The 144,179-nt window shown below is 40.3% G+C and overlaps 5 protein-coding genes and 1 pseudogene across 15 annotated transcripts; 3 read left to right on the plus strand and 3 right to left on the minus strand.

Moving 5' to 3' along the window:
* The first annotated feature begins 3,400 nt into the window (after positions 1-3,400).
* On the plus strand, positions 3,401-8,248 carry LOC131256669 (protein SMAX1-LIKE 4-like). The gene is made up of 3 exons (XM_058257639.1): positions 3,401-5,058; positions 5,949-6,198; positions 6,502-8,248. Exons 1-3 carry the CDS (start codon positions 3,782-3,784, stop codon positions 8,110-8,112), a joined length of 3,138 nt encoding a protein of 1,045 aa, XP_058113622.1. The 5' UTR covers positions 3,401-3,781; the 3' UTR covers positions 8,113-8,248.
* Positions 8,249-19,187: 10,939 nt separating this feature from the next.
* Positions 19,188-58,378, minus strand: LOC131256670 (protein TRANSPARENT TESTA 9-like). Of its 11 annotated transcripts, none has more exons than XM_058257642.1 (21): positions 58,147-58,378; positions 54,307-54,358; positions 53,259-53,335; positions 52,476-52,609; positions 52,282-52,378; positions 52,076-52,133; positions 50,134-50,242; positions 49,917-50,040; positions 49,563-49,752; positions 49,104-49,432; positions 47,096-47,184; positions 46,940-47,010; positions 39,363-39,473; positions 34,830-34,895; positions 33,826-33,963; positions 30,670-30,772; positions 30,503-30,574; positions 30,352-30,392; positions 29,554-29,710; positions 28,847-29,013; positions 19,188-19,681 (listed from the first exon to the last, which is right to left on the minus strand). In XM_058257642.1, the coding sequence occupies exons 1-21, from the start codon at positions 58,197-58,199 to the stop codon at positions 19,379-19,381; spliced, it is 2,541 nt and encodes an 846-aa protein (XP_058113625.1). In that variant the 5' UTR covers positions 58,200-58,378; the 3' UTR covers positions 19,188-19,378. The 11 variants fall into 11 exon arrangements, 10 of the variants coding, with proteins under 10 accessions (XP_058113625.1, XP_058113627.1, XP_058113623.1 ...); XM_058257644.1 differs by having other exon boundaries at positions 28,847-28,911; positions 30,346-30,392; XM_058257640.1 differs by having other exon boundaries at positions 30,346-30,392.
* Positions 58,379-63,189: 4,811 nt separating this feature from the next.
* On the plus strand, positions 63,190-76,335 carry LOC131256286 (metal tolerance protein C4). The gene is made up of 15 exons (XM_058257260.1): positions 63,190-63,354; positions 63,434-63,499; positions 63,592-63,643; positions 66,236-66,275; positions 66,622-66,754; positions 67,645-67,700; positions 68,156-68,270; positions 68,409-68,466; positions 68,553-68,671; positions 69,571-69,690; positions 73,507-73,608; positions 73,699-73,771; positions 74,798-74,865; positions 75,857-75,917; positions 76,003-76,335. The coding sequence occupies exons 1-15, from the start codon at positions 63,190-63,192 to the stop codon at positions 76,125-76,127; spliced, it is 1,353 nt and encodes a 450-aa protein (XP_058113243.1). The 3' UTR covers positions 76,128-76,335.
* Positions 70,471-70,930, minus strand: LOC131256090 (histone H3.2-like; annotated as a pseudogene).
* A 9,758-nt stretch (positions 76,336-86,093) lies between the features above and the next one.
* Positions 86,094-86,778, plus strand: LOC131256103 (uncharacterized). Its single transcript, XM_058257150.1, has one exon. It carries the CDS (start codon positions 86,313-86,315, stop codon positions 86,514-86,516), a length of 204 nt encoding a protein of 67 aa, XP_058113133.1. The 5' UTR covers positions 86,094-86,312; the 3' UTR covers positions 86,517-86,778.
* Positions 86,779-107,865: 21,087 nt separating this feature from the next.
* Positions 107,866-112,387, minus strand: LOC131256672 (large ribosomal subunit protein uL30w). The gene is made up of 7 exons (XM_058257651.1): positions 112,243-112,387; positions 109,168-109,354; positions 108,949-109,046; positions 108,775-108,832; positions 108,587-108,666; positions 108,387-108,489; positions 107,866-108,300 (listed from the first exon to the last, which is right to left on the minus strand). Exons 2-7 carry the CDS (start codon positions 109,348-109,350, stop codon positions 108,085-108,087), a joined length of 738 nt encoding a protein of 245 aa, XP_058113634.1. The 5' UTR covers positions 109,351-109,354; positions 112,243-112,387; the 3' UTR covers positions 107,866-108,084.
* Positions 112,388-144,179: the final 31,792 nt, after the last annotated feature.

Below are 144,179 nucleotides of genomic sequence, written 5' to 3' on the forward strand. Positions count from 1 at the left end.
ACCCTTCAACCAGTGAAGCCCATTGATAACCAATTGAAACCGATCCACTAACTCGAGAGCTGGGCATGGTGGAATGGGACACTCTGTCCGAGCTGTCGGCCTACGCTGGGGTGAGGAGTCTCCCCGTAGTGACCGCGAGCGATCCCTTTGCTTAGCACTCCCCATGTGCTTGAAGTCGGGATGAGGAACCCGACGGGATTAAGGATCGTAGGGTATTGGCCTCACACGTTGGGGGCCTTGGCCTCGCAACCAGTTGAGGGCATTGATATCGTGGGGTGTACTAGTTTCCCCAATCTGCTGTTTGAATGGACTTAATTAAAAATCCGGCTAACACGATCATCACCGCATCGCACTAGTTAGGTTGACGACTCAGCAGCTGAGGTCGCGATAAGGGTGGTTGGTCATACGCGATCGTTAGATGGAGTCGTTCGATGGAGTGTTATTGCGAGGGTATGCATCATATCATAATACATACACATGCATTTACAAGATTAGTTATGATTTTATAAATATATTGTCTTTCATTAAATTCATAATATAATTGATGTTTGTGTAACTTAAGACTAATAGCACCCACTGAGTTGATCACTCACTCTCACTCTGGGACGGTGTTTTAAAACACCAACCAAACTCTTCAGTAGCTGCATGTAGCGATGAGTTCGAGGAGCCGAGCGGCGCTGGCATTGACAAGGAGGACAAGCTGTCCTACTTCCATCTGATGGGCGGTTCGCCATATATTAGCAGCTTATGTTGGATCGTTGAGTGGTGGACTCAACACAACATTGTTTTAGATTCATCATTCTTTTGGACATATTATCTTTGTAATTTTGTTGGGCAACGCCTTGTGCGACATATTCATATTTTTGGACATGTATAGATATATTTTGTGAATTCTATTTCAACAGACTAATTGTGTTTATGATTCATGTTTCAAGTAATTCCATATTGCGCATTAAGCTTAATTAAATGCAAAACAGTAAAAGTAGTTATAAGTAATATCCAAGAACTTGGGAGTCAAGTGTAGGCACGACCCACAATTTTTAGGGCGTTAAACCATGTAGATACGGGCCATCTGAACCAAAAACTCAATTCTCACACATTAAGGTACACGGAAAGAGGTTTGCTTCAATACATGGACTAGTTGCAATGTCATACGTATGGACTTTTAAGCCTTTGAATATGGGTCATCTTCAATTTTCCAATGATCGAAACCGTTAATATATGCAAGTTTCACATTATGTGGTGCAAATTCAATGGATAAAAGCACTCAATTGGATAATTTCCACCCTTCGATTATTTCCCTCATTTGCTTTAAATATAAACGGTCAAACTAAGCTTTGAAGAATTTGATAATTTTATAGGGAATCCCACATCCAAGGACCTCCCTATAAAATAAACGGTTTAGATCATTTTAAAAATCCAAATCCAACGGGTAGAGCCCCGACATATCTTGTTGCAAAACGTCGGGATTTGAACAAACCTCACACGAGAAAATCTCAATTGCAGCTTTTCATCGAGTCCGGAGAAATCATATCCTGATAATTCTCTTTTGATTGTAATTTACTATATTTATTGTCTGTCATTAAAAAGCACATCTTCTGTCCGTTGCTTGGCCAATTCCGGATGGGGCCCACGTAGTTGCATTGGATGGATGATCCGGACCATCCATTGTACGGTGTCCCTACGTCAGATTGGCCAGTTTATATGTATAGAAAATGTTTCGTGGCTCTTAGCTTAGAGCACTATAGGTTAGAGTAATCCTGGTTTCATTGAGACACTTAGATAGTCCAATCCATTAATCTAGACTGTTCATTAGGTCCAACGCTCATTTCAAGGGCTACCATATAAACCCCACACGGATCCGACAACTTAAACCATCTGATCAATAGAATTTAATATTAACGGTTGGGATTTTTTTGCAAAAATAGCTCCAATCAACAATTTAATCCATTTATTTGTTAGGGCCAAACACAGATTGCTTATGTTTGCAAAGGATCACTTTTGTTAGGCAATCCAAGCCATCCAATCCATGTCTTAGAGAAAGGATGGTTACAAAAAAAAGGCCAAAGCAATGATGGATTGGATTATGCAACCATTGCTGTTTTGGCATCCCAGGAACTGAAATGTATGCTGGATCTAGTGGACGGTTCAGATTGTTTGATTGGACTGTCAAAATGGCCCAATGCAACTATAAACACCATAATTTGGTACACTTAGATTACTGGGGCATTTCTCGTGCATATAACATGGTTCGGATAAATCCATGCATAATGGAAAATCAGAATCGTTGAATGATGATGATCTTTGGTTAGCCCTTCATCATCAGCAGGCCCATGCAGACGGACGATCTAGATCATTTAACCATGTATCCATTTGAGCCCATCATAGATGGGCCACCAATGTACAAAGTAAACTGCCATTTAAAAATAGCTTTTTATAGCCGTCCATTTGTTCTGTATGATGTGGTCCACCTGAGGTGTGAAATTGCCTGATTTGTAGGCAGGAGAATCTAAAGAGTGTAGCTATTTAGTCGAAATATCTGATGTCACACATGTTCTACATTGGCACGTGAGACTGCGTGTCGGTGGGCAGCGCTCCCGTACGCACGCGGAATTACATAGCTTTCCCACTTTGACTGCACACATTTTGACACTTTTGGTAATAAAACAGCACAATTCATTCTTGTTGCTCTGACGGAGTATGCTGTTTCATACACATGCGAAAAGAATGCAAATGTGCAATATATATGTACCTCAAACTAAACCATGTGTAACTCATGGGCCCCACTTCAGATTGATCATAACCAAAAACAATTACAATGAATATATGATCTTAACCGCACGATCGATCAGAATGCAAATAATCAAGGGTTTAGATTCAACAAACATGTGTCCATTAATTAAGGGTTCAAGATCTTCTAATCCATCTGTTTTGGGGACTATGTTACATCCACAGTAGGATACCACTATTTCAACCATTCATTGTGTTGCAAATAGCTGTGCATGAGTATGGAGTATCACACTATACCAGAGCACCAGATGCTCTTCCTTTGTTTTATTGAATCTTATTATGGATAGAATGCAGCACTTCATAAAAAAGAAAAGGGTGTAATATACAAAAATGAGGGGTGTAAATATCAGTTTCTCAAATACTTTTTTTAATTATTTTTTATTTTTTTATAAAGAGAATTTGGTAAAAGAAGGAATGAAAAAAAAGAAAAGAAAAGAAAAGAAAAGAAAAGCCAATAACTGTATATAATAAAGGAAGGGAAAGAAAACAGTGCAGAAAAGGAAACCCATGAAGTGGAAATAAAAGGCAACTACAACAAATCCTCTCCAACAAATACTACTGAAGAAGAAGAAGAAAAGAACCTACTCTCCTTCTCCAACTCCAACTCCAATACCTCTCTCTCTCTCTCTCTCTCTCTCTCTCTCTCTCTCTCTCTCTCTCTATATCTGTGTATGTGTTTGGTGCACTCTTCTTAGGAAACAACCACTGCAAGTCTCCTAGCTCAAGTGGGTATCTCCCATTTTTCTTAAAAAAGCAAAGGAGAAGAAGAAAAACAGCTTCCTAGTTCATATACAAGTTTATTAGAAGAGAGTGCACACATACAAGTAGCAACAACAAGATCCCAGAAAAAGGCCATCTACTACACTAGAGGGGGGGTGTGTTTTAGCAAGAAGAAGGGAAAAAGAGCAGCTTTCATATACCAAGAGTCCTAGATCAGTACTACAACTAGTAGAAAAAAAGGGGGTGTTGGGGGAGGTGTTTTAGCAAAGGTATGCGTGCAGGAGCCTGCACAGTACAGCAGACCCTCACCTCAGAGGCTGCTTCGGTGCTGAAGCTCTCCCTCAGCCTAGCAAGGAGGAGGGGCCATGCACAAGCCACGCCCTTACACGTGGCAGCCACATTGCTCACCTCAAGGGCCAGCCTCTTGAGGAGGGCCTGCCTCAAATCCCAGCCACACCCTCCTTCCCATCCTCTCCAATGCAGGGCTCTAGAGCTCTGCTTCAATGTAGCCCTAAACAGGCTTCCCACAACCCCTGGCCCACTCCTCCAGGCCCACCAGCCCTCCTTATCCAATGCTCTCATTGCAGCCCTTAAAAGGGCTCAGGCCCACCAGAGGAGGGGCTGCATTGAGCAGCAACAGCAGCAGCCTCTCCTAGCCATTAAAGTAGAGTTAGAGCAGCTTATCATCTCTATCTTAGATGACCCAAGTGTTAGTAGAGTGATGAGAGAGGCTGGTTTTTCAAGCACTTGTGTTAAGAGCAATGTAGAAGAATCCTCTTCTTCTTTGACTTCCTCTGTTTTCCAGTGTTATAGCTCTGGTGGGATTCTTTCATCTCCTCCTTCTGTTGAGAGTCGCAGAGAGACTGTCCGATCAGGCAGTTTCTGGCCTACCCATATCTTGAATTCCCCTCCTGAGCAAGGCCCACCTCTTTTTTCAGCCCAAAGGAAGCAAATCAGCTCCCATTTTGTTGATTTGGGCGGCGAGCGGAAGGATGATTTGAGGGTGGTTTTGGAGGTGCTGCTGAGGAAGAAAAGGAGGAACGCAATCATCGTTGGCGATTGCCCTTCGACTGCTGAAGGGCTTCTCATGGAGCTAATGGGGAAGGTGGAGAGAGGTGAGGTGCCTGAGGAGCTAGGGGCAGTGCATTTCATCAGGTTCCAGCTCTCACCTGTAGCACTGAGGTTCATGAAGAGGGATGATGTGGAAATGAAGGTTGTTGAACTGAGGAGGAAGACGGGGCCCGCTGTGTTGGCTGGTGGGGCCATCATCTATGTGGGGGACCTGAAATGGGTGGTTGAGGAGTCCTATGCTGAGAAGGATTCTGTACCTGGGTTAGGAGTCCCAGGTTATAGTCCAGTTGAGCATGTGATAGGGGAAATTGGGAGATTGCTATCCGATTTCAATGGCAAGGTGTGGCTGATGGCCACTGCAAATTACCAAACATACATGAGGAGTCAGATGAGGACACCCCCACTTGAAATCCAGTGGTCTCTACAAGCTGTTGCTGTTCCATCAGGTGGCCTTGCATTGAGCCTTCATTCTTCCAGGTGGGCCACCAAACCATCTCTTTCCTTTGATGATTTTCAGGCCCATTTTGCTATGTAAAGAAAAATTACCATTTGGGTTTTTTTCCTCTCAAACTTTTGTTTTGTGTTTTGTGCTTTCATGGCCTCAAATCAGGACCACTGATTTAAAACATTTGTCAGGTGGATGGATACAAAACACACTATCATTTTCATCTTCTTTGCTCTGTTTGTTTTTCCTTCTGAAAGTTAAAAATTTCTATTATCAGAAAATCCAAGGAGACAAGCCATTGAAGGGAACTGATATTCGCAGACATCCTCTTTGATTTTGCTTACAACACTTCTTCCATTTTGGTGATTGGACTAGTGCACTTGTGTACCATTTCAATTTCCAAAATTGAAAATGGTGTGTTCAGATCTCATTTAGAGGGTCTAATGCATTCTTATGATTTGCCTGTTTTTACTGTTTTTTTGTGAAAGAGTGGTATCTCACTACTGTTAGGACTCTTTTTTTTTTCAACCTTTTTGGATGTTGAAACCCTAAATAGAATTTGATCCTCCCATATGTATCAATGTGGCACATGTCTGAGATCTGCGTTGTTCATCTAGTGGGCCCAACGTGTGTATCATGGGCCGGAGATTAGGCCGCTCCAGCGATCAGGTAGGCCATATGGGTGAAACAATCTATTATGGTTAAAGAGATTGATCAATGGTCACCAACCTGATGATCGAACTGGTCCTATTTTTAGCTGTGTTATACATGTGGGGCCCACTCGATGGACGGCCTGGATCTCACTGCATGCCACATTGAGTAGGATCTGAAATTCTAGTGCAGAAGAGGAAGAAGAAAGGAATCAAATGCTAACAATTGCTACATCATATGAATCATCTGAGCCTTCTTTCATATTTTTCAGTGGGATGGATGGAAGGGCACCCCTCTCTCAAAACCTATCACAACGGTTGGAATCGAACCATTTCAATGCCAAGGAAGAACTGGAACCGCTCGTCTGCTGTGCCGAATGCGCTTCCAATTTCGAGAAGGAAGCTGGGATTTTCAAATCAGCCCAGCAAAAATCTCCATCTTTCCTTAGCTCGGGTGATGACAGAGGCTCAAATCACCTTCCTTACTGGTTGCAAGAACATAGACCAGAGAATCATCACAAGGTAGAAACAGAGTAGCTCATCTCTCTCATTGAAATTTGTTCATTTTTGGCTCGCACCATTTCATGCCAACGTGGGATCTGAGCCGTTCTTTATCAAGTGGACCCCACCGTCTATGTGCCATGACCCACAAAATCAACCCCGTTGGCCACATGTCGGCATCAAATGCAGACTATTTGTTGTTTTTTCACTGTCCATTTCTGACAGCTCAAGCATGGTTTCCGCAGCCCACCTGATGAATGGCCATGATCTCACACATAATCTTATTTCTCCTTCAGATTTTCAAACAAATGTCTCTTTTTTCAGGATGTTTTGCTTGAATTGAGAAGAAAATGGAACAGATTGTGCCAGAGCCTACACCACCATCCAAGACACAACCAGATTCAACCAAATCCTTCCTTGTTCAACCAAAACTGCAAGAGTCATGCCTACGCTCCGCCCTATCCATGGTGGCCTGCCAGCCTACAATTCATGCAGACCAACAGCTTCGCAGATTCAAATTCCATCTCCTTCGCCGAATTGGTGTCAAAACCAGGGACTAACTCCAACTTCATGGCCCAGTTAAAAAACCAACCATCCTGGTCTGTGGAGAATGGCATCGGTGGCGGTGGGAATCATCAGGAGCTAAGTACCCCTGAAAATCATCCTTCCCGTCTGAGCTTGGATTCTCTTAAGAAAACCCAAAACAAGGATTTGAGGATTACCCTCGCCCTTGGAAATCCTCTGTTCTCTGACTCTGCTACTTCACCGGTATGGAGGAGAGAAACCATAGATCCGCGGGACTTGCGCAGAGATTTGCTGGAAAACATCCCATGGCAATCTGAGATTGTTCCTGCAATAGTAGATGCATTGCTGGATTTCAGACCAGGCTGGAAGAAGGGGATTTGGTTATTGATTCAGGGGAATGATTGGATCGGAAAGAGAAGATTCGCGCAGGCAGTTGCAGAGTCTCTTTATGGATCGACGGATAGCCTTGTTCACATGAACTTGAAAAATATAAGAGAGAACAAGATCAGCTCATCTGCTAAAATTCTCATCGATGCCTTGAGAAATGACACGAATCGTGTTGTTTTGTTGGAAGAGATGGACCACGCAGATCCTGAATTCGTAAAATTCCTCGCTGATGGCTACAAAAATGGAAAATTCAAAGACCCATCTGGCCAAGAAGTTGCCGCCTGCGCTGTATTTATCATGACTAGAGGCGGTTCGACGGACTTTGACGGCAATGGAGAGAAACCCAATTCAGTAATTCAGATGAAGTTGCATTTCGAAGAGAAACAGCCTGATTCAATTGCATCCAATGGTTACAAACGGAAGGGCGATCAAGAACTCCAAAATGAATCCAAGCATCCAAGAACGGGGGTGAAAGAAGAAGAGCCATTGATCATCGTGGAGGTCGAGATCGAGAAAAAGCCGTTCTCGAGGCAATCAAGCATCACCACCCTTGATCTGAACATCTGTGCTGAAGATGACGGTGACGATGGCGAGTCCAATGCCATCCCGAGCGATCTGACACAGGAGAGTGTGGCAGACCTCCATATCCCACATGGGTTTTTTGAATTGATCGAGAACCGATTCATCTTCGACAGGAATCCTGTCCGGTCCAGCCGGATTTCAGAGAATTTCCGGTCGAAGCTCGAGGAGTCGTTCCAATCGGCTCTTGGGGGCAAAAGGAGGGGGATTTTTTGTGTAGATGAGGGGGTTTTGGAGGAGCTGGTGGTTGCATCAGCTTCCTTTGTGGAGAGCTTGTTTGAAAAATGGCTGAAAGACGTTTTTCAAACGAGCTTGGCAACGGTCGATTGGAAAAAGGGCGGGAAAGAGGTGTGGGTGGTTAGAATGTCCGTTGAGGGCAAAATTGGAAATTTGGAATTTGGGTTCGAGGGTTCAAATCTTCCCAAGAGAATCTCTGTAGACTGACGGTCCGATGCTTTTGTTTTATGTAAAAAGTTAAATGACTAAAATGCCCATGTATCGTCTTTTGTCGTTTCAGCGTGCATGGGCTGTGGTGGGGTGTGTAAATCTGTGAAATGGCAGGGCTCTTTTTCTTTCTCTACTGATCTTTGTCATTATTATTATTTTTGTTAGAGAGATGATGACGTGGTTTGAATTGGGACACTCGTACAGTCTGATCTATCAATCTGGACGGTCCATTAGATCCAACACAAATTTCATGGGCCACCATGTGATAGTCGCAATTATCAGACGGTTCTAACCATCTGATCAAATGCTTATAAAATGGACCAAGATCGTTTATGGGAAACTAAGTCACTACAATACTCACAACCGTCTTTTTGTTGGGGCCCATGATGGAGATAAAGGATAAGGGTAGCTTATGAACATATCCTCCGATCAATATGATTTTTTCAGGGTGGTCTAGGAAATTCTCCTCAACCTAATGAACGGTCCAGATTGATCTACTGGATTGCTTAAGTATCCCAATTCATTGAGGAGCACAATAATTTATATTACCTCTAATGTTCCAATTTGGGCAGTCCAAATTGACTTTTTCGATAGTTTACACCATGTACAACATCATGGTGATTTCAAGTATCCTCCTTGGTGTTGTGTAGCTTGCAATAGAAATGTATTGAGATTTTAAAAAAAAAAAAAAAATACATATGCTTTAAAATTCCATAGAACATTCACATGAAGTTGATCTTGATTTACATGTATGATATTTTTTTTTTACACGCAACCACATACACCATAATAACATTTCACGGCCTATATATTGGGCAATCAAACCCATGGCCCGTTGTTGAAACTCTTGTGAGTCTACCACTGGGGCAAGAGTAAGGATCCATTGAAATATATAATGGTTGTGGTAAGCCCATTGAAATATATAATTTAATAAAAATAATGAAATTATAAGCCTTGGGTAGGATCACAAATGAGCGACTCACCAATAGCTTTTAGGAATCGATTTACATAGCTAATATTTAGATTGTTTGAATTATTTTATTGATGTAATTTTAGTAATTCAATTGATCTTTTAATTATTTCAGAGTATCATTGGTGTGCCATATGTATGTTGGATTAGTAGCCTTCTGATATATACATTTGTTACACAGGTAACTCTGTTACTTTTAAGGAAGTATTTGATTCCAAATCACAATATATAAAATGTGGTAAAACTTTATATTTTAAATACTAGATCTATGCTGTGAAATGACATTTGAATTCCAAATGCACTCCAATCAAAGTTGTCAAACGATTCCTTAGAGCCCACTTAGATTGCAAATTACCTTTGTAATAGCAGATAAAGTCATCATTATTGTGAATTTCCCTCGATTGTGAAAAATATATTTTAGGAATCCACCAATGTTTTCCCAACAAATTCCTCTTCCAAATTCAGCATGAAATCAGCACTGCTCAAAATGGCAGTTCTAGATGCTGATATTGCAGCATACTGCTCAAGGTATATTTCCATGCGGTTTAAGGAATCGTCATCTCCTCTCGCTCTCTTAACCTCATTTCCATCATCTCATCTCCTAACTCCATTTGTAGCTTCTCTTCTCCAGCAAAGATCGAGTCCATCTGCTGAGCATCCGCTTCTACTGTAGGATAACACAAACACCCTATTGGAGATGGAAGTAGGTTCTCGTTCAGTTTTATCTTCCTATTATTTGTCTGGAGGATAACAAGGAAAGTAATACTACAATCGTAAAATTTTCATTTCTCCCACACAGCATAATCCTTCTTGATGTTATAGATTTATTATTTTTTACTTTCATCGACTCCAGTGATTTTATGGCTAACATTTTCATTTATGGGCTACGAGTAATAACCTTTTGGAGATGAGGGGAACAATAAACGACAGCCACGCTCCGTCACTTTGGATTGATTTTGCTACATTAATATCTTCGATATAGACAGTCAACCTTGCAGAAACGGCAAGTCATTGTCTCTAATAATTTTTCCACATGCCATGCATGTCTTGAAAAACCCAATCGCACAAAATTATAAGAAGCTTATGAAAATGTTTTTTAAAAAAAAAAGACTGTCTTTTGTGATATGGTGAAATTGTTTCGAATCCCTTGGATGTGTATGTAAATCATTTAGCACGTACTTAGAGGTGTTGATTGTTTTATAAAAATAACCATTTTGATAAGTAATATTGTCATAGAATATATAACATATATACTACCATAACTTTTTCTACCAAATGAATGACTGTCGCTGCGGGCTATCCAAGTGCTGAAATTCAACTGCTAGAGATGCAATGTCATAATTATGTAGTGGAAATAAATGTTTGATTTGATGGTCAAATGCAGCACACGTTAAGGGAACAGGAAAAGTAAACATTAATCATGATGTTCTTATTTATGTTATCTTGATAGCTCACAATTCAAAAATACCCTCAAAATCAAATTGAATAGTCATTATGCAATCTAGATCATCTACATTGCTGACTCAATTCTGAACGGAGCATAAGGGAAAAGCTACACTGAGAAGACGATATTAACCGTCCGATTGTTCCCTTCAAATTTGGACCTTCGGTGCTTTACTTGTAGTCAACTAATTGATGGCCATTGATTAGATGGTAAGGATTACTTCATCAGTTTTGATTTTTCAGAAACGTTCTCTATTTACAATTGAACCCACAATTTGGATGGAGTGGATAGCCCTACTTAGAGTTAGGCATAGGATGACTCCACTCAACAGGTTTGACTCGTCGTACTTATTTAGACTCGACTCATCTGACTTGTTTAGACCTGACTCGACCTGAATTGAGTGGGTGAGTTTATCCAAACCTAGTAGACTTCGTCCCATCTGAACTCAAATTCAATCGAGTTCGAGTTACCTAGTAATTTGATTTGACTCGGCCTAAAATCTAAGTACAGACTTGACTCGATTCAAAATCCAATTTGTGTGTGTGTGTGTATAATCTCATATTTGATGTTTCAAATCTGAGATGTTGGAGATGCAGCAATTCTGGTTTGCACCTACATTTTGAGTTGTTTGCAGATACCCACTATCCTTGACCTGACTCAGTACCGACCTGACCTAACTCGGCACCTTTGACTAGGTCAGACTCAATTCGGATTAGTTCAGGCCAGACTTGGACTCAGCTCGAGTCAGGCATGCTGAACTCGGTACTGAGTCGGGTCAAGTTCGGGTCAAAACTATTTCAAAACTGGGCCGAGTCAGTTCAGCCCTGACTCGGTCCAACTCGACTCATGCCCAGCTATGGCTGTAATTCAGTGCCACGTTCGAGGAAAAGTCACTACCATGTTTTAAATGGTGTAAAACTAACATGCGAGTCAACGTTACGCTCCTCTCTTGAGCAACTGATCACCTTCTTCGACTGATCTCCTACATCTGGCTGCACGCTAGATTATCTTGCAACCGCATCTTTCTTTCCCACAAAAGGGCCACCAATGTAGGCAATCGGAGCCATGTAAACAGATGGAATCCTCATGGGGATCGTCTCCATTCATTAGGTGGGCCACATCTGTACGATAACTTGAATAGCCAGCCACCTCATTTAGACAGACTCCGATTCGTTGGATCCGTGACTGTGGGGCCCACCGTGATGTATGTGTTTTATATCCATGCTGACCAACCGTTTTTCTATCTCATTTGAGGGCATTGAGCCTTAAAAATTAAATAAATCCAAATCTCAGGTGGGCCATGCAACAAGAAATGGTGATGATTAAATGCCGACCATTAGAAACTTCTTGGAACCGACCTTAACGTCTATTCCACATACCTTGGTGAAGGGAAAACACAGGTACCAGCTTGATCCAAAACTTCTGTGGCCCTAAGAAGTTTTCAATGGTGGGCATTCAATCGCTACCATTTCCTGCGACGTAGTCCACCTGAGATTTGTATATTTCATTTTTAGGCTCATGCCCTAAAATTAGAGGTGGGCACAGGGTGACCCGATCCGGCTAACTCGACTCGTCCGACTTGGGTCCGATCCGAACCGAGCAAGCTTCGCCCAATCCGAACTCAAACCGAGTCGAGTTCGAGTTACCCGGTAACTTGATCTGACTCGACTCTACCCTGACCCGATCCCAACCTCTCTATCTCCCTCCCTCATCCTCCTCCTCTTCCAAACCCAGCAACCACCCACCACCATCACCCTCCTCCTCCTCCTCTCTTTCCTATCCACTCCCTCCCTGCCTTCCTCCCTCTTCCAAGCCCAGCAACCACCCACCACCATCGCCCTCCTCCTCCTCCTCCTCTCTCCTCTCCACTCCCTCCCTCCCTCCCTCCCTCTTCCAAGCCCGGCAACCACCCACCACCATCGCCCTCCTCCTCCTCCTCCTCTCTCCTCTCCACTCTCTCCCTCCCTCCCTCCCTCCAACTCGGTGCCAACTCGACCCGGCTCGGTACTTCTAACCGGATCAGACTCTCGGTCTATATCAACTCATTCCAGACTGAACTCGGATCGGGATCGAGTCAGGCATGCCGAACTCGGTATTGAGTTCGGGTCAAGCCTATTTCAAAACGGAATCGAGTCAAGTCAGCCCTAACTCGGTCCGGCTTGACTCAATGCCCAGCTCTGTCTAAAATCATCTGACCAAACGGATGCACGGCATGGATATAAAACACATACACCACGGTGGGCCCCACTGTCATGGATCCAATGAACTCAATGGTTCCTAGATCATCCAATCCGTGTCCCACCGGCCTGATTTTCGTGACAGGTGACCATCATGGTGGGGTCCATTTACATGGACCAGATATCCACCGAAGGCAAGATGGGTCTGGATGCTGAGTTGGCATACAGCCGGCTGCAGGCTACCAGTTTCTCTTTTATCTTGATTGGTACTGTTTCTTTTGTTCGGATGTGCTTTACATGCACGCTTCAAAAGCATTTAAAAGAGGCTGTGCATCCAAACAGTCCAAATTTCATTTTTTGAAAAATGACTGATATAACCTTGAACAAAGCTCAAATCCCAGTAGAAGATCCATCACCGTACTCTTCCTTTGTAAGAAGTCAAATCCAGCGGCTAGGATTGTCCGGTCTGTCTTATATTTTGGGATATGATGACATCCGTGGTGCGGTTCGGTTGATGGTCACTGATCGGCTCGGATCTTTCACACGTGTACCCAAGTCTCCGAGTGAGGTTATCATCCAACTTATGGAGTGGGGCCCACAGAAACGCTTGCCACATTAGGCACGTATGGGTTTGAGAGCTTTGAGAACTAGTAGCACGTGTGCATACCATAGATAGGAACACGTGTGCTGAGACTCCACACGCGTGTAGGACCTGATGATCCACACGCAAGCGCACTCGTGCAAATATGGAACACTCGTGCGGAGATCTGAGTTTTCCATCAGGTGGGATACATTGTTTAGATCTGCTAACCTAAAAATCAGGACATGTCACACCTCAGGTGGGCCCGAACGCATAAAACAAATGGACTGCTAGAAGAAAAATCTGAACCGTCACTGTATATTGTGGTCTACCTTAGTAGTGATACGCCATAATTTTTTAGGCAGAAGATATAATTATTTTTTTCCAACAATTTGAACAGCTAGGATCTCGCACGATTGTTCCATATTGGCACGTGTGCGTGAGTGCGTATAGGCATCGTTCCACACGCTGCATGAACGGCAGAATATGCGGACATGGAACTCACTCAAAGCCCGAAAGAGCTTTACTTTTTCGAGAAACGCTGTGGTACTCGGCGCATGAAGAGATTGAAGAGGTGTACGTCACACATGAAAAATAACACACATGTCAAAGATCTGAACCGTTAAATATGTGGATACGACCATAAAATACCCAATATAAATCAGGAAAATCCACCGATCAAGACCGAAGCACTTGCATGATTAAAACAGACGGTTATAAATGAACTACCAGTGTTCTATACAGAACTGATAATTGTTGCTCCCCTCTTAATGAGAAGACCGACCTGGTGATGGGCCCCACCTGTTACACCGTCAGGATCGATCATACGTGTGGCACGTGAGAAGACATGTGGCGACCCATCTCCCTATCTCTTCTTACACACGTGGATTTAACATTCCTCTTAGTGTTTTTTTTTTTTTTTTTGGTCTTTGTGTGGCCCACCTGTTTTTTTGACTGCAATCAATGGCCATTCATGCTTCATTATAACCGAGAAAGGAGAAATCATAGGCCGTCCACACACACAGACATTCCACTACATGACAATGTCCCTTTATTATCTTTATCCTACAAATCATTCCTTTGACTTAATAGGCCCATTGAAACAATAACACATGAAATCATTGAATCGAACGGCGGATGTGGGCCTATGTGGGCCCCACTTCTCTCTCTCTCTCTGTCTCTCTTTCTCTCTCTCTCTCTCTCAATGTGGTTCTTTGTTTTGTATAAGTGGGGCCCTCCTATCATCGATCTAGACCATTGGTGCGATGGCCTCACAATGGATGGACTATTCCCCAAAACAAACCCTTAATAGGCTAATTCCAACCGTTGAATTGGTGACCAGCGAATAGATGGTTAACATGAGAGATAGAAAAACTCTCCAAGATTGGATGGCCGGATCTTCTAGCCTGGGATTATTTTCAAGGGATGGTTTATCTAGTGTAAGACCCTAAGACCAACGGCCTGCATGCTATAACCTCTCTAATCCAGACGGGCAATCAATCCCTTTAGTTAATGGGCCTTCTCTATGAATTGGGCCCACAACTCTAATATGCCGAACGGTCTGAATTCCAATTTGGGCCCACTGGGCCGTACGATCAAGCGCATGCAAAATGGAAGGTGAGAATTAAAATTAGTTTTACCATTCATTTTTTTTTGAATGGCTGCGATCGACTGATGGGGTGATATCCCATGCAATGGTTGACCATTAGAAGGCAGTTCTAACGATCAGGTGACCCACATTGTTGAAATCAACAGACAACCGATCATCATATTCAACATCCAGGTGTGGCCCACCCAGTGAGCGGATCAGCCTCATTTTCAGGAATAGTGATCCTCATGGTGGGGTCTACCTTTCGCATGGTGCTGATCTTACACACAAGTGGCATATTGAGAGGAAAGATGGGAAAGTACCAGAAGTTGTGGTACCTTGATCAGCTCTATCTTCAAGATAGAAGTGCATACCACGTTTCAGATTATAAAGCTTCAATAAACAATAACAAAATCCAATAAGTGGGTGGTTTTGCACTTTTTCAGTCACAAAACTTCTACACATGCAACTAGTTGGACCACTGAGTTACAGTCCAACTACCCAAATTGGCCAACCTATCATATGCGTATGAAATCCAACATATCCATAAGGTCATCCCAACCACTAAAATCACTCTTCGTAAAAATCAGTCCGATCCACTCATCAGGCGAGCCACACATGTCCATCAATTAGATCAGTGGATTTCCATTGTTTTCAATGGCGTGGCCCGCACGATGAGTGAAACGGCCTGATTTTTGTGTCAGTTGTTCCTCATGGTGGGGCCATAATTTTCAACGGGTTGGATGTTATACACACTTTACATATCGAGACTTACAGTCCAACTGGTTGCATGAGAGGCTTCCTCAAAGAGAAAATGTTTTTTTTTTTAATAAAAAAATTAAGAAAGTGGTATATGATAAGAAGGAAAATCTTACATAATGCATGGCATGTTTGGTCCCCAGATGGGTGAAACAATATCAAATTCTTTAATGCAATTGCAATTATGAGGAATGTATGAAATTTGATTGTAATAGAATGATTGGCCCCTTTTATTGAACGGCTGGGAGTGGGGTGACTAATACCATCTTTTTTTGTTATTTTAAATAATAGAAAAAAAAAAAAAGAAGATTTGATAGTCTGGTAGACTGTGATGGATGATACACAGGCCTATTAGAAATTACTCACACATAGCACGCGCAGCATACATGTGATTTAAATTAAACCGTCCAAATTATGGGTCACATTTTAGATGTGTCACAGGTGAAAAACTACGCTTATTTGATCAGCTGATTATTGGATTTGTGGACATTTATTGGACGGTTAAGATTGTAAAATATCCTATGATCTTATTTCAAAAAACAAGTGTCCACAAAGTAAAGGTTGGGATCGTTCAACGAATCTGATTTTAGGTATAAGTTAACAACAATAGGGTACACAATTTAGTTGATTTAATTTGAGTGAATATATGCAACATGCACATTTTATGAGGGTGTGTGTATTAGGCATCATATGCTGCCAGAGTATCAAATAACTCCCCTTTTTAACAGGAAGGAGTGGATATAGCCTATAGGTACCTAAGAAGAACATATAGACTTTGAGGGCCCAACAAAGAGCTAAGGTTTTTTTATTTATTAATTAATTTATTTTTCATTTGTTTGACTACAATAGCAAAAGGGTTGTGCAGGTTGGAGATGAGATGAGGGCAATGCAATAAAATAAAAATAAATAATAAATAATTAGAATACATGAAAACACGACATCACACAACACGGTCCAGCCGTGACAGTGGGGCCATCTTAATGTATGTATTGTATATCCATGCCGTCCATCCATTTTTCCAGCTCATTTTAGGGAAATATACAAAAAATGAAGCATATAAAAATCTCAGTGGACCACACCATGGGAAACAGTGGTGATTGAACGGCCACCATTAAATCCTTACTAGGTCCCACTGTAATTTTTATTTTCATCCAGTACGTTGATAATGTCACACATACCTGGATGAAGGTAAGAAACAAATATTAGCTTCATCCAAAAATTTTCTGGCCCACAAGAAGATTTTAATTGTCAATCGCCATTGTTTCATGTGGTGTGGTCCAGATAAGATTTGGACCTGCTTCATTTTTTGTATAATGCCCTAAAATGATCTTCTAAAACGGATAAACAGCATGGATATACAATAAATACATCAAGGTGGGCCCCACAGCCAGGGCTACATTGTTTTGGGTGAGACCCGGCCGCACCTAATCCGCTCCCTCCACCACACCGTACCATCCGCTACAGACGGTGCTGCAATGAGTTGCAAACATAAGAATAAAAATAAACTGATCAGATATGATTTGGGGACGGCAGTGGGCCACATTGGACCGCTCCAAGCACGGCGATAAATTGCCATTTTAACTGGGCCGAATTCAGGCCCAGGCCCAACATGTATTGCATATTGATGGGCCTTCTACCCTTGGCCAGCCAATGACCGGACCTGACATGCCAATCCGAGCCCAAGCTCAGCCCATTTACATTACATGCACGAGCCCAACCCCCAGGCCTAAATTTTGGGCCTGAGCCTGTTAGTAGCGAGTTGGTGGGGCCCACCTATACCATCACCAGAAATACATTATGACCGCTAATCTTATGCACGTAAAAAGTACATGATAAGGCACTGGACGTCGGAAACGGATTGGCTACTGTGGGCCCACCATGATGTATGTGTTTCATCCATGCCGTCCACTCATTCATCCAGATCATTTTATGGTATGAGCCCAAAAATGAGGTTGATCCAAATCTCAAGTGCACCGCACAGTGTTTATTGAACGCCCACCATTAAAAACTTCTTGGGGGCCACAAAAGTGTTGGATCAAGCTGATATATATTTTTCCCTTCATCCAAGTCTGTATGACCTAATCAACAGGTTAGATGTCAAATAACCATTACAGTGGGACCTAGGAGTTCTTTAATAGTGGACATTCAATCACTACTGTTTTTCCATGGTGTGGTCCACCTCAGATTTAGATATACCTCATTTTTTGGTATCAAGCCCTAAAATTATCTTTCGAAATGTATGGACGGCGTGGATAAAACACATACATCATGGTGGGGTCCACATAGCACCTACCACTAGCCACCTGACTAGTGGCAGCGTCCCTATCCAAACCGCGTCCCTGGACATCATATGAGATATGGCCCACTCAAAATCTTACATGTAAAAATCATCAAAATTGGGATTCTGCGTTTGTGAGCCGCACAAAACTCGTAGACTTGCAAGATAATGAAAGGACACAGCGTGTGAATATTTCATACTCTTAGGCCGTGTTTGGGTGCCCCACTAAAAATGCAATTTACCGTAATTCCACTCCCAATAAGCACCGAAAGCATACCAGTGACTGAGATGAACTTGAGATTGTGGCCCACCTCGACATCCAACTAGCCTAAAATTTCATTAAAGCACATCTTTTATGATGTTGAGTTTGATGAAAGGTTTGGATTTTCTAATGCATGGCACATATGAGCATGTGAGTCAGAGGCAGTCAATACGTGCCTCACTAGCTTACATCTGCTGAATGAAAGATGTAAAATGGGAGGCATCCATACCCAGGATGCCGATTTCCTACTATCTTGAGTAAACTGTGGGGCCCACCGTGATGTATGTGTTTTATCCTTGCGGTCCATCCGTTTTTTCAGCTCATTGTAGGGCATGAGCCCAGAATGGAAGAATATCCAAAGCTCAAGTGGACCACACCACAGGAAACAGTGGGAATCGAATGCTTACCGTTGGAACCGTTGAAAAGTTCTTGGGGGCCACGGAAGTTTTGGATCAAGCTTATATTTGTGTTTTCCCTTCATCTGTGTCTGTGTGACCTTATGAACAGGTTGGATGACAAATAAACATCAGTGGGCCCTAGGCAGATTTCAACAGTGGACATCATTATCCATGCTGTTTCCTGTGGTGTGGTACACTTGAGCTTTGGACATGCTTGACAGTGGTGATGATCCAAAAAATATGAAGCAGTGGTATGGTCCAGCTGAGATTTGGATCTGCTTCATTTTTGGGATCATCCCATAAAATGACCTGTCAAAACCGATGGACAGGTGGATGTAAGACACATACATCAAGGTGGGCCCCACATTCATGGATCCATGGAAGCCACGTCCTTGGTTTTTAGCCACTCCCCAAAACCTGTTTCACACCATGCAAAAGACGTGCATTAGTAAAAGGGCCCAAAAAAATGTGATTATATGACTAATGGGCATCATTGGCAATTTTTCCACAGTTCAGATCAACCAATCCATATGGGTCTTGAGCAGTGGCCAGCCTGATGGAAGGCCCAGATAGACAAGTATCAATGAATGTGAACAAATTAAAAAGAAGAAAGGGAAAAAAGATAAACTTTTTTCCATACTTATATGCACTTGAATGAATAACCTTGTACAAAGAATTGGACTGAATTTACTGATATACTGAAATGGCTGATGCATACTCTACATTTCTCTGCTCTTGGGCTGGCCTTATTTCGCTACAAGCAATATACAGAAGGGCGGCCCGCCAAAAACAAAAGCCTCCTCACTACTATTTCACAATTGCAACGGCTGGGTCTATGCGAACCGGGTCAGGTGTCGGCCCACTGAGGTCAAGCAAAGGCTTTAGCCTCCTCTCCACCTCGCTGCTCTGCAGGCGCATCCCTTCGAGCACCATTGACTGGGCAGACTTGCAGGATATCTCGTCCTTGAAAGCAAGAGTCCATCTCCCGTCTATCAGACACTTTGTCCTGCCCTTCCCAAGTATGTTGGGTTTGGTGGGGTCCATTAAAGGCATAGTTGATGGACGGATGCGCAAATGTAACCATCTTGAATGCTTATCGTCTATTTTCGGCTGATGAGGAGAGACAATCATCAGTGTCTTGGCTGATTTTTTACTCAGTAATTGCCAACTGTTGTGCTAAACTAAAGTACATTGGATTAACTAAATCATTGATAATCAGTTAATTAATAAAGAGAAGGGGAGTTGTATTATACTCAGGCAGCATATGGCGCTTGATATGCAGGCACTTAGAAATCGTAAACATGGCGTGCATTAACTCTATGTTAAACTGACAATGTTATGAAAACCAGTCTCCGACTCACGGTCCCAAAATCAGATTGGTTAAACAATCATAACCTCTGATTATTGGACAATTTTCTGTTGAAATATGACCATTGGATGTTTTTAAATTTTAACCGTCCAATAAATGTCCACCTATCCGTTAGTCAGACTATCAAGCAGAAGCATAATGTTTGGTTCATGATCATCTAACTGGAAACCATAACTTGGACAGTTTTTAATATGATTTGTATGCCAGGTATGCAATTTCTAAGTGCCTGCATATCATCCATCACTCTCTGCCAGAGTATCAAAGTTTGCCTCAAAACAAAAACTAGCATTATGCAACACTTCGGACCAAAAGCTTGTGCAGTAAGTTTAGTTTTCAGAGGGTATAAGCAGGGCCCATGGTTCAATAATCTATACTGTTGATATGAATGACCCATCATGGATAACCCATGTACTGAAATCCCTTTGACTAGAAGACCATGGCCATAGAATCTTTGGCCTTCTGAGTTGAATATGGATCACTGCTGGGTTCCCTGCCCCACCCTCCAACTTTCAAGCATCTATTTGCTAGACAAGATTAAAGGGGCCAAAGACTTAAATTGAAGGTTTTGACGAAAGCTCTAAATCTAAAGGTTTAAAAATTATAGAGCGAATCAAGACTATTTGGAATGCAGCTTGACTAGCAATCTAATAAAAGAAGTTTAGGGGATTTTTGGACAAAGGGCTGTCTATGTGGCAGCTCCCTCCCAGCTCTTTCCAATGTTCTGTTTTCTCCTCACTCACTTACTTTCTTTCTTTCTTAAAAATAAATAAATAAATATATTATATCTACGGGTCAACAACAGCCTCCACCTCTTCCCTACGCGGCTGTGTTGTATTCCCGGTTGGAGTTCCAGTACCCTGATAGACTACTCACAGAATGGTATTCTAACTATTAGGACACAAACATCCAAAAAGATGCCCGTGTGATATCGGTTCCCACCTGTATGGTATTCTACTTGGGCCTATGTATGTCAAGAGCAGGTGCACATGCTAGTAGTTCTAGATACAGAGCTTAGTTTAAAATCACATGATGGAAATTGGTCAAAGCAGTGCACTCCATTACTTGAAAGAGGTCATGTAGGAAATGAGAGTAAAGGATGTGAGGGGGTACAAGGAGGATATGGTTTTGGAAGAAGAAATCAGATGAGCTATGCTATCCTTAATTTTGCTATGGCATACAATCTAGCTCTAGCAAACACATACTTTAAAAAGAGAGATGAACATTGAAAAGTCAACATCAACTTTACTATTATCGACTTGGTGTGTGGAAAAGAGAGAAGCCACATACAACACTTTGCTACCTTTCGTTTTTAACCGACCTTAACCTACAACAACTATAAATAGGGGATGTGAGTAGTGGATGTGAGTAGTGTGTGAAGTAACGAGTGAAGTGAAGTGAGTAGTGAGTGATCTTGAGGTGTTAGGTGTTGTAGTTGTGTGTGGTGTATTATTATAGTGTTGTGAGTTTTAGTTGAGTCTTGTAGGTGTGATGTTTAAGTTGTAAAGTGTAAAGTGTAGTTGTGATTTGTAATAGTTGTGTATCTAGATTTTGTATACACAAGATTTTCTGTATTTTGTTGCCTTGTCTTTTCTTACAGGTGGTATCAGAGCCACTACTTTGTCCAAGAACTGTCCATTATGAGCAGTGCGACGCTGTGAAGCTGATCGGTTGGGGGCCAAGCTTCTTAGTGGCGAAGATTGACGGACGACCACACCAAGCACAATGGCGGCTCTTGCAAACACAAGTGGAGGGCTGGAGAAGTTGAACAATCACAATTGCGATTATTGGCGTTCATGCATGGAATACCTACAAGGTCTGGATCTTTGGGAGGTTGGCAGCAGCAATGAAACTTGAAAATAAAGACTATGCCAAATTAAAAATTAAATGCAGAATTTAAACAAATATAAATAAAAATAGCAATTAAACAATCCCACATGCAGAAATGTAAAACAACCTCAAGTGTACAAGCATTGAGAGGTTGATACAGATATTGTTCTAAGGACAACCTTACACCAAAAACTGATGGCTTATGGTAGGACAACCTGATTCTTAGAACGGTCTGTGTATCAAAATCTCAAACTGATACAGAGGAATAAAGAAATAAATAGCAAAGGAAATAACTAAGCTATTACAATATTCCCACACTTGCATAAAAGAAATTACAACATTCTCCACAAATGCATAAAGAGAAATTTCAATATCCACAAAATGAAATAATCAATCAATCACCACAAGACCAGAAATTATAATGGTTCGCTTGTGTGTACACCAACTGTTTAGAAAAATAACCACACAACTACTCCACTCCTAATATCCTCACACAGTGGATATTAGCGTTCACTATGAAAATAGGTTTTTCAAGGTTCACCTAAAACCCTCACAATTGTGTCCTTCAAGTGGGCTTACACAATTCAAAAACCCCACACTCTGAGTTTTCTGGATCACCTCATACAAACCAAAAGAAAGAGATTTTTCTGGCACAATCTCAATGAAACCAAAACAATGAATTACAACACAGTAAAATACTTATCTGGATATTCTCCTTTTGATGCAGCCTAGAAAAACCAATTCGGAGTAGAAGTTCAACGTAGATGTTCAATGTTCACCCTCACTTGTGAAAAGGTTCTAAGTTCTAAATTGATTTTAAATTAAATCACCTTGGGCTAGCCTGATTTGATTTTGATTCCAAGAAATAGGAATACTTCAATCCCTCTTTCAAATAAAATTGGAATGTAGAATACAAAATCAAATGCAAAAAGCTAATTAAAGAGAATATAAAATGAGCACTAAATAGTTTAAGAATATCACTAACTTATCTCTCAGAGCGACGTATTGATTTTGCTTGAATTGGATATCAAACTCTGAATTTCGTGCTCTATTTATAAATGCAGAAATCACATCTACGACTGGTCATGAGGTCAGTTCGACTGGTCGAAGGACCAACAAACTTTTGAAAATTTGGGCGCGATAAGATTAGACCGTTCCACGACTAGTCGAGTCCTGTCCACGACTGGTCGTGTGGAACTCAAATTAGTTGCTGGACTTTGAGTTGAGCCTGCAGGACTGATCGAGCACTATTCACATGACCGGTCGAGCAGTCTCCAGGACTAGTCGAGGCTTTAACAAAAAATCCCGAAAATAAGTAACAACCTTAGGACTGGTCGAGGATTTCTTGGACTGGTCAAGCCAGTGTTAGGACTGGTTGAACTTAGTCTAAGACTAGTCGAAAAACAGATTATGCAATTATAAAATGACTCAATTAAATTATGTATTCAAAATGACCTATCCTATGGTCAATCTAGGGTCATTCATACCTTGTAAGCAATATATGAACATTGAATCTTCTTTTGCTTCAGTTGATAATCGTTCTTTGAAGTTCGCGAAGCTTGAGATCTTGACATACAATGAAGCTTGATCTTGAGACCTTTTGAAGCTTGAAATTGAAGTATTTGTCTTGTATTCCAACTTGAGTTTTGAGTACCAAAGTGAAGACTATTGTCTTGCCTTTAGATAAAGCTTTGAAACCTTGAACTATGAAGTTTGAAGGAGTGAACTATGCACTTGAACTTGTATATCTCTTGATCTTGCATTTGAAGTTCTTGAGGTAAAGACCTTTGATCTTGTACATGAGACGCAATGTCTTGAACTTGTAGATGAGCTACACAAGACACAGATTCCAAGAGGTTTTGGCACTACAAAATTTGACAATAATAGGAGCTACAAAACATAGCACTTACAAAACTGCTGCACTCCCAAGAGAAGATACGGAAGCACTACGTTTGCAGCGGATTAAAGCCGACAAGGCCATGTACGTGCTAAAGACAACAGTTCAAAAGGAACTGTTAGAGCACATTCGAGAAGCTGATACGCCAAAATCACTTCGGAGACACTGGCAACCCTCTTTTTTGCCAGGACAAATGATGCTCAGCTCCAGTTTTTGGCAAATGAGCTCGCAACAGTTGCACAAGGGTCAATGACAATTGGCCAATATTTCATGAAAGTAAAAACTCATTGTAACGAGATATCCCAACTCGATCTAGATTCATGGGTCAGTGAGGCTAGGATGAGGCGCATTATCACTCGAGGATTAAGACCCGAGTATAATGGGTTCATTACAAACATCAGGGGTTGGCCGACTCAACCGTCTCTCGTAGAGCTCGAGAGCTTGTTGGAAAATTAGGAAACACTGGCCAAATAGATGGCCAACATTTCAATAAAAGATGAAGAAGAAGCACTTTTTATTCGGAAGGGAAAATCCATCACAAGACTAAAGAAATCAGAGACTGTCGAGGGTACCCTGCGAAAAGGAAGTTATCGACAAGGGGGAGCTTCGCGAAACAACACAGATGGTAATTGACAATAAAGGAGCTCGCGTCGAAACGTCAAATGCTATAATTGTAGTAAGATGGGCCACTTTGCTCGTGACTGTAAACTACAAAAGAAAAGGACAAGAAGGAAATTCGACAACCACAACAAGTCATCAGAGCAAGAGCGAAGAAGATTGGGAAGTCCAAGCCTCTTTGGCAATAACCAAGGAGATCAATTTGTCAAGTTTGGACAAGACAAGCTACACAAGGAGCCAAGAGGTAGCATTGGGTGCCAGCATAAAGAATTGCAAAGAGATAACACTCGTTACAATCTCTAGTCCTCAAGATATCAACTATGATAGAGATTGGATCGTTGACTCGGGATGTTCGAATCACATGACAAGAGATAAATCAAAGTTCGTGACGCTTACAAGGTACAACGGTGGCAAGGTAGTTGTTATATCCAACAACACACGGCTACCAATTGCTCACATAGGGGAGGCTAATTGTATAACCAGATTCAACAAGAATGAAGCACAACCACAACGAGTCTTCCATGCACCAGGTATGAAGAAAAATCTACCATCTGTATCTCAATTAACATCATCCGGAAATTATGTTGTATTTGGCCCCGATGATGTAAAAGTCTATAGAAGTGGGAAGTCTTCTGATGAGCCGATCATGACGGGACATAGATTGGACTCTGTCTACATCATGTCGGCCGAATCAACTTGTGTACAAAAGACCTGTCAAAGTGAGACAACCGATCTGTGGCATGCTCGGTTAGGGCATGTAGGCTACTACAAGTTGAAAGTGATGATGGATAAACCCATGCTTAAGGGAGTTCCTTAGTTAGAAGTCCAGAAAGATATTGTATGTGCAGGTTGTCAATATGGGAAAGCCCATCGACAACCATATACAAAAACCAAGTACCAAGAAAAGAAGCAATTGAAGATCATCCACTTAGATATATTTAGACCAATAAAACCACATTCAATTAGTGGCATGAGATACATGCTCGCCTTCATTGATGAATACTCAAGGTACCTATGAGTGTACTTCCTAAAGGAGAAAATGGAGGTATTCCAGAAGTTCAAAGAATTTCAAAGCAAGGCTGAAGGTGAGCTTGGCCAAAAGATCCTATGTCTACGTATCGACAACGGTGGAGAATACACATCAACTGTCTTCTTAGCCTATTTGAAGAAGACTCGTATTCGACGTTAGCTAACATGCCCGTATACTCCCCAGCAAAAAGGAGTAGCCGAGCAAAAGAATCAACATTTGGCCGAAGTTGCCAAAAGCATGATGCACGCAAAAAGGGTTCCAAGCAAATTATGGGCCGAGTGTATGAAGACAGCAACACACATAATCAACAGGATACCTCAAGCAAAATTGGGGTTCATCTCACCTTTTCAAAAGTCGTGGAAGACCAAGCCCACTGTACGTCACTTTTAGAGTCTTTGGTTGTGTTTATTATATACTTATGCCTGAGAAGCTCCGTAGTAAGTTTGAGAAGAAAGCGCTCCAGTGCATATTCGTTAGATATGACACCATATGAAAGGGATGGAGACGTTGTGACCCTACCACCAATAGATGTTACACATCTCGAGATGTAGTAGTCGATGAGGCACCTCTTGGTGGTCACCAGAAACTGTGGTGCTTCCAAGTTTCAAAGACTCAGAAGATAGCCCTCAACAAAGATCAGGGATTGAGGAATTAAGAAAGAATGATGATGACCAGATAAATAAAGAAGAGCTTAGTCAAAAGGGCCTGCCTCAACCGAATACACCATCCTTGTCAAGAAGCTCTACAAACCCATGGAAAGATGGTGTCTACCAACAGACACTAGAGGAAGCTAGGCCAAGTCAATTTGAGGTAGATGATGAACGAAAGCAATTGCGGCAATCTAGTAGCCCGAGGAAACCAAATCCAAAGTACATATATGCTAATCTAGCCTAAATGGATGATATCCATGAGCCAGCATCATATGAAGAAGCATGATAAAGCAAAGACTGGCACCAAGCAATGAACGAAGAGATATCAACATTAAAAGCAAACTAGATGTGGGATTTGGTTCCCAAGCCAATAGAAGTAAAACCTATTTCATGTAAGTGGGTATATAAATTAAAGACTCATACTGATGGATCAATCGAGAGGTACAAAGCCAGATTGGTTGCTCGAGGATTCTCACAATAGTATGGGATCAACTATTATGAAATTTCAATCCCGTAGCAAAAATAACAATAGTATGTGTATTGTTAGCCTTAGCCGCAAGAAAATCATGGAGGCTATAGCAAATGGATGTGAAGAATGCCTCTCTGCATGGAGAGGTTGATCAGGACATATATATGGAGCAGCCAAAACGATACGAGAATAAGGATAAACCAGATGACGTCTGTAAACTACAGAAGGCCCTCTATAGACCGAAGCAAGTGCCAAGATTATGGTATGGCAAGAACGTTGAATTCTTGCTGCAAAATGAATATTCGGTTGCACCTATAGACTCTAGCTTATGTATAAAAGCTAGAAATGACAGGTTATCCAACATTCTCATCTACATCGATGATCTAATTATCACTGGAGATGATTCCAAAGAAATCATCTAAGTAAAGGAAAACCTATTGGTATGATTTCAAATGAAGGAGCTCAAGTAACTCCGGCATTTTCTAGGACTCAAAATCAATCGAGTCAAGGAAGGTCTTTTCTTGTGTCAACAAAAATATATAAGGGACCTTCTACAAAAGTTTGGTATGGTTGATTGCAAGCCAATATCAATGCCGATGGAGACAAACATGAGACTAAGCGCGGATGAAGGAGACGCCCTCTAGGACTCAACAATGTATAGGCGACTTGTTGGGAGTTTGATCTATTTGACATTAACCCGACCTAACATTTCACGTGAGTTGAAGTAGTTAGTCGGTTCATGCAAGAACCATGGAAACATCATCTGAAGGTTGTTTGAAGAATCATACGATACATCAAAGGCACCACAGACTATGACCTTAATTACAACAAGGGCAAGTGCGAGTTAACCAGATATTGTGATGCTAATTTTGCCAGAGATCTCACAACTCGCCAATCCACTACCAGATATTTCTTCAGCCTTGGTTCAATAGCTGTCTCTTGGTGTAGCAATAGACAACCAACAGTTTCATTGTCAACCACCAAAGCAGAACAGATCTGCAGCAATGGCTGCTTAACAATTTACCTAGCTAACACTCTTGTTGGAGAACGTGCATCAGCCAGTAGAAAAGCCATTGTCACTTCATTGTGACAACTTATTGGCTATCAGACTAGCCGAAAATCTTGTTTTTCATGCACAGAACAAGCACGTTGAAGTGCATTACCACTACATTCAAGAGAAGGTCGTACAAGAATATATAAAACTATCACCAACTACTACAAAAGACCAAGTTGCTGATATATTTACAAAAGGACTCAACTCCATAACATTCACAAAGCATCGCGAAGCACTTGGCATGATTAAAAGATCCATGGTTAAAGAAAGTCAGTGTTGAGGGGGAGTTTTGAAAAGTCAACACCGACTTGGTGTGTGGAAAAGAGAGAAGCCACGTACAACACTTTCCTACCTTTAGTTTTTAACCAACATTAACCTACAACAACTATAAATAGGGGATGTGAGTAGTGTGCGAAGTAACGAGTGAAGTGAAGTGATTTGTGAGCAATCTTAAGGTGTTAGGTGTTGTAGTTGTGTGTGGTGTATTATTATAGTGTTTGTGAGTTTTAGTTGTCTTGTAGGTGTGATATTTAAGTTGTAAATTGTAGAGTGTAGTTGTGATTTGTAATAGTTGTGTATCTTGATTTTGTATACACAAGAGTTTCTGTATTTTATTGCCTTGTCTTTTCTTATAAACATTTAATAACTTTCAGAAGTGGATCATATACAAGCTAAGTAGATTTCTTTTTTACTTAGGAAGACCTGAAGATCGATACTAGATGAGGATGAGGATGACATGCTCCATTACCTTGGCTATTCAATAGGATGGAGGGATTGATGAGAATGATGGCAATAGAATTTGAGTTGTGGATGAAGATGTGCATCTGGAGTACTGTGTGATTGCCACATGCCAATGAAACCCATGGAAAACTTTGTACAGCTGCTATTCAAGCAGCCATGCTATATGGGATAGAGACTGGGAACAATTAGGAGGCGATATGAGCAGAGGAGTTTAACAGATATGATATTGAGATGGATGTGTGGAAAGACTGCGAAGGACACAATCAAGAATGAGGTCATCTAAAGCAGCCTAAGAGTGGCCCAAATAGGAAATGATAGAGCACATTGATCTAGTATGGCCATGCACTACAAAAACTAGACATGGATCTAATAAGAGAAGGAACTTTGAGCAGGGTTGAAGGGCCTGAAAGGAAGGGACATTAAGGCTCACATGCTTAAAGAGGATAAGCCTAGATAAGCAATGACTGGCTAAACAGTAATTGGAAACTAATGCGGAAAATCCAGAGCAAGGCTATGATGATGATGCACCATCTACTTTCTGGCCATCAATTGAAGAGAACCAGAAATAATGAGATTCCAAATGAGAACAATAAAAGATGGTTGCATAGAGTAATACATACATTTGAGCCGGCCAGGGGCGCCGAAACGCGGACAAATCCACGCGTCTTCTTGAGGGGTGATTCTTCTGCAAGGACAAGCCACCCGGTCGTTCCCCTAGATATTGCTGAAAAGCAAAAGTGGTGCTCTTTCCCTCTCTCAAATGCGATTCGACAAGCCACAGCATTAACTGTTAGATGGCAGCCATCACCGTGCTTTATGGGTGAAAGACCCACATAACTTCTCACAACGTAAACAAAAAACACCTTCCATAGACTGGTGACTGTATGTCATCCTATACTAACATAGAAGCCTGGTGCATCAAAACATGAAGAGTGTAACGATGCACAAAGTTGATATGGGTGGGGCTCTTGATTAGATGATCTAGACCATAGACTTGATAAGCCTTTCCATGGACAGTGCATACCCCTAAAATATTCCAATTAGAACAACAAGGCCATTCAATATCTGACCTTTCTCCTGGACTGTTACCATATGTTTGTAAGCCACTGATCAAAGTGCTAGGATCTTCCAACTTGGAAGATTTTTGAGGCACCCTCCATAGACTATGGACCCATCAGATCAACAATCTGGATAACGGAACCATGGTCCCCACTTGCACGGTCTGACACATCAGGACAATATTCACATTCGCGTGCATCAAGAGATGGTCATATACTTTCCATATCCATTCCATTATTAACAGGCGACAACAAAAGAAAAAACTGACCAATGTTTATTTCACTGCCAGGCTTTGGGCCTCCATCATCTATGCCAGATTTCGTCCGGGTATGTCCCGGGAGTTCCGACGGGGGACAGACAGGGGGTTGATCAGGCAATGCCCCTCCAGAACAGAAAATCCGAATTTGATGGCGTAGTACAAACACCTGAACATGAATAATAATGACCTGAGCGACTGAGACATGTGAACCCATGCACAACTGCAACCATGCTTGAATATAAAACAGCAATTTGCTCATCCTACAGGCAGGCACATGTAAGGCAGCCCAGCCCGTCTACATGCCACCACGTGTGCTGATGCAACAGATGCATATCAGGTCCAAGCCATTCATCAGTTGGGTCCCTCAGTATGCCCTTGCCCAAAAATAAGGTTGGTACAATGATCAGGCGGCCACAGTTTATGGAATGCTGAATGGGTGAAAAAATTGGCCAAGTTTTTCTAAGCCTTCCATTTGTTTCAAATATTGTGCCAGAGTCATCAACGTGCCAACCTGGTATTTGCCTAGGGCATCTACACTTTGGACCCCACCTGATTGATGGCTTGGATTTTACAACCATGTGCCACATTGGCACAAGTGAGTGGTATGTAGATGGCCGCATTATATACACGAGAGAGAGAGAGAGAGAGAGAGAGAGAGAGAGAGAGAGAGAGAGAGATTCATGCATTTCCACGAAGAAACAATCAGCATGAGGAAAGGGATAGATCTTCATTAATTAACATGAGGAGAGGGAGAGAGTTTCATGCATTTGACCATGAATTCAACATGAGGTTCTGAATAACCTTAACTATCTCACACATTCCCTCGCCAGCAGCAAAAGTAGACTCGCCTGGAAAAGCAGTGCAAATGCATATTGAAATTCATCCATTGAAAGGTTTGCATGAAAAAACTTCCAGTTTCTCAAATAAATCCAATGTAGAGGAGAATTCCTGGTCTAACCTTCTACAGATGGAACTCCCAATGGAAAGAGCATGCGGTTGGGATCTTTTTGAGGGGTCGAGGCCTCAATTGCTACAGTTAAGAAGTTAAGCTGATTCACATGCCACCTGACTTGCTAATAAACATGCTTTTAATCAATCACAACCACTCATAATCCAAATAAATACCTTTTTTGCATTTACTCCACTCATCTGCAAGGACTGATATTAGCAAATCACACCAGCTACCTCTGATTTCTCCAAGCAGACCATCAGCACAGATGTATGAATCCTATGCATCAAATAAACTACCATGTAATTCTATGTGGAAGGTTTTCACAGCACAAGCATATGCATCAGAGGAATAATGTGATCCTTGAGGTGAGGTTTGAAGACAGTATGCTCAAGCATTTAGTTGGTACAGTGGGCCACATTTCACTTGCCTTGTTCATTTCATGAGTCCCATTGTGAATAACGGATTCCCCAAGCATCCCCCTGATTGGAAGATCAAGGGCTCTCTTTGACTTCTTCTTTTTTTTTCCGTTGAATGCAAATTGTTGCTCTATTTTCTTCTTAATCATCACTTGCAGGACACGATTGAAGAGTTCAGATTTTGTAATTAGGGGGTGTTTTGGGAAATCCTTCATTCTCTAAGGGGATCATGAGATCAACAGTCCGGATCATTAATCCATGAGCTCCACTTGTACAAACTCAAGCCTCGAGGCTACTGTGCATATCCTCACCTCAAGGATCGTATGATATCCTCTATGCGTAAATGACATCACTCAACCAAGGTGTGCATAAAAGACACTACAAGGAGCCATACTGAATTAGTGAAGGAAAAATCAAAGTGATTCAAGAAAAATCAAAGTGAAGGAAAAATCAAAGTGGCTCCTCTATGCATAAAAGATACCACCCAACCAAGGTGCACATAAGAGAGGCTAAGAGGAACCACTCTAAAGAAAAAGGGAAAAAGTCAAAGTGATTCAAGGAAAAAATTAATCAGACAAAATGTATCATCAGGTGGAGAAGATCTTCTTTAATTAGTAACAAAATTTATATTTAACACAAAAGAAGAACAGTTAAGAGAGAGGAAATGAGTTCCCAACACAGAGACACCGCCCAACATCCTCTTTGACTAGAGACAAAAGAGAAGTTATCTCATTGAAAATAAATATATATCCTAGAGATGAGGTTACATTGATGAGGTGCTTATGTTTTTGTGTGAAAGTGAGCCCTTCTGTTTGTTGACTGCTATATTTCCCCTAAATGCCACTTGCAAAGAAGGTTGTTGTTTTATTTTATTTTATTTTATTTTTGAAGATAAAGCAAGAATTTATTAGCACAAAGATGATTATAGAAGAAGGAAAGAGATTCTTTTGTTATGTTTAGTACAACCAAATAAGATCCAAGCAGGTTGGTATTTGCAATTTTCAAGATATCATTTATTTTGCACGTGTATATTGGGAATTGGGATAGACCTATTTTTAACAAGAACCAGCATTTTCAGCCATGTTTTGGGGGATTAAAAGTGATGGCTACGGAAAGGGGAGATAGTTCAAGGATGGAAAATGTCTATGCTGAAAAGATCCAAGGCAACTAAGAAGAAAGGAGACATCTTGATTGACAAATTCATTAAACAAAAGGACCTAAGCCTTGCATAGTACACAGGGATCTCTAGGTTACTTTCAACAAATAGCCTGTGGGATTGTACCCACGAGACAACAGGATAATAACTAATGAACTTACAATAGAAAAGGCAGTATGGTAGAACTTGACGATAATTTTTCAATACCATCATCATCTACCTGGGGTCGGCCACATGAATCCTCTTCCACCATTCCCACTCTAACAAGGATCATGTCCTCAGGTTTTGTTTTTGTTTTCTTTTCTTTTCTTTCCTTTTCTTTTTCTTTTTGTTCGACCATATCCTCAGTTAACCCGTGGGAACAATTTTTCAATATCATGCACAAAAATATTCATGCCAGCATGTTTGGCACTTCATGCTCTTAGAGATCAACTACTAAAAAAATTCCCCTTTGTGGATAGCATGCAGTAGTTGTGCTCAGGCACAACATTGAGCTTGACCATGTTGGCATGGGGGTCATGTAGGTAATTATGCAGTAGTTGTGCTAAGGTGCAGGATGGAGCTTGACCGTGTTGGCATGTTAGTCATGCAGCATGACATCTCATATTCGTGGGGTGCTTCGTGCTTAGCAGTGTGCCTGGAAATTGCCCCTCTGTAACCCTAACTTTGCTGGCTATCCCTTTTGGGGCCAGCGTTTAATATTTTAGCTAGCAGTCATTACTGGGCAGGACTGTGTTGGAATGCAAGTCATGTCTATGTGAGCCTCCGCCATGGCTGGTTCCAAGATCCTGGTTAAAACAGGAAGCTGCACAGTTGAATGGAGAACTTTAGTCAGTCTACCATTTAAAAGCCAACCTTAAATTGAGAAAGTCAAAGATGATTATGATGATAAAGAATATCATGCTCAAGGGTATTTCATTCTTCCTACTCTTCTTTTTTTTTTTTTCATGGTTGCTTCTCTCTATCACATGACTGCTATTGTGAATCACTGATACATATCAGTCTACGAGCCTAACTATATATGCTCCAAGACCAATATTCAAATCAACTATCCTGTCCAAAGGGCAACCAAAATGAATTTACAATTCAACAAGTGTGATCGATATATTCCCGACTACTACATCGCATTGTCCTCCAATTCTTAATATAAATATTGATGCATGAGAAATAATGCAAATACTATTCACGACATTATCCTGTTGTGCGGGGAAATAATGTCATCGTCATCATCATCTAAGCCTTATCCCAGCTAATTGGGGTCAGCTACACGAATCCTGTTCCGCCATTCCACTTTATCAAGGGCCATAATTTTAGTTAGACCATAGGTCACCACTACATTACGCTGTTGTGATGGGAAACATGGGACATGATATTACTGGAAGAGAGTAACTTCAGGTATCACCTACACTGGATGAGGTAAAATTCTTTCCAAGTTTAGACTCAGAAGATCCGATTCACCGTCATTGTTACCAAACCCCATCTTTTAATGTGTATAACAAGAAATGCATCACAAAAGAAGACGATGAAGAAGAAGATGAAGAAGAAGAAGAAGAAAGAAAGAAAGAAAGATAAAAGAAAAAAGAAGAAGAAGAAACTTGTAGTACCCCAGGAACTTTGTTATTATGAACATACACGTTGACTGGGTAATATACCACTAAAACTTGAAATTCGAATTCCCGTTTGCAAACATAAGCACGATATCAATAAATCCTCAACCATCCTATATAACACGGGAAAGTCACTCTTAATCATCTTACTTTGAGTGGTTTAAGGGGATTGTTGTTGAATCCTTCCTCGCAGCATGGAAGCAGCTGGCGTAAAAGCCAACCGCCGACCCACAATGTCTCTGCAGATATATCTGACCTACATAAAAGACTGACCAATGCGTCAAGCACCTACAAAAGAAAGATAAGGGTTATCATGTTTATAATAGTACGCTTCCAAGTTATATAAACTCTAGAGTCTACACCTGTCTTTTAGTTTCCTTTTAATGGCATGCCAAAAACAAAACAAAAAAATCGGTACTCCCAGAATGACTTCTATAATCAGTGTTTGAATGAGATGAGATGACTTCCTAGAGCCATAATCAAGAGAATTTTAAACAAAGCATGCATGACACAAAATCGTTGAAACAAAGACTGGCCAACAAGGAGTAAATCTTCCCGCAAAGATTTGTAAAAGAAGGGTTAATAATGTGGGACTCAATATGATATAGCATTAATGCATTCTAGCTATCAATAATTACAATCATTAGGAAACATAAAGAAGTCTGTAAATGATACTCGGTGGAAAGAAATAGCAATTTTCTGTTTTACACTACAACTGTACAGGACGGACCCATCTTGTAGATGATACTTGACCATGCCCCAAAGAAAATTCACATTTCAATTCAGATGGAGACAAATGGTGGGCCACTGTTGGGGCATTTGCCCCAACCTCTCTCCTCTCAGATGATACTAGGCAATTAATGAAAATGAAAAACAACCAAGTGCACATCTAATGAGGCCAATCACACGGGTAGGATCCTACTTTGGGGAAGATTTTTGGAGTATCTTTCATCCACCTGCAGCTCACCGTATGTACAATTTGGATGCCAGAAGATGGGATCCACATGTAGAGTTTGTTGCACTAACCAGTGCTCAATTGGACATGGCATGTTTCCCCAATTCTAAAACTTGCAACACCATGCTGTACTTTTCCATAGCCACATGAATGATAAAGATGAGAAAAACAAAATTTTCAACGGAGCATAAAAAAGGACCTGGTATCTATGTATTCGGGGGCTTATTCCTGGTTCACTGTTAGAACATGACCAGCCATACTGACCCTGCCAGAAAGGAAAGGGAAACACAGAGACGAGTAAAGTTGAATAAAAAAATATTTATTTTATCAAAAGGTAAAATGATATAAGGAAAACAATATTTCCACCCCCTTTTTGATACATAAGGGAAACAATATTTGCACCCCCTTTTTGGCAACAGCAAGGCAAAAGTAGGAAATCACGATGTTATCAAAACAAGGGGTGCAAATATCAGATCCATACAGGAGATGCGATAATAACTATGATCCAGGAGATCTGATAACAACTATGATCAAGAGGAACTTAAAGATTACCAAATGAAGCAAAATCCATGAAAAATGAACTTTCTATTCTAGAGAAAGAAAATAGAAACTTCACAAGAGATTATAAAGCATGAAAACTTCATAAATTATTGACCTAAAAATGTTCCGAATTCTTCACTTTAATATTTATAAATAGAGTTGCAAAAACAAATAAGATTCCTCATATCATGCCAAAAACCTCAAACAAATTATAAAATAATTCATCAATTTCAAATTGCATTTTATATAAGCAACTAGGAGAACAGGCAAGCGGTAAATCATCAATATAATTTGCAAGTGACAGTTGAGTACTTAAAACCCACGACTCACACCCAATCAGTGTAAGTAGTGCAAGTGTCACAGGCATATTGACAATAATATTGAGTACATAGACAAATGGATGGGGAGATTGTAATTTTTCTTTTTTAAGTTGTTTTTTTTCCTGCTGTAGCTTCTTTGCTTTCTTGTTTTGTTGTTTTACACCATCTCAGCGCTTCTTTTGTAATATTCTTGTTATCGTTCAAAATAACTAAATAAAAGATTCTCAGGAAGTTGTTGGAGAGATTGCGTGCATGTATGTGTTGGGTTGCGATGCATTATATTCATTTGAGTTGGGGGTGTGTGCATTTATATATAGGTACTCCCTCAGGACAATTCCTTTTTCTTGCTTAGATGGTTATACTATAAAAATAAGATTAGGAGAGTGCCCTCTAATCTCTGTTCCTCTTTTCTTCCCAAACCTTCTTTTCTCTTCCTATTCTTCAGGGTATCAAAGCATGTGTACTACTACTAAGACCCCAGTTTTCTTTTCATCTCCTCAGCATACAATCCCACCCTAGCCAAACCAACCAGGTGGCTCCACCAGTTGCAGTTGACCCCTAGCGGGTCTGGCTGGTGTAGTCGTACCCCTCAGGAGGCTCCGTCACCCTCCCCTCTCTTCTTGTTGTTTCCCAACAAAGCCAATTGAACACAAGTTCACCGACATTGCTATATACACAATCTGAGAAATCATGATCTCATCAGATTCTGGTATGTGGTGAACAATTTTTTTTGTTAATTTTGATTGACAAGATGAGGGAGGGCGTGAACACAAAGTTAGACTTTTGGAGGGGTGCTTTAGAATCTAAAGGATTTAAAATTAGTCATACTAAATTGAGTATTTGGAGTGCAATTTTAGTAATAGAAGGAGTGGGAACTAGGAATTAGTTATGATTGTGATGCAGAGGCATTTTCACACCGGGCTCGAGTGGGGTCGCCTGTGGGATACAGAGGCACACTCGGGGTGGGTGAGGCCCACGGGGGAGGTCTCGTGTTCGAGACTCTTCACCGGGGGTGATTAATGCGCATTTCACACCGGGCTTGAGTGGGGTAGCCTGTGAGATGCGGGGACACACTCGGGGTGAGCGGCTCGTGTGAAGCAGTACCCATGTGATTTGGGGCCCCTGAGGGGGGTTCGGCCGAGGTCTTAACCCATGAGATGTGGGGCCTGGGCTATGAGATAAAAGGATTAATTTGTCATGCTCTAACAGTTCGAGCTTTTAGAGCAAGTGGTTAATTGTCCTGCATCAGATTGCTAACCAAGAAGTTTCCGAAAATGACCACTTTTGATATCTTGGGTCGATAATGCATGAGAGAGATTGAGAAGAATGTTGCCCATAGAATTCGAGTGGGGTGGAAGAAATGGAGATGTGCCTTTGGAGTTATATATGATAGTCATGTACCACACAAACTGACATGGAAATTTTATAGGATGGCTATAAGAACAAACACACTTTATGAGAAAGAATGTTGGATAGTTAAGGAACACCATGTTCACAGGCTATGTTGCTGAAATGAGGATGTTGAGATGGATGAGTGGCAAGACAGATAGAATAAGAAATGAATGCATTCAAGGGAATTTGGGAGTGGCACCAATAGATAATAAGATAAGGGAAAGTAGACTTAGATTGTTTACTCATGTGCAACGGAGACCAAGAACTGCACCGGTTGAAAGAGTGAGTTTATACAAGTTGAAGGCTCTAAACGGGCAAGGGGTAGGCCCAAAAGGACGTGGATGGAGGAATTAAGAAAAGTTTCGAGGACCTATGGTTTGACTAAAGTTATGGCCCTTGAGAGAGTGAAATGGCGGAAAAGGATTCAAGTAGCTGACCCCAAGTAGTTACAATAAGGCTTAGCTGATGACGACGCTGATGATAAGTTGTCCCCTTCCTGTATGTGGCATCTTCTTAGAGTTGTGCATATGGGAGATGACCCATCCCGTTACTAGTAATCGGAAGAAGTCAGGCTCATAATTGGTTGTTAGGAGCCAAAAGCAAATGACCCATCCCATGATGATTGGGAAAGTGAGAAGTTAATTGTGATATCGTAATTACTTCATTCTTGCAACCAAATATTAGTAATGGATTGTTATAACTCAAGATTTTCAAGAAAATATGGGATATGTTACAAACACGTTTCTCAATGTGATGATCTGGCCTGCATCTATCAATTGCATCGGGAAATCCTGAATATGCACCCCACATTCCTTGTAAAAGCTTTGGGAACACTACAACATCTCAATGAAGGCGGCGCATAAGCTTTGGGGACACTTGTAACATCCCCGTGAAGGTGGTGAAATAAGCGTCGGGGTCATTTCTAACTTCCCCATGAAGGTGGAGAAGCAAGCTCTGGGAGCACTATTAACATCCACGTGAAGTTGGAGATGTTAGTATTCAAGACAAACATGCAGAAGCATGCACACATAGGATGTATGTACGTACCTACACGCACAATAAAGAACCTAACCAATATGCCAAAAGCCCTAGGACTGATGGAACGCGTGAAGCTAGGCTCTTTAAGCTATCGGGATCGTAACATTCCACCATGCTCTGCAACCGACATATGCGGCGGCCTACTTTATGGCGGCACTCACTCTAGCCTCTTCTCTTGGTAGCAAGGTATTCCGTACAACGATGGTGGCCGTAGCAGTCACCAACATTACCGACACGGGTATCAACCATAACGGCCGATACGGGGGTGTAATGACCATTACGGGGGTTGTAACAGTTGAAAATTTTCTTTTGCCTGAAAAATTCTGAAAAAAAAAATCTAGAAAATCAAGAATAATGTAAATATTTCAAATATATATTCATTTTTTGTTTTGAACATGTTTATGGTAGTGTAACGGTCGCTCTTTGGTGAGAGTGTTGTATCGGGTTGTCTAATGAATTGTTTAATATGATTATGTCTCTAATGTTTACACATCACAATCAAGCATTACAACTAGAAATCAGAAAAAGGCATGAATACTGTTTTTTCAATTTTTTGAAAAAAAGGCCCTCGAAGATTCTATTCGCTCAAATCACTTCAATCCACAATTTTAATCTTAAAAGCTATAATAAGAGTGGTCGAAATATGTTGTAAAATGATATAGGAAAGTTTTTGGAATGAGAAAAGTGAAAAGAGGCGAAAAATGAATTTAAATGGAAAAAAAAAAAAAAAAGTGATCGTTTTTCAACCATTACGGGAGTAACGGTTGTTATGCCCTATAACAACCTTTACGGCCAACATAACGGCTGATACGGTCTCAAAAAACTAAATGCCCTTTTCACCCTCGTATCGCGTAACGGTCATGGTCGTTACTTATACGTATCGGCCTTTATGGGCGTATCGTAACAGATACGGAACACCTTGCTTGGTAGCCCTTTCTAAGGCATGGCGGAAGCACTCTGCTTATCCAAGTAGCCCTCTCCACTTGGCAGCTACACTCTGGTTGTCCAAGTAGCCATTTCCATGTCGTGGCAGCTTTCACCTTGATTCAAGTTGCCCTTTCCACAGGTCATGCCTTCCATGTGTCTAAAACATGACGTGGTGTCGGCTCTTATACCAATTGTTAAGAACTTAACCAATACAGCAAAAGCCCTACGACTAATGAAACGGATCAAGCTAGGCTCTTTAAACCGTTGGGATCTTAACACACACACACACAGGGGAAGAGAGAGAGAGAGAGAGAGAGAGAGAGAGAGAGAGAGAGAGATTGCTCGCTAGCAATGCGCTAGTTGGCCCCAAGCCTAGGTAAAGGAGAGTTAAAAGTCTGGCAAACAACCGATTGCAGATCTTTTGCTAAGCAATCTTGAACACCAACACCAAATAGCTGGGACAAGGCTACGATGATGATGACACGCAAACATAATGAGGGGTGGGGAAAATATACCTTCAGCTGTTGTAGGTATCTCTCAAGTTCGGTACTGATTTCATCTTTCGTCAAGCTATTTTCCTCAGAGAATAGCCGCTCTTCACCTGAGACGTCACCCACCAAAGCTTTCTATAGGCATAAAATAGAACCACATCAACATTTTTCAATTAAATGATGCAACATCATGAAATAAATAAAAAAAAAGGAAGGAAGGAAGGATAACCATAATATATTATTTCTACATAGTTGAACATAACTTTGGAAACAAGCTGAATTGAATAATAAGCACTGCAGTGACCAGGAAATTAAGATTGCCTAAAACAAAGGAGAACAACATTTTAGAAAAGAAAGCAAGATAGGCGTGTAAGAAAATACAAAAGGTGTCTCCACTTTGTAATGGAAGCTACCATTTGCTGTCAAAACCCAGGAAGGCATAAACTATCATGGGACCCGGTGTGATGCGCTAGCCAGTCCCAAGCCTGGGTATGGAAGGTTTGATGTCAGGTAAGGCAACACTCACTGAATTTTGCCAAACAATCATGAAAATTCCTGTTATCATGCTAAACTGTTCCCTAAAAACAACACCATAACATGTAAACTGGCTTCTTGTGGAATTTAGCCAACCCCAAATGGCTGGATAAGGCTATGACGACTATCATGACGGTGATGAACTAATAGTAATATTCTAACATGCCATAAATCCTTGAGCATGAAATTCTGTTTATGCATTCCCTTCAGGAAAAAGGGCTACAAAATTTTGGAAAAGAAAAACAAAAAAGAATTTCTAAAATACTCAATGACCTTAAATAAATAGCCAAGTTTAAACCACTTGCATAATCACAGAATCCAAGAAAATTTACAGCACACAAGTCCGAATGAATCTCCAAATCAATGCATGTTGGACTCAAAGACACTTGAACCAGACACAAGGCTATCCTAGTCCAGCAAATTGACAAATTTTGTCCCACGCATTGAGGTTTTAAGATGGAGTGTCCTCATATCCAACTTCCAAGATATGAACCTTACAAGTTGGCATATTGTTGCTTTTTTCCCCTTTTGAACAACCATGTGCACCTAGTAGATGGTGATACATCATAGCTTAACATTATAGTAAATAAATTTTATCAGATGTGTAAATATCTTCTTCTTTTTTTAATGAATAACAGTATTTATTGGAATGGGAAGTACTAAATCACATCAAAGAGAATGTCCCCCTATTACAAAGCATAGAACAGCCTACACTGCCTTTAGCTAAGCTGCTAAGGTGACCCATGACACTACCTTTACTCCAAATTGAGGAATACAAAGTGTTTAACCTCAATACTAAGTGCCTTATCTCTGAAAAAGATAAAAGCAAGTATCCGTGATTCCACTGCCTTATTGTTACCCCAAAGAGCAGTATTCTTTGAAACGCACTCAACTAAAAGTGGCCCAGGATAGGATTTAGAGAAAATGCAAAGCCCCTCATAGAGAGCTTTATTTTGCTAAAGTATGGCCTCCCATCCCAAGGGACTGGAAAAAGAGAAATTGATACCTTTGTTCCAATCTCTAAGATGCCACCTATACCAAAGGTCCTGAATTTCCAGAAGAATAATCACCAACGCTGAGCTTCCACATTCCTGGTGATGGGCCAATACAAGGGTGGTTAGCTCTCTCATTATATTGTTGTCATTCAACAACAATGTCAAATCTATTATTCTATATGGACATACATTAACTTATACAGAAGTAACATAACATATTTTTATAGATAAGAAATCTTATTGAAAGAAGAGGAAACAGGACAGCAACACCCAAAACACAGACATGTTTAAGAGAACCTACTGGCCTCCCAATAAACATGAAAAAAAAAACTGTAACAAATTTGATAATGTGGTTCTTTTACCTAAAACATCCCTTGCGGCAACTGTTTTGGTAAAATTCCTGGGAAAGAAGTGAAAAACATTTCACAAATACGCTACAGTCTGAGTAACATGATTCAGTCCTGAAAAACACATACCAGTACATTTTGGTATGGTTCTTCTTCCACTTTAAATAACATAGCAGAACAAATTGACGACTACGACAACCCTTTCCTAGTAGAAATGTTAAAACCAATGAAATTGCATTCATTCAAAGAAAATGTTATTAGATATGCACTGGGAATAAATATCTTACGAGACAATTTAGGCATCTACATTTTGAGGGGTGCGACCTACGTCCTTCTAAGTGGTTCTATAAACTCTGCCTAAAAATGCATCCTATATGGCACTCCATGTGCCACATCCTCCGTGGAAGCATCTTTACGCTGCCATAATTTTGTGGCTAATAATTTTAGGTGGAAGTCATCAGAGCACCATCATTCCAGTCATTGACTGCCCGTGCTAGGTGGCAGTCATTAAAGCTCCACCATTCAACTAATGGCATAGTTAGCAAAATGGCATACGACAAAAAAAAAAAATACACGAAATCTTCATGTTTAATTCAGTTCCGACCCTTGCAAAGACGGTTAAAAAACATAAATGTCAAAAAATCGGAGAACGATAAGTTTGGGTTTTATATGGTTTCAAGTTTCAACATAAAAAATGGAGTGATTATATAAATGCATATATGTGTGAACATATTGCTTATAAACTAGACTAAAAAATACAAATTTAGTAGCGGATTACTTGTGTTCTTTGACTTTACCAAAGCCTTCATTTTCAAGTAACTCATGTACAAATTGATGGCTCTCCATTAAAAGTTTCCACTTTTACTCAACTTTATTAAAGGATGGCAATGCTCTATATATTTGATTTGCCCTCAAAAGTTTTTTGAATAAAACCGAGCCTCTTTTCCTGAAAAAAAAAAAAAGTGTTTAATTTGAAAAAACAAGCCCTCTGAAATATACTGAGTTTTAAACATTTAATCAATCATAGATGTTCTTTTCAGAAATACAGAGTTTAAAATGGAGTTTTGCTTACTAAGCTAATGCTTAGATATTTATTGCACATGCTACATGACATCCAAAGCTTTCCTATTCACACATGTGGGTAGTCATTTTTCTGCCCATTTTACATCAGCCATCGTGACTACCATTCAAACATGTGGGTGATCATTCACTAGGGCCCTGTCACTCAAGTAACGGGTAGTTATTTTGTTCCCATGCTAGGTGGCAGTCATCAAGGCTCTGCTATTTAAACACATGTAGTCATCTTTATCCATCTTATTTTGCAACCATTGATTTCAAAGAGGTGGGTAATTATTTCTTACTCCCAATGTCCCACCATTTCATGGGCTTAGCTAAGTCAGCAAAAGGCACCTTTTAAATTAAAAGGAAGCTCCCACAAAAATAAATAGCCAAATAACAACCTCGTATGGAAAAAGATTACAAATGGAGAAGTAAGAAGACCACATTGCCATCTCACTTGGACTCTCTTCTCAACATCTCGCAGCCCTAATTACCACCTCGAAGACATCTACCTGTATTCACCAGCCCATAAGGTTGTGATTAGAGCTGGGCATCGAGTGGAGACCCGAACTCGACCCGACTTGGTACTGAGTCCAGCATGCCTGACCCAATCCGAGTCCGGGTCTGGCCTGGACTAATCTGGACCGAGTCCGACCCGGTCACAAGTACCGAGTCGGCACCGAGTCGGGTCAGGTGTAGCGGGTATCCACGGGCTGAAATCATAACTCAAAACCTAGGTGCACTTGCTAGAATTGCAGCCTCTCCATCAGCTACACAGTATCTCAAATCTGAAACGTCATATCTAAGTTTTTTTTAATATATATGTATGAGTCGAGTTTCGAATCGAGTCGAGTCAATACCGAGTTGGATTTCGGGTTAAGTCAGTACCGAGTTATTGGGTGACCCAAACTCGACTGGGTTGGAGTTCGGATTGGACGAAGTCAACTCGGTTTGGATAGACTCACCCACTCAGTTCGGATCGACTCACCCACTCGGTTCGGATTGAGTCAGGTCTGAACGAGTCAGGCAAGTCGAGTTTGTCGAGTCGTCCCATGCCCAGCTCTAGTTGTGATAGTCACTGGTGCTTGTAGGGCATGACTTTCCCGATGGGCATAGTATCAATTCTTCAATAGATGAGCCAACAGGTACACGGTAAACACTGACACTGCTAGGCTGCAAGCCGGGGTGCTGACTCCACAACGGCTACATGCTACACACATCTAACAGGTAGAAATTAAACACATCACGGCTAGCGATCAAGCAAACAAAGATCGAAACATGGTGCAAAATCAGAAATTTTCTTCGTAGAAGATGTAACTAAACTAGCTCTTTGTGACAACTAGAAGTGGATCACACGAGTAGGGAATCATGCAGCAGTCAGTGTATTTTCTTCTCTTTGCGGATGTCTTCTGAACTTCTTGTGTAAAGGTAGCCAACTTTGGGATTACTATAACTTGTCCGACTAAATAGGAATTTTGAGCTACTACATGTTCGAAGCCATCAAGCAAAGGCGTGGTTTTAATGTTCAGCTATTTAGAATAAGACCACTCAATTCCAAATTTGAACAGCTGCCTGCTACTAAACAATAGGTACATTTTGGGTGATTGTGCTAGGATAGAAATCTCCATGGTTTAGCCCTTAATGGAAATTTGGAAACCAAATTTCATAGGTTATTTTCTAGCAACCTGAGTCTCTCCGAGGTGATTACGAATATAGAGAGTGGAATGGTACCATCTCCCCTTCTTTCTCTAGCCCACCTGATTGGACGTGTGTTGAGGCAGACTCTAGAGCACCTGTGATGCAACCAGCCCCACCATCATATCGCATAAAATAAAGGATCCTCTGAACTTCCTGATCATTACAGGCAAGCCCAAATCTCTCTGTACACGAAATTGTGTGTGCCTATGCACGCAAATGTGTGCAAAAGATTCACATCTATCCGCACAGATCTCTCAGATCCAAGTCTGCCCAAACAGATCTGTTAATACATGTGGTTTGATGAACCTGTGAATTCCTCACATGTTAACCCATGTGCTCATATATATAGGGTTTTGCTAATCTCCCCACCTTCATGGGGACATTAGCAATGTCCCAAAACCATTTAAATGGCACACAAGGTGACCTATTTGTCGATCTGGATCGTTCATTCATTTATACAACTAGGGGCAAGCCAAGCCATGGTGCAAAATGACAATCGGGTTATCCTAAGCTTCCGATCAATAGCATGAAAATGGATAGTCAAGATTGTCTAGAGCAAAAAAAAAAAAAAAAGAGTCCAATCGACATCTTGAAACACCTAGAAGATAGATCCCACTTCAAATTTCTTATGATTCTAAAGTAACACTTTGGTTTAATAATTCTAATCATGTGATTTATGGCTCTTAAACAATGGACAGTGCAACAAATTGACCCCATTCAAAGGTTGGTATCATCCAATCGGCTCGATTCTTGCACCATGGCTTGCTCCTAGTTGTATGAATGAACAAAAGGTTCAGATCGAAGATAGGTCACCCCATGTGCCGTTTAAAAGGCTTGGGGACATTGCTAATGTCCCACGAAGGTGGGGGCATTAGCAAAACTACATATATATATATATATATATATATATATATATATATATATATATATATATATATATATATATATAAAATCCACGTGTTGGGATATGATTTAGATGATGATGTGTGCGCGCGCACGTGTGAGAGAGAGAGAGAGAAATTTTCTCCTAGGAACTGATTCTCATGAGAATTCGTGAGAACTAGGGGTGTACACGAACCGAGCTAGCTCGGTTAGCTCGCTCGACTCGACTCGACTCGAAAAAACTCAATTCAACTCGGTTCGAGGCTGAGTTCGAGCCGAGTCGAGCTGATTTTTTGAGCTCGAAAATGAGTTCGAGCTGAGTTCGAGCTGGCCCCAGCTGGACTTGACTCAGATCGAATCCAGCTCAAATCGAACTCGGATCGAATCAGTTCGGTGACTCGGTTACTTTGCTATTGATGTTGCTCACTAAGTGTTTGATGAAATGACTCAACGAAGTGTGGCTGGTGGCAAGGTATGTACATGAAACAAATACCCTTTTTTTTTTCTTGGTTTTTATGTTGCTTAGAAGGTGTTCGATAAAATACCTGTAAAACCATTGCTTCTATTTTACAAACAGTGGGATTTTGAAGGTGCAGTCCAGGTGTTGGTGGAAATGCTGCAATGGCAATCTTGGCTCGAACTCGGCTCGAATTGGCCCGAGCTACTGATCGAACCGAGCTGAGCTGGCCAGTCAAGCTCGAGGACCGAGCCGAGCCGAGTTCGAGCTGAGGTCAGCTAGTGGCCGAGCCATCCATGTGAGAACCCTTTGAGAACTCATCTCATGTGATGTGTGCACAAAATCCGAACCATCCACTAGATGAGTCACCTCATGAAACCCCTAGGGCCCAAAAGTCAGCCTGATCCAAAAATCAGGTGGCCCATAGCAAAGTGGGAGGGAATCCTCACCATTGATATTCACCGAGGCCCACGCTTGTTACACAATTTATTAGGAAATAAGCTATGCATATGAACTTCAGTGCCTCCCCTCGCATGAGCATCTTGTTTTTTAAGGACAAACTCCGATCATAAGGGGCTTGTAAATAACCCATGTCTATGAACTTTATAGACATGATTTGATAAAATTCAACTTGCGAAGTGTTTCCCTATCCTGAGCTAGATATGCCCTAGAAGTGAAACTCATGATATCTGGTGCGACTCAACTAGAAAATCCTTTATCCACCTTTCTCTACCATATCTCTTCCCCTAATTTATTATTCATTGTGATCTGATTAGGGCTGCTAATATTGGCCAAAACCGAAGATTTACTACAGGGCTTCCTATTTGTACCTCAAAACAACTTGCTGAAACTTGAGTCTGCCCTGAAGATAGGTCGGAATAAAAACAAGTGCATTTTCTAGCTTTTAAATTGGGTAGGATCTGGAATTTTGGGGCCAGAGAGCCTTAGCATTTTTCCCTCCATATTCTATGCTACAGTCGGGGAAAGGTAGTTCCAAGATATGATTGGGTTTGTTATGAGCTAATAGGACCATGGAAGGTCACTTTTATCCTCAAGCAAATTAGGGAGTTAGCTTCAAGTTGAAACATTCAGTTTCCCTTCGCAGCATCTGATGACTGGATTCTTTGAAATTACAATGGTTGAGATATTAGACAATCTTATGAGGTCAAGTAAAACATTTATTTAGGAGCTTTGCTAGGCCCACATGCATGTGCAATAAAGATCATGTACATGCCACACATGTGCTGAATGGAAGGATAGGTCCAAGATCCAATCTACCCATTAGAATGGCACCACTATATTGATGGCCTAGCCCAAGAATCAGGTTGATCCACTGGTCTGGTAGGTGACAGTTAGCAAACCAAATGGAAGGCTCTGAAAATTTTGGCTGAAGTTTTCTAACCCATCCACCTGTTTCCAATATTGGGGGCCACATGCTGGGTGGACCAGATTCATTTTCAGGAAAACCTTGACAAGGTTAGACCAATCTGATGGATGGAATGGATCTGAGACCTACGTGCCAGGCTGGCACATAGAGTGTACATGAGCTTGAGCTTTATTGCACAAGCATGTGCACTTCGCAAAGTCCTTAGAACACATGAGGTTAGAGCAAAATGCACTGAGACCTACCAGCAAGAGTTTCTTATGGTGTTTTCTTTGAGGAAGAATCCCAAGTGCATCCAGTATTGACTCATCCAGTTCTATAAGAAGAAACAAACATAAATAAAAAGACATCAAGACTAAGAAACATAACAGGACCAAATATAATAATTGAAGAAGTCTGACCTTTTGTTTGCAACAAGGTAGCCAGCAGATTCAAAGAACCCAAAACATGTATTTCATCCCCACTAACAACATATGACAGCAATATATCCCTACATAAAATACAATCCATAACTTCCCTTAGGTTAGAAAACAGAAATAAGTAATACGCACATATTACTGCGGTCTGCAGTCAAACAAAAGAAGCTGCTTGGTTAAGGGAAAAAAAATAGTGCCCACATACTAGAAAAGCACGTAAGAAGCGGAAAAAATGGCAGAACACAGTGCAGGTTATCTATCAAAGAATGAATTCATACATGTCTCCTTAAAGGATCTTCATTTTTCTTAAAGATAACTAGAACTTTATAAACAAAAAGAGAAAAGATACAAAAGGGAGCAATAATGAGGAATCATTTCTCCCTATACAGTGAATCCAAATTCCAGAAGTTCTACAAAATCCTCCTTTAGGGCCTGTTTGGAACAGGGGATTAAATGGCATCAAATTGCATTAGGTGGAATTGACACCATTATTGCACAATGATTATGTGTCTGGAAATACCATGGTATTTTGACCGTCTAATCCCACATTTGGGATCAAATTCTTCCTTTAGGAAAAACACCGTATTAAGTGAAACCTGTGTTTGGTGGACCATGGAATTGTAATCAACGGACCAGATTTCGCAATTGATGCCGGTCACATGTACGCATATGCAACTTGATCATCACGTGTAAAGGGCGCATATGGATGGATGGCATGGATAAAACACATGCATCACATGGAGCCCACAAATATAGTGGATTTTTAAATCCATCAGAAATCCTGTTGTATCTCCTGTAAGGATCGGATGATATGATACCTGGATTAACCCAATCCTTTCCAAACGCCAGATGGAATTACATTGGACCAAATGCAATGCCATACAGCCCATACCACCTAATTCCAAAATCCAAACAGGCCCTTAAAGAATTGGCGCAGTTACCACATTCATTTTGGTGCTTCAAAAGACCTCCACTGTGGAACTGTATACAAAAGCATCTGTTATTATGCCTGGGCCATGTCCCCACAGCCCAACAAGGAGGGGCAAAGCCTCCACAAAATCTTCCTTTTTGGATCCCAAACTCCATCATGCCAAGCTAAGAAGAATGGTTCAATGGAGTGGCAACACGGATTCACAAAGCTCCACTGGCACTAAGAACATAACAACCTCAGAATGTACATGCTTCATACACAAGATGCCAGGTTGACCACTAGTCCATCTTTTTGGGATGAACCATGCACAATGAAAAGATGTGTATTATTTGTTCAAAACCAGTTAGTGATGCCATCATACATGACTCTGTTTCCCCATCCCAAACTATATATCTAAAACTGATAATTCACATTCCCCTATGAACTTATAAAACTCCCTAGTTAAATACCCCTTTTTGAGTACTGGAATCTATAAGCTAGACTCTGAACACCCACCCATGTCATCCAGAAAGGTATATCTGATCACCCAACCCTTCCCTAAACCTAACTCCCTCTCCAATGACCTTTCCACTCGTTAAATAAGTGCCTGCTTCCTCTCTCCTAAACTTCCCTCTCCACTGGGTCATTGAAAGTTGCAAGGAATTGGATTCTTCGGGAACAGGATTTGGAGTTTCTAGAGTTTTAGGAAGACTCAAATATCTCACACAGCTACTACATAGAGGATTCAACGGATCTATTTGTAATTGTTTGAAATCTGGAAATTCAACTGTCTTTGTAAAAACAGATTTCTTGGACAAAGTTTGCTGATATAAATGAGTGATAATGTAGAGGCACATTAGGCAAAAAGAAATCAAGGTATTCCAATCAGTCACTCTTGCTTAAGGTTGATCATTCCGTATCACAGCTTTTGCTAATGATGGGATGTGGACTTGCATTTTCCCTATATGCTCTAATCATTAGAATGTATTTTTGAAGAATATTCAATCAAACAATAGAGCTTAGGTTTGTGTATAAAACTATAAACATAATGACTCTTCTTGATGAAAACGAATGGGTTGTTACCTCAAAGCCAAATGGGGGCTGCTATAATCATGTTGCAACAAAGGACATCCTGCTGGATGTATGTCAGAACTAGAGAAATTTAATACAGAAACTCTTAAGCTTCCTCCACCTGCCTGCATACCAAGAGCATCGGGATGGGGCTGATGGTTTTCATGAGTAAGATCATGACCAGACACATAACCATTGGGTCTGGATTCCAATTTTGGAAGGACAGACTCTGGTGTACAGAAAAGAGAAGCACCGATGCTACGAGCCAAATCCTTGGTTTTAACAATGCGCAAGATGCAGCAGAGTAAATACATGGAAGTGCTAGCACCTATTTGCATGCCCTGGATTAGCAAATATATAACAAAAAAAAAAAAAAAAAACCTGGTTATTGGAAAGCATGTTTGAAAATGATAGGAGAATCAGGATGGTGAAAAGACCAGAAATGGGAACCAAAACTGCAATGATGCTTACATCAACAGGCTCCAACTTCAAAGAGGGCAGAAGCGATGGAAATACCAAAAGCTGCAAAATATTTTCTGTTACTAATCTTTCAATATTGGGAACCCCAGAAGAAATAACATCACTACAGTAGTACAAAGTGTCTTCAATTTCATCTACTGCAGAAAGGATGAAACAGGCTAGATCAGATGAGTCTGGGTTCCTGTTTCAGTGAATGCATGTTAGGAGGCAGGAAGTACAATGACCAATTTCTAAAGTAATGAGTTTGGTGCTATTATCTCTGAAAAGTGAAAGCAACATCATTTTGTGACAATTGTACAGTTAAGAATTTCCAACTGCTCCCAATATTAACATTTCAGTTCTTACTCTGCAGCTTCAGAGACACATCCATCCAAGCTGATGCACTGCTTCCTGAAATACGCAACCAAATTCGAAAAATAATCTGCCAGTAGAGTGCTTGTGACAAATCTATTAACGCATTCATCTCCAACTGAAAAAATAAATAAACAAAAAGGTGTGACCATAGCTTAAATGCTATAAGGAAAGAAAAGAAAATGTTCCATCTGAAACAAAAGATACTAACCGTGATAGACATTAAGTGTCAAAGCACGTACGGCAATGCGGACCATGTTCTCCTCATGGAAAGCAAACTGGATCGCCTCAATGTACAAGGGAAAAGAAACTACTTCATCCTGAATGAATGCAAGAAAATAATTTTACATGCACAAAAGAAAAAAGCACACTAAGCCCAATACTAAGCAAAGAAAGTAGACAATCTGATTTCTTTACTTATTACCGTGACACATGGATTTAATTTAGAAAAGCTGATACATATCCATTGGTTAGAGCAACAAAAATTAGTCAAGAACTAAATTAGTAAATGAATATATGCAAGTCTATCCGATTTAAAAAATAGAACCAATTCAAATCAACAACCTGACCAAGCACGCAAGTTTTGTCAATGCAAGTGTCAATAATGCCGAGTTGGTGGGAAAAAGTATGTTTCCTTGTGGATCAAAACAGAAATTCTAAATGCACTAGCTGAAAGGAATGAGTGGTAATCAAGAAACCTCAATACACCTTTTACTTGACAAGAAGCCATGTATGACGTATCTCTCAAGCAGGTTGGGCATGTTTGAATTATTGAGTTCATCATTGGACGGTAACATGACAATGGTTTCAAGATTTTATGTAGAGTCCTTAGAAAATAAATTCTGAATTGAAATACAGTAGTATGTATGGAATAATATGAAAAGAGGAAGGCCTTGAAAATCTGAATTGTGAAAATAGGAAAAAAATTGATACTGAAATTAAGTGACTTAAAACACTTCCTATGCATATAACATAAGAGGCCAATAGTTGATTATATCTCCATAACAAATAAAACAAGCAAGTCTTCAGTCAAATGCCAAAACATTGGCATACAGATTGCTTTGCCATACCAACCAAGGTGGAAGCAGGAATGACCTAAACTTAACCTGCACTTGTTTAAAGTTCTCCCATTTCCCAGATGTCCCCTTGGTGTAATAATCACTTTCAGTTGGGATAAGCCAAGGTGCTAGCAATCAATTTTATCGTCTCATCTTATCAAGATCAGACATTGAGAATTGGGTGCAGCAGGCTTTGACTTTTTGGATGTGGTGTGCCCAGTGATTTAAATTTTGACAGTATTGGCCAATATATTAAATTCCCCTGTATTGGACAAAATATTGCAATGTATCGCTATATTGCAATATTTTGCCAAAAGCCCTTCATAAAATTCCCTCGCATCACCGATACATGCAATACATTGCGAGATCAAGATGAATCAACAATACATTTCCCCACCAGAAATTTGAAAAAAAAAAAAAAAAAAAAAAAACCTCACAAAAATCAATGTTCTCCAAAATTTTGGGGGGAATCTGTTTTCATACTTGTTGTATGATTTGTGAATTATATAATCACATTTTGCATATAATTGCATCACTTCTGTCAAACAACACATGGTTTAGGACCCTGCACAAAGGAAACTAGTTCCGCATACTTGTTTTTGTGATCTTTTGGATTCTAAGTGTGTATCATGTCTCTTTCAACATATCCAGAATTGTTATTGAAAATTTCCATCATTTCCCAATATTTCCCTCAAACAGTGATACATTCCCCGATAAATGTGATATTTCACATGTGATACCGTTATGTTTCCATATCCCAAGGGTGTTATACGTGCATCGATTCTGATATTTAAATCATTGGCTGTGCCAAGCGGCCTATGTCCCATCACCATCAGATCTTGATAGGTTGGTGATAAGAAAAACCAACATCAAGGCTTTTTGCTCATATTCTATCTTTTGTTCTTCTTTGCACTTTAAGATCAATAGTGATAGATTGGCTGGTATCATATGGGGACAGAATATTGCCAAGTCAAGAGAACATGTAAAGTACAGACTAAATAACGCTTCTGAGAAGAAACAGTGGAAAATAGATACGAGTTATAACCGAAGGTGTCACAAATGGAATTCAATGACAGAAGTGTGGACAAAACATACATTTTGAGTCTCCACCAATAGAGAGATTGTACGCTTGTTCAGCTTCCCACTTATTGCCCTTCAAAGACCACAATACATAGAATCGCATGAACCATTGAGATTTCACAGGATCAAAAATAATTAAAACAATAAATGATGTGAAAATGGAAGTAGGAAATTTATCATGAGGTTAGAAAGTTGAGAAAAAAGCAGCAAACTTTGCAAACCTTAGAAAGGTTATGTAGTACGACAGAAGCTCTTCATTGCCAAAGTCAAAGGAATATCCTATAAGGTCGTTGATATGTTCACTATTGAAAATGTAATCTGCATAACATACCACAGGAAAGAAAAAAAAAATGCTTTTAGAAAACAAGTGAAGCAATTAAAGGACCTTAAACTACTTCACTAACTATCAACTTACAGATAGCATGTTCACTTTTTAGATTCTGGATCATAATGCTCATTGTCTGTAGCAACTGAAGTGCAACACTCACAGTTCTACTAACATCCAGTATGCGTAGAAACTCTCCGATGATCTGCTTCTCTATGAAGAACCTGCAGGAGATGCACAATTTCATCAAGGGCATGTTTGTATACATGGAATCCATGGTAAAAGAATGGGAAAAAAAAAAAAACTATTTATCCGATGATGATCTTCTTGAGAACCATTGAAACGTGGAACCAAATTTTGAGTTGTTGTTTGGGTAGCAGGTGGAAATCTCGTATTCCTCTCACAATACTCACCTAGTTTATTGTGCCAATAATCCAAATTATGTAATGATCATGGTGTGTCATAACGACCGTTACATAACGTTAACGGTGGCAACCGTTACATGTTACAGGTTTGTAATGGCCGTTATACAAAAAATGGCCCGTAAATGCCTCGCAATGACCGTAACGGGGATGATACAGGTTTTCTTCTATTTAAAAAAAAAAAAGGCAGTAATGGCCCTTACACCCATATCATAACGGTAATGGCAGTGGCCATTACGGCCATTGTTATCATTACAGAATACCTAGGTAATGATTGCTTGGTGAAACCCACCCTTTTCTTTGCTATTCAAAACAACATAAATCGTTGCATCAAAGGAAAACCCTTTTCCTTGTCTGCTGTTAGGCATGGAATCCATGGTTTCCAAACATGGCCCAAGAGGCACAACTATTTGCACACATCAAAGAAGAAACAGAGTTTGACAAATCTTACTCAAAAAAAGTTGGATCGTGCTGGTCACCATATATTAATAACTCGGCAATTGACCTCAGAACCTCAATTACATGATCCTTCATAATAGAAGATAAAGAAAATGAGAACATATAATACATAATCATGATATAAGACAACTCAAATTGAAAGGGAAATTTTATAAGATTGCTATAAGACCAGCCATGCTTTATGGGACATAATGTTGGGCAGTGAAGGGACAACATGTCCATAGGACGAGTTTAGCTGAATTGAGGTTGTTGAGATGGATGAGTGGCAAGACAAGGAAGGATAGAATTAAAAATGAATGAATTTTAGGGAATTTAAGAGTAGCACCAGTAGGTAATGAGATGAGGGGAAGTAAACAAATGGTTTGTCCATGTGCAACGAAGTCCAAGAATTATGCTGGTTAGGAGTGAGTTGGTAGAAGTTGAAGGCTCTAAAAGGGCAAGGGGAAGGGCCAAAAGGACGTGGGTGGAGGTCGTAAGAAAAAGAAACTGAAGTTATAGCCCTTGATAGAGTGGAATGGTGGAAACAAATTCATGTAGCTGACATAATTAGCTGGGAAAAAGCTTAGATGACGATGATGATGATGATACAGAATCATAGAGCTTCACTAAGCACACATGTGTGCAATAAAGCACATGTACACGCCACATATGTGCCAGCATTGCATGATAGGTCTGAGAACAAATCCATCCATCAGGTTGGTCCGACTATGTTGTGCCTAGTTCAAGAATAAGTTGATCCACTCGTCAGGTGGGCCAAAGTTATCAAAACAGATGTACAGCTCTGAAAATTTTGGGTGAAGTTTTCTAACCCATCCACCTGTTTCCAATACTAGGGCCTGCATGCTGACTGTACTAGATTTATTTTTGGAAAGAAATGTGCAAGGTTGGACCAACCTGATGGACGGATTGGATCTCACACCTATGTGCCATGCTAGCACATCTTTGGCGTGTACCTGAGCTTTATTGCACACGTGTGTGTGCCTAGCAAAGCTCCATAATCATAACTTGGCTAACTAAATTGAGATAAATAGATCATTTACCTTGTTAACATTATTCACAATTTGAACTTTTTGAAGTTGATCTGTTAGATATCTGAAACAGAAGAGAATAACCCACAATGATGGAATCAGGTTAACTTCAGGATAGAAATTTACCAATACAATCATATGATGATTCCATGAAATATTTATAAGTTCGTTTAACATAAAGAAACATCAAGCATGTCAATATGGGCCCCAATTCCAATCGGTATAATGGCAGGAAAGGATCCCACACAACAAACAAATCAGTGGACTCCTAGATTCCAAGAGCAATCCTTCCATTGCCCATTCACTGCCACTCCCAATTCTAGAGGAGCTATTGTTGGTTATTTAATTCTACTCTTCTTTTTTTATATTTGATCAGTAACAGAAACTTTTGTATTTTGCATATAACATTTATTAGTCCATGGGAGTGGAGGACTACCACAGTGCAGAGGGACAATCTTAGAAAGGAAAAGGCAATGTCATTGAACCATTCTTAATAGATGATGAAAGAAGTTAAATTTCAAATTAACTGGAGATAAACGCTGAACCTTAGAATCTTTAGGAAATGCCCAAAGCCCAGAAAGGATATGATGAGCTCCACAAAACTCATTCTAGAAAGAAAAATTGATCAAAATAGAAATATCTAGTGTCAGAATTGACGACAATTGAGGATTTAGCAACAACATCCACAATTCCTCGAGTTCATCTTCTCCTCCCAATTTGTCTTCTACTCTCTATAGACCGACACTTTCCATTTTCTGTCAATGATTTAGGGCCTGTTTGGATAGAAGGTTAACTAGGGGAATGCAAGGGAAAGCAAAAAACATGACTTTAATCAGTGCTGATGAGAGCAAACCCTTTGTACTCGGCTGTTTTGCTAAAGAAAAGTACTAGAAAAAAATTTTCTCTTGCATTTGCAACTGTTTGGATTGCAATTCTACAGAGGGAAACCTTCTTCCCTCGAAAATTGACATTTAAAATATCACATCAGAGGCAATCACTTTTCCCTCCATTTGACTTCTTGAGAAAAAGGTCATACTCTCTTGTTGAGGAGGGGAAAGCAAATGCAAACACTTTGCCACAACATCCACTACTTCCCGAATAGGGGCATATGCCTTGTTGATGCAAACTGGTTGCATTCCCCAGAGTTTGCATTCTATCCAAACAGGCTATGTCAGGCTCCTGCTCTCCATTACTCAACCAATGCCTCTCTTCCGATCCAACCCCCACAGTCCTTCAATGTCTATGCTCTATGCCAGACATTTCTAATCTCAGTGGCTTGTCTACCCCTTCAGTGACCCTTGGGATTTTAGTGTCATCCACTATGAAAAACAGATTCTTCTGCACTCAGGAAAAAAAAAACATAGCAAACTTTCTTCTGTATGGAAGGTTCGTTTATAGCTAACACAAATTTTCTTCTTCTTTTTTTCTTTTGTTTTAATCAGTAGTATAGCTAATGCAAATTGAACCTCCTTATTTTCAAACAGTTTTTCTTTTTTCTTTTTTTTTTCCAGTACTATAACTAATGCAATTGGACCCCCTTATTTTCGAATTGGACCATTGACCTTACCATCATGGATCCAATCACTATCCTCTCCTGATTGAATTGGCATTTCCCCTCTAGGGGATGCTCTTTTTTGTTTCAAACAAGTCTAGCTACTTCAGCTGGCTCCTAGTATTTGGACGTACATAGCACCAAATGTGTTTGAACCTACAGCTTATATAGCCATCACCAAACAGGGAAGCATGACCATATAAATCAAAAGTTCACAGCTCTCTGAACCCCGGATTTACAAATCATTGTAAATGCCTAAAATAAGCTCTACTACATTAATTGGTATCAAAGATCAAAGAGGAGAATTCATCAATAACTCACCCCATTAAAGCACAGTTTGTACATATCTGAAAACTCCCGTGCAAAAACATGTGCACAAACTCGTACATAAATAGCAGTGACTGGCCAACTCTGACCACATAGTTGTGCTCTGGCCATTGATGTGGAAGATTCCTTGTTATGACTTATGAGCCAATTGTGCCATTATCATTGCACTAAGAATGGAAACTACAGCGAAATACCATTGATTTTGTAATGTGGTCCGCTCACATGGTAGCCCATGAAATCAACAAACTTGATCACCATAGACTATTGCAGGGTGCATTAATGGAGATTTTTGGCAAGCATAGCATACCGGCATTCCTTCTATTCAAAGTGGTGGAAACCAAAACAGGATAAGGAAAACCAAATGCATGCATCCAAGGAAAATGTGAGGAAAAGAATCCATGTTAGCCTTTTTGTTAAAGCATACATAATTCCAATGAAAATGTTAAAAGGTCAACAGTCAAAGAGTAATAACTGTATCTGGTAACCATGGAATTCTATATTTAACGGGGCCTTTCTTTTTTGTGGTGGGAGTGGTTTTCTTCTTCTTCTTCTTTTTTTAAATTTTTTTTGAGGAGAATCGTAGAAATGGAAATCAATTTCCACACGTAATTGTTCTTTCACAAACAGGGAAAAAAAAAAAAAAACCATCACATCCGTGAAAATCGATTCCATTTCCACGGTCGTCAATTGTTTTCCACCAATCCAAACACCCCCATCACAGGGAGGAAAGGAGTCTTATAAAATATAAGTAATAACAGTTACAATAGAAGGACGATTCGCTATATCCACATGCACCTTTAACTGCAACAAATGTGACATCTGACAAGTGAGTGAGACATCAGAAGGGTGTGAAAGGTGGCTCCCACTTTGAAGATGACCATACACAATATCAGGCTGGTCCATTCATCAGGTGGTCACCACCCACCTCCATACAGAAAGATTGAACGGTTTTTCTTTTTTGAAGAAAAGTGCAGAAATCCATATTCAAAGTCTACGTCCGGCCTGCTTAATGAAATAAACCACCTTGATTATTTTGTATAGCCATGTTCACAGTGGGAGCCACCTCATGCACCAATCAGATGTTCCACACTCGCCAAGTTGGCGCGCATGGTGCATGTAAAGGTGCCTGTGGAAGGGGAAACCTCATAATCATGGCCAGTATATTTGTACAGTAAGATTTTTCAATTATGAGAATTAAGGCCCAAGGTTCGGAAATCCACACCATTGGTCTCTTGTGTCCCACCACGGATAGACCGTGCCTAAAAATTCTCCTCCACAGGGACAATCTGAACCACTTGATTGGTGTCCTACATGTAGACAGGTAAAGAGTACCAAAAAGTTCGACATTCAACTTAACATTAGTCGCCAGGATCTTCCTATCTGGGAGATTTTGGAGCATGCTCTATCCACTGTGGGACAACTGACCGACGATCCGGATTACAGACAGATGGGCCCCACTTATCAAAACTGAAAACCCATGTACGCTGTGCCGATCCATGGGTCAACTATCATGTAATTTCTCATAATAATAATATGGGGGAAAAAATGTTTTTGTGTCCCTATCAGTACACAGGAGATCGTCTACCAAACACCTCCCACCCACTTTCCTCAAAGTAGGTGGGAATCGACATTTGAATGAACGCAGGGATTCCCGCCAACCACAAATGGACGGTGGAGATGTGCCCGGTAACAGCATCACGTGTACAAGTGACAACACGTGATGATTATAAAAATCGTGTTCGTGTCTACCTTACCAAGACGTTTTCTTGTGAAATTTCATCATCGACATTTTCCGACTCCGTTTCCAAACCCCAAACAGAGAAAACAAAAGCCCCCGTAATTCGAAAGAATTAAGGATAAACCAATCCAGACTAAATAATGCAAATTGGGAGAGAATTCGATCTAAAACTGAAATTCCCCAATTCGCAAACAGAGAGAGAGAGAGAGAGAGAGAGAGAGAGAGAGAGAGATGCCTGAGTTCTTGCAATGAGAAACGATCTCTTGATCTCCAGAAAGAAAACCACATGTTGGAGAATCAGGTCCGGGATCCAAACATGGCTTCGATTCCAGATTTCTCGATTCCCCGAAAATCCGATCTGCTTTTCTTCTTTCCGCTTTCTCTTTTATCTCTGAAAGAGAGAGAGAGAGAGAGAGAGAGAGAGAGAGAGAGAGAGATTTCACAGTTCTTCGTTTTTCCCCGTCTGTTTTCTGGAGGGAATGTCGGGTCTGCCCGATGCATGGGAGAGGAGCTGTATGATACGTGTGACCCGGCCCGCATTTTCCTACCTTATACATGCATTCTCAGTTCTGATCAGTGGGGACCATTTTTCGGAAATCGGTACCGTTGATATGTTGAGTCCCACTATTTTGAATGTTTTACATCGTAAAAATATCTCATACTGGTAGATCACAGCGACTATACTCAGTTGAGTGTGTACTATTGTTTTGCTTCTATCCTTTACTGTCTATATGCAGGCAGTAAATCGAAAGGTTATTATTGCTCTTGGTGGAAACGATTTTAGGCATGACCCATCCGTGGTGGGACACAGCAAACCAACGGTATGTATTGCTAAACATCCCACTTGTGGGAGTTGAAAACTCCTGTGTATTGTCAATAACGTGGACCGCGTATCATGTAAACTCCTGTATTTTTCGGTTCCCGCGGTTCGTTGATGTTTGCCGTTGATCTGATTGGGATCCTCAGAGAAGAGGGGAGCGGATCAGGTGTTACCCGGGCAACACCGTGGTCGGTGTTTCCCTGACTGTGGGGTCCACCTTGATTTATATGTTGTATATCCACACCGTCCATCAGTTTTTTCAGCTGATTTTAGGCTTGATGCCAAAAATGAAGCAGACTAAAATCTCAAATGAACCATGCCACAGGAAACGGTGATGACTGGCCATTAAAAACATCCAGTGGGCCACAAAAGTTCTGAATCAAGCTCATAGTTATGTTTTCAAGCAGATCCAAATCTCAAGTGTACCACGCTACAGGAAACAGTGGCGATTGAAAATTAAAAACTTTGGGCTACAAAAGATTTGAGTGTAGGTTGATATTTGTGTTTTCTGAGGTGTTTTTGAAGGCAAATAAACATTGTGGTGGACCTTAGTATGTTTTTAACGGAAGGACTACTGTTTCGTTATGGTGTGGTCCACTTGAGATTGGATTTGCTTCAATTTTTAGATCACGCCTTAAAATGAGATGGACAAATTATATGGAAGTAGATGCACAATCAATGCATCAGGCAGCGTATGATTAGGGATAGAGTTGGGCATGAGATGACTTGACTCGTCCGACTTGATCCAAACTAGGTGGGTGAGTTGATCCGAATTTAGTCAACTTTATCCAATCCGAACTCAAAACGAGTAGAGCTCGAGTCACCCATTAACTCAACTTGAAATCCAACTCAGTACTAACTCTTGCTCGGGTGGTAGACTCTTACAAGTTTCAACACCCGGTCAAAGGATCGAGTACCCATAGGTGGCGAAATTCCGCTAGAGTGAGTGTGTGTTAAAATTTTTTATTAAAAAAACTAGTAGTAACTGGACATGTACATATATGTTTAAAAACACATAATATAATATGATGTTTTAGACATGAGATGTCGTGTAGATGATGAAGATGTGGCAATTATAGTAAGTGAATCTAGATTTTGAGTGCGATTTCAACCGGTGGATACCTGTTGCACTCGACGTGAATCAGTGCTGACTCAACTCGACTCGGTACCTATGATCGAGCCAGACTTAGTCCGGATTAGTCCAGGCTAGACCATAACTTGGTTCGGGTTAGGCATACTGAACTTGGTACCGAGTCAGGTCAACCCCATTTTAAAACCAGATCCAATCAGGGCAGCCCTAACTTAGTCCCACTCCAACTCCAACTCTGACTCGAGTCAATGCCCAGCTCTGGTCAGGGAAACTCCCGAAAAAAGAGAGGTTATTAATTTCTGATGTGGAATAGTCCTGGGTCATCCCCTATCTTAAGGACTCACCAGATCAACGCTGTAGATTAAAAAGAATGTCCCCAGGCTAGCTAACACAAGATCCAAACTGCCCATCAAACAGATTCCCTTTCAGATGCCCCACCAGGGGTCGGGCATGTCAGTGACTAGGCGGGACCTCATTTACCACCACCAACGTGGGACAGGACTCTGTGAGGCCCACCGCGATGTATGTATTCTATTCACGCCATATTGTGCTAAATCATTTTAGGCCATGTACCCAAAATTAAAGCATATCCAAAACTTAAGTGGACCATATCATAGTAAACGGTGGGGATCGAAGACCAAATATCCAAGACCACAGACGCCACAGAAGTTTTGGATCAGGGCTGTAATGTGGACGCCATTATCCCAGTCTTTTTTATGATGTGGCCAACTTAAGCTTTGGATATGCTTCCATTTTGGGCTTCTAGCTTAGAATGAGCCGGCAAAATAGATGAACGGCATGGATGAAACGCATGCATCACGGTTGGTCCCACAGAGTCCTGCTGGAGGTCAGTGGTGGCGGGTTACCACGCAATCCACGTATCAAGCGGATGACTGAAAAGGAGTCTTTAAAAAATTTGAAAGCCATCCTTTTTGTTTCTAATATTGTGGCCCACTTCATCAGTGAAACAGATGATTCTTCTGGCCAGGGAATCTAAACACTAGGGCCGTCCTAATGAACGGCTTGGATCCAGCCCATGGGAATATGCCTATTCTCTCGCTGCTAAAACTGTTGCATTCAAGCTATATTATCGAGCACTCGATCCAACGCATGCGATTTTGCGACTGAGTTAAACTGCTGACCACTTTAGTTTCATTCGTTCATTTGACACGAGGAATTTGACGGCTATGATCCACCACTGGAACCCGTGATTTGGACGGTTGGGATTGTCATTTAATTGTGCAACGGTCGATGAATGATGACTCAATTCTCCTCGTCCGTTTACTTATTAAGTATGCTCTCACCCACTGATCAAAGCTCAACATATGCTTTTGAAAGCTAAATATTGAAGATTTATTTTTAAGTATGCATTATCCTCCCATACGATTTCATGTTTTATTGGTGTAATTAGATTAATTTTTTATTTACAGGAATATTTCAAATTCTAAAATAAAATTGTGTTTAAATGGACAACTTAAAATTCTAAGACATGAAGTTTAAAGTAGCGAACGATCAATAACGCGGTATGGAAGATTTGATGAACAAAAGATGATAGCCAAGCAATTTAAACAATCAATGATAAAGATACACAACTATGTCTAAAGATAAATTAAAGAAATGAGAAAAAGTGGTCAGACATCCACAATGGCACTGTGGAACGCTGGATAAATTAGCTTGATGGCACTATGAAATATACAGTAGATCATTCTTTTGTTTTTAAGCAAATTTGCATAATGAAGCTTCAACATGAAGTTTTTCATTGGTTTGAGTAAAATATATTTAAGAACAGTCTTTAATTACGTCTAGGATATCTCTAGTGTTTATATATGAGAGAAGGTGAGCTTGGATGCATACCTTGTTTCAACCCTGAGGTATTGGTATTGATTCCCTAGTAGGAGTGGCTAACAGTGAAGTGTAAATTGACAATAGGTGTACTAACAAGCTAACAGGAAAAAAGAAGAAAAAGTGAGCTCCATTAACATTTTCCTTCTTCCTTGATTTTCAATTTCTTAGCTAATATTTTAGTCTTTCAATTTTTAAATATAGACATGGTTAGCTAATTTTTTTTTGGTAAAATTAAAGGTGAAGCTTTTAATTATTATATGATGGTCTAACTTATTTGATTCATAAATTGAATTTTATAATGATTATTTAATTGACTTATATTTGAATTTACTTTAAGAGCATTTGATTGGTTTATTTCTAAACATGTTCTAAACGTTAGGTCCGTTTTGAAACACAAATGCTTGGCTTGATTAGAGAATAAATTGGACTGTGAAATTCTTATATATATCACAGATTCCAAGCATAATAAATACATTGAATTTCTTATAATTAATTACCAAGTGCTTTATAAAAGAATTGTTCAATTAAATTCATATATTATTGAATGTTTGTGATTAATTTAACTAAAATAATTTTTTATTAAAACAAATTAAAAATTAGTTCTAATTAAATTATTAAAAATAAATTAATAATTTAAATGTTGTAAATTGATTAGAAGTAAATCAAGAAATACTTAGTGTTTTGTTTTTATTATTTTTTCTTAAAATACTCACTAAATTTATAAATTTTAGCAGTAATTTAATCTCACTGTGCTTTTAGAATTATTACTGCATTGCGATCTTGCATACGAAGTTTGCGATCACGACACGGTGCGGCCGGCGAATGAACTGCTCTGATCCTGCGCATGCATTCCTCCCTAAACGCTACTCGCGATGCCACTACGCTCGACCGAGCACTTCTCCCGTTCACAATTTCACCCGGGTCCCGCTGCTTTTACCATGAGGCCATGAAGGACTTATTTTGATACTCCGGCAGCATACCACGCTTGATATACAGGATCTCGAAAAAAGATTTACACGTGGCATACGCTAATTCGAATTAAATGGACTAAACTGTGTTACTCACTGTCACGTGGTTAAGTCAACGTGTCAAAATTAGATGGGCTGAACAATCGTGACCTGTGATTAGTGGAAAATTGTTTTACGAAATTGGACTCTTGATATTCTTCATTTCAACCGTCCAGTAAATGTCCATACATCCGTACTTAGGGTACTTAAATAAGGTTAATTTTTATTTTTTTGATAAATCTGAACCTGTGCCGATCACATTGATATTTTAAATTTGACTAACTTGTATTCCGTATAGGAATTTTCAGCTGCCTGTGTATCATTCATCCTACTCCGTCAGAGTATTGAAGATTTTTTTAACCTTTTTTTTCCTTCTCGCAGTCGTAGACAGGGAAAAGTTCAGACGGGATATTCTCGCGCGAGCAGAATCAAAAACCTCTCAAGACCCTCCCTCCCTCTCTCAAAACCCTAAAATTCTTTAAAAAACAGAGTCTCCTCTCATGGAAATGCACTAGCATGCAGAAGAGAAATCCCAGCTCTCATTTGATGCGAGCAGTTCGTCTCGTCAGACGTCTGACGGAACCTGTCACCAGACCCCATCCAACGGCTCTCGTCTCATCATCATGTCATGGGGCCACTGATACATCTAAAGAAGAGCCGCTGAAAGTCACAGATCAGAGGGTACGTTTCGGCCTAAATCCGCCATTTTTCCGAAGCGGCTTCGTTATTCCGTCGGGAGATTTCAATGGTTCGGTGTTGAGAGATTTTAGAGCTTTCTCGGCACATTCGATTCCGTTTGGCTCCTGTCATCTGCATTCACTCCGTTGTAAGCTTCGCTCCTTTTAATGCTGTTTTTTTTTTCATAACCTGTTTCTCATTTCGTCATTGAACAACTTAAAATTCTGTTATTTTTTGTAGATTATTGCTCCAGAGCTGCACAAGTTAAAAAGAAAGAAATCGACGATCCCAGGTGATTTTTTAATTTGATCCTCTTCTTTTGTGAAGTACTTGATGCTCAATTGAGAGAGGGGCGCGAGGTGGTTAGCCCTGCAATGGTATACATGGAGGCCCACCTCTGGGTAAGCTAGGCATTTGGTCTGGTGGGCCCTGTTAGGGGATGAACCGTGCCCTAAATCTTCCTGGACTGGATGATTGCAGTCAGTTGATGAAAATGGATTATTCAAACTGGTGAGCTGCAACTAATACGGGCCAATTGGGTGGTTGCTATCACCTGAAGGGGAAGAATTTGTCCCGCAATACGAACATTTTGGATCACCAGAAGGCAGGCCCCTTGTACATTTCATTGGGCCGAACATAATTTCAGTCATGCATTAGATACTTTCTCTGTGTTTATCTGTAGTGAATTTCTTACGTTTGTTTATGTTTTTTAAGGGCCTATTTGGATTCGTGGAAAGCATAAGAAAGGAAATAACGTTTCTCAGGAAATCTTATTTCCAGGAAACTGTGGGAAGAAACATTGTTTTGCTAGTTTGTTTTTCACCAAGATTTTCTTAGAAATTTACGATCTATTTTCAAATCTGTTGTTTGGCAAAACAAAAAAAATAAAAATTCATGGGTAAAACTTTTAGCTAGTTACAGGCATGTGCCAGATATGAACATGGGGGGCACATGTGGGATGCTTGGAGATGGACAATGAACATGTAGCATATGTGACAAGTGGGTGCTTGAAGCGAAATTGCAGCACATGTAGCACATGTGAGGTGCTTAAAGCTATACGGTGGCACATGTGGCACAAGACATGCATTGGCACATTTGATACACGTGGGCACTTGAAGCTAGATGGCAGAACTTGTGTTCATTGGCACCATTGGCATGTGGCTTATTTGGAACGATTGAAGATAGACGATGGCATATGTGGGGTGCTAGAGAAGATGAATGGTGGTACATGCCCCACATTAGCACATGTGGGGTGCAAGAAAAGATGGATGGTGGCACATGTGGGATGCTTTGCATGTGGGGTGCAAGAGAAGATGGATGGTGGCACATGTGGCATAGTGGCATGTGTAGGGCGTAACGAAAGATGGACAATGGCACATGTGAAGCAATTGAAGATGGATGGCAGCACATTTGGGTTTATCTGTTGAGAAGGAAAAATGTCTTTCTTCGGGGTGGAGGTGGGAAAATAAACAACAAAGATAGAAAGTGGGAAAAGACGTTTCCCACAAATTCCATGAAGAAAGGCTTGATAAACAATGGGAAAGTTAGTTTTTCCTTTCCTTGAATCCAAACAGGCCCTAAATGAAAGGATTATAATTTTATTAAAACCAAAGGGGAAAATACAACAAGGAAAATCAGCAGGTATAACCAAACATGCATAGCTGCGGAAAATCAGAACAATAGTAAACCTCACAAAACCCAACTTGAGGGCATTTTATCTCTTACCAACAACAAGAGGCTCATCCCCAGATTCACCCTCCTTAGCGGGCTGATCTCCTTCGCCATTAGGTTTTTTTTCCCCCCCTTTTTTTTTCTTTTCTTTTTTTGAAAGGTTGCTTCACTGTTTGTGTCACGATGAACATGGAAGAATAACCCAGTTATGTTGAGTCATAGATCCATTATTACTTCCTTGAAGTTAGTTGGGCCGGACATTGATCTAATTTAATCCAATGTTCAAAGTACTGTACTTTACATGTACTGATGACATGAAATATGGAAACATCTATCAATATCGTCAATAATATCGCAAATGTCAGGGAATGCATTACTGCCTGAGGGAAACATTGGGAAGAAGGTGGAATTTGTAGTGAAACTTCAACAAATGTTAAAAGACACATGTTCACACACTTGGAACTCAAAATATTAGAAAAAATAACCATACATGAGGGGTTTCCACTTTCCATTTTATAGGGACCAAGACCATGCTTTGTCAAACAAAACCAGTACAATTATATCCAAAATGAGTTCATATCATTCATACAATGAATAATAAAGTACAAAATTAATACATCCCAAAAGAGAACAAAAAATATACCTTTGCTTCAAACCCACATAGAGTTACGAGGTGGCTTAAAGTCACCATCTTCGTCCTCATTAGGGTGGCCATAGTACCGTTATTCCATGTATCAGTAGTACTTTACGCAAGTCACGACAGAATGATACCAGCTCATGTACTCTCACATATTGTTGGTATTCATCTTCTTTGAATTGGATCAATATGTGCATTTGTGGGTACTGCATAATTATTATCGTATAATGCATAAGCATGAATTTCTATTACCTTCCATACTAGCATATGTAAATAAATTGCATTTTCCTCATCTTTTTCTCACCTTGGAGTTTTGTCTCCTTTATGCTCTTGAGATGCAATTTCTCCCCCCAAATCGGAGATTTGATTTACTCAAGAGTTGTCGAAATAGCCTTAGGAAGTGATATTAATTTGTTGTAAAGTTTTATTTTATTTTTATTATTTAATTTTCTGATTTTTTCCTGACTCTCTTGAATTTCACAAAGTTTTTCGCATTTTATATCAATATCGACGATCTCGATACAGTGTGTTTACAGTGAAAGGCAGTGGCTGATATCTTGCAATATTGTGGGTCAGGACAAGTATGGAAAAAAGTGCGGCTGTTAGTGAATCAAAGGTAATTTCACTAATGGTGAAAGTAAACCTTCAAGGTTCAATGCAAAAAATATAAAAGAAAAAGGTTCCACACAACTATATGTGTAAGAAATGCCATTCCTAGGGCCACCTTTTATGATACATCGCTGCAAAAGGTCTCCTCAAATAATTTCGAACCATCAACATGACCATATTTATGCTCCATTTGAATAGCCCACATTTGGATTGCTCTAGTTACCAGTTTGGTGTTCTAAGAATTCTAAGACTTAAAGCATAACATGCAACTTTTAGGTTGCACTGTCCTCATATTAATTCCCCTTGTTGTCTCTCAGTTTCTTGTCTAACTTCTTATAAAATATTTTCTCTAGCCAACGAGCAGTTACTACTGCATTATGGTGCAATTTCCTTGTCTTCTCTCTGAAATTTGGTGTATGGCGGGTGACTTCAAGCCATGTTATGTTTGCAGAAGTTGTACATTCAGTTGCAGATTTTGCAAACCAGGTATTTATTTATTTTTTACTATTGTTAACTTGTTCCCTCTTTCATCAGGTCCCTACTCATGGCTTAGTGGTAAACTCACAAGGGTTTGGACACTAAGGTCATGGGTTTGAGTACCCATTGTGGGAGGCGGATTAGATACTGACAGGTTGAGTAGTCAGACTCACTACTGAAGTGACGTCACCAAGTTCTGTGGGACCCACCATGATGTATGTGTTGTATCCACACCATCCATCCATTTGGAGATATCATTTTAGGGCATGAGACAAAGAATGAGTCAGATCCAAATTTGGAATGGACCCCGCCATAGAAAACAATGGGAAGAGTGATGCCCACCGTTGAAACCTTCCTAAGGTCTACTATGATGTTTATCTGAGATCCAACGTGTTCATAAGTTAAGACAGACATGAAAGAAGGTAAAACACAAATTTCAGCTTGATTGAAAACTTTTGTGGCCCTTAGAAATTTTTAATGGTGGATGGCACTCTCTCCACTGTTTTCTGTTGTTGGGTCCACTTGAGCTTTGGATCTCACTCGTTATTTGGCTCATGCCCTCAATTTATATCACCAAATGGATGGACGGTGCGGATACAACACATACATCATGGTGGGTCCCACATAACTTGTGACGCCACTTCAGTAGCGATTCTCACTAATCAACCTGTTAGTATCTAATCCACGTCCCCCATTGTGGTGTGTGTGGGTGTGTACACAAAAAAAATAAAAATAAAACTTGTTCCCTTTTTCATGCATATGTTATCCTCTATGACCAATCTGTAGGATTTAATGTGTTTATATTTTATTTCATCCTATAAACTTATCTTTTGTTAGTTTATGTTTTCTTCTCGAGTCATTTATTCTGTTTAAGAAACTGATTGATATTGGTATTGTAGGCCCTTCTTGCTTATGGTCTGAGTAGCTCAAGGCGTGCTCCTGATGCTCTGCACCCGTGAGTTACTATAATCTACCATAGGCTATATAAATTTTCAATTTCGATGGGCTTGAGCATTCCACATGCAGTAGCTGACTTCTAGAAATGGAAGGATGTGAACTCCAGATTCCCATGGTTGGCCAGTGTCCCTAAGTATCTTAAAAGGATTGGAACTGGAAGCATCAATATCAACACAGTGAATTGGAAAAGAAACCCCTCCACCAACAGCTATTAACTAGGAAATATATGAGATCAAGGTTTTTCAGGCCAATTATTGTGTTATGCATGCATCAATTTACCAGGCATATTAAAGACTCCATGTTCCTTTTGCAACCATTATCTTTTACCCACAAAAATTGCATTCAGAATAATTTGCTTGGAGAGTCTTCATACTTGTCTACATATTTAGACTAGGTACTAGTTTTTCCCTCTTCAGATAAATGGCTCAGCTGTTTCTTGCATGCTTTCTGCAGTTATGGTTATTCAAAGGAAAGATTTGTCTGGTCTTTGATATCTGCTGTTGGTATTTTTTGCCTTGGTTCTGGTGCGACAATAGTCCATGGATTTCAAAACTTGTGGAATTCACAGGTAACTTAATCCTTCATGAATTTGTTGAAATATCATTGTATCTACCGCTTTTACTCTCATTTCTTAACTTACATGCCTTGGCTGTCGGCATATATCAGTGTCATATATTGATTTATGAGAATGACTTGTTTTATGCAGCCACCTCCCAATATACACTATGCAGCTTTGGTGATTGGTGGTTCATTCATTATGGAAGGTATAACCCCAGTACATTGATGATCAAACATATTTTGTCTACAAACTATTATGGACATCATTTCGTTTTAACTTCGGTTCTTTTAGGTGTTTCACTCATTGTTGCTATAAATGCTGTCAAGAGAGGTGCAGCTGCAGAAGGGATGACAGTACGTGATTATGTCTGGCGTGGGCATGATCCGACATCTGTTGCAGTTATGACTGAGGTATTTTTTTTTTTCTGATGTCAGATCCACATTGAATTGCTGGAATTGGTAATCTGCTGTTTATAAGATTTATAAACTGATTGAACATGAAGCTGGAATAAACAAAATATAAGAGTGATTGTGGATTTGATATGTTGGTGCTCTTTCGGAAGTGCAAAGACCATTACCAAAGTCATGAGAAATTTTCCCTTGTCATGTACTTACAGATATATGTGAGCAGTGTTGGGTAAACTTGCATTGAGGCTCCCTGCTTTTCTTTGCTATCTACTACCACCGCATGTCCTCTCTAGTTTTTGTCTGATAGTGGTACATCTGTGTATGTGATACCTGATAAAGCCAAAAATGTGTATGAATTGAACTCGAAGCATTGGCTCTACACATTATTGATAGATTATGTTTTTGTCAGTAGTTATAGCTGTAGTTGTTTAGGCATTTCTTTAAGATATCTTATCTGTTGTTGGTCCCGACAAGATTGCACATGTAAAGAGACCGTGCAGATATCTTATCTTCTCTTTTCTTGTTTGGTTAGGTTGTTTTCTGCTTTTTATCAATAAAATTCTCATCTTTCAATATATATATATATATATATATATACTCCAGTTTTGTGATCGTTGCTAATCACAAACCTTCTTTATTACATTGTGCAAATTTGTGTCTTGCATAAAATACACAAACCTAAGTTCTGCTCTAAAAAATATTGTAAGAACTAAGAAAATTTCTTTTTCTTATTTAGTTTCTCTTGGTTGGAAAAGGCAGTTTCTGTGACCATCTTATTTTGACAGGTTGACTCCAATGTTTCTTTTAGCCATGATATGCCGAAATAATGTTCTATCTTATCATTTCAAGGGGAGGGAGAGAGAGAGATTCGACCTTATGCTCTGCAACCACTGATTTTGCAGGATGGTGCTGCAGTTACAGGCCTTGCTATTGCTGCAGCGTCGCTGGTGGCTGTCAATAAGACAGGAAATCCGATCTATGACCCAATTGGTTCTATTATAGTTGGCAACTTACTTGGAATGGTATGTTACACCCCTCGTCCTTTATTACTTCATATTGACCATTTCGATTGGTTTTTAAATCTCTGAACAATATGATTTGTTTGAAAATATTCATCTGCAAATTTCATTTACGGACATACAAACAATTTATTACCAAGGTTCATGAGAAATTGCAATGCTTCTTCATATTTATGGAGGTTGTTTATGATGTTGATGACCAGCCAGTTCAAGGTTTTCCAGAGCTATTCGAAGGCCTGTAGCTGGCGCATTGTCCCGTCTGGGTCTTGGGGTTTTAGTTTGTTCTAGCATATGAAGATTTGCAATCTTGAGTTTGCGAGCTCATACCTTTGGTGGATGAAACTCATCTCATGATCCCAAAGGAATTCTGTTAAGAGAATGCCTGGTTCTACACTTGCTGGTGGTAAGCAAGTTAGGGCTTGAATGTTCATAGTTCTTTATGCTTGTGAAGTGGGGTAACACACATGCTGGAAATAGGTGAAAAGATTTGTATCTATTTACTCTTAGTTGGATGCTTTTATTCAATTTTGAGATGGGACAAGGGGTTGTCATTCAATCCCATAGACACATGACAAGTAGGGGTGCACAAGGGTCGGTTCGGTCCGGTTCTGGGGTGAAACCGGAACCGAACCATTCCTAACGGTTCTAGGATTTTCGGAACCGGAACTGGACCGTTAGCACCCTAGAACTGAATCGGAACCGGACCGTGAAAACCGGTTCGGTTCCACGGTTCTCGGCGAGAGAGAGAGAGAGAGAGAGAGAGAGAGAGAGAGATTGGTGTCCTCAAAGATGGTGACCCTCGGTTCCACGGTTCTTGGTTCCACAGATCCTACAGGCGAGCTGCATGTCCTTGGGCATGATGGTGACCCTCTTGGCATGGATTGCGCAGAGATTGGTGTACTCAAAGAGGCCCACCAAATAGGACTCGGCAGCCTCCTGGAGAGCAGCGACAACACTGCTCTGAAACCTAAGATTTGTCTTGAAGTCCTGAGCTATCTCACAGACGAGCCTCTGGAATGGCAGCTTCCTTATCAGAAGCTCCGTGCTCTTTTGATCTGATACTTTCGGATCTCTCTCAAGGCCACAGTCCCTGGCCTGAAACGGTGCGGCTTCTTCATGTCTCCTGTAGCTGGGGTTGATTTCCTTGCCGCCTTGGTCGCTAGCTGCTTATGTGGAGCGTTCCCTCCCGTTGATTTCTTGGCCGTTTGCTTTGTTCGAGCCATTGATCTCTTATCTACATAAAAGGGTAGAATGGGAGTTGGAAGAAATGAATGGAAGGTTAGAGAGTTTATGTTGTTTGAATGAGACATAAAGATAGGGATGTGGGTTGTATATGTAGGGAGGGAGGATGGCGGGAGAATGAAATTTCTATGCTTTTTGAAATTTCTTTCGGGAATAGATATTGACCGTTCGATTTGAAAGGTTAGTAATCGTTGTGATTTGTTGAAGTGGGTTGACACAGATCGCATTCCGGGGAGCGGATTAGGTGAGACCCCCGATATCCACCGAGGTGGGTGGGATCCTTGATTGTGGGGCCTACTGTGATATACAAATCAGTTTCTCGATGATGGTGTTTGGGAAGAAGAATAGAGATGGCTAGCAGTTTTCTAAGTATATCGGGCCATGGTTCGGATCAACGGTTCAAATCCACGCTTCAGTTCGGTTCTACATGCCCCTAAACTGGAACTAAACCGTATCCAACGGTTCTTGGAATTTTGGATCTGGATCCGGAACCGGTGCAGTTTAGAACCGGACCGTTGGATCAGTTTTGGTCCGGTTCCATGGTTCTAACGGTTCGATATGCACCCCTAATGACAAGGGTGCAAGGGATTAGGCCTTAGGCTATAGGCTATATCAGTTCTCTGAGTAACCCCTTGGAACTAGCCTATCAAGACCTTTATCAGGACTTGTGCAAATGATGCTCTCCCCAGAGGTATCCTAGGTAATATGATCCTTGCCAGATATTCATAGAAATTGATGGATGTCACATTTCTGCCTTGGGCATTATTTTGTTTTAGATTTTTTTTTTTTTTTTAAAAAAACTGAGGATATGGTCCTTGATAGAGTGGAATGGCGGAACATGATTCATGTTGCCAGCCCAATTAGTTGGGATGGGGCTTACATGATGATCCTAATGATGAGATTCTTCTGTTTCTTTTTTCTACTTGGCTTGGGTGCCTTAGAAGGCAATTTGGCAGCGGCTGGTACGATGCATGGCACTGGTGATCCCTCATCGTATGTTCCTTTGTTCAGACTTTTTGTGTATCCTTTTTATTTTTCTTCTAATAAAAATTTTAGTGATCTTGTAAAGAAAAAAAGAACAAGGATCTAGCTAATCATGTAGTATATCTTTGCTGTGGAATCTTTTTGAGGAATGTTGCACCACCCACCTAAACCACCAAGTAGGAATCACAGGAGAAGTGGCAAAATTACATAATGGCAGGGATCCCTGGATGATCAGAGGCTCCATTAGGGGGGGGTGGGGGGGTGGGGTGTCCCCAGATGATCAGAGGCTCCATTAGTGTGAGAATAGAAGGGGCAATGAAGCTTGATACTGTCAAGGAAGGTGGTTACGTTTTCAGCAAGGAGATGGAGGGCCTTCTAAATACTAGTAAAAAAGAAAAAGAGGGCATTCCAACTCACTTCCATTCCATTAATGCTGTCAGACAGGATGTCCGGTGCTGATTAATTGAGGATAAAGAACACAAGTTTGTGGCAAGGAACCCCATTAGGTGGTGGAGTCAAGAAAGCCCACATAGGTAGCCCAACATATGGATCAAAGAGAATGCACTCCATTGGGGGTTGGGCTGTTGAAAAGAGTGGCTTCCCTAGACATTCCATTCAACTTCTTGAAAATACAGGGTCCACCTCAAAACTTGAATCGGTAGGATATCACAGCCAGAGGAGAATCAGTGACCAATCCTCCTGCAATACCTTGTTCCCTATTTGAACACTTGTCATGTGTGCTAGTTCCTTCTTAGTCTTGGTTTGTATTTGGAGCTCAGAGGTCCCCTCTTTGCCTTTCATATTGTTCCAACTTCCAACTTTGCTGTGTATGCATACAATATTTGTCCTGTGAATGCAGATTGCATTATGGGTTAAAGGAACCAATTCATGTCAACACACTTATGCAGATTGCAGTAAACAACTTTTCTATCATCTACAGTAGAATTAGCAGCCATGCAAAAAGGGTGGGCATATGGCTGAGAACTCTGTGACCTTCACTCTTGTAACCACAGGGGTCAAAAGATAATGAATCATGGCAACTGAAAGTAATCAAAGGGCTGGGGAAAGATTTCTCTTCCTAGCAAGAACTCTTCTGATTCACAGGTCTTCTTCTTCTTCTCTTTTTTCTTAACTTGTATCTACACACATAAGCCAAATGGGAAGGCTGGCATATCTGCTCGTTTGATAATCTTCTGGATCTGCATCCAAATTGCATGGACTTTTTGTGCTAACTGTCGGTGTGGCTTCTCCCTTAATCTCAGTCTAATTCCAGAGTATACTTTAGTGAAGAAGTGCTTGAATAGGTTTATCTGTTCTCTGTCGGACAAAAATGATTTTATTCTTTCTCATCCATTATACGTGCATTATGTATCTGATTCTCTTTATCACATGATTCTCTGTATCGTTCTTTCTACTAAGAATAGATTCTCTAAATTAAGATGCCTGAAATTTTGTAGTGTTGGGTGAAACACTGAGGATCTCTTTATCCTTTCTCAAACTTAGAAGTCTCAATACATTGTATTTCTCTCAGTTCCTTTATTTATAAATTTTTTTTTCAAATTAATGCAACTGGGTTTGATTTTCATATGGCAGGTTGCTATTTTTCTTATTCAAAGGAATCGGCATGCTTTGATTGGCAGGGCAATTGATGATCATGATATGGAAAGAGTGCTTCGGTTCTTGAAATCTGATCCGGTGAAGACAGTTCCACTATGATAATTGCTCATTTAATGTTCAGGCCTCCAGAGCTTGACAAAACAATTCATATCATTTTGCCTGCCACAGGTTGTGGATGCTCTATATGATTGCAAGAGTGAGGTGATTGGACCCGGCTTCTTTAGGTTCAAAGCAGAAATAGGTGATCTTGCTTATTATGCTTGCCTCAACATCTTACAAAGTTCTTAGAACTATAACCTTTGCTATGAAAGAGAATGCCTTTAACAAGTCTTTTCCATCTCCAGAAACCTGTGTACTTTCATGGGCTTTCTACTTTGTACATGGACAAGACATGTCACGCTACACCAGGAAATTTCATATGCAGATAGATGCTGCAGGATATATTACAATACTGAAACTTTGTCAAAGAATTAAATAAATAAATCTATTTATTTATTTGTAGTTTGTCATTTAACCTTTAATATATGTAAAAATATATCCACTTTCGAGACTGATTGAAGAGAATTGTATGATCAATTGGCCTGAGAATCTGCAAAGTATCCACAGGTTTGGAGTACAAGTGGGACCCGTGGTCTGGGGATTGGCAATCTGGTACATTGGGCCCCATTGCATGTGGAGTGTGGACATTGATCCAAGATTTTCTTGATAGAACACTCCTGACCTTTCAATTTGTGGCCTCTGAATAGATGTTTAGAAAGAGAAATGCAGCAACAGCCCACACTTCCCATGATTGGTGGTTAGGATAATATAATCTGGGTAATCTTTTGGGCACCATGCAGCCCAGCAATCAATGGACTGGACCACTTAGCCAGGGGCCACACTTGTACAAATGGAAACCCGACTACACTTGTATATCCTTGGCTCAGGATCATATTATTTCTCACTGAAATACGCGAAGAAGTAGGTATTATTTTATGGAAGGCATTTATAAAGTACAAAAACGGTAGAGGAATAATTTGAAAAGCAAGGGAAGCATGTTCATTGGCGGCCAGAACTTGGCTTGATGAAGCTATTTTATCCATCAGCCTGATGAAAATGCCATTTCCATTGCTATAAATAATGAAATTCTTGTCTCCTGTGTTACGACTTGAATCTTACGCATCCTTGGAAAGTTTCATCTCTTTAAACATCTCAAGGGAAATCTCACAATATTTTCATGTATGCTAGAAAATGCCAAACAATCTGACTGATGGATTGAATGCGGCAGATTTCAATGGCGTTGTGGTGGTACAGAATTACTTGGAACGGACTGGACGAGAAGAATGGGCCAGACAGGTTCTTCCCTTAACTACCTAGATGATTCTTGAACGAGTATGCCATAATGCATTTTGCAAATGATTTGTCAGAAACTACAGCAACAGACCATACACCCTTTTTTCAAGTGGGCAAAGCCTGATTTAATGGGTACCAGCTGCCAACTTACCCAGTTTCTACATCTAATCCGTCTAAAGTGGGTCATCATGTGCACGCCGAAAGTTGGGAACATTTGATATTCCTAATCCATGTTTTCGAATGAAATCAACTGTCATCAACGCCTTCCCCTGTGTGCAAATGGCAGCATACTGTATTCCATAATTGTCGGAATCTGTTGTCAGAAGAGTGTGGTCCCTCTCTCGGGAATGGGGTTAGTTTTTAGTCATGTCTGTATTTTGGTTTGCTCTGGTTTTCGGGGGTGTTGTTGGGGGTTTTGTTCTTGCCAGGGGCATTTTTTTGTCTTCTGTTTTTGTTCTTGTATTCTTTGCTGCCTGCTTTGCTGCCTGTTGGCACTTTTGCAATAATATTCTTTGTCAACTTTTAAAAAAAAAAAATTTGCCGGAACCATCATCGAGTCCATTTACTACAACCAAGATTTTGAACTCCAAATTTTCACGATTTTGGGATATTCAAGTTCTTGCACAGTTTTAAGACTCGGGTGACTCCGATACGACCTGTCCTAGTCTACTCAGATTCAGTACTGACCGATCTGGTTCGACAACCTTTTTAATTTCAACAATCAAAATTTTGAACTCTAAATTTTCGAGAGTTTGGGATATTCAAGTTCTTGCATAGTTTTATTCAAGATCTAACTGATCTGCTAATGACTTTGCAAGCCGCAATTTCAGAAAAGAGGGGTACCCCATCTGTCTTTTGAACATGATGTCCAGAAAACATGATCTACTTTTTTAGCTGTATGCATTACTGGAGCTCGCACACACTGATTACAACTACAAGGCACAGCCATGCATGCCATTAGATCTTTACTAATGGGCATTGCTCATGCTGACAGTTTCGAGAGGCAGCAAAGGGTAAAGATGATGCAGCACTGCTCAAGAGCATGTCATGCTATGGTATGTGGAGAGAGACATTCTAATTTTCAGTGAAGCAATTTATGGCATAATCTCGACACTGCATATTTCTCTGGCGTGTACGCAGGTGAGGAGGTGGTTACTGCTCTGGGCAGCGAAGTGGACAGGCTAGAAAAGGAGATCCAGAGGATTGTCCCCGGGATCCGACATGTTGACATTGAGGCCCACAATCCCAAAGGGCCATCTCCATGATCTGCGGCTTCCTCCAGGTAACAACTACTTACAGTCCATTTTTTTCCAGTGAGATTGGTATTTGTCAAACTGTCCTGGAAATTTTCCAATTGAGGGGCTTCTTTGTTTATTATTTGGAGCCGGTTGACAATGCTGTATTTGAAAACATCAATGGAGAAGAAGGCTCCCATTCAATCCAAACATGCTGACTTTATGAGTCTCGAAGGAATGCCCGAGTTTTTGGAAAATGGCGAGTTCTTTCAAATTTCTGAAATTCTGGATCTGTCTAGGTTTGGCCATAGATAGGGCGGTCAATGGTTTCCCAGACCCACAGGTACCCAATGGACCCGGATTTTAATGGGTCCGTGTCCCATTTTTTGGATCCATAACAAATCAGGTCAAGTTGGGTGTCAACTCTTTGGACCCAGTTAAAAACTAGGTCTAGCTGGGTGTGTCAGGTCCATCAACTTGGACCTGGTTAAAATCGGGTCAAATCAGTTTGATTCTGAGTCGGGTCCAGTTAGTTTTCATGAAGCTATTATATGTATTAAATACACCTTGATTGTTCCAACATACAAGTGAGGTTTTTTAACCTCCATGCATGTAAGAGAGCCCGAATTTACATACTTGGGATGTGTCATGGTGGCACTTGTGTGTGCAAGCTAGTCCATCCATTGGGTTGGCCTGACCATTTAAATGCTCTTATTTGTCTCGAACCCTACTGAAAGTGTAGATCTAAAGACCCAAGGGCACCTGATGGGTACCTAAGCCTGAGTGGATCCTGCTCCAGGTCTTAAAGAACAAGACCTGGACCTGGCAAGACCTGAACCAGTTAGCCTGGGTACGGGTACTATAGGACCTGACCTGAACGCAACCCATTGACTGCCCTACCCATGGAACTAATCATACCAATTAAACATCTCTTTCATGAAGAAGCGAACTGGTTGGGGAACCCTGTGATGAATCTCCATGCTTCAAAAGGCAACATATTAGGTGGCATTTGGATGTAGCACCAAATAGCAGCCGACTGGAGTCCTGAACCAGTGAGATGACATTGTTGTTTGGGTCTTTGCAGGAAATGTAACCCACATTAAGCTTTTCCCATTTTCTTGCTCGTTCTGCCACAAATCATGTGTGCAATGTGTACATGCATATCATGTGGCCTTTAGTTGTATGTACAATTTTCTTCAGTTTGCAAAGTGGGGCCATGTTTCAGCTATTTGAACTGTTGATATCATGGACCCACTGTGGATGCCTTATGCACCAATGGTCTCCTGTATTGGAAGATTCTAGCCATCAAATCTGTTTGCCTTTTTTTCGAGTCCAATGTCGGCCAGTTCTGTATTTTCTTTCTTACCCATCCATTTACAGGCCATTGATCCATAGGTTAGGATTTTCCCACATGGGAGAATTTCAGTGCATGGGCTATATCCTAGCAGGGACTATGGTAGCAAGGCTCTGGATCGCTAAACCATGAGCCCCACTTGTACAATCTGAAAACCATCCGACCCGTACATGAGAAATGTACAGGGCCTTATATATTCCGAATTGTGGTCATGTGCTCCTTGTAGAGTGGGCGGTGAATCCTTGTCTTTTGTTCACCTTGTCTTTTGCATGGCAGCGTGTCGTCCATAAAAAACCATGCATTCCAGAATGTTGTCTTCTCACATGGTGGGAATTTGCGGGCCGGCATGGCCAGAGCAATGCTTAAACCTGGTTGGTTTCCCATTGGTAGTTTGGACTACAGCAGTGTTACGAGAGCCGACAGTCTGCATGCAATCATGCGACTGAGGCTTGTATAGGCTGTAGAGATGTTACATCAGAGCACAGGATATTGGTTCTCATTCTGTACTAGTGGGGTCCATCTGTTGGACAGCACCAAAAATTTCCCAGACAGGAAGATCCTAGCCATCGCTTCTTTTTTTTTTCAGTTGAATGTAGTTTGTTGTGGAGTCTTTTCAGTTGTCTATTTTCAAGCCATGGACAGGGTGTGGTTGTCTGTCAAGACGGAAAATTTCCCAGATTGGAAGATCCTACCCTTTTTCAGGTGAATGTAGTTTGTTGCGGAGTCTTTTCAATTGTCTATCTTCAGGCCATGGACAGGGTGGTGTTGTCTGTCTATTGAGGAGAATTTTAAGTGTGTTCTGCCATGTAGAGCTCGTAAATCATGGCCCACTGATGATTCATGGCCTGAAAATTTCACACTGACAGGAAGATCTAGCAGTCTTTGAGTTGGCCTGTCTACTTGTAGCTTACGGCCATCCTTACTGCCCATTTGATGACCATTGGTTCGATGTTTAGGATCAAGTGATCACTGTGAATTTTAGGTCGGTGCAACTGTACAAAGCCGCGTCATCTACTTGCATGGGGCCCACCGTGATGTGTCTATGATATCTAATCCGTCCATCATCTAAGCAAAATGGGTAACCCCAGTACGCTTTATAGTACTGAGTAAACTCTGTTGGGTCCATCGTGAATGTATGTGGCTTATCGTTTTTTCAGCCCAAAATTGAAGCATATCCAAGCCCACCGTGATCTTTATTTGTCGTAGTAACTTGTTCATAAGGTCACACAGACATGGATGGATGAAGGGAAAATACAAATATCAGCTTGCGTAGTGGGGCTTAAGAAGGTTTTGACGGTGGACATCATTATCCCAACTGTTTCCTGTGGTGGGGTTCACTTGAGCTTTGGATATACTTCAATTTTGGGCTCAACCCCTAAAATGAGCTGAAACAACGCATGGACGGCGTGGATAACGGGTTACCCAATTTCCTGTGGTGAGGCCCAATAGAGTTTTCTCAGTACGATCAAGCATACTGGGTTACCCAATTTTCCATCTAAGCACCTAGCAGACCAAAGCTCATGTGGACTACACCGTGTATGGTCATATGCTTTGAATCTCTGAAACCACATGGTGTGGCCCACCCAAGTTTCGTAATGGCCTGATCCTTGGGGTGTCACATCTTCATAATGGATTGGGTGGCATGTACAAAACATTGGTGGGTCCCACAATCCAGAGTTTTAATCCGCACCCTGACTTCCCTGAGGTGGGACCCACCTTTGTGTTGGAACAGCTACAGGGTGAACTTTTAAGGGGGCCCACCTTAATGACGGATTGGATGTGGGTGTACATCACGGTGGGACTCACTATTCTACAAAAGAACCATGAGCTGTTCTAAGCCCACGCGTCCGTACAAGGCAGCTCATGTACACGCCCACATCTGCTAGCGTGGCACATTTGTATGAGATCTAATCCATTCGTTAGAGCAATACCACTACGTAGATGCTCTTACATGAGAGTCAGGTCGTCCGCTCATCAAGTGTAATATGCGGCTGAAGAAAACTTGGCTAAAATCTTTTTATCGGTCCAGCTGTTTCTAAAACCATGGTTCACCTGCTGAGTGAAGCATATTTATTTTCATGTAAGAATATCTGCAAGATCAAATTCACCTGATAGACGGCTTGGATATTGCACCCGTGTACCATGTTGGGCCCATCGATCTGGTGATGGAAATTGCTAATAATCAACGGGTCTGGTTCAAAACTGATCTGGGTGGGCCCTATTGATCAAACAGATCCGATATCCAGTTCAAAACTTACCTGGTTAGATTTGACCAGGTCTGACATTCAAATGGGTTAGGTTTGGACTGACAAGAAGTGGACCTTGGCCTTGAACAACGAACTTGGACTTGGACTTAAACCTAGACATGGTGCCCCACCAAATCAACGGTAAGATAACTGTATATAAACATGTGAGAATTGGGAATGATCACATACGTTAGTATGGTAATTATAATACGTTGGAGCTGTGTGGGGCCCACCGGTGATGTGTGTGTAGAATCCAAACCTTGCATCTGGTGCAGCTCCTCACGTTTACAGTACATGTAGTGAATCATTCTGTTCCAAATCTGAGGTGGTACACACCAAAAGGAGTAATATGCAATCACTCCTAGAACTTATATATTCATTTGTTCTGGCTCACTGAAGCTCTGGAATGGCTTGAGTTTTGGTGCGTTCATTCATCCTAGTTGGGGTCGCCTGATGAATGGGTTGGATGACAGATACAAAACATTTTAGACCCCACATTCAATATGGAAGTTTGTTGGTTGTGTCCCTCATTTTTCTCTTTGGTGTGACTAATCTGAGTCAGTCATCAGGATGGATTTTGGATCTTGTTCTAAATTGGGGAAGCGCATCTAATGGACGGGTTGGATGGCACTCACACATCACGGTGGGCCCCATGCAGCTCGAATGTATGGTAATTACCATATCTTCCAACGTATGTGATCATCCCCAAATTAATTAGTCTGAAATTTTAACTAATTGAAATTAATTAATAGAGGAGAGATTATACGGTCAACATAGTGTAACAACTTCATCGAATTACCAAAACACCCCTACCATCAACACATGGTACTGTCCGTGCACACGTGGCACGCTTGGGTGGATCCGAGCCGTTCATCAAGTACAGAGCAACTGACGAGCTGTTTCGACGATTTTTTAGCTCTTTAATCGGCGTGGCACGTGCCAGCCAGCGAGAGAGGAGTGGGACCCATGGTGAATGTGCCATGTTGAGCCACACCAGCATGTAAGAAATGGATGGTTGTGAATACTTGTTTGGTTGTAGCTCTCACGCCAGACAATCAAATATCCAATGGGTTTAAAGGGATTCTACATAGTGGTACACTTCTAATGGACGGCTTGGATATTGCACTTTTCTGCCACGCTGGCATATGTGGTGGCATGTGCATTGGCTGACTTGTCCATCCGTGTGGGCTTATCAAAGCTCCGTGACATATTTGATTGGGGAGAGCATTGCTAGAGAAATTGACAACTATAGACGCTACGTTTTACCCAGCTTCTTTTATAAAAAATCCTGAACGTACATTCCCAATCTAAACCGAAGTTGTACGGATAGAAAGTTGAATATGAAAATACTCCCTTCAGGCTACGGTTATAAACCGTAGCTACATCTCATAATCCGTAGTCAAAACCCCCTTTATCTGGTATTAAAAAGGCAAACTAGAATTAAACGAGACAAAATCAAAATTGAGCGAGCAAACTAAAAACTAAGCGTGGCAAACTAAAAATTGAGTGGGATAAACTAGAAATTGAGCGGGGCAAACTGAATATTGAGCACGACAAACTAGAAATTAAGCGGCTTAAACTGAGTATTGAGCAGGGCAAACTAGAAATTGAGTGGGGCAAACTGAAAATTGAGCAGAAATTGAGCGGGGCAAACTAGAAATTGAATGGAGCAAATTAGAAATTGAGCGGGGCAAACTGAATATTGAATAGGGCAAACTAAAAATTGAGCGGGGCAAGCTGAAAATTGAGCAGGGCAAACTAAAAATTGAGCGTGGCAAACTGATGCATGCATTTGGCCCATGCAGGATTTATATGAATTTTGATATCCATTACACATGTAGGCTCCACATTGATGCATGCATTTATCTATGTCGTTCATTCATATACATCATTTACATGCGACATTTTAGTTATATATATGTACAAGTGAACGACATCCGTTGTGAATTTGGTCCGTTGATTACAATTTCATGGTCCACCAAACATGATTTTACAAATTTCAGTTTGTCCCGCTTAATTTCTAGTTTGCTTCGCTTAATTTTGAGTTTGCCCCGCTCAATTTCAAGTTTGACCTACTCAATTTTCAGTTTACCCTGCTTAATTTCTAGTTTGCCCCACTTAATTTTCAGTTTGCGTGGCTCAATTTCTAGTTTGCCCCGCTCAATTTCTAGTTTGCCCCGTTGGATTGGTTGGTGTAAGTTCTGTGAGTCTTATCATAAGGTATGTGTTATATCCGAACCGTCCATCCATTTGGTGAACTCGTACTAAGGCTTGATACGAGAAATAAGTCAGATCTAAATATCAAGTAGACCACCCTGTAAAAAGTAGTGGGGGATTGAACGTCTACCATTGAAACCCTTTTAAGGGTCAGGGAAGTTTTGGATCAATATGAAATTTGTTTTTCCTCTTCATTCAGATCTTTGTGACCTTATGAATAGATTGGATGGAAAATAAATGTTATGGTGGACCTTATGAAATTTGTAACGGTGAAAATCAATTTCCCCGCTGTTATTTATGGTGTGGTCCAGTTGATCTTTGGATATGATTTTTATTTTTTTATAATGCTCTGAAATGATCTTGAAATATGGTTGAACGTTGTGGATATAATAAATACATAACTGTGGGGCCCATGTAACTTCGATCTCTTTGAATCGTTCGTACAACTTGGACTTGGAGGAGCGTCAGCGCTCGTCTTCACACACCAGCCAATCCGCTTCCCAACGGAATGGCGGTGGTATTTTGGTCCAGTGAAAAGTCACCCGTACAGCAGGGGCCTAGTATGGTATAGTAAGTTTAGACGTACATGATATGGCTGCTGGCTTAAACGTGAAGTATGCAATGGGAAAAACTCAAATCAAAATAGATGGAAAAGATGTCTGCTACATCCACATGCATGTACACGTGCCAAACTGCACGTGTGTGGACATCAGATCCGTGCAAAAGATGGATTGCAGCGTGCAGATGATCTGGTAAAAAAAAAAAACAAACCGAGGTTGTCTACTCATCAGCTGGGGCATACGTAAACAATCAATGTGGACCATCAGAAAGTGTTTAAACATCTCTCTGTAGGGGGTGGCCCACTTGATGAAAAGAGCATACTGATTTTATCACCTGATCATATTCATGGTGTATCCCACCTTATTCATGGAAAAGATTTTCCACATATATTCTAAGTTTACTCGTAAACGTGATGTAGCCATACGGGTCCAGCTAAGCACTGAGCTATAATGAATAGGGCTGAAAGTACGGCGGGTTAGTGCTCAACCCCGACCCAACCCACCTTAGGTACCTATATCTCAACCTTAACCCAATTCAACCTAATCTTGGGTTGGGAATTCTCAACCCAAGCCCAACCTAAGCGGGTTCGGTCAGGTTGATTGGGTTGGTCGGGTATATATTTACTAATATTTTCGTTATTATAGTAGTTTATTATTTTCAATATAGGACTTTTTTTATATTTATAATTTTATTAATTATATATGTGATTATTCATCATAAAGAGATTTATTTTTTTCTTTAAAAAAAAGGGGTTAAAATATAAGATAACTACTCCTTTAAAAGTGATGTAGCATGGCATACAATCTATTTGGGAGAGAAATCCGGCATATCTTATTAGCTTGAATCTTTAAAAATAACGTGGATAAATGAGATCTGACATTACTAGTGTGCCTTCAGCACAAACAATTCACGCTTAATTATAATTTATAAGTAACTTATATATTGATTGGGTTGAGGTTGGATAGGGCAACTCGAGACCTCAACTCGAGCCCAACCCAAATTTTATCGGGTTAGTGTTTGTATAGCCCAAGCTTGAGATCGGATCGGATATATCTTGCCTAAGCTCAACCCAATGCCGGGTCAATCATAAGTCGGTTGGGTTATACCCACCCAACTTTCAGCCCTAATAATGAACTCTGTGAGGCCGTTACCATGGGCCCCACCTTGATGTATGTGTTGTATATCCACGTTGTCCATCCATTTTCCAAGATCATTTTAGAGCACGTTCCAAAAAGATACGGCAATCAAAATCTCATGTGGACTACACCACAAGAAACATCCATGGTTGAATGCCTGCCATTAAAAACTTCTTATCGGCCATAAAAGTTTTGGATCATGCTGATATTTATTTATTTTCCTTCATCCAGATCGTGTGACCTTATAAACAGGTGAGATGGAAAATCAAAATTACGGTAGGCCCTGGGAATTTTCTAATGGTGGTCGTTCAGTCACCACTGTTTCCTGTGGTGTGGTCGACCTGAGTCTTAAATTTGCTTCAATTTTTGGCCCATGCCATAAAATGATCTGAAAAAACGGATTGAAAGAGTAGATATACAAAAAATGCGTCAAGGTGGGCCCCACGTCACGACATCACCATAGTCAATGTTTCCCCGGCCTCACCGAATCACGTGAACCTGGGAACCAGCCAGCCGTTTAATCCGCACCGAAGAAACACAGATTCAAGTGGTGTCGCGGGCTAGGAAACGGTGCTCGGAAATGAAAAAGTATTCTAATTTTTTCTTGTCGATATTACCAAAGTGAGAAATATTTGATACTCTGGCAGAGTGTGATCCATGATACGCAGGCACTTAGAGACGTGGCATACAAGTAATAATTCAAACTCAACAGTCCAAAATACGCCTGCAATTTATTACCAGGAACCAAAATCTACCCTTATTTCATCAAAGGACTATCGGATGGTTGGACATTTGTTGGACGGTTAAAATTGAAAATACCAACGGTTCTATTTCAACAAACAAGTGTCCACTAATCAAAGGTTACGATTGCTCAGCCAATTTCAGTATGCAGCTATGACTTAGCAAAAGTGGGTTCCACATTTTTATCCGTTTAATTTGAGTTAATGTGCGCTAGGTGTATAGTTCTGCGTGCCAGCGTATCAAGCTTTACATTCTGACAGAGTATCAAATAATCCAAGCCGTTCGTGAGAGAGGCCTGATCGTGTAGACAACTTGGATAAAAATCTGAACGGTCTGTTCATTTCGGGCCTCACATATTTGTTGGATGTGGACAGTTCATGAATTTATTTCCACTGTCCATTTCATGGCCGCTTGATTTATGGCCCAAGGAATCAAAACCAGTTATTAAGCGGTTTGGATATCCAGCAACGTCCGGACGCGGATTTGCTACTGACACGTTGAGTATTCTGTGGGTCCCACCATGATGTATGTGTTGTATCCACACCGTCCATCCATTAGAAGTTTTTAATGGTGGGCGTCACTCTCTCCACTGTTTTTTTTTGTGGTGGGGTCCACTCGAGATTTGGCTCTGACTCATTCTTTAGCTCATACCTTAAAATGGTCTCTTCGAATTGATGGACGGTGTGGATAAAAAACATACATCATGGTGGGACCCACAGAACTTGGTGACATCACTTCGTTAGAGAGTCTCGCTACTCAACTTGTCCGTAGCTAATCCGTGTCCGCAACGTCCCTTGGCTAAAAATGTGCGAGTGCACTCTCACGATGTACGGCGTAGCTTTCTATAGGGCATATCCACCGTCCATGCAGTCAACCATGCTCGTTGAATTCGGTTAGGAAATAATCTTAGCCGTCCAAATTGTCGCCATCAGACGAATGCTGGTCCAAACCAATGTGCACCATGGAGCTATTAGAAGTCATCTGATCAGCGTGCTTTTTGGAACACAACCCATCTTAAGTGGGACCCACCTTTTGATACTTGCATATGCATGCCACGTGTGCTGTAGTGGTATGCGTGAGTACAATCCTGCGTACTCAACCACGTCTTGATATAATCATTTTTCATGCAGCCAATAGGGAGCGAGGTATTTATTATATTCAGTGCTTGGAACGAACGAATGTTTATAGTTTGAACAGCACCGTTCACTTTGTACAGGTGGGCCCATGGTTCAATCATCCAAACCGTTGATATGATAGTAATGTTCGTTGATGATATATGTATAAAAAATAGACAAATTTGATAAGTCCTAATCAAATAGACTGTTAAGAAAAATCAACGAAAATGGTAAATATTCGACATATGGGATTTCTTGATCTATATATATTAGATGGAAGATGGAGAAAGGAATCGTACCAATGGTTTGGATTACTGAAACACGAGCCTTACTTTTAGAAATGGAAAGCAGAATGTACTCTATAAACCTGCAAGAGATTGTACAGTACTTCTCGGGACCCACGTTCAGATGAAAACAACATTGCGTGAGACTCACGTGTCTCACTTCGAGAAGTTGGTTGTTGGTACGTGTGAGATTACGAGGTTACACGTATGGAAGAGGCTGCTTTTAGTTGAACCTGGCAGACACGTGTTGGACACTCTTCTTTCCTTTATTTTCTTCCTCTATAAATTTTCATCTGTTCCACAGCCAAGCTAAGATAGAGAGAGAGTTCTTCTCTTTCATCCCATAACTTAGAGAGAGAGATAGAGAGAGAGAGAGAGAGAGAGAGAGAGAGAGTTGCATCTTCTCTTTCATCCCATAACTTACAGAGGGAGACAGAGAGAGAGACCCATCTACCTTTTTCTCTCAACTAAGCAGTGGGGACCCATCTTCCTTTTTCTATCAACAAAGCAAGGAGAGAGAGAGAGAGAGAGAGAGAGAGAGAGAGAGAGAGAGAGAGAGAGATGTGGCTAGTATACATATGCAATGAGGAAGAGAAGGTGCTGGGAACAGAGAAGGCGCCAGGATCATGCCCCTATTGTGGAGGAATAGTACAAGCCATGGATGTTGAAAGCCAACGGACCTTTTGCTTTCTCCCTCTTTGTTTCAAAACCAAACGCAAATACCATTGCACCTTGTGCTCCAAACGTTTAGTCGTCTACCCATGACATTCCTCCATTACCACTTTCAATCCATCCATTTGTATCTATGTTTCTATACATGGAAGATTTTCTTCTTCTTGCTGTTGTTCTTCTTCTTCTTTTTAAATTTGGGATTTTCCCAAATGGGTTTCTATGTATTGGAAGAGGATGATTCAAGTGTTGCATCATCAGGTCCTTTGGTTGATATGTACCCCATTTGTATGAAAGAGTGTTTTCTCTTCTCTATGTTGGTAATGTATTTGTGCTATGATCATAACCTTTTATGTTATTTTTCTTCTTTTAGCGACACTTCAAATCACATAAAAATGACTTGATTTTTTTAAAAAAACCTTCATACAGAGGACACAAACATATTAGATGGGGTCCACATATTGGATGGACTGGATGTACTTGGCTCATTATAATGCCCCCCCATGTATGCATATGTGACATATAATGGATGGTCTTGATATATATTATTGGCCATCAAAATGTCCACACAATTTGAAAAGGTTAGTGATGATGGCCATCACATTGTGTGGTTCATTTGATTATCAATATATTAGATCCAGCTGTTTTTTAATGCTGTAACAGAGCATCTCATGTGCTTCATTTGATTATCAATATGATGGATTGAGCTATTTTTTAATATGTTTTTTAAACGTGTATGAGAGCATCTCTTGAATGTACCATACATGTCACATGTCTCTGAGCATATCTCATGGGTGTACTGAGCATATCACGTGAGGGCATTGAGCATTGTGTTGGTTTATCATGAGAAAATTATAATGATGGTACATTTTTATTACTTTAATACTAAATTATAGGCTCCAGGTGGAGTATAAAATTAAAATGATAATGATTACAAAATTGCATTTGACTCTTATTTTTTCTACTTGGTTGATTATAGTAAAATTATAATAATGACATTTTAAATTATCATCTTAAAATTGAGGTAATTTGTAATTCAAATAGGCCTTCAATTGTATGGATTTTATGGAAATATAGCATGTAACTTTTTTCTAATTAGAAAAATATGTTTAATGTGGATGAATTATCAAAACTTTCAAGAAAGTAAGTTTAAGGGCAAATACATGTAAACACTTTACAAGTAAATTATATCATCCAAAGGCGGGTTTATAGGCAGATTTTACCATCCAAGCACCTGCCTGTAAAGTATTTACTCACAAATTTTACCATCCAAACGCTTGCTCTTAAAGTATTTACTCACAAATTTCACCATCCAAACGCTTGCTTGTAGAGTGTTAATATTTCACAAATGAGGATTCCAAGGGCATAAAAAAAATCCCTTAGTGGGTCATTTAAGGTTGTATGATTATACCTTGAAGAAGGTTTTAAAAAGGAGTGTGTATATAAAAAAAGTGGGGGCAAGTTGTGGTGGAATTATAGAGGATGGGTTTGCACCTCTTGACCCTACTTTCAAATGCTGTCGAAGCAGTCTCCACGAGATTTCAAATTTTGACAAGTGGGCCCATGTTTTACTTATCCAGGCCATTTTCTGTTGGTCCCAAAAGTGGATGAGTCATTCCTTAAATAAAAATAAAAATAAAACTCCTCTCCCGAACAATCCTTGCCTTTGATTTTTTTATCTGAAAATAGACTGTCAAGAAGATAAGAACAGACACTATACACCTCAGACTTTCTTTTTTACACACTCACACGTACCCCCGCACACTCACGCGGTAGTGGAATTTCACCACCTATGGGTACTCGGACCCTTGACAGGTGTTGAAACTCCCGAGTCCACCACCTGAGCAAGAGTAAGGACCCTAGTCTGAAGGAATTTCACCACCTATGGGGTACTCGGACCCTTGACGGGTGTTGAAACTCCTAAGAGTCTACCACCCGAGCAAGAAAAGACCCTGTAACACCCGTGACTTGGTGTGAGGGTTAATTTCCAATTTCCAATCATGATCATGTGGGGACAAAATATAATAATGGTTTGGATTATTGAACAGTGGGACCTAGTGTCGAGGGAATAGTGGAATTACACAAAAATAAATCTATGATAGCAATCAAATAACACCAAGCAAACACTAAGAAGAATACAACGATTTAATGGGGAAAACTCTTTTGCTAAAAAAACCACGTTACAGAGCAAAAGTTCACTACGAAAGTAGAAATTATAAAGAGAAAAGACTTATCTGATTTGAACAACTTCGAATCTTACTCTTTGAAACTTTAGAACTATATAGGAATACATCACAATCCCATTTACACCCATATCCATAGCTTATAGGAGAATTCCAAACACAGGAAATGGTGAAGATGGAAGCGGGTTACATATAGAGTAACTTAGTATGCTTAGCCTATTGAGTAAACTATGTAAGGTCCACCATGATGTATGTATTTTATTCCCTTCGTCCATCCATTTTATTTCTAAAATTAAAGCATATCCAATGCTTAAGTGGACTACACACAGGAAATTGTGGAGATAATAACATCCGCAGTTGAAACCTGTTCATGGGGCTGTCAATGGGCCAGGGCCTAAGGTTGGTCCCAACTCGATGACCCAATTTCAATCAGTGCCACCTTGATCCAACTTGGTATATCTGACTGAGTCAAACTCGGTTCGAATCAGCCTAACCCATATCCGGACTCGGATCAAGTCATGCATGCTAGACTCAGTATCCACGTCAGGCCTTTTTCAAAACCGAATCGAGTTAGGTTGGACCTTCCGACTCAACTTGATGCCCACCTTGATATACGTATTGTATATTCACTCAACATGGCATAGTCAAATCCTGCCGTGCATTTGATCACAAGGGATAAATATAATCTGTTTCAGTGGGCCCAGCTCTGACAGGATCAAAAGAATATCCCAGGCAATCCCCATCCGATATGTTACCATGTGTGGTATGTACACGTGTCAAAAAAGCTCTCTCACGGTACAGAGAGCTCCACTACCAGTGGGGCCCACGACTTAGGTGGACCCCACCGGCGGGCATGAATGCGACTGCTTACTGCTTCCTTACAACTGCACGTTGGAGTTAGTAGCAGAAGGACATGCTGGTTGCTACTCTGGTACTGTGACGGTTCATACGCATTCATTCACTAATTGTACGGCTCCAAATGGTGGGGCCCACTTTAGATCTGTAACAATCCAAAATTTACCGTGGAGCATTGGGTGGACGGCTAGCACAAAAATTAAACGGTCTAAATTCAACATTTAAATTACCATTTATTAGATGATAGGAATGCTTTATAAATTAGATTTATTTTTTTAACCTACAGATTACTACAGTGGGTCCCGCTATTTGGGTGAATTATAATTTCAGCAACGAGTATGTCAGACGTACAATTATTGTCTGCCGGTGTATGAACCATCACACACTACAAGAGTATAAAATACCTGAGTGTGTGAACGTTATACTCGGTTTTCAGTTCGGATAAGCAGGACCGCGGTTCAGTGATCCAGATCATCCGTCTGGATGGACTCCGCTCTGAAACTCTCCTTCACGGGCAATCCTAGCCTTTCATTTTTGTAGCCTGCAAATGATCAGGGACACTTTGATTGATGCCTACGAGTATAGGAAATCTGGAGATTTATTTTTTTTTAACTGATAGTGGGATGGATGATACGCAGGCACTTTGAAATTATTTAGGGATTGCATACGTGGCATAAAATCAATTGAAATTTAACTGTCCAGATTATGGGTCTTAGTTTCAGATGTATCATGGACCAAAAATTACGTCTATTTGATTATCTGAGATTCAGATTAGTGGATATTTATTGGACGGCTAAAATGAAAATTATCTTGCGATCCTACTTCCACAGACAAGTGTCCACAAATCAGAGGTTGAGATTAATCAACCGAACCTATTTTGGGACAGTCGCTTAGCGAAAGCGGAATGGTTTAATTTGAGTTAATTTATGCTACCTTTACAATTTTTGAGTGCCTGCGTATCAAGCGTGGTACACTGCCCGAGTATCATTAATTCCCAGATCTCAAGGAACAGGGAAGCGGATTGTCTGTGCCCCCTCTTGTCGGAACCTGTATTGGGCCCACACAGAAATTCCTTTGATAAATCCACTCCGTCCATCATTTTTCAAGACCACGATGGAGAGGAAAATAAAATTCAGGAAGATTCAAAACTCATGTGGGCCATACTACACGAAACAGCAGGGTTTGAACGGCCACCATTGGAAATTTTGCGGAGCCCACATAAGTTTTGTATCAGGATGATATTTGTGATTAAAGTGATTAAAGTCTACCTGAATGGTAATAACCCTATGAATGGTTTGGATGGCATATAAACATCATGGTCAGTTCCAGAAATGTTTCAACGGTGGACGTCTCTATTCCCCCTGTCTTGTTTGGTGTGGCCCACTTGAGCCTTGGATATTCCTAAATTTTATGCTTATATCTTATTGTGGTCTTGAAAAGCTGATTGACAGAGTAGATTTGTCACAGGAATCTCTTTGTACCACACACAGCTTCCGACAACTAGGGCACAGTAACATCTACGGCATTGAGAAATTTACGACTGTGGACCCCACCTTTTATCCAGTGGTTTTTATGAGGAAAACAAACTTAACTTGCGAACTTAGGCCTTCTGGCACGCACATCGAAAATACCCCTGCTTTTCAAGTAAGTCGCAGTTGGCAGCCCTATATATTCAGCCATAGATACGGTAGCCGATCTACCAACCAACCCCGATTTAATGTTTTGTCCTAGGGTCGAGGTTTACTGCCAGACTGGCTAACTACCTATAGTTGTGGTTATAATCCGTAGCTATATCGATGACTTATTCTCAATAATACCGAAAATTCATCTATTTTTTGAGTTTTGTTGCTAAACATTTTGGCATTCATCTTTGATATTATCAACAATATAGGCTACAATTATAATTCGTAACGATAAGTTTATGGTCATTTTCTCATCTCCTTTCCCCACGAGTACTATTAATTTACCCATAGGTGGTGAAATTCCACCGGTGCGAGTGTGTGGGGTGTGCGTGCGTGTGTGAACAAAAAAAAGAAAAAAGTACCATTACTTTACCAACTTACTTCTTCACACCTGATGCAAAAATAAATTAATTAATTAATTAAATTATATATATATATAAACAAACAAACAAACAAAGCATCAGGACATCTAAGAGAACGTAACCTTTAATATGAAAAGTTTCAAATTTATGCCATAGAGATTTCCAATCTTGAGTTTGAGGCTCTAATTGCCTATACAAATGGAAGAACGTCAAAAAATTACCTTTACAACAACTTTTTTGTCATCATGCATATGGGCAACATGAACCTTTGCGAGGGAAGCACTTGCAAATAGAACAAGATCAAACTTAACAAAAATCTGTTTCATAAAAAAGATTGCTTCATTCAGTTGGCAAGTTTTGCACCAATTGAGCATTTAATCAATCTATAAAATTAATCTTCACAACAAAAAATAAGGAAAAAAATCAAAGACAAGAACATGGAAGTTTTGGCTATGTATTTGGTAAGAAAAAAATATTAACGATGAAAATCTCATGTGCCCAAGATGATATGAACAATGAATTTAACAAACAATGAAAGAAAAAGAACATAATTCATGTGACATACTTCCAAGCTGTTTCATGAACACTTCACAAACTTGATCGTAGGAAGAAACCAGGCATCAATTTAGCATGGACTATCTCATTTTCTGTACGTATTCTTAAGGAACCAAGTATTCCTACAAGAGAGACCAGCAACCAAAAAAGGAAATTGAAGAACGTTACACAAATTGAGCAGTTAACCACATTAAACACACATTGAGCAGTTAACCACATTAAACATTTGCAGAAGATACGAAGTACACAGCTCAATAGAAGATCAGTTCATCAATTGTATGATTGCACTTATCACAAGTAGAAAGTCGTGGATCATGTGACTTTCTACAACACCAAAGCTGAACTTAATATTAGTTGGAAGTCTATCCATGGTTGAGTCTCACATGACATTTGTAAATTTGGGTCCACCTCCCTACTCAAAATTAGTGCCCACTTGTATCGCCGATACATCCTATTGAAGATATTGTCTGTTGATGTGTTGACAAATAAATATCAAACAAGGAACTATATAGTTGCACAATTAGAATATCTGAAATTCAAAGGAATGACAAAAACAACTAATTTACTAATCATTGTAATTTTTTTCTTCAGGTTTCACAGCTAATATGTTAGGTCCTCTAGAGGTCATGTTGGGCTCAGGTTGCCCTCAACCCAACCGAACCTACCCTTTACTACAACTTGGGTTTGGATCAACTGGCCCAACTTGAGATGAGGTCAGGTTCACTCAGGTTTTCACGGTCTTGAACGGGGCAAACTGAAAGTTGAGCGGGGCAAGTATGAAATTCAACGGGGCAAACATGAAATTCAGCGGGGTAAACATGAAATTCAGCGGGACAAACATGAAATCGAGCGGAGCAAGTATGAAATTGAGCAGGGCAAGTATAAAATTTAGCGGGGCAAACATGAAATTCAGCAGGGCAAACATGGAATTGAGCGGGGCAAACTAGAAAATCAGCGAGGCAAACATGAAAATCAACAGGGCAAACTTAACAGATAATTTCTTGGCTTGAGCCCAAAAATCTAAACGTATCTAATGTTTAAATGGACCACACCACAGGAAAATTTTAAATCGAACTTCTACTGTTGAACAAATCTTAAGGGCCGCAGAAGTTTTGGATCAAGCTTATAATTGTGTTTTCTATTAATCCATGTCTATATATTCTTATGAACATTCCATGAGGCAAGCATGAACATTGCGTGAGCCAAGCTAAATCCAGTGATGCTGTCTATCATGGAATTGCATGAGGCAAGCATGAAAATTGAGCAAGACAAGCATGAAAGTTCAATGAGGCAAGTTAGAAATTAAACTAGGCAATCATGAAAATTGAGCAAGGCGAACTAGAAATGGTACGAAGGAAGCATGAAAATTCAGCGAGGCAAGCTAGAAATTGAGGGAGGGAACCTAGACATTGAGGGTGGCAATATATGAAATTGAGCGGAACAAACATGAAATTGAGCGAGGGAAATATGAAATTCAGCCGGGCAAGAATGAAATTCAATGGGGCAAACATAAAATTGAGCGTGGTAAACTAGAAAATCAGCGGGGCAAACATAAAATTGAGCGGGGAAAACATGAAATCAATGGGGCAAACTAGACAATCAGCGAGGCAAACATGAAATTGAGCTGGGCAAATTAGACAATCAGCGGGGTAAACATGAAATTGAGTGGGGCAAACTAGAAAATCAGCGGGGCAAACATGAAATTGAGCGGGGGAAACATGAAATTAGCGGGACAAACTAGAAAATCAGCGGGGCAAACTAGAAAATCATTATGCCCATTGTTTCCCGTGTATGATCCACTTGATCTTTTGATATGCTTCAATTTGGGGCTCAACCCCTTAAATTAGATGAAAAAATGGATGGACAGCGTAGATATACTATATACATTCAATGCGGGCCCAATTGAGTTTAAAATATACCTATGGCGCGTGCTTTCTTCATTGAACTGACCATTTTCAAAAAAAGACAAATGCTGATGAGGGGGGCCCAGAAAATGGGTTTTTTGGGGTGAAAGCAACGGCCGTGAAAGCGGCGGTGGAAATGGAGAGGAAAAGCAAACGGCGGAAAAGGAGAGGAAAAGCCACAGCAGTGAGGGGTATTTACGTCCTGAAAGATGGTCTCCGCATGTGTAGGTCTAAATTCGCAAAGTAATTTTGTATTTCTTCATAAAAATCGCCGGATAAAAGGTGGGGTCCACAGTCATAAATTTCTCACAGGCATTCATGATACGGTAGAATCGAGACTACCATAATGTAGCTAACCAATCTCTGAATACTATACACGTGGCCGGCAGATGTCAATCAGAACCGCCATCCAGTAGGACCAAGATATAAAATGAGCCGAGGTACAGATGGACCGAATGATCCTAGAAATCAGACCGTCCATCCACCTCGAAAGTCAATGGTAGAAAAGAAAAGAAAGAAAGAAATAAAATTTAATAATCAAACTCGAAAAATGGTTATCCATGATGGGATATACTAGCTGGATGGTTCCGATTAATACATAAACCTGACACGTGTACGTACATGGATGGCATTACCAGATTATTACGGTTTTCCCGAGTATCCCGTATCATTTCCATATCATGTATGTTCTAATGCTCCCCAAAAGGTAACGAGAGCAAGGACATGTAGGCTTCACAAGGACCACAGGGACATGTATCAACAGTGCCATTAACTGCACTGGCACGATACTGACCGTTGATCAGACTGTCCTATCACTGCCTTTTTTTATTGCTTGTCATGATGCGTCTGATCTGCTGCGAACCAGTGGTACCGATCTCTGATCTTCTGCGCACCAGTGTACCGGGCTGTTGTGGGGCCCACGCCATGCATGCATGCATGACATCCAACGGAGGTGGATTCCGTAGTGAACTATCCAGTACCGAGCTCGGTACTGGTCAAAGCTCTGTGGGGCCCACCATGATGTCCTGATGCGTCCATCTAGTGCAGTTGGACTATGATTTGTTGATCTAGACGGTTGGTATCTATGGACTTACTGTTGATGGGACATCACTGGAGAATCTTCCAGATCTGAAGATCATAGCCATCAATTGGTGTTTTTTATTTTCTGAACCGTTGCTTTCTTTCAAACCTTTTGCTCCAAATTGGTAAAAAGAATAGGAATCTCTGATATGCGACGTTATCGAGAAATCCTACATCCACAGTATGGCCCATCATCCTAATGGCTTGGATGGGAAGCGGATTGGCTGGTGTACCACACACCAGCTATGTAGCTGATGTATTGACGTCAGCAAGTTCTGTGGGTCCCATCATTATGTATGTGTTATATCCAATCCGTCCATCCATTTTACGAGCTCGTAGATGAAAAATAAGATATATCTAACGATCAAGTGGAACACACTTCAAAAAGCAGTGAGGGATTGAACTTCTACCATTGAAACCCTTCTGGAGTAACAGAAGTTTTGGATCAATACGAAATTTATTTTTCCTCTTCATCCAGGTCTATGTGACCTTAAGAACAAATTAGATGGAAAATAAACGTTATGGTGGGCCCTACGAATTTTTTAACGGTAAAAATCATCATCTCCACTGCTATTTGTGGTGTGGTCCATTTGATCTTTCGATATGATTCATTTTTTGGATAATGCTCTAAAATAATCTCTAAAAATTGATGAACGGTGTGGATATAATAAATACATCATTGTAGGCCCATGTAACTTTGATATCTTTTGATCCGTTAGTACAACACATGGACCAACGGTAGTGCTCGTCTTCGCACGACACGTACCTACACCAGCTATATAGCTGGTGTGTGGTACACCAACCAATCCGCTTTCGCCTGGATAACTGAAAGATGAATGGAGGATCAGGATAATTCACATTCCGATGGATCATTGCGTTGTGGGATCTCCCTACCATATTAAAGACTTCCCTCTTTTGTAAAAGCGGGGCCCACGGTTTGGCAATCCAGACCGTTGGTCCGATACAAACCATGGTGGGAGTTTCTTTCCAATGGGCGCGGATTGAGTACTACTCCCACCATGACCTACCTAGAGAGGGATGGTCCTGTCAAGGGCTCTGTGGGGCCACCATGGTGTCTTTGTTTTATCCACGCCGTCCATTCATTTTAACATATCATTTTAAACATGAGTCTAAAAATTAGGCAGAATGAAGAATCAAGAAGACCACACCACAGGAAGCAGTGCCGATTGAATTCCTACGGTTGAAAACTTACTAGGGCCCACCATGATGTTTATTTACCATCCAACCTGTTAATAAAGTCACGAAGGGAAAACGTAAATATCAGCTTCATCCAAAACTTCTATACCCCTTGAGAAGTTCTCAACGGTAACATTTCAATCCCTACTGCTTAATGTGGTGTGGTCCACTTAAACCTTCAGTCTGCCTACTTTTTCGACCCATGCCCTAAAATAATATATCAAAATAGATGAATCACATGGAAACATGTACATCACAGGTATGCTCCACAGAGCCCTTGACAGGACCGTCCAGCTCTAACCAGGTCCGGTGGGGGTTGCACTCAATCAGCGCTTCTACAGGTTCCTGGTGGGGTTGTACTCAATTAATCTGCACCATTAACCAATGGTTACAAATTTCCTACAACCATTGTTACATCCACTCTGCATAATCAAAAGCTATGTGGAGCCTATCGCGATGTTTGCTAAAAGATTCAATCTATCTATTATCTATTGTGACAGCTCATATTAGTATGTGAGATAAGATTTCAAATAATATTTAAAACCAGTATCTAACCCGAAACAAGATAATAATGCCATATTGGTGGTTAACATAGGGTACCTGATACGCTCAATTTAGACCTTAATATGACCTCAAAAATGAGGCAATGCAAAACTCAAGTGGACTACACCACTCAAAACAATGAGAATTGAGTGACATATAAACACTATCTTCACTTTAGAAATGATTCAATAGTGATCGTTTCTATCCCCAATACTTTTTGAGGTCTAAATTTATTATAATTTTAAACTAACATCCTAATATGAATTAAAAAAATTAATAAAGTTAATATTTGAAAAACATCTGAATAAGTCCTACAGGACATTTGGTTATACAGAATATCCTTATCACAAGAGTTGTAGGAAATTCACGTCCTTGACCCACCAATAGTTCAGATGTCACCAAAACATGCAAGCTCCACGCAAGCACCGCGGGACTCCACGTTGATGTCACACTACCTTATGGATAAAAACACTAAGATTCCCATTACAATTCATGGGCAGATATCGGATTAAAATGATAAGATCTCCATCAAAAAATTAGTGGTCTGACAGTGGATTGCACCTATGAGACAAAAGAGCACGGCAAATATCTCCATCATAATTCATGGGCAGATATTGGATTGCACCGATGGGACAAAAGTGCCTGGATAAGGACACTTGAAGTTGGACATTTCAAAAGTTTATGATCATGTGGATTGAGATTTCTTTCACTCGTGACTCTGAAAGTTGACATAGATTTTACATTTTTCTTGTGTGGACCACTTAAAGCCCTTTTCAGTTGTGTGGACCACTTAAAGCCCTTTTCAGAGATAGAGTGAAACTAGACAAGGCAATGGTTGGAACATACCATTGGAAAGTTTCAAAATGATTTCAAAGTGAAAGGAACAAGACAAGGTGGTGCTATCTCTCCTTATTGCATTACCAGTGTTGTTTAAAAGAAAGAAACAAAGAAAGAAAGAAAAAAAAAAAGGCACTTATGGATTGCGGTTCGTCTATAAGGGCCTGTTTGGATGCACAATTGACTATGAATCATCATTTGGTTTTTGGGGCACTGTCTATTTGCTACCTAAATCACCTAGTTTGTCATAGACTGATGATTGCAGATGGCCATCCAAACAGGCCAAAAAACACTTATTTGGGATTGAAGGAAGGGTTTTCACTTATGTGAAAATGGCCCCAAGTCCCTTGTAGAATATGCTTACCATTCTATAAGCATTACTTGTGGGACCCACCAAGGTGGTGTGTGTATAATGTGTAAGTTGTCCAACTATGCTTGCACACTATGAAAATTGGATGCCCTAAAAGCTAGGCCAATAAAACCATTATATGGGCCACTGAATGACTTTGGAGGTTTTTTGGATGGCTGTGAATTGGTAGGGCCCACCTTTTCATGTATATGTCGTCCAACTTATGACTTGATTTTTACCATGATGATAGGATGCCTCAAAGATCAGGCCTGTAAATTTTTCGAGAAGGCCACACTACAAAAAATAATGGATAAGCATTCAAAAACTTATAAATTCACGTGGTAGCCCATATGATGATTGGATTAGTCTGAATTTTGGTTTGTCCAAGTTCCATGGTCTAGTAATAAGATGGTTTGGATGCCATACACACCTTGGTGGGCCCCACAAATACTCATTTTCTGGGGGGCTTAGGGACCTCTAAAATTGTGCATATGATGTGTCAAAATCATTAGTCCTTTCAAGTCCCACCATGGATGGACAATACCCAAAGATCTTCCACATTTGAAGATTCCAGCTCCAATATTAGAACCTTTTTCATTTGAACGCAGACAGTAGTACGTTGTACTTCTCTTCTCAACACTATTGTAGGCCATGGAAGGAACAATTTAGATTATGAAGGATAGCATGTCTTTGCCAAATAAATTTTTATACAAAATCAACATCCATCTAAGAACACAAGATTTTATGCATGTGTCATATGCGTTACATATTCCACATGTGTAACAATTCAAGTTCAAGTATCCTACATGAGCCATACGTGTTAGTGTGCACATTGTTAGAATCTATGCAACAAGTTCATCAAAGGTGTATTGTTAATTCGTCTAACACTTTTGTGGGTCGAGCTCGCTGGGGGTTGTGGGGGCTTGCGCCCCCTTGCTTGGGGTCGGGGAGTGTGCTCTCAGTCCAGAGGATAATTTTGTATTCGTATGATGTTTTATATAAACCCTATTTCATTTGGAGTAATATATATTCTGTTGAGAGAGAGAGAGAGAGAGAGAGAGAGAGAGAGAGAGAGAGAGATGTCTTTGTATTAAGAGTTGTTTCTTCATTTTTGACCTTTGATCGTATATATTGGCATGAATATGTGGACATACCGAAAGAGAATAATGTAAATCTCTATGTTGTAATTTGCCTCCTTTTTTTCTTTCTTTTAATTTCGATATTATTGTATGTGTAGTTGAGAAGGAATCTTTCTCCTAACACATGAATTATGATAATTATATATGTCATCTATTGGAGTTGTGTTATAGAAAACCAATGTAGATCTTATCCATTAATGATATGAATTTGATGCTAATCTTATTTGTAGATCAAGATCACCATGGTTCCAAGATGGGCATGATTCGATGCCATGGTTAATATGAAAGGATGCATTAAACATATGTAAACAAGCATTAAAGGAAATGGATTCATTTAGTTCTTCTTAGGAACTTGAGATTAGACACAACGGTTACCAACCAAAAGGAAAGTTGTTAATTATGAATCTTTCATGACTATCTAACAAATTATAGCTATTATCATTGTTGTTATATAATCATCCTATGGAGGAAATTGATAACAAATCAAGATAAAAGGTCTCCACCATCAGTCCTCACGAAGAGTGGATGCCATTATTCTACCCCACATAAAAATGTGAGTATGCGGTGGGAATAAGCTCTTAGTGTTGGACTCATTGGGCATTTACATTATTGCATTGAATTGTCTTTAAATCAAGAAGACCATTATATTTACACTATGACTGAATTGAGGATATACTAAATATAATTAATTATTAAACCAGATAACATACATAAAGTTTAAGGTATTGATTATTCTGCTTTGGCTTGTTTTATGAAGTCATTATGTGGTCAAAAAAGTGGACATAGTTAGGTACATACATACAAATCTAATTAAGGCTCTTGGATCCATTGATTTCTTAAAAACTATCTTGTAGCTTCTTTTTTTTTTTTTTACACACGCACACACGGAATTCACCACATATAGGTATCACCCAAGACCTCATGTTGAAACTCCTCAGAGTCTACCACTGAGGTAAGGACTCGAATCCATTGATTTCCACCTTAATGGGATCCATTGATTTCTTAAAAACTATCTGGTAGCTTAAATATTAACATCAACATTTATTAAATGATTTTTCCGTTGGGTCCAAAACTCAAAATGTCTTACAAAGTTTTACAAATGTGTTCAGTCTTAAAGAATACTTAGGGCTCTAAATTTTCATATCTGAATTTTGAAAAGTTATATATTTCACTACATATCAATAATCCCAACACCATCATCCATGTTCATCCCTTGGGGTATGCAAAATAATATTCTACCTTAATTCCATGTTTGATAAATAATGAAAAAATAATTAGCCCAAGACAACATATCATGAATTTCCTACCACCCTCCATCAACTTCCCTATCTTGTGAACATAATTCCAAAAAATGAGAAAGATTTTAAAACTCAAGTGAACCACACCTTACGAAATAATAGGAATGAAAGGTCCAACATAAAAACCTTCTTGAGGCTCACCTTGATTTTTTGGAAAACGCAAATGCGAACCTGATCTGAAACTTCTGTGGGCCCCAACAACGTTTCAATGATGTGTGTTCAATCCCACGGTTTATTATGGTGTGGTTGACTTTATTTTTGAATTTACCTGATTTTTTAGCTCAGGTCCTAACATGAGCTAATGCATCGGATGGACGGACTGGATATAACACGGAAATCATGATGGACCCCACAGAGCTTTTTTTCACACGTGCTCCCGTTAATGGGTTTGCAGGAAATTCGCGACGGCCCCCACAGAGATGATGGTTTCCCGTTGAAGCTAGCGATGGCTAAAGCCATTATTTCCGACTGTGGCTTTTGCCGATTTCATGTAGATGATCCTCCGCCTGAGGATAGTGCAAAGTATACTCGGGTTTTTAGTTTGTATAAGATGGGTCTATGCCTCAGTGATCCAGACCGTTTGTCTGCTGGCTCATTGCCCAATAACCACCTCCAAAGTACAATCCTAACCGTTCAATGCGAGGCCTGCTAGCAAAAGGTTAGGATGAGAAATCCGGCAGTTACTCTGCATTGAACTGAAAAAGAAAAAGGCAAGTTTTTTGATATTCCGGCTACTAGAAATGATACACGTGGCATATATTAAATCAAATTGAACTAAATTGTGAAATCCATTGTAATCTAATAATCCAACGATTGTAACATTTGGTCCATGGTCGTGAACGGTTTAATTTAAATCAATTGTACGCCACGTGTGTTATTTCGAAGTAATTTTTAAGTGCCTGCATATCATCCACCACACTAAGCCAGAGTATCAAAGTTTGAATAAAATGCCTTGAGGTTTCCGACAACTTTCCAACCGGAGGATTTGCGGAGAATGGTCCATCTGGGCCGTCAAATGGTCTAAGATCAATGATCATGGCCCACTTGTAAGAATCATGTAATTTCTCAAGAGTAAAACGAGATGTATCTAGAGAATTCTCGATTTTGCAAAATGGACCACCTCAGCCTATTTATGAATACTACATGATTTGATGGATGGTCCACCTAAGAAAGGTGGACGTGGGATTGAAGAAAATAGCCCTTGCAGTGCAGCTTTGATTACGGTGGTCCCAGATTAGTACTGTTTTCCTTTTCATGAATAATAAAACAGTGTACATTGATAAATAAAACATCACCACCTTGATTCTCTGCTTTCTAAGATGGACCACAACTGATTTATTTTTAGAAGAAAAGATTTGATACTCTGGCGGAGTGGGATGGATGATACTTAGGCGTTTGAAAATTACTTAGAAATTTGATGTAGAGCGGGTCAACATTGACCGAAGAATGCCTGATTGGAGGTGGAGGTGATCAGGACCATCAGAACCATAAAACAGTTGTATTTCGCAAACTGACATGAATTTTTTTGAACCTATTTCATGTGATTTTGGGTGGGAGTAGCTAATTTAGCCGTGATGCTGGATTACTCACGCCGGATTTATGAGATTCCATTGAATGGATGGTTGAAAGTACATTTTATTTTCAATTTTACCATAAATATTAAGTTTCAATTCAATCATAACTTTTTATCCTTCGAGTTTAGGAGCCGTGACCAACAAAAAGGACTTGGAAAAATAAGGTGGTTAGTTTTAATCGGAGGTTTGCTATTTTTTACTGAAAACAATAAAGTCCCGTGAGAATGATGACTGTTATAAATAGTAAGTTACTATTTATAGTAAGTCACATTTTTAAGAATTTGAGTTGGAGTTTTGAGTCTAGCTATTTAAAGGTATGTAAATTCCTTTTTTATCATTAATTATTATAAATAATTTATATTTTCATTCCTCTTGAATTTGAGGAATCTCTCTAAGAATTCTAGAGAAGTTTTGTGGATTCGGAGTAGTTATCTACGAGGAAAATGATGATCGACCTCATCATGTCCTTCCTAAGTCGTATTTGGATTAAATTATCTAGATTATGGGTAGAGCCGGGCATCGGACCGAGTCGGATCAGATTGGGTCCAACTCGACTCGGTCTAAAATCTGCAGGGCCTGACCTGAACTCGATCCAATCCGGGATCGAGTCCGGGTCATCTGACTCGAACCGATCCGAGTCCGACTTGGTTAGGAAATCCGAGTCCGACTTAGTTAGGAAGATCGGATTTAGCAAGGTTCAGAGTGGTCCATTTTTTACAACGGTGTAGAAATCATTATTCCCATTGTTTCTTATGGTGCGATCTACTTGATAATTGGATATACTTAATATTTAGTATCAACCCTTCAAATGATCTAGAAAAACTAATGGACGGTGTGGATAAATGAAAAAAATTCAAGGCAAGCCCCACAGTTTACTCAGTATGATAAAAACATACCAAGTTAGTCAGTACGAAATCCAATTTCGCTACTTCTCGTTGGGTCCCATCAGGTACTACTGCTCATTTGCCTTGCATATCAAGCAACCTTTGAACTGCACCTCTCTCTCTCTCTCTCTCTCTCGGCAAAACCTATGTGAGTTCTTATCAACTTTCCATTTTTCCATTTTAATTTATACTTCTTATTTTTAAAAAATTACAAAAATCCCATTCCCTTTCTAATACCCAATATTAATCTCTCTCTATCTTTCTATCTCAAATGATATGTTCTTTCGTTTATATATAGAAACAAAATCTCAACGGTCATCTGTTTTTGAAATACATGAACTGTTATGTTTCTGATTTGAAAAAAAGGAAAAGACGATGTTGATTCATTTCTATTTGACACTACTCATTTGAAGTGGGCCTTTTTATAGAAATGGAATCATAATTATCTTAATAATACTAATTAATATCAGTATTATCATTATATAACTACATACAGGTGTGGTCTGCTTTTGGCTTACCCTTGGCCATGAGTCTTTCTGTTCTCCAACCTTCTCTTATTACAATCCGTCCAATTCACTACTCCTTGGCCATTTCAAACTGTTTTATTTATTTATTTTCTCTAAAAAAAAGTATGCTATTAAGAATTGGTTCATCAGTGTTCATACTTATATAAAATAAAATTTACTAGAAACTATAAAATACACACCATATAGGGTCCGGATCAAATTGGTACGGATCCGATTTCAAATTAGTCCGGTCTGGATTGACATTGATCCGAGCCCGGTTCGATAAACGATTGAATCTACCTAATCATACCCGAACCGCACCGATCCAAGCCGTCAATTTGGTTCGAATCGGGTCAAATCAGGTTGGATCCACCGGATCGTGTCAGATATGCCAAGCTCTAATTATGGGTACTAGTTGGGTGAAAATAAAAGTTTTGATAATGGAATGCGGATAACCCATATCATCAATCTGGACCATTAATTTGGCTTTGCCCATTTCAGTTTTGGATTTGTAAATCTAGAGTGTCTAAACTAGTTGGTCCAGTTCATTGACTAATCTCAACCATACAATTAGATGTGTTTATATTTTATGATACTGTTTATCTACAATGCTTAATATGTGATGGTGATCTTCAAAACGTTAAATCTTAGTAATAGGATTTGCTATTGTCACTAATGTCCCACACGCTTGCCAGGTCGACACACGTGCTGCATGTAAAGGTGGAAATGACTGGAACGAACTCGTTCGAGTCCGGGCTGAATCGTCCCAACTCGGCTGAGTCATAGTTGACTCGTGGTATCGAACCAGATCAGTCTAACCGTCTCTGAATTAACTCAGATGAGTCGCATCAGACGAAATGGGATTGCAATCTAGCATACTCAGTAAACTCTGTTGGGCCCCACGATGAATGTATGTGGTTTATCCACCCCGTCATTCCGTTTTTCCAAGATCATTTTAGCAGGTTGAGCCCAAAATTGAAGCATATCTAAAGCTCAAGTGGATCACACCACAGGAAACAGTGGGAATAATGATTTCCACCGTTGAAACCTTCTTAGAGTCCATAGTTATGTTTATTTGTCATCCAACCTGTTCATAAGATCACATAGACATGGATGAAAGGAAAACGAAAATATTAGCTTGATCCAAAACTTCTGTGGCCCCCAAAAGAGATCAACGGTAGATGTTCAATTTACACGGTTTTTTGTAGTGTGGTCCACTTGAGCTTGGATATGCTTTATTTTTGGGCTCAAACACTAAAATTATTTGGTAAAATGGATGGACGGAGTGGATAAAATGCATAAATCACCATGAGCCCTATAGAGTTTACTCAATAATTTAGGGTTGGTTATTGAGTCGAATCGGACTGAGTTAGGGCTGACCCGGCTCGACCCAGTTTTGAAATAGACCTGACCCGAACTCGACCAGACTCGGTACCAAGTCCAGCATGCCTGATCTGATCCGAGTCCAGGTCTGGCCTGGATTAACCCGGACGGAGTCCACCCGGTCATGAGTACCACGTCCAGTCTCATGCAGCGGGTATCCATGGACTGAAATCACAGCTCATAACCTAAGTGCACCAGCTAGAATTGCAGCCTCTCCATCAGCTACATGGCATCTTAGATCTGAAACATCAAATCTTGATTAAATAAAAATAAAAATTTAAATGTACGTGTCGGGTTTCAGATCGAGTCAAGTCAAATCGAGTCGGATTTCGGGTCGAGTTGAATTAAGTTACTGGGTGACCCGAACTTGACTCGGTTTTAGTTCGTATTAGACAGAGTCTACTCGGTTTGGCTCAACTCAACCTAGCGGTTCAGGTTGATTTGGGTCTGAACTAGTCAGAGGATTCGAGTCGTCAGGTGCCCAACTCTACTCAGTACACAATCCGCAGGCACATTCAAGTCTTAAAACTATGTTACATTTTGGAAGATGTATTAATTGAACTTTAAGTAGGCCTTGATCTAGCCCATCCATAAGATGAGTACGACTATGTACATGTACTTGCCAAAAAATATATCTGGCCCACTCAAAAGGTGGGCCCGATATTAGCAACGGGTAGACATGTTACAAACTTCAGCCAAGTGCTTCAAAACCCTATATTTATTTTTTAATTATGGCCCACCTGACTATTGCATTGACCCAACTCTGGAGAGGCCATGGCATCTACACTGTAGTGGAACACTCTAGTGGATGGCTAGGATTGTGTACCATGTGCCTGCTGGCACATGTGTGACATGTACATGATCTGCCTTGTACACGCATGTGGGCTTTTCAAAAGCCCAGGAAAGCATTTTTTCTAAACTGTGAAACAAGGTTGGATGCCACCAATTTTTCTTTTCTGATTAAATCTGTGAGGAAAGCTGCTCACTCGTCATTTTCAGAAAGCAATCGTTACCGAGAGGTGCCGGTTGACAGGTCCAAACCATCCATCCAGCACAACATATAGCAAAAGGTCTACCGTGTGAAATTTCAAGCCCATTAGATGCTTGGATGATCCACAATCCTCGATTGAATAAAACCGTATGATGCATCCAACGGGTCACAAAACACCTAAAAACGCTCTTACTAGAGAATATTAGTAAAGAGGCCCATTGAAGATGCAGATGATAGGATCAGCCCACATCCGAGCCAGTCAAAAGATGCAGGTTGCCTAGCATCAGAAGTCCAACTTCACTCATTGGGTGGACCTCAATGTACAATGACTCAAATCATTAGCCATCCATCGATTTAGGTGGTGTGACCCATCACCCATCCAACGAGTCCACATCATCATCTAAACCTTATCCCAATTAACAGAAAATGATCAAAACTAATTTGGCTGGACTCGCCATGAAATATGAGGATCATTCAAATTTTTAAAGGCACATGAAGCTAATCCTGCTATTCAAGTTCATGTGGAATGATAGTCTATAAAAAGTGATGACCTGTCCAAACACCCGTTGTGCTCGGACAAGGGAATGCAGCAATAGGCAGGTGTACAGAGTTGCATCTCTGATAATAAAAAAAAAAAGGTAATTAGGCACCAAAGGTACCTTACAGCAAGCTCTCCACATGTGGGACACGCCAACTTGAAGCAGCTTGGCCACAGATGATGGCATATGAAGGCATCACCAATCAAATGACCGACCGTGAATACGACCACAAGAAACCATGAAATGGAAAAAACAAATCTTCATCTACGACTTGTCGCAACTAAGGTCAGATACAATAATCCTGTTCTGCCATTCCTCTCAATAGGCCATTTAAATGCACCTGTAAACCATGTTCTATCCCACTTACCCATATCCAATTGGGACGGCCAAAGATATACTTCCACCCAATAAGGCCATATTTTTATCACCTCCACCCATTGTCCATTTGGGCCTTCCCCATGCCCCCACTTTTAGAGGCTTCATTTTCAACTATCTCATTTTAACTAGATCATAATAATGGATATAAATAAATGGCTTAAGTGGGGGAAAAAAAAAAAACCATCCGGTCCACATTTGCCTGATGAATGGACCATCTTTAGTCTATTTTAGTGGTCTGTATGGACATCAGAAACAATATGCTGGAAAGGAAATAGAATGGTAAAAAAAAACCACCATAAATTTGAGCCACATGTCGGCTCTGAGTACTCTTTCAAACCAGCTCTTGCAGGTCTTTATCATGCTTTTCAATGTTAGTGCTGAAACGGTATATTGCCTATATTAGGTCCGTTTGTGTATCGGAATGGGCTGGTACAGAACAAAGTGGCAACCACAAGAAAGCCTGCCATTTCTAATGGAACCGATTTTGGAATTAAATGGGAAAATATAAGTGACCTGTTAGGTAGAAACCTAAAAAGAGTTCATAGTTATTTACAAGAGATATTTATTTGTTTCACAAGTGTTATCAGAGATGACATTTCTTTTTGGTAAGATTTTAAAAGGAAAAAGAAAAAAAAAAGATTATCATGAGAAAAAGCAATAACGATCATCACTAATACATAATGAGAAATGCTCCAGTGCTCCTACTTGCATTGGGACATTTCAACACTCCAGTCCGATAGGGTTAGATCAGAGCAGCGTGCATATTTCATCGACTACCATGGAAACAGCACACTGATCTAAACAAATATCAGCTATCTGATCAATGGCCTTAAACATGGATGGTCAAGATCATTTACACAGAAAGGTCCAATCAACTATTTGATCCATCTATTTGTTAGGGACCATCATGGATTGCTGATGGCTTAAAACAGTCACTTTAGCTACCCAATTGTGAAAACAAGGCCAAATTAAAGATGGATTATATCACCAAACATGCAATTTTGGTATGTTACCCCATGACATTTCTGAACTTAAACAGAATTCAGACCAAGTGAAAAAAGTTACAAGTACTCTTGAGGGCACGTTAGAGCATTTCTCATTCATAATGATATGATTAACTAAAATGAGATGAACTCATTCTTACGTGGCACCCAAACAGGCTACCCATCCCATGTTATCTAGCACAACAAATTATAACACTCAGAATCAGGCATAATTGGTGAATCTTTAATAAAAACAGAAAAAACATGCACTACTCATGAAACAGCATAATTCCAATTCCAATTCCAATTCCAAATGCAACAAAATTGCAAAACTACTTCCGTGTTCTCCAAAATACTGCCCCCCTGCAGGGAAAAACTGAGTTCTAGTAATTTCTATTATCAATAGAAGAACCTGGAATGAAGGAAAATTTCGCATAAGGGGCTAGTTCATCCTTCTGATGAGCTCGTTGATGTACTCTTCTCTGTTTCCAGCATCCCCTCCTTCAACGTAGTGGTTTCTCTTCTTCTTAAGACCACCCAGCGGCGCCTTGAGCTTGAACGGCCATAAGAAGTTGTTGGCCTCCTTGAAATGGGGTCCAACAGTCATGATCTCGTGAACGAGATCCTCTATGCAGATTATGCCAAACTTACCCAATGCCTATAAAAGAACAGTACCATGTTAGAGAACAAAGTGGCAACTAAGCGTATGCATGTTTTAAAGCATATGAAGCATGAGCGTTCTACCTGCTCAATAACAGAGTTGTCAGTCAAACCAATTCTCTGCTTGTTCAGCTTGCCATAACCCCTCTTGTAAATTAATTCCCTCACACTCTTCAAATTGGGATAGCTGAAACAGACATGTCCTACGAATGAGATATGTACCACAAAAAAAAAAAAACAGCATGCTTGGAATACTAATGACAGTATAGGACTAAGATACAAACCCATATGTCACGAAGGGCTCAACCCTATGCAGCATGTTCACAGTGGCCTTGTTGACCTTCAGAAACACACCGTTAAATATCTGGTTTGGAAAAAAAAACAAACACAGCGAACCTCAGAAAAAGGCATTGTTTTTTATTACTAAAAAGAAATGGAACCACAGAAACAACCAACGCTAACCTAACCGCACCTGTCTCAAACGCAAGAGCTGCAGAATTTTTCTTGTCTTTGGGTGCATGGCATTAATACTATATGTAGAATTAAAAATAATTAAAAAAAAGTAAGCAACGACAAAGATACTGATTGAAATATAGCCTGAGCAAAAAGAAAATAAAACAAGAAAAAATAAAAGGGACAAACATACCCACGGATGCGGATGATGAACAGCAACTTAGCTTCTGGGCTGACATAAAATCCGCCTTTCAACCTTGCTTCACGCTTCAACTGGATCAGCTCCTTCTCCTAAAGAAAAGAGAGAGAGAGAGAGAGAGCGGGAGAGAGGTATTAAAATACACACCCCACTTACGAGGTAAAAGGCAAAACAATATATATATATATATATATATATATATATTTCTTTCACCTGATCCTCATACTCCTTCGCATACTGCTTCGCTCTATTGAAAATAAGCTTTCGGTTCTCCTTATTCTTCTTCTTTGCAGCGTCGATCTCCTGCTTTTTGGCCAATGCCCATTCCTCGCTCCGCTTCCTCTTTTTCAGCACGGATTCCGGAATCACAGCTGCTGCCTTGGCTTCTTCGCCCATCTCTCTGTGAATTAAAAATATTCATAAATCTGATTTTCTCAAAGTCATTTTTCACTAAAAGAACTGCAATCCACCCAAAATAAATCTCTATTTTTTTTGTTTGAAAAGGGGAAGGGAATAGAACCGTGAAACCATTTAAAAGTATATATTCAATCAAACCATAGCTGTACACAAAAACATTGGAGTACAACCAAATAGATTCATCCAAATGAGAGCAAAAACCACCACAGTATGCAAATCCAAATTACCATGGATTCTCCCAAAACCATGCATTTTTCACCAAACCATAGATGTACCCAAAAACATGAGAGTTCAGCCAAAGACCTAGATTTAACCTAGATCCATTCAAATGAAAGCAAAACACCAAAGGGAAAGTGATCTCTAGTTCTAGACTAGAGGACTGTTGAGCTTGCTCATAGTCTTGCATTTGTGATCTCTAGCATCTGGCTAGAGGATTGTTGGATCTTTTCCACAATCTCTTTATTTTCTTATTGATTTATTTACTTTCCCTTTCGGGTTTGCATTACAAATGAGAGCAAAAACCACCACAGTATGCAAATCCAAATTACCATGGATTCTTCCAAAACCATGCATTTTTCACCAAACCATAGATGTACCCAAAAACATGAGAGTTCAGCCAAAGACCTAGATTTAAATTATCAAAAACCTTAAATTTGATCAAAACCCCTCCTTATCTGAAAATACAAGCTCCACCAACAGTCAACATGTAAGAAAACACATATTGGTGCAATATAGCAAAGATCTCAAAAGCCCAAAAGGGTCACTATGGATCCATCACATTCTTTGTAACTCATCCAAAACCCTAGATGCATCATAATTCACAACATACAAAACTACACGTATTGAAGCAAATGGCCTGCACATAAACAAAAGCCTTAGGGGCCGTTTGGGAGCTTGGAATTGGACATAATTGGACTCGAGTACATTTGGAATCCTGAAAGGGTGGCCTTTTTGAAATACTCACCAAAACCTATGATTCAAGCAAGGGATTGGAATCCTCTCCGATAGAGAGATTTATGAGGTGTCCCTGCATGCCACAGCACACCTGACTTTCGGAACAGCCCAATTTATGAGGTGTCTCTGCATCCTAGAGGAAAGGGCCCAATGAACGGGTTGGATGGCATCAGTGTTGTCATATGAGATCGCATAATCGCATAACATGGCTCAGATCACTTATGCCATGGTCACATATTCCATGCAGGAAGTATGCAATTGCATAATGGCATACTTTAGTAAGCCATTGCATAATGGCCAACAGTCAAGTTCCTTGTAGATCGTAACAAGTTGCAAGTTATAAATTGTATTGTATGCATCACCTCATCAAGATTCAAGTTATCAATAAAATTTCTATATTTGTAGTTTTCAGTAATTAATTCTTTCTCAGTGTAACTTGTTGATTATTTAAATTTGTTTTGCTATATATAATATAATATAACTCAGCATATAGATGGCTTAATAGTCAGCCTGAGCGATCGCTTATGCAATTTTATGCAATTTGACAACATTGGATGCATATGCAAACCAGTGGGTCCCGCATTTCTATGTTGGATGGCCCCATCACCACTGTTCCCTGTGGTGTGGCCCACCTGAGTTTTGTATCATCCTGCGCATTCGGCACAGGATAAAAAATGGGAGGACGCACATGATGGAGAGCTTGGATGTCACGGATACATCCCAGTGTACCCCACACAGCTCAACTGTATGCTAACTTACCGTACAGTCAACTGCATACAATCACTCTCCAAAAACACATTTAGAAAGGTCACCAAATGTCTGATATGTCAGTTCATAACAGATTCAACCAATGGCCATTATATAAGAACCTAAAACCTTGAATAAGAACATAATCAAAGCCCTAACTCATTACCTAAACCTAGCATAGAACACATAATTAGAAAACCCTAAAAGAGACCATGAACAAGATCAGAACCCTAGATTCGGCTCATGTTCCTAATGCGAAAGTGTTTTAGGTTTTTACCACTGCAATAGAAGGGATTCTCCCAATGTTTCAACAGGCAACTGATTCAGCTCCTACTATACCCAAAGTGATCTAGGGTTCTTATTAGTGGGATTGAAGAGATTCTAGCATAGTTTCAATGGGCAACTGATTCAGCGCCCTATATTCAGCTTCTGCTTCTATTCCCAAGCGATCTAGGATTTTATTACCACGAGTGAAGAGATTCTACTGCAGTTTCAACAGGCAACTGATTCAGCTCCAACTCCTCTTTCCAAAGTGGTCTAGGGGTTGTGTCAATAGGATTAAAGAAATTCAACCATAGCGAAATTCAACCATAGCTTTGATGGCCATTAGATTCGTCCAAAAAAAACAACTTAACTTTCCTGTAGCTAGCTAGGTTTCTTTTCTTTGCGGAGCTGATGAGCTTATTGTAGTTTCCAGAGAACCGCAGAAAGAAACCTTAGATTCATCCAAAACCTATCGCAGAGAGATCTAGGGTTTTCATACTGGGATTGAAAACATTTCTACAGTTTCAACAGTACATGATAGGAAAAAAAAACTAGATTCGTCCAAAACCCTAGAAATCTTTCACAGAGAAACGAACAGGCACTAACCAAGAAAATCGCGGTAAGAAACCCTAGATTCATTCAAAACCCGTCGCAAAGAGATCTAGGGTTTCCACACTTGGATTGAAAAGATGTTTACAGTTTAAACAGGAAATGATAATAAATAAATAAAAACTCTAGATTCATCGACATACCTAGAAAACTTTCGAGAGATCTAGGATTTGCATGCAAGGATTTGAGATATTTACGTAGATTGAAATGCACTAATCGATTAAAGGTAAAGAAATCGAGATTGAAATGATCAGCTTTAAAACGATCGAAGAAGAAAATGCGTGGATTTTCACTCACCCTTTTCAGTCGAATGGGGTTCTCTTTCCGTCGTCGAGAGGAGCGGCGACCTGCTGCAGAGGAGATGATATGAGAGAGGGTTAGGGTTTTTTAAGGCCCTGCTGTTGATGACCTAAAAGAATCCGACGGTCTACTTTTCGGTAAGAGCGGATTCGGTGAGTCCGTAACAGTGGGGCCTATCTTTCCCTATATCCACTCCGCCCATCCTTTTTTCCAGCTAATTTTAAGGACGGAAACAAAAATGAATAGGATCAAAATCCCATATGGACCACATCACATGAAATAGGGATGATTGAACGTCAATCATTGAAAACTTCTTAGGGCCCACCGTAATTTTCATTTTCCATCCAAACTGTTAATAAGGTCACACAGACATGGATGGAGGAAAAAATTAAATATCAGCTTGATCCAAAAACTTTGTGGCCCACAAGATGTTTTTAATGGTAGCATTCAATCACCACTTTTCCTGTGGTGGGGTCTACATTAGATTTTGATCTATTTCGTCCTTGGTCCTATCCAATAAAATGAGCTGAAAAAACGGATGGACGGCGTAGATATACAACACATACATCAAGGTGGGCCCCACGGTCACGGCCTCACGGAAGTTGGTGTTTCCCCTCGCACTATTTCATTTTCATGTAAAATGACAAACATGTCCCTGAAATTTTCCGGGCGGCTTCGGAGGATCCCTGACTGTGGGGCCCACTTCGATGTATTTATCTTACATCCACGCCGTCCATCCGTTTCTTCAGTTCGTTTTAGGGCATGATCCCAAAAATACAGCAGATCCAAATACCAAGTGGACCACACCACAGGAAACAGTAGTGATTGCTATCAAAAACTTCCGTGGCCACAAAAGTTTTGAATCAAGTTGATATGGTGTGGTCCCTTCATCGAGGTCTTTGTGACCTTATCAACACGTTTGATGACAAATAAACATTCCAGTGGCCTCAGGTAGTTTTTAATGGTAGGGATTCAATCACCACTCTTTCCTGTGGCGTGGTCCACCTGAGATTTGGATCTGCTGCTTTTTTTTATACATGACACAAAATGAGCTCTAGAAACAGATGGACGGCGTGGATGTACGACACATACGTCAAAAGGGACCCCACAGTCAGTGATCCACCCAAGCTACGCGAAATTTCCAGTGTTGACAGGCCCCCATCTTGAAACACCGAGCACGTACCACACGTGCCAACTTGTCACGTACGGGAAGGATAAAGCGTATTTTAGGTGGTCCGGGAAGTTGATTTTTCTAAACCCAACTACGCAGACACCATTTTATCAGGTGGCCCACCATATAGGAAGAGGTGTACGTAAGTAAAATGATGACCGTCCATCCCTTGAACCTGAATCCATGGTCAGGCTAAACGAACGGCGCACAGATTGGATTTCCGTGATTCGAGACTTTTTGGCATGGGACATCAAATCAACGGTCCAGATCACCGAACCATGGCTCTGCTTCTACCGACCACCACGTGTTCTCGGGTTGAATATCATGTGATCCCTCTATGCGAGAGGGCCACTATGTGGAAATCCAGGCCGTTCATTGAGAAGGTCCCACCGTTCCATACCGAGGCAAGTTAGACAATGGTGCACGTTCCAACGTGTATGGATGGATGACGAGGATATCGATAAGTAAATGAGAAATTTACGACTGTACGACCCATTTATGGCCCATTTAGGAGACTAAGCCCACCTCATTTTCCCTTGCGAGAATACGCCCCAGCTGTACGGATGGCTTGCCAAAGGTCGAAAATGCCCCCTGCTTGTTCCGTCAAGCGGATCGGTGGTGCTCGAAGACGAGCGCGGACACTCCTCGAAATCCGAGTTGTACGAACGGTTCAAAAGATATCAAAGTAACATGGGCCCCACAGTTACGTATTTATTATATCCACAACGTTCATCCATATTTCGAGATCATTTGGGAGCATTATTAAAAAAAAAATCATATCCAAAGATCAACTGGACCACACCACAAGGAGCAACGAGAAAATTGATTTTCACCGTTAAAAATTTTATAGGGCCTACCATAACATTTATTTTCCATCCAATCTATTCATAAGGTCACAAAAGCCTGGATGAAGAGGGGAAAAAATTTCATAATGATCCGAAACTTCTATGACCCCTAAAAGGTTTTCAATGGTAGACGTTCGATCCTCCACAACCTTTTACAGTGTGGTCCACTTGATAGCTAGATTTGTCTTATTTTTCGTCTCAAGCCTTAATACGAGTTCATCCAATATATGGACAGTTTGGATGTAACACATACCTCATCATAGGACCCATAAAAAGTGGTGGAGATTACAAAAGTAAAAAATAAAATAATAATAAATAAATAGGCTGGGAACTTATGGCTACGGTGTTTTCTACGGCTACGGATTATAACCGTAGCCACAGCCGTAGCCCTTGCCACTTCGATATTTCCTTTTATATGTATTGAAGGTCTTTCGATTAATCGAAATAGGTCCAGAACTGTCCAACAAGTTTATCTCAAAAATCCTGCAATTTTCGATACATATCGAAGAGTATTCAATATGTATCGAAGATGATATGACCAATAGCTACGGATTATAACCATAGCCATAACTGTAGTCTGTGCCGATTTATAAATTTCTTTTATTTTTATTTTTTTTATTTTTTATTTTTTATTTTTTTACATAGATAAATTTATTCAACCTACAATTTTCTCCAATACATATTTATATAAATATGTATATATAAGCATATAAAAAAAAATTTCTCTCTTTTTTTCATTTATTTCTTTATTCATTTAACCAGAATATCTCTTAAACCAAAATTAGTTACTTGACGTACCCGATATGATTTTGGGGTAGGAGAAGCTACTTTAGCCAACCAACCTGGTTATTTTTCAAGATTTCATTAGATTTATGGTCGAAAATCCATTTCATTCACTTCGTGGTCAATTTCATTCATTTCATTTACTTCGCGATCAATTCCATGCATTTCATGGTCAATCCCAGCAATTCCGTTTTGATTCACGGTCATTTCCATGCATTTCACGGTCAATTTCCTTCACTTCACGGTCATTTGCATGCATTTTGCGGTCAAATCGCTTCAAACCATGAGCATTCCCATGCATTTCATGGTCGTCCCAAACAATTCCGTGTTGATTCATGGTCGTTTTGAGGCATTTCGCGGTTAATTCCCTTCACTTCACGGTCAGTTGCATGCATTTCGCGGTCAAATCGCTTCAAACCATGATCATTCTCATGCATTTCGCGGTCATCCCAAACAATTCCGTGTTGATTCACGGTCATTTCGAGGCATTTTGCGGTCAATTCCCTTCACTTCACGGTCATTTGCATGCATTTCGCGGTCAAATCGCTTCAAACCAAGATCATTCTCATGCATTTCGCGGTCATCCCAAACAATTTCGTGTTGATTCTCGGTCCGTTCGAGCATTTTGCGTCAATTCCCTTCACTTCACGGTCATTTGCATACATTTCGCGCTCATAAAAACCATGATCATTCCCATGCATTTCATGGTCATCCCAAACAATTACGTGTTGATTCATGGTCGCTTTGAGGCATTTCGCGGTCCAATTCCCTTCACTTCACGATCATTTGCATGCATTTCGCGGTCAAAATCGCTTCGCCATGATCATTCCCATGCATTTCACGGTTATCCAAACAATTAGTGTTTATTCACGGTATTGCTTTGAGGCATTTCGCGGTCAATTCCCTTCACTTCACGGTCAATTACATGCATTTCGCGGTCAAAATCGCTTCAAACCATGATCATTCCCATGCATTTCACGGTCGTCCCAAACAATTCCGTGTTGATTCACGGTCATTTCGAGGCATTTCGCGGTCAATTTCCTTCACTTCATGGTCATTTGCATGCATTTCACAGTCAAATCGCTTCAAACCATGATCATTCTCATGCATTTCGCGGTCATCCCAAACAATTCCGTGTTGATTCACGGTCGTTTCGAGGCATTTCGCAGTCAATTTCCTTCACTTCACGGTCATTTTCATGCATTTCGCGGTCAAATCGCTTCAAACCATGATCATTCCCATGCATTTCACGGTCATCCCAAACAATTCTATGTTGATTCACGGTCGTTTTGAGGCGTTTCGCGGTCAATTCCCCTCACTTCACGGTTATTTGCATGCATTTCGTGATCAATTCCCTTCAAACCATGATCATTCCCATGCATTTCACGGTCATCCCAAACAATTCCGTGTTGATTCACGGTCGTTTCGAGGCATTTCGTGGTCAATTCCCCTCACTTCACGGTCATTTGCATGCATTTCGCGATCAATTCCCTTCAAACCATGATCATTCCCATGCATTTCACGGTCATCTCAAACAATTCCGTGTTGATTCACGGTCGTTTCGAGGCATTTCGCGGTTAATTCCCTTCACTTCACGGTCATTTGCATGCATTTCGCGGTCAAATCGCTTCAATTCATGATCAGTCTCATGCATTTCACGGTCATCCCAAACAATTCCGTGTTGATTCACTGTCATTTCGAGGCATTTCACGGTCAATTCCCTTCACTTCACGATCATTTGCATGCATTTCACGGTCAATTTGCTTCAATTCATGATCATTCCCATGCAGTTCACGATCATCCCAAACTATTCCATGTTGATTCAGGTCATTTCGAGGCATTTCACGGTCAATTCCCTTCACTTCATGATCATTTACATGCATTTCACAGTCAAATCGCTTCAAACCATGATCATTCTCATGCATTTCGCGGTCATCCCAAACAATTCCGTGTTGATTCACGGTCGTTTCGAGGCATTTCGCGGTTAATTTCCTTCACTTCACGGTCATTTTCATGCATTTCGCGGTCAAATCGCTTCAAACCATGATCATTCCCATGCATTTCACGGTCATCCCAAACAATTTTATGTTGATTCACGGTCGTTTTGAGGCATTTCGCGGTCAATTCCCCTCACTTCACGGTTATTTGCATGCATTTCGTGATCAATTCCCTTCAAACCATGATCATTCCCATGCATTTCACGGTCATCCCAAACAATTTCGTGTTGATTCACAGTCGTTTCGAGGCATTTCGTGGTCAATTTCCGTCACTTCACGGTCATTTGCATGCATTTCGCGATCAATTCCCTTCAAACCATGATCATTCCCATGCATTTCACGGTCATCTCAAACAATTCCGTGTTGATTCACGGTCGTTTCGAGGCATTTCGCGGTTAATTCCCTTCACTTCACGGTCATTTGCATGCATTTCGCGGTCAAATCGCTTCAATTCATGATCAGTCTCATGCATTTCACGGTCATCCCAAACAATTCCGTGTTGATTCACGGTCATTTCGAGGCATTTCACAGTCAATTCCCTTCACTTCACGATCATTTGCATGCATTTCACGGTCAATTTGCTTCAATTCATGATCATTCGCATGCATTTCACGATCATCCCAAACTATTCCATGTTGATTCAGGTCATTTCGAGGCATTTCACGGTCAATTCCCTTCACTTCATGATCATTTACATGCATTTCACGGTCAATTCGCTTCAATTCATGATCATTACCATGCATTTCACGGTCATCCCAAACTATTCCGTGTTGATTCACGGTCATTTCGAGGCATTTCACGGTCAATTCCCTTCACTTCACGATCATTTGCATGCATTTCACGGTCAATTCGATGCATTTCACAATCAATTCCCTTCACTTCACGGTCATTTTCATGCATGGAACGGTCAATGAAGGCGATTCCGCTTCACTTCACGGTCATTTCCATGCATTTCACGGTCAATTCCCTTCACTTCACGGACAATTCGATGCATTTCACGGTCAATTCCCTTCACTTCACGGTCATTTTCTTGCATTCATGGTCATTCCCGGCGATTCTGCTTCACTTCACGGTCATTTCCATGCATTTCACGGTCAATTCCCTTCACTTCACGGACAATTCCATGCATTTCACGGTCAATTCCCTTCATTTCACGCTCATTTCCATGCAATGTATGGTCAATTCCGACGATTCCACTTCACTTCACGGTCATTTCCATGCATTTCACCGTCAATTCCCTTCACTTCACGGTCATTTCCATGCATTTCACCGTCAATTCCCTTCACTTCACGGTCATTTCCATGCATTTCACCGTCAATTCCCTCCACTTCACGGACAATTCCATGCATTTCACGGTCAATTCCCTTCACTTCATGGACAATTCCATGCATTTCACGGTCAATTCCGACAATTCCGTGCATTCGAGTGTCCAACCTTCCCACACTTGAAAGAAATCGAAATTGTCTGTGATCGACTACCTCCTGTCATCCAATGTCTTTGTTGGTCAGATTAGGAACATTTCCTTGGCTGTTCTACCACACCGTTTGTGGTTGTTAAATGTGACCCAAGTTCTTCGATCTGCTGATGATGGCCCACCTTGTCAATTTCACTTCCTATACTAGGCAACGGTTAGGATCCTTTCCCATTTGATGTATTGAATGATGCACTCTCTCACCCATTGACATCTCTTGTACCCCCATCTGTATGTAAACCGGGTTCCTTGCTAGGCAGATGGTAGGGAACCTCCGCCACTTGGAATCCTTCACCAAAAGATGATGGCGGCCTTTTATCTATGAATCCATAGAGTAACATACCCTACAGTGCATTACCATTTACTTCTGCCCCTTCATGTAAATCAAGACCCTTGATTGGTGGATGGTGGCTTCCCTTCGCTTCAAATACTTTTTGAGATGATGATAGTGGTTCGTTTTCCATTGACCTATGGAATAACACACCCTCTAAATCACTACTATCTCCTTCTCCCCCTTCATGCAAAAAGATATCCTCAATTTTAAGATGGTGGCCCACCTCCTTCACTTCAGATCCTCCACCAGATGATGAAACTGGCCCTCTCTCTATTGACTCATCAAATGCTATATCCTCATGTTTGTCATCATCTCATACCCCTTGTTCATGCAAATTAATCCTTTCGATCGGTGGATGGTGGTCCACTTCCACTTCAAATCCTTCACCTGATGATTTCTCTATTAACCGATGCAATATCACATCCTCCAATCCATTATCATATCCTTCTTTGAGCACTTCGATCAATAGAGATTCTTTACCAGATGATGATGGGCAATCATTCTCAATTGACCCATACAACAACATACCCTCGATTCCATCACCATCTCCTCTCCCTTCTTCATTTAAATCGAGCTTCTCGATCAGCGAATGGTGGCCCACCTCCTCCACTTGAAACCCTTCCCCAGTCAATAAGATTCTGGTTGCTGGACCATTAAGGTACATTTTCGATATATCGATATTTACTCGACATATACTTACTTCGATATATCGAAATATCGGAGATATAATCGATAATTGCACTAAAAAAGCAGTTCGACACTGGACATTTTCTGACAATTTTCGATATATCGAAATCTAGTCGATATATCGATACCCCGATATATCGACATCTACTCGATTATATCGATAATACAATTTAAAAAGCATTTTGTCGCTGGACAGTGTGTGACCATTTTCGATCAATCGAATAATAGTCGATATATCGGTCGGTTGTAAGGATGACTTACTACTATTATATCGACTAGATTTCGATATAATCGACAACTTACTCTACCATTAATCGATTAGGTTTCGATTATATTGAAGAGTTTTGATATATCATGTTCTATTCGATATATCGAAATGTAATTTTTTTGTTTTTTTTTCTAATGTGTTATATATATATATATTGTTTTGCTTTTTTAGGTTAGCTTGTTAGTACACACCCATGTCGGTACACACTCCATGTTATCCAAGTTGTGTTCATAGTGTGCTTCTTCTAGTCTCTTAAGTTGCATGTTCATCTGCATGCATTTCGCAGTCAAATCGCTTCAAACCATGATCATTCCCATGCATTTCACGGTCATCCTAAACAATTCCGTGTTGATTCACGGTCGTTTCAAGGCATTTCGCGGTCAATTCCCTTCACTTCACGGTCAGTTGCATGCATTTCGCGGTCAATTCCCTTCACTTCACGGTCAGTTACATGCATTTCGCGGTCAAATCGCTTCAAACCATGATCATTCTCATGCATTTCGCGGTCATCCCAAACAATTCCGTGTTGATTCACGGTCGTTTCGAGGCATTTCGCGGTCAATTCCCTTCACTTCACGGTCATTTGCATGCATTTCGTGGTCAAATCGCTTCAAACCATGATCATTCCCATGCATTTCACGGTCATCCCAAACAATTCCGTGTTGATTCACGGTCGTTTCGAGGCATTTCGCGGTCAATTCCCTTCCCTTCACGGTCAGTTGCATGCATTTCGCGGGCAAATAGATTAAAACCATGATCATTCCCATGCAGTTCACGGTCGTCCCAAACAATTCCGTGTTGATTCACGGTCGTTTCGTGGCATTTCGCGGTCAATTCCCTTCCCTTCACGGTCAGTTGCATGCATTTCGCGGCCAATTCGCTTCAAACCATGATCATTCCCATGCATTTCACGGTCATCCCAAACAATTCCGTGTTGATTCACGGTCGTTTCGAGGCATTTCGCGGTCAATTCCCTTCACTTCACGGTCATTTGCATGCATTTCGCGATCAATTCACTTCAAACCATGATCATTCCCATGCACTTCACGGTCGTCCCAAACAATTCCGTGTTGATTCATGGTCGTTTCGAGGCATTTCGCGGTCAATTCCCTTCACTTCACGGTCAGTTGCATGCATTTCGCGGTCAATTCGCTTCAAACCATGATCATTCCCATGCATTTCACGGTCGTCCCAAATAATTCCGTGTTGATTCACGGTCGTTTCGAGGCATTTCACTGTCAATTCCCTTCCCTTCATGGTCAGTTGCATGCATTTTGCGGTCAATTCGCGTCAAACCATGATCATTCCCATGCATTTCACGGTCGTCCCAAACAATTCCGTGTTGATTCACGGTCGTTTCGAGGCATTTCGCGGTCAATTCCCTTCACTCCACTGTCATTTGCATGTATTTTGCGATCAAATTACTTCAAACCATGATCATTCCCATGCATTTCACGGTCATCCCAAACAATTCCGTGTTGATTCACGGTCGTTTCGAGGCATTTCGCGGTCAATTCGCTTCACTTCACGGTCAGTTGCATGCATTTCGTGGTCAATTCGCTTCAAACCATGATCATTCTCATGCACTTCACGGTCGTCCCAAACAATTTCGTGTTGATTCACGGTCGTTTCGAGGCATTTCGCGGTCAATTCGCTTCACTTCAAGGTCATTTGCATGCATTTCGCGGTCAATTCACTTCAAACCATGATCATTCCCATGCATTTCACGGTCGTCCCAAACAATTCCATGTTGATTCACGGTCATTTCGAGGCATTTCGCGGTCAATTCCCTTCACTTCACGATCATTTGCATGCATTCCGCGGTCAAATCGCTTCAAACCATGATCATTCCCATGCATTTCACGGTCGTCCCAAACAATTCCGCGTTGATTCACGGTCGTTTTGAGGCATTTCGCGGTCAATTTCCTTTACTTCACGGTCAGTTGCATGCATTTCGCGGTCAATTCGCTTCAAACCATGATCATTCTCATGCACTTCACGGTCGTCCCAAACAATTCTGTGTTGATTCACGGTCGTTTCGAGGCATTTCGTGGTCAATTTCCTTCACTTTACGGTCATTTGCATGCATTTCGCGGTCATTTCACTTCAAACCATGATCATTCCCATCACTTCACGGTCATCCCAAACAATTCCGTGTTGATTCAAGGTCGTTTCGAGGCATTTCGCGGTCAATTCCCTTTACTTCACGGTCAGTTGCATTGATGCGAATTGACCGTGAAATACATGCAAATGACCATGAAGTGAAGGGAATTGACCGTGAAATGCCTCGAAATGACCATGAATCAACACGGAATAGTTTGGGATGACCGTGAAATGCATGGAATTGTCCGTGAAGTGGAGGGAATTGACGGTGAAATGCATGGAAATGACCACGAACTGATTGAAATTGACCGCAAAGTGAATGAAATGAATTTTCGACCATCGACCTGATGGAATCTTGAAAAATAACTAGGTTAGTTGGCTAAAGTAGCTTCTCGTACCCCAAAATCATATAGGGTACATCAAGTAACTAATTTTGGTTTAGAAGATATTCTTGTTAAATGAATAAAGAAATAAATGAAAAAGAGAGAGAATTTTTTTTTTATATGCTTATATATACATATTTATATAAATATGTATTAGAGAAAATTGTAGGTAGAATAAAATTCTCCATGTAAAAATAAAAATAAAAAAAATTTTAAAAAATTTTTTAAAAAAATTTGCATAGACTTTTACGGACTACAGTTATGGCTACGGCTATAATATGTAGCTATATCTTCGATACATATCGAATACACTTCGATTAATCGAAAATTGCAAGATTTTTTATGCAAAGTTGATAGACAGTTTCGGACCTTTTTCGATTAATCGAAAGACATTCGATATATCGAAGTACATATTGAAAGACCTTCGATGCATAGTAAAGGACATATTAAAAAAGCATTGGCTGCGGTTATCTCTACGGTTATAATCCGTAGCCATAGATACTAGGCTTTTTTTTTTCCCTGTTGTAATCCCCACCACCTTTGTGGGTCCTTTTATGAGGTATGTGTTATATCCAAACCGTCCATCTATTTGGCGAACTCGTACTAACGCTTGGGAAGAAAAATAAGATAGATTTAGCTATCAAGTGGACCACACTGTAAAAGGCAGTGGAAGATTGAACGTCTACCATTGAAACCCTTTTAGGGGTCCCAGAAGTTTTGGATCATTACAAAATTTGTTTTTCCTCTTCATCCAGGTCTTTGTGACATTATGAATAGATTGGATGGAAAATAAATGTTGTGGTGGGCCCTACAAAAGTTTCCACGGTGAAAATCAATTTTCTGCTGCTCTTTGTGGTGTGGTCCAGTTGCTCTTTGGATATGATTTTTTTGCTTGGATAATGCTTCGAAATGATCTCGAAATATGGATGAACGTTGTGGATATAATAAATACGTAACTGTGGGGCCATGTAACTTTGATATCTTTTGAACCGTTCGTACAACTCGGAGTACGAGGAGCGTCAGCGCTCGTCTTCGAGCACCACCTATCCGCTTGAAGGAACAAGCAGCGGCATTTTCGACCTTTGGCCAGCAATCCGTACAGCTGGGGCGTATTCTCGCCAGAAAAAATAAGGTGGGCTTGGTCTCGTAAATAGGGCCGTAAATGGGTCGTACAGTCGCAAATTTCCCGTAAGTAAATTTGTCCGTGTGGCCCATGCGTCATAGGACCCACTAGATGAGCGGTCTGGATTGCATATGCGTTGCATGACCACATGGTGACTGTATATGGTACATGGCCCACGTATTCGCACTCTATAAACGGGCCTTCAACTCTGATAAGAGAGTTGTCCCACCATAGATGGGTCATGGCTCAAAATTTCCCAATTGAAATGTATTGGCCTTTCGTTTTCTAGCGTATAGATAGATTGTTGATGAAAGATAAATACAACAACGGTCCAGATTTAATGATCAAGTCCAACTATCGTTAGTTGATATTTTCCAGTTCAGGAGATTTTCGTTACGTGTTCCATCCGCGGCAAATCAATGGTCAGAATTATTGGACGGTCAGAATCGAAAACTAGTATGTAATGTGCATAGATGTGGGCCCCTCGTCGCTTCTCTAGAATCCACCGTATAAAGCATGGACTGTGGTGGGCTGTCAACGAGCTGGGCCTGAGATTGGCTTCGGCCCGTTTTAACTTTGGGCCGGGCCTGTTACCCATCAGTATTTGAATTTTTTATTGTCTGGCCTGAGCCAGGCCCATTAACGGCCCTAATCGTGGACTTGTCCTGGTCGAAGCAACTCTTCCGAGTCAACTTGGACTCGGTCTGAAACAGTTGTGTACTGAGTAACTCAGTAAACTCCGTGGGACCCACCTTGATTTATGTACTTTATCTGCTCTGTTCATCGATTTTACCAGATAATTTTAAGGCTTTAGCCAAAAAATGAAGCATATCCAATGCTCAAGTGGACCACATTACATAAATAGTGTGAATTTAAACGGCTTGAAAATTTAAATTTATTGGGGGCTATGGAAGTTTCAGATCAAGTTGATATTTGTATTTTCCCTTCATCCATGTCAGTATGATCTTATGAAGAGTTTAGATGACAAATAAATATCGTTGGTGTAGCCCACTTGAGCTTTGGGTATGTTTCAATTCAGGGATCAACTGCTAAAATGAGCCGAAAAAAAGGTGGACAGCATGGATTATCCACATACATTCATGGTAGGCCCAAGAGAGTTTACCCATATGATAAAAGTGTACTAAGTTACTCTGCAGGTAATCTGATTTTGACTCGGTTGCGTCTTATCTGGATCAGCACCACGGATCAGTAGTGGAAATATGCCTAGCTCAGACATAAAGTCATCTAAGCTCATCCCTCCAAACTCCACCTGAGTCCAAACTCAACTCAGGGCCGAGTGGGTCAATCCGAATAGCCGATTCTTCGATCACTGGGATGAATAGGATGATCACGGCTAGGGGTGTACACAAACTGAGCTACCTCAATTAGCTCGCTCAACTCAACTCAAAAAAGCTCGATTCGACTCGGTTCGAAGCTGAGTTCGAGCCAAGTCGAGTTGATTTTTTGAGCTCAAAAATGAATTTGAGCCGAGTTTGAGAAGGCCCCAGCTCGACTCAACTCAGATCGATTCTAGCTCGAATCGAACTCGGATCGAACCAGTTTGGTGACTCGGTTACTTTGCCATTGATGTTACTCACCAATTGTTTGATAAAAATGACTCAACGAAATGTGGTTGGTGGCAAGGAAGGAAGGTTTGACTTACCTTGTGGAACCAGTTCTATAGTTCCATACTTTTACCCATTGTATCTTCTTATTTTGCTGATATGGAGAGAGAAAGAAGAGATGAAGCTTGGTGTGCACATAAGTACAAAGAAGACCGGAAAGAATACTGCAAGATTGTTCCATGGAGGATATTGCCTTACAACTACTAGAAATGAACAGTGGGCGTTTGCCTGTTATAAAACCACTCATCATTTTCAAAATGAATGTATACATGAATCATATGGATTAGATGTAAGCAACACGAACTTCCTTCCAAGAGAGGTTTTGTAGCTGTAGGAAGAAACATGCAATTCTTGTTTTATTCTAGTATGTACCTTTGATTGCCGATGCGATCTATATTCATCTCTTTTTAGATAATTTCATGAAGCATTCAAAAAACCATTGCCTCTATTTGTAAAACAGTGGGGTCTTGAAGTTGCAGTTTAGGTGTTTGTGGAAATGCCTCAATGGCAAACTCGGCTCGATCTTGGCTTGAACTCGACTCGAGCTGGCCCGAGCTATTGACTGAACCGAGCCGAGCTGGCCAGTCAAGCTTGAGGACCAAGCTGAGCTGAGTTCGAGCTGAGGTCAGCCACTGTTCGAGCCGAGTCGAGTTAAGGCCAGCTCGACTCGATTCAACTTAATGTACACCCCTAATCACAGCCATCTGATTTTCACTATTGAATATAGGATGCTCTTTTTCTTTCTTTCTTTTCACGACTTTTTTCTAAACCATTCCCAGTGTCACGCCCCAAACTCGGAAACCGGGCTCACAAAATTTCCGATCGCCGAATCTGGCGCCGACAGCCTCCGTAGAACCCCATTCTCGGCTCCCAGCGCCCATTCGCCAGGTTCCGATCCTGGGATGCTACAAGGAGGGTTTTCAACATCAGTTTGATTCGTAATAAGCATAACCAAAGGCATAACCCACAAACAACAACCAAAAACTCCATCACATTTCCACTATAATAAAAAACTTTCCAAGTCAATGAGCATAAGGGAAATACAATGAAGATAGACCAAAACTCCAAAAGAAGATCAGCCACACGTCCAAGCCTCAGCGCTGCTGCGATCCAACGTCACCTGCACGCAACGGTCGTGCATAAGCTTATAGAAAGCTTAGAGGGTGGTGAAAGTGTATGCTCAAGGTGATAATGTAGTCATGCAGTATCAGAGTGATGCGGAACATGCTGATGAATGCTAAGAATCCCATTAGCCGTACCAAGGCCATGCGGTGCAAAGAATGATGTCGACCATACCAAGGCCATGCAATGCAAAATGCAAGTCAAGCATACAAATCCTCATCTAAGTCCACATGTCAATACGGCTCAAATCTGGAATATCACCGGGGTCTAGTACACTCCAAGCCAGATTGCCGCCCCATCGCGCACAATAAGGTGAATGGAAAAGACCTCACTATCTGCCTGCCAATATCAGGCTCGGCTCGTCAATAGCGGACCCATTCCTCGAGCTGGTCAAACTCAGCCTAGCATTGCCCCCTACTCTCGGGCGGGTAAGGCCGCACCCCCTTCCAACCGACCACGACACAGTGGAAAACGCAACCGTCTGGTAATCGGCAATCAGCGCTCATGCATCCACTCGATCTAGACGTTGGAGCAACCTCCTGGTACCATAAGGGTTTAGGGACTTTCACCCAGGGATATCTATCGCACCCCATGTAGAACAGTATTTCCGGTATCTAATCCTGCCAACCACGATACGTCTGTGGAGGCTACGGCCCTGATGTCGCTAGGGCATACAGTAACCATATCACACAATGCGAATGCATGAATCACACTATCCAGTCATGCAGCAATCCTGCGCGTATCGTGCGCTCATGTAGGCCAACACCCCTTGTACGGGAGCCCCTAAACCATCTGCCCCGAAGGCATATGCTATGATCAGGCATTTCTCATATCAAGCATACGTATGATGCATATGATTATGAATCATGGAATTAAATATGTTATATGGGATGGATGATAATCATAACAGGATTGGGCCTAGACGGCCTACATAACAGGTGTGCGAGCCTAACAATGGGCCCTAGGGAAAGTCATAATGTGGACATTTAACCACACTATACTTGCAATGTGGGCGTCAAACCACCATTGCTCCCAAGGCATGACTGTCATAAATATCATTACATGAATCATGTTGGGACTGCACATTGCAATGAACCTTAGGTATATCTCATTGGACCTTCAATACATCAAATGGGTCATATCTCATGGGCCTTATATTCATCAAGTGGGCCGCATCAATGGGCCGCATCAATGGGCCTTATGTTCATTACAATGGGCTATAACCCGTGGGCCTTAGAATGCATTAAATGGGCCTGCTCACATGGGCCTTGTATGTATCAAATGGGTCTCGCCAATTGGGCCCCATAAATGTATCAAATGGGCCTACTCACATGGGCCTTATATTTATCAAATGGGTCTCGACAATTGGGCCCCATATGCACATCAAATGGGCCTCAACTTATAGGTCTTAGTACATCTTGACGGGCCTTAACCCATGGGCCCCTAACACATCAAATGGGCCTCGACCCATGAGCCCAAAGCACATCAAATGGGCCTCGACCCATGAGCCTTACCTGTAATCAAAGTAGGCCTCAATAACGGGCCAAAATAATTGAGATGGGCCTCCCCTCATCATTATATTAAATATGATATAATATCTATAATATATATATATATGTATATATATATATTATACATGTTATATTATATATAATATAATATTGTGTATATATATATATATACGTATACATGTATATACACACACACGCACACAGCAACACACGCACACACGCACACAGCAACACACGCACACGCACACAGCAACACACGCACACACGCACACAGCAACACACACACACGCACACAGTGGGCTAAAACACTTACATCACTGTGGGCTCCATGTGGGGCCCACCATAATGTTTATATTCGATCCAGGCCGTTGATAAGGTCACCTGGACCCAGGTGAAGGGTGGACACAAATTTCACCTTGATCCCAAACTTCTGTGGGCCCAGAAAAGGCTTCTAGGGTGAAGTTCAATTCACACTGTTTCCTACGGTGTGGGCCACCTGAGTCTTGGATCGAGCTGATTTTTGGGGTGGGCCCACGTCAGGTAGGGGCCCACCATATGAACGGTTTAGATAGCATATAGACATCAAGGTGGGGCCCACGGCTACTCCGGCCTCTGCCCGGCTGGTACGCACCGTCGCCCGTGGCCTCGCAGCAAGCACCTCAGACGCACTCTCAAAGCATGCTCATTTTTTTTTTTTTTGATTTTAAGGATTTTGCAGGTGGGGTCCACCTCTTGCAGATCTGCTCAGTCCAATGGTTCTTCTTACCTCACGACACGGTCAAAACAAGCCCAATATTGGGCTTGTTCAATGTATAGAAGTGATAGAGGATGTTTGATGGTATGCATTGTTTGCTATGTGTGGCCCGCTTTGGAAGTCTGATTGGTCTCATCTTCTGGCTCAACGCCTAAAATCATCTTGGGAAAGGAATGAACGGCATGGATTTAATACATACATCAAGGTGGGGCCTACACAAGTGGACCACCCCAAGGCTTGGGACAAAAGATGATATTTGTGTTTTCCCATTTAAACGTCCAGTGTCCAGGGACGCTGGACGGTCTTGCCATTTGAGGTGGGCCTGTTCAGGTGGGCCACCACTGATGAATGGCGTGGGTACTATACTTATAAGGTGGGCCCCACTCAAATAAAATGCTTACTACATGGTGGGGTCCATTCAAGCGGCCATACAACCTTACCATCATACAACAAAAATAAAAATAAAAATAAAATAAAATAAAAATAAAATAAAAAGGGAGAGGTATAGAGAGTGAGACCGTGTGATGGAGGGACCCCGGCACTATGGGCCCTCCCTTGCACTAAATCATACATCAAGTGGGTCTCATTACATGTGGGCCTAAAGAATTAAAATTCAACGGTAGAGATCCCTTCTCCACTAAATCAGACGGTCTAGATGACCCTAAATATGCAAGAAGGTGAACATCATGATGGGGTCCATGGGGAATGGCCCCATCATGGAATGATCATGATGATCCAAGTGGGCCTTTGGCCACATCATAGGGTCCAAAGTGAGATCCGAACCATTGATCGGTTGGCCTCACTTGGCCCATCTGAAAAACATCAAAAACTATCCTATCCAAACACCCACCGCTAGATCTTCTTGCTCCCTTGGCTTCCTTAGTTCCTTGAGCTCCTCTTTGATGGTGGAAGATGAGAAATGGATGGTTGAGATGAGAGATGAAGGGGTAGGAAATGTGGGCCACACAAGTAGTTTTTTGGGAGAAATGGGAGAGGGTCTCACGTATGGGTTTGTTGCTTTGAAAAAAAAAGAAGGAATGAAAAAAAATAAAGGAGAGAGAGAGATAAGAGAGAGGGAGAGTAGCTTAGGTAGGTAATAATGGCTTGTAAGAGAGGGTGGCTAGCATTAAATGCTTGTAAGAAGGGATAGGGGTAGGTAGGGTGGCTATAGCTAGGGTAGGGTGGCTATAGCTAGGGTAGGGTGACTATAGCTAGGGTAGGGTGATGTCATCGTTCTCATAATTTCCTAAAGATTAGTGCCACATGGAATAGGTGGGCCCCGCAATACGCGGTCCACAGTCATTATAATGCATAGTCCCCAACTTATGATCTAAGCATCGGTTTGACGCACAAGACGCGGCGTTGGAACCGCAGCGACGGAGCGGTCGCTATGATACAACTTTCGGATCAAGCCGTCATCGGTGCGCGGAACCTGACCTAGGATCGTGCGCAAACACCGAATACGGTGCGAAGGTTACCGGAATTTGACCGGAAGGATCGCGGAAGCTAACGGAACAGTAAGGATTAGGACACGGGTCTTACACCCAGCCTACCTACAATGGGGTAATTACCATGCTTCACTGGCCCACTATTGGTGATTCTGTTGGGAATTTGTATTGCAGAATTACACATATATGGATCTAGGATAGCAATCCAATAGTGTCAAGCAATCACAAGAAAACACAAAGATTTAACGTGGAAAACCCTTACGGGAAAAAACCACGACACAAAGTGACAGAAATTCACTATGGAAATAGAAATTACAAAGAGAGAGGACTTACTCAATTCAAACAACCTCGAATCTCACCCTTGCTACACCCTTTGGTAACCATAGAAACCTTTTAGAAACCCTTTAGAATACTTTAGAAAGCCTTAGAATCGTTTAGAAATGCCTTAGGAACTCCTATTTATAATTTAAGAAACACCCCTTACGCATTGACTTTAAAAAAGTCTGGAAACCGCCTCAAATATACGTAGTCCACTTGCAGTCTGCGTAACCTTCGACTAGTCGAGCCAGGGCTTCAACTGGTCGAAGGACCCCTTCGACTGGTCGAGCATGTCCCTCAACTGGTCGAGCATCCCAGAGATCCCAAATACATAGTTGCTAGACTTCGAGTCGAGCAGGCTTCGACCAGTCGAAGGGACCTTCGACTAGTCGAGTCAGTTCCTCGACTGGTCCAGCAACAAGAAGATTTAAGGCATCCTTTTTTTACAATAACCTCCACCATATCTTTAAGCTTTCAACCGTGTAGCTTCTTGACCTCTTCTCCTATCTCTATATCGCATCATAGCTTCAATCAACGCTTCTCATGCACACTCCATTCTTCTTTTATGTCATCGCTAAGTTTAGAGAAGTTGCATAGAACTTGAACTTCTCTATAAGAATGACCTCGGTGAGCATGTCTGATGGATTCATGGTTGTGTGAATTTTCTTCAGTGTTACGCCTCCTTCCTCAAGCACCTGTCTAATAAAGTGGCGAACATCAATGTATTTAATATGTGAGCGATAAACAAAAATTTTAGCCAATTTGATACCGATCTCGCTATCATAGTTAACCGGCACGGCCTCCTAATGAAGTCTCAGCTGATTTATCATGCCTCTAAATCAAGCACCTTTTTTAAATGCTTCCGTCACTGTCATATATTTTGTTTTAGTCTTGGAAAGAGCCACCACGGACTGAAGCATCGACATCCAACTAATTGCTCCACCCGCTAATACAAACAAGTATCTTGAAGTAGACTTTCTGAAATCCACACTGCCTGCGTAGTCAAAATCCACATACATTATCAACTTTGTCCATGTCTTCTTAAAAGTTAAGACGTAGTCTTTTGTACCTCGAATGTATCGAAGTAGCCATTTCACCGCTTCACAATGTTGCTTGTTGGGGTTTGACATGTATCTGCTCATAACACTGATTGCCTGTGAAATGTCTTATCTCGTACAGACCATAGCATATATTAAACTACCAACCGCATTCCAATAAGGCACACGAGACATAATCTGCTTTTTCTCATTTAATTTAGGATATTGTTACGAGGAAAGCTTAAAGTGAGCCGCATGGGAAATGCTCACCGGCTTTGCTTGGTCCATCCCATATTTGATTAACACATTTTTAAGGTATTCAACCTGTGATAACCAAAGTTTGCTCTTCTTCTTGTATTTATGAATATCTATGCCGAGAACTCTTTTTGCAGCCCTCAGATCTTTCATCTCGAATATACCTGATAACTGAGTCTTCAGTACGTTGATTTCAGACATATAATGACTAGCGATCAACATATCATCAACATACAATACTAAAATGATGAATCTGTCATCACTCAGTGTCTTTTAATAAACACGGTATCGTATCCACTCCGAGTAAATTTTTGACTCACCATGAAAGAATCAAATTTTTTATATCACTACCTAGGTGACTGTTTCAAGTCGTACAACAACCTCATTAGCCTGCAAAACCTTTTTTTACTATGCCCCTTTAACTTCGTAGCCCTCTGGTTGCTTAATGTAGATCTGCTCTTCCAACTCCCCATGTAGGAATACAGTCTTGACATCCATCTGTTCCAGTTTGAGATCGTATTGGGCAACCAACGCCAACACGAATCTAATTAACACCTGCTTAACCACCGGCGCGAATATCTCTGTGAAGTTGATTCCTTCTCTCTGAGCATAACCCTTCGCTACCAACCTTGCTTTGTATCTATCCTGTTTTCTTATGTATAACCACTTGCATCCAATCACTTTTCGGCCCACTGGTAGCTCCATCAACTCCCCATGTGTGATTTTTTTGTACCGAGTCTATCTCATCATCCATAGCTGCCTTCCACTTTTCTGCATTGAGCTCATCAAAAGCCACTTGAATAGTAGACGGGTCCCCCTCATATATAGTGAGGGCATATGCAATATTAGAGTTGTCCTTGTATCTTGTCGGTAACCTGCGATTACGCGGAGGGTTCCTTCTCACAGGTGGCTGCTCCACCTAATCTTGTACCTCTATCCGCGCATTTGTCTCTGCCTAAGTATCATTTGTGTTAATCTGGACGTCTACGATTAACCTTTCTGGTTCCTCTTGCTTCTCTTGATTATTCTTGCGAAATAGAAAGCTTTCATCGAATCTAACGTCACGACTAGTGATGACCTTGCGTGTGACCTTGTCGAGTAATCTATAACCTTTCACACCAATGTTATAGCTAACAAATATGTACTTTTTGGCTCTATGGTCTAGCTTATCTCTCTCAACTGATGGTACATGAGAGTAAGCCTCACAACCAAATATGCATAGATCCGAGTAGTTGATTTTCTAACCACTTTATACTTCCTCTTGAATTTTACATTCAATTGTTGTTGAAGGAGACCAGTTCACTGAATAACAAGTTGTGTTAACCGCCTCTGTCCATAGGTCCTTGTCCAACGCAGCATTACTTAACATGCATCTGACTCTCTCCAGGAGAGTCCGATTCATTTGCTCAGGCACACTGTTTTGCTCGGGTGTATGGCGCACTATGTTATACCTGATGATTCCTTCATCCTTACAATAATCATTAAACTCAATGGAAGTAAATTTTCCACCATTGTCAGTCTTTAAAACCTTTATTTTTTACACTGACTGTTTTTCCACTATTGTCTTCTATTGTTTAAATGTGGTGAAAATTTCAGATTTACGTTTCATGAAGTAAACTCAAACTTTCCTAGAGTCATCATCAATAAATGAAACAAACCATGACGACCCACCAATGGAAACTTCTGGTGATGGCCCTCACACGTTAGAGTGCACATAATCAAATACTCCATTACATACATGTTTTCCAGGTTTAAAAGACAATTTAGGTTGTTTACCATGTATATAATGCTTGCATATATCTAAATCAAAAATTTTAAAAGTTGGAATCAAATGTCGATCAGAAAGTACATTCATGCCCCGCTCGCTCATGTATCTCAGACGAGCATGCCACGTATATAGAGATGTATAGTCTGCAATAGCTACTGCCGCTCCACCTGCTGAAGTACTCCCGATCAACCTATAAAGGTTTCCATACCTTTGCACTCTCATAACCACAAGTGCCCCTTTTGAAACTTTAAGGATACCATCAATACCAATGAACTTGCACCATATAGCCTTGAGTGCACCGAAAGAAATCAAACTTTTATTCATATCAAGAACATGTCTGACATCAGTTAAGGTAAGCTCCATCCAATCAAACATCTTGATGCTCACCGTACCAATAGCTACAACATTACAGGCATTGTCATTGCTCATAAAAACATGTCCACCATCGCATTTCTTGTAACTAGCGAACTAACTCCGATGAGGAGTCATGTGATATGATGCCCCTGTGTCAAGTATCTACCGTCTTTATGATTGTCGTGTAAGTGACCAATCATAGAAATAGACAGAACATCACCACCACTTGTTTCTTCATCAGATGTGACAACATTGGCCTCCTTAGAAGAAGCTGTTGAATTTTTTTATTCACTTTAGGATTTCCACAATACTTCTTCATTTGTCCAGACATCACATAGCTCCAACACTTTAATTTTCTTTTGCCCTTACCCTTGGATTTGGATCTAGGTCTTAAAGATTATGTACCTCACTCAGAATCTTTGCCCCTCGTAATCAATGCACTGAAAGATGCCCCTATGTCGCCGTTTAGCTTTCTCATAGCCTTCCCTTGAAGGGTTGAGATAACGGTGTCGGCACTCGGGGTTTTATTTGCGGTGCACATTACGTCCCCAAATGACTCATACGATGAAGGAAGAGAATTCAACAACATACATGTCTGTTCCTTATTTTTTACCACTTTCTCCATATCCAGTAATTTACACATCAATTTATTAAAGTTGCTGATGTGGGCTTCTAAATCTCCACCCTCTGCCACCTTGAAGGTATAACACTGTAGCTTCAAGTGTATGCGATTTTCAGATAATTTCTTCGCATAGATGTTCTCTAACTTTGCCCACAAACTATCCGCAGTTTTCTCTCTCAAAACATTACAGAGAACCTCATACGTGAGACATAAATGGATGGAGGTTAAAGCATTACCATCAAGGTTTTTCCATTCTTCATCTTTCATGGTAGATTTTCACTCCTCAAGAGCTTTAATCTCGCCTTGCTTGGTTAATAGTCTAATCATCTTAACCTTCCATAACTTAAATTTATTGCACTAGACCCGATATAGCATTCACAGTAGGAATGCTAAGCAGGTATACCAATAGTCCAGGACAAATACACTAGAATGCGATTTCGAGAGTTTTAAAGTATCTAAGAGGAAGTATAGACTATGGACTGCATTATAAATCATGTCCCGCTGTACTTGAAGGGTACAACAATGCAAGCCAGAATGCAGATAGTATATAATCTAAATCTACAAGTGGCTGGATATTCACTCTTAGAGGAGGAGCAATATCATGGGCATCTGAGAAACAAACATGCATATCTCACTATACAATGGAAAATGAGTTTATTACACTTGGTACTACTTGTAAAGAAGACAAATGGCTAAGATACCTACTGTTGAAAATCTCATATTGGCCGAAACTTGCTCTTGCCATATCTATCTTTTGTGATAATCAGGCTACTCTTTGTCGTATTATGAGTAAGACTTATAATGGTAAATATAAAAATGTAGGTCTAAGGCATAATTTTGTTAAAGGAATGCTTAGAGATGAAGTAATCACAGTTGATTATGTTAAATCTATCTTGAACTTAGCAAATCCCTCGACAAAATATTTATCAAGAGATCAAATAAGAAGAACCACTAAAGGAATGAGACTAAGATCCATAAAGATGTAACTTTCACTCTTGATGACAATTATACCTATGTTTTGAAATATAGGATAGGTTCAAAAGGACAAACAAGTCAAGTATGTGACTTAAACATACACTAGAAAAAGAAAATTTGAGTCTCATTCCTAAAAGTCTAGTGTTTGTTTTTTGCATTTCATAAGAAGTTGAGTACTAACTCTTAATAAATCTATAAGCAGACTTTGCTGAGATGAAGTAGAATCATCTTTGATATATCTACATATATGAGTAGAGAAGTGAGGCCACTTTTGAAGAGATTGAGATCGTCTCTAGAATACTTATGAAATAAGGATACGCACAAGGCCAGAAATGTGAGAACTTTTATATCTCCAGTTATATATGAATAAATGTGTGTTATGTGTCCAGTGAGTCATATAAGGTCTTTAGCTCAAGACTAATGGGTCACTAAGTATCTGACATAACTTTGATACGTATACACTAAAGTAAAAGTTCAAATCCAAAAGATACATTTACTTATGCACCTATATTATACTGATATGCCATTCGTTCAAGAATCTGATTTTATTTTTGAAATTGTGGGGGATTGTTATGTTTTTTAGAATAAAAATAAATTTTAAAAATAAAAGTTATTTTTAAAAAGTAAATAAATATATTATTTATTTAAACTTTCCATAAATAGTGTGTATAGCCAGTCGGTAAGATAAGAGGTTCTTGCTTATGCAATCAGGGTTCAAATTGAAATGACCCAGATATATGTCCTATCTGGGGGGGTGAATAGGACTATGCCAAATAAAAATTTTAACAACGAAATTAAAATAAAGAAATGATAGCACTTTAAACAAATCACAATATATAAATGTAAAGCAAACTCAAATAAAAAGATTGATACCAATGTTGTTTTAAGGACAACATTACACCATAAAAATCAAGGGTTTATGGCAAGACAACCGTACTAGAACAAATTGAATATCAAAAACTCAAACTGAAAGAAAATAAAGGAAATAGCAAGAAATAAATTCTAAACTATTACAACATTCTCATAATGCTTGAAATGTAAATATTACAACATTCACATCCACACATACATCCCACAAATCTGAATGGTAAAAGATATAAAAATTAAATGAACTTTCAAACCATAAGACAAAGAATTATACTGGTTCGCCTGTGTGTACACCAACTGTTCAACAATAGCCACACAGCTACTCCACTCCTAATATCCTCACACAGGGGATATCAGCGTTCACTATCAAAATAGGTTTCACAAGTTCACCTAAAACCTTCACAATTATGTCTTTTTAACTTGGGCTTACACAATCCAAAAACTCACTTTTTGAGTTTTCTGGCTCTCCTCGGATAACCAACACAATGAGATTTTTCTAGCGAATCTTAAAAGAAAACCAAAAAGAATAGAAGATTTACACAAATGTAAAATACCTGGATTTCTCCTTCTGTAACAGCCCGGTAGAACCAATCAAAGTAGAAGTTCAAATATAAAAGTTCAATGTCCAATACTCACTTTAAAAATGGTTCTAGGTTCTAATTGATTTTAAATTAAACTAAATTGGGCGTAGCTCTATTTGATTTTGATTCCAAGAAGACGGAATACAACAATTCCTCTTTTCAAATAAGATTAGAATATATGAACAAAATCAAATAAGAAAAGCTAATAAAAGAGAATATTAAATATGCACAATGTAGCTTAAAATGAACACAAACTTATCTCAAAGTGGAGCCTTGAATTTTCTTGAATCGAGTTGTCAATCTCTGAAATTCATGTTCAATTTATAGATGCAAAAATCTCGTCTACGACTAGTCTTGGGAACCCTTCGACTGATCGTAGAACCAATGACATTTTGAATTTTTGAGCGCGATTTTAAAAAACCGTTCTACGACTAGTCTTAGACTACCTACGACTGGTCGTATCTGACCCAGGACTGGTCGTAGGAAACCAGGATTGGTTGCTATAGTTCGAGCCGTAGATCTAGGATTGGTCGAAGGACGAGTCATGACCATTCTTACAATTGGTCGAACAGTCTCCAGGACTGGTCGTAGAGTAACCAAAAAATTCTGAAAAATTGCAACAACTTAAGACTGGTCGTAGAATTTCTTGGACTGGTCAAACCAGTGCTATGACTAGTCGAACAAGGTCCAGGACTAGTCTTAGAATAGACCAAATTCATATAAAAAGATTCAGTTTGAATTATATATACAAAATGACCTACTCTAAGGTCAATCTAAGGTTATTCATACCTGAGACATTAAGTATGAACATTGAAACTTCATTCTTTCAGATGGAGGTTGACCTTTAAACCTTACAAAGCTTAAGATCTTTACTTGATGTAGCTTAATCTTGAGATCTTCTATAGTTTGAAATTAAACTTCATCTTGAGTTGCACTTGAGTCTTGAACAAACACCCTTCTTATCGATGTAGCTCTGATCATGATGCTTACAAAAGAGGACAAAATACATGACCTTGCATTTCTTGAAGTCGATCACCATACTTGACTTGAAGCATTGTGATGTCGTATTTTGAACATATATATATATATATCAACATACAAACACAAGACACAGATAGAGATTTTGACACAACAAAATTTGACAACCAAAGGAGCATGAGACCATAGCACTTACACAAATCTTCTCACGGTGTGGGCTGTAGTGCTGCTTGGGCTCTTTATTAGGCGTACTTAGTACTTCGCACGTGCGCATCGTCGCAAGGAGCAATAAGAGACTTAGTCTTTTTGGCACACGGTTCAAACTTTTTTGGGTCATGGTTCAACTGGTATTGAACAGGGGTTTACCCTGAAGTTTTATTACCTTTTTTATGATTGAGAGTAATTGTGACATGATTATACATGTGGCACTTATGCCACATGTCACTTATGTGGATACAATTTTTCTTGTTGGATAACTGCTCCTGTCTGAATGGCTACAGAAATAACTGCTATAGGACAAAGAGTCATGTCCTTTCATGGAAAGACAATTATTTGCTATGAATGGGTATGAATTTCTTGAAGAGGCTCTTTAGCACCTCTTCAGGAAGAAATCCATAACCTTTCAATTGATATAAATCCTGGATACTATAATCCAGAAGAAGATACTCTTAATCCTTAAGATTATATCATCTTCTGTGCAATTACTCTCGATCTAATGTCTTGCTGAGTTTTTTCTGAACGACTTAAGGTATATCGGTGTCAAAATTAGAGATTTGTTCAACACTTAAATGTGCAAATTTTTGTATTGAAAATCGATTGAGAGTTTATTGTATCTTGAAGACAATTTACAGATTTCCTTCGTTTGCACTTGCTAGAACTTCTAGAAAAAGGGTAGTAAATCTATCTTGAGAAATTGATTATTCAAGTCGAGCCTTATACCCGATAGATCTGATCGTTTCGTTATTGTTTTCTTCTATCTTCTATTATGTACAAGAAACACTTACATTTCTAACATTTTATATTGTTTATAAGCTTTCATTTTATCTTAGAAAGATGTCATATTCATCGAAAACCAATGGTTATTAATATACATATGAGAAATCGTAATTGCCTTATATATAGAGTTGTACACGAGTTGAGCTAGCTTGGTCAGCTTGATTGATTTAACTTGAAAAAGCTTGACTCGCCTCGGCTTGAAATTGGATTCAGACTGAGTTGAGTTGGCTTTTGGAGCTCAAAATTTTTTTAAGCCGAGTTCGAGCTTGCCCGAGCTTGACCTAACTCTGATTGAACCTCAACTCGAACCAACTCGGATCAAATCACCTCAGTGACTCGGTTATTTTAATATGAATGTTGTTCGCCGAGTGTTTGATGAAATGACTCAACGAAGTGTCGGCAAAGAAGAAATGGATACGTCGGCTGTTTAATTTTGAAACTGCTCGCTCGATGTTTGATTTTGATGTTGCTCTCTATGTGTTTTGATAAAATACTTGTGAAAAATTGTTACTGTTTTACATTATGTGAAATTGAAGAGACATTTTACTTGTTTGAAAAAATGTTGAACTGGCTTAAATTGACCCAAGCTGCTGACTGAACCGAACCGAGCCAGTAAGACAAGCTTAAGGACCGAGCCGAGTCGAGTCGAGTTTGACTTGGGGTTAGCTACTGGCCGAGCTGAGCCGAGCTGTGCCAAGCTCGACTCAATTCGACTCGTACACAACATTACCTATATGAAGATCTATTTTGCAATGAAAAAAGTAAAATAAAATTAAGCTTTAGAAAAGACATATTGCTTCTTGCAAATTCACGGTAGAAGAGAAAGTTAAGTAATTCCTCTTTAATTCAAGTGATTCCAATCCATACGTCTAAGTGATTTTCAGTTCATAAATAACTTTTAATTACAGATATTTTCAATTGTAATAAAGTTATATTTAAGAGGATATAGTATTTTGAAGTCAGTATATTTAAGTTGTCCATTGCCATTCGTTAGGGCTTATAAAGTAGGAAAAAAAAAAAAAAAAACAAAAAAAAACAAACTGAGGGAGACCCAAAAACAACACCATGGGGCATGGGAGGGACAATCCAAATCATTTGTTATTAACATCAATAAAAGAGAGAAATGCCCGGCATTATTACTTCACAATGGCTTAATTTATGTAGTTGATCGATCTCCACCTGCCTTGAGGGTTTCTAGTTGATAAACTTACCATATGTATGTGTTTCATGATCATAGCCGCAGGCTCAGCTGGTCATTGGATTTAATGGAAAATTAACATTTATTAGATGCTTAAGATGAACCAATCAAAACAACTTTTAGATATGGGCTAATCAACGTTTATTAGATGGTTAAGATGAACCAATCAAACCAGCACTACCATGTGTGTGGTATAAATCTAGCTGCAAAAACACGTGTGCCTTTAGAAGCACAAGATCCTTTATTTGATTTAGGGTTTGTTTTTATACCACCAAATAAATTATTTTTTCTACTTACAGCAGTATATTTATTAAGTAGAAACTAAGATAACTTATCTCAAGTAAATTAAGATCCAAATGCTCCCTCATGGTCTACAAAATAGTGATGAAATGGTTAAAATCAATGTCCCATTTGCACTGAATGAATTATGAGTCGTTGATTCATGATGTCCCATTGACAGAAGCAATGGCCTATTTTCAAGCCATCTAACATATACAATGGGGCACACTAGATGACAGGCTAGATTTGGCATACATTTGCAAAGATGATTTGAAATCCTACTCTTATAAGTAGCCATCACATGGAGAGAACTTGCCTAATTGGCCCATGAGTAAGATGTTTACTAGAATGGAATTTGTATTTATTGGGATACCATGGATAATGATTGTAGCCATTGATTTGGGGTCACTATCGATGTGGGACTGTTGACGTGAGAAGATAAATGGATGATGGAAGCTGCCTTCAAAATCTTTAAATTTGGAGAGTCCTAAACTTTCAGGTTACTGACCAAAAAGCAGGAAGGTTCCAACATGGCGCCAATCTTCCTGCTGTTTTCTGTGGTGAGTCCACTAAGGCTTTGGATTTACCTTGTTATGTAGGCCGTGCCTTAAAATGATATCTCCGAATGAATGGAAGCCGTGGATAGAGCGGATAGAGCACGTACATTATTAGTGATGTCCACATAATTTGGTGATATCACTTCAGTAGCCAGTCTCACTACTTAACTTGTCAGTATCTATCTCATCCGCGTCCATCACGTTCACAGCTAACATGCCTGTCCTGCAGTAGGTGAGTAAATGAAAACCGTAGGGCCAATCATAAGATCATCTTACACAAAAAAAATGCATGTCGGCTCATTAATGGTGGATCGGTCTGAATTCAGAGAAGTGTAATTTTCATGGTGGGGCCTATAGTTTTAATGGTGTTGATTACGTGGAATAATGTGGTACGGTACTACGTGTTGATTGAGTACAAAAAATACGTTGATTAAGTACAAAAAAAGAAAAAAAAAAGTTATGCCGTTGAGAAAGATGATGGAAACGGATTGGCTATTCAGTGCTCTGTGGGCCCATCATGATGTATGTGTTTCATCCATGCTGTCCCCATATATTTTTCTGGATCATTTTAGGGTTTGAGACAAAAAAATGAGGTATATCCTAATCTCAAGTGGACCACATTACAGGAACATTGTTGAATGAATGTTGACCATTAAAAACTTTTGGGGTGATAAAAGTTTTGGATCAAGCTGATCTTTGTTTTTTTTCACTTCATCTAGGTCTGTATGACCTAATCAACAGATTGGATGTCAAATAAACAGTACAGTGGCCTTTGAGTACTTTAATGGTGGATATCCAATCACTATTATTTTCTGGTGCTGTGGTTTACCTGAGATTTATATCCCTCTCATTTTTGGGATTAAGCCCTAAAATGATCCGTAAAAATGGATGAATGGTATGGATGAAATACATACATTATGGTGCAGCCCACAGAGCAACGACCACCAGCCACTAGGCTAGTGGCAGGAAGTAGCCAATCCGTTTCCAAAAAGGATAGGACGGTTGCCTGCAGGCGACCAGTATTGGATTTATTAACAAAATTTATCTGTCTTAATTAAGTAATTAGGCAGCCTTGTTTTGAACTTTTTTCCAGACCTTTGACAGTAGCGCGTCTTTTTCACCGACAAAAATGCTCAGGTCCTTCATTTTTTATTTTTTACACTACTTTCTTTTAAAAATTTATGAAAACCTTTCAATATTTTTATCATCATTATTGTTACCATCATCATCTCCATAAAAAATTAATAAAAATATCAAAAAAATAAAACAACGCATAGTTTTCTTTCATTTTTTTTTTTTCCTGAAAGATTACAAATAAATCAGAAAAAAATACACTTTTAATATCTTCTTATTATATCAAAAGTAAAAAGGGAATAAAAATAATAATATCAAATAAATAAAACAACTTACCCCTTTTTCATTTTCATTTTCTTTTTTCATTATTCCTCATTGTATTTATTTACTTAATATTAATAGGTGTATTTTTTCTAATTTATTTATTTTTCTTTTAATATTTCGAATGTATACGTCCAATCCTCACATTTTTTGCCCAACTGAATATTGGATCGGGTTCAATTTTGGACGAGCTGACATGAGCCCACCTAAGTTTCCATCACATCACAGAAACTTAATGCGAAAGGATTTCGCAGAAATTCCGCGTCCAACCATCGGCTCCCTTTCGTGGACGCACGTGCTTTCGCTGGCTCCACGCAAGCATGGAAATTCAATGTATCCATTTTGGATTTCGAAGATGGATCCAGGCGCATGAGATGGCCAGGAGAGATACGCAAGCCAAAGAGGTGTATGCGTGTGATCCGAGCCATTCATTTGTCTAGGACCACAGTGAAAATATATCAACATGGAAATCAATATGTTTCCTTAATCAACTGACATATGCATGCATGACAAACGGATAGTTAACGTTTGTGGACCGTAACTTATAATTCTTTTTTCTGAGATTTTTAAGAGTATCAGTGGATATATATCGCCGAGGTAACAATTATTTCAGCGGATGAATGGACCAGATTTCACGTTTTTAAGCAATATGAAATTTTTACCGCGATGAACATACTCGCTCCACGCGCGTAGTCTCATAAGTGATCTTGTTTAAAAACACAATGCAACTCGCTAACGTGAGTCCGAGATCTTTCACTCGGAATGTACGCTACGTGGCATTTTTTTTTTACAATATCATATCCATGCATCCGGTGAAAAAATGCTTAAAATACACTAAAATAGGTGTGTACATGAACCGAGCTAGCGCGATTAGCTTGCTTGACTCGACTCAAAAAAGCTCGAATCAAGTTGGTTCGAAGCTGAGTTCGAGCCTAATCGAGTTGATTTTTTTATCTCAAAAATGAGTTCGAGCTAGCCTTGCCTTGAATCAGACTCGGATCAAATTATATTCGAATCGGACTCGGATCAAACCAGTTCAGTGACTCAATTACTTTGTTATTGATGTTGCTTACTAAGTATTTGATGAAATAACTCAACAAAGTGTGGCCGGTGACAAGGAAGGTATGTACATGTAATAAATATCATTTTTTTTTTATTTTTATGTTACTTAGAAGGTGTTTGATAAAATACTTGTAAAATTGTTTCTATTTTACATTAAGTGAGATTATGAAAGTGTAGTGTAGGCGTTTGTGGAAATGCTGCAATAACAAACTCAGCTCAATTTTGACTTGAATTAGCCTGAGCTACTGACTGAACTAAAACGAGTTGGCTAATCAGGCTCAAGGATTGAGCCAAGCTGATTTCGAGCTGAAGCCAGCTAGTGGCGGAGCCGAGTTGAGCTGAGGCCAGCTCAAGCCGGTTCGATTCAATGTACGCCCCTACCTAAAAATTCGCAGGGACTTTTAGACTCATGAAATGGATAGATATCTATGGGTTTAATATCAACCATTAGATACGTTTTCTAACATTCCATTCTTATCATCACTTGTGGTCCATTTAACCAATTAACAGCCATTATTTAATTTAATGAAAAGAAAAACTCTTTAAGTGGGACCCAATCGATGAACGGTCCGGATATAGTATACATTTGCCGCACTACCACGTGCGCAGCGGTGCAAGTTCCTCAAGGCTAGATTAGCCATGGCAAGGCTCTTCCCAAGGCGTAGGAGATCCTCGTCCTTTCGGACGTCAGCAACGGTTAATTGTATAGTTTCTAACGATCCACGGGTCAACGGTCCAGATGCATCAATACGTCCATATTTCAGAAATCCAAACCGTTAAACCGTACCATCCGTAGACATTCCAGATATAATCCTATAATCATACCATCTGTGGCCTAAACATAGACGCTTTAAAGAAATACAAAAACAAAGGCCCAGAATAATTGTTAATATTATATATAGAGAGCATTGTAATTTGTAAAATATCTTCTTATCCCCAATCAACGATGAGTCCAACAAGATTAACAGTAGGGATCACTAGAGAACGGGTCCACTTGCAAGTAACGTCAGACCAAGGACAATATCACTGTCCTGACGCTTCAGGACTGCATAAATTCCCAAAATGTC

The sequence above is a fragment of the Magnolia sinica genome, chromosome 9 (genome assembly GCF_029962835.1).
Source record: "Magnolia sinica isolate HGM2019 chromosome 9, MsV1, whole genome shotgun sequence".
NCBI classification, from domain to species: domain Eukaryota; kingdom Viridiplantae; phylum Streptophyta; class Magnoliopsida; order Magnoliales; family Magnoliaceae; genus Magnolia; species Magnolia sinica.

Excerpts from the sequence above, each read along its gene's own strand:
- LOC131256669 (XM_058257639.1), top strand. The coding sequence starts at position 3,782 with ATGCGTGCAGGAGCCTGCACAGTACAGCAGACCCTCACCTCAGAGGCT. Across the intron at positions 5,059-5,948 it reads TTGAGCCTTCATTCTTCCAG|TGGGATGGATGGAAGGGCAC; the intron begins GTGGGCCACCAA and ends CATATTTTTCAG. Across the intron at positions 6,199-6,501 it reads GACCAGAGAATCATCACAAG|GATGTTTTGCTTGAATTGAG; the intron begins GTAGAAACAGAG and ends CTCTTTTTTCAG.
- LOC131256670 (XM_058257640.1), bottom strand. The coding sequence starts at position 58,199 with ATGTGGTTTTCTTTCTGGAGATCAAGAGATCGTTTCTCATTGCAAGAA. Across the intron at positions 50,041-50,133 it reads GACACTTAATGTCTATCACG|TTGGAGATGAATGCGTTAAT; the intron begins GTTAGTATCTTT and ends TTATTTTTTCAG. Across the intron at positions 30,773-33,825 it reads ATCCCCTTAAACCACTCAAA|GATTCATACATCTGTGCTGA; the intron begins GTAAGATGATTA and ends TTTGATGCATAG.
- LOC131256286 (XM_058257260.1), top strand. The coding sequence starts at position 63,190 with ATGCAGAAGAGAAATCCCAGCTCTCATTTGATGCGAGCAGTTCGTCTC. Across the intron at positions 63,500-63,591 it reads TCATCTGCATTCACTCCGTT|ATTATTGCTCCAGAGCTGCA; the intron begins GTAAGCTTCGCT and ends TATTTTTTGTAG. Across the intron at positions 63,644-66,235 it reads AAAGAAATCGACGATCCCAG|GACAAGTATGGAAAAAAGTG; the intron begins GTGATTTTTTAA and ends ATTGTGGGTCAG.
- LOC131256103 (XM_058257150.1), top strand. The coding sequence starts at position 86,313 with ATGTGGCTAGTATACATATGCAATGAGGAAGAGAAGGTGCTGGGAACA.
- LOC131256672 (XM_058257651.1), bottom strand. The coding sequence starts at position 109,350 with ATGGGCGAAGAAGCCAAGGCAGCAGCTGTGATTCCGGAATCCGTGCTG. Across the intron at positions 109,047-109,167 it reads CGAAGGAGTATGAGGATCAG|GAGAAGGAGCTGATCCAGTT; the intron begins GTGAAAGAAATA and ends TCTTTTCTTTAG. Across the intron at positions 108,301-108,386 it reads ACAACTCTGTTATTGAGCAG|GCATTGGGTAAGTTTGGCAT; the intron begins GTAGAACGCTCA and ends GTTCTTTTATAG.